At 34.9% G+C, this 144,179-nt stretch overlaps 1 protein-coding gene across 6 annotated transcripts; it reads right to left on the reverse strand.

Moving 5' to 3' along the window:
* Positions 1–4,012: 4,012 nt before the first annotated feature.
* APLP2 (amyloid beta precursor like protein 2) lies at positions 4,013–104,736 on the reverse strand. 6 transcript variants are annotated; one of them, XM_031960888.1, is made up of 18 exons: positions 104,507–104,735; positions 39,752–39,925; positions 38,322–38,451; positions 27,110–27,222; positions 25,695–25,891; positions 25,122–25,363; positions 23,706–23,873; positions 19,629–19,759; positions 18,465–18,539; positions 17,312–17,470; positions 16,423–16,551; positions 12,938–13,037; positions 12,175–12,327; positions 11,264–11,299; positions 8,282–8,364; positions 7,419–7,493; positions 6,835–6,990; positions 4,013–5,544 (listed from the first exon to the last, which is right to left on the reverse strand). In XM_031960888.1, exons 1-18 carry the CDS (start codon positions 104,606–104,608, stop codon positions 5,443–5,445), a joined length of 2,325 nt encoding a protein of 774 aa, XP_031816748.1. In that variant the 5' UTR covers positions 104,609–104,735; the 3' UTR covers positions 4,013–5,442. The 6 variants fall into 6 exon arrangements, with proteins under 6 accessions (XP_031816748.1, XP_031816751.1, XP_023355322.2 ...); XM_031960891.1 differs by lacking the exon at positions 23,706–23,873 and having other exon boundaries at positions 104,507–104,736; XM_023499554.2 differs by lacking the exon at positions 7,419–7,493 and having other exon boundaries at positions 104,507–104,736.
* Between the last annotated feature and the right edge of the window lie 39,443 nt (positions 104,737–144,179).

The following is a 144,179-nucleotide window of genomic DNA, read 5'->3' on the forward strand; positions in this document are numbered from 1 at the left end:
AAAGATCCAAATAGACATATACAAGAATAGTAATGCTATTTTGTCAACATCTATTCTCAAAATGGCACAATCATTCATGGAATTGAAAATTGAACTCTAAAACCCCAGGACTCAGTTGGATAGAAATTATATACCTAATTACATGTCAAAAATCTAATCCAGATAAGATATAGGCCCTATTGATTTCCTAGATGCCTTTGATATAAAATAAACAGCAAATTCTAAGTATTCTAAGTATCAACTGATATCATATCCTTTAAAGTCCTCTGGATAAGTGGTCAGCTCTTCCCAGGAATGTTCCTATTGTTAGTTGGGAAAGCTTTTATTTATTTTTTTTCCTTTTGGACCTTCATGGTTGGTTTTAGAAGTAGCCAGTGTAGGAGGGAGGGACTGATGTGGAAACACTAACAGCTTGTTGGACTGGTTTACAGTTAAAAGTTCTTCCTGGCTGAAGTCTCAAACTACATACTCCCTATTTTAGGGAAGGCTTCCGAATCTTCATTATCTAAATGCATGGGGCATCTGTCTTAAGGATTGTACTAAACAAGAGGTGGGCTCCTCTGAACTCTCAACAGATAATGGTCCAAGGATGTGAATGTGTAATTTTCAATAGAAGAAATTTAAACTATCAAAAGTCATGTAAGACCCTACACAAGAAGTTACAGGTAACAAACCATAACTGAACTCTCTCAACAATTCCTCCCAAACAATTTTAAAATTATACCTTCAAGGCAAACTTGGGGGCAGCAGAGCCAACAAAAAGGTCAGGATATGACATTTTTCTAGCCCAAGACAACTGTGGGGGTGAACAGAAGTCTGTGACAGTAGAGTAGGCAAGGGCCTAGAACACTATAAAGGCCTTGAAAATAGCTTTGGCAGCAGCAAGAAGAGATTTAGGACTGTCAGTTCAGAGATAGAAAGGTGATTGGACAAGTGGTCAAAAAGAAATTTCAAGGACCTTTGCTGGCACTGGAGGGCAACTGGTGTTGATTGGCATAAGCAGTTCGGGATCACAGAGTTATAAGTGGAAAGGAGTGCTTGTGGTCAGTCACAAGGGAGCGCAAGTGGTCAATGTTTCAGAGCCAGCAAGAGCACTACTGGTTGCAGAAGAATGGGGGACCTGGACCCAGTTGCAAGGCCAAGAAGAGCACTAGAATTTGTTATGACAAGCCATCAGGAGTCTTCCCTGGACAATGACCATAGACAAAGAACAGAACAGTGACAATGACTTTCATTGAATCCACCACCTTGGAAATACTGAAAACCTGTAGATCCCCAGAATTAACTCTGAAAACAGCAATGTGGAAAAAGCCTGGATGGAGCTTGAGTCAGAGGTCCCCCCCAACGAGAGAAGCAGATTCCAACTTCAACATAAACTACAAAGTCAAGAAATAGGCTGCAGGGAGGAAGATTGATCATAAAAAGCTACAGTGATACCAAAGAAGATTGAGACACAAAGCTAGAGATAGGGATAAAAACAATCAAAACCAATGAAAACAAAACCAATGCCTCAAAAAAAAAAAAAAAAAAAAAAAAAAGCTAACTAGACTCAAGGCCAGCAGAATTCCTATAAGAGTTAAAAGAGATAAGAATGGTAGAAGAAAAATTGGAAAAGGAAATGAGAGTGATGCAAGAAATTATTAAAAAAGAACCAAGAGTCTGGTAAAAGAAGCACAAAAAATACTGAAGAAAACATCTTAAAAAACCAGAATTGGTCCAGTGGAAAAGATGTGAGTATATTGAGATGTAATTGAAGTAATATTGAGATGATACTGAGATGCTAGAAATCATAAGGAACTAAGTAAGTTTAAACTATTTACATTCCTAAGCAGAGATGATAACTTGCAACTCCTAAGAATTTTACCATTATTAGGAAGTTAAAAGTAGTCTACACATATGTAGACAGAGGGCACAAGTGTGAGAGTCAATTATGTTGGGATGATTCTCCCCATCCAAAAAAAAAAAAAAAGAAAAGAAAAGAAAAAAAAGAAAAAGAAAGAGGGATGCACCGGAAGAAGGTAAAATGGGAGAAATTTCCTCAAATAAAAGTGAAGGAGAAAATGAGGGGTGGCAGTGCTGGGCAATGCTTGAATCTCATTTTTTCATTGGAATTGATTCAAAGAGAAAAGAATACACAGACACAAACGCACACAGAACTCAGTTGGGTATAAAAATCTAATAAGGGAAACAAGGAAGGGGATAAGAGAAAGGGAGGGACAAGAATAAGAAGCAAGAAAAGGAAGAATAAAGTGAAGAAACAAAAGAAATGGGGGGGGGGGAAGGGAACACAGTAATCAAAACTATGAAGGTAAATGGAAGGAGTTTACCTTTAAATGGAAAGCAGAATGGTTTAAGAAACAGAAACCAATGAGATGTTTACAAAGAAATACACTTGAAAGAAACACAGAGAATTAAAATAATGGACATAATCTGATATGCTTCAGCAGAACTTGTAAAGGAAAGATTTTTAAAGTCATGATCTCAAGCAAAGCAAAAGCAAAAGCAAAAGCAAAAATGGATGAAAAAGGATAATCAGGAAAACATTTTGCTAAAATATACCATAAACAATGAGTATGAAAAGTTCTACAGCAAGTGTCTGACATAGGCCTCACCTTTCAAGTACTTAAGAAATTAAATTTATAAAAACAGTTCATTCCTTATACCCCCCCCCCAAAAAATCATTAAAAGGGGAAAATATTTTTAGCAGCTCTTTTTATAGTGATAAAAAAACTGGCAAGTGAGGGGATGCTCATCAATTGGGGAATGGATGAGCAAATTGTGGCTTATGATTGTGATTGGAGTACAACTGTCAAAAGGAAATATACGAGGAGACTTGTATGAACTGATAAAGGATTATAACAAGTAAATGAAAACAATAAAAAGACAATATTGTAAAAAAAACAAAACATCTTTGAAAGACATAACAACTCTGCGCAAAGATCAACTACCATTCTAGAAATTCATGATAAATATCCTACTTACCTCTTGATAGATACACCAAAGATCCAAGATACAGATTGAAATACATTTTTTAATTTGGCCAACATGGGAATTTAACATTGTAACAAGGGCTCTCCACCCTACCCTCCCCCAATTAGGGATGGGAGGGGGGAGGGACAAATTTTGGTTCAATGAAAATAATAAAATTTAATTCACTCCCTGCAAAAAGAAGAGTAGACTCTGCTAGATCAGAGCCTAAAATCTCCTTTATATCTCATGCCTATAAGTATACCCAGAAAGAGATGTTATTTAAAAAAAATCACTTATAAGAAACAAATACCTTACTAGAAAAGATGGATTTGGAAGTCTTGGGAGGTTATTAGGAAGCCTGGATTTGAGTTTTGATTCCTCTGTTTGCAAACTCTGAAGAACTGGACCTCAGTTTTCTCTAGATTAGATGACTTTTAGACCTCCCTCCACAGCCCATCATCTGGAAAGTTTCTGAATACACAGAACACTTGTGGAAGATCAAATAAGCAAACACTTGCTACCTTCCTCATGACAAGAGACTGGGGCCCTCTAGTGGCAGTAGGCTACAGAAAAAAATTCACAAATTACAAGAGAATGCTACAAGTCACTGCAGAAATCCAATTATAGGCCTTGTTTATTCTTTCAGGAATCATGCTTCAGAAATCCAAGCAAATATTTCAAGATGAATATTCATGGAGCAGATTTCCCAGTTTTTATTTTTCAAAATGATAACCCTACTAATGGGCAGGATTTAATAGGAATTAGATTCCTACCTGATACTTCATAACTATGTGAACTTTCTGGAAAGTCCTTTCTGCCTCAGGCACTTACCTAATATAATTCAAAGGCTGGATAGAAATCTACATTAGTGAAGGGAGCTACCAAGGTTACCCAGATCCCTACATGAAAAATGTTCTGGGCTCAGAACCATGGGCTTCTTTGTATAATTAGACTAATCTGAAACCCTCTAATAAAACACTTTTCTTAGAAAGATACAGTTATTTAGATATAGAAATAACGATGCCAATGAATAATGCAAGGATTCTCTGTGGAAGTTAAAGTGTTTATTGATGTGTTTAAACTTTGTACATTCCCCACAGACCACACTAAAGAGTTTGCAGGTTAAGTTTAATCTGTGCATAGTGGGAGAGACATGGGTGGGAAAGGGGAAAAAAAGGGAAAACCCAAAAAGTCACAGAAAAATAGAAAAAATACACCACAGGTTACCAGAACCTCCAAATTTAAAAAAAGCCGTGAGCATCAACATCAACTATACAAGCATTATTACAAAGACATGATGGTGAATGCAAACAAAAATCATCACTGCTCTCCATGGTGCCTATAGATCCAGTTTTCTATAAAAGTTGCAGTATCCTTTTTTCCAAATGAAAGCAAACATTCAACTTCTCCCCAGCTTTTCTCCCTTCTTCCCATGACAGGAATGGGGAATGTCTAGGTCCAGGAGTATTATAAGCAGCCCAGTCCCTCCCATGATTATAAATATTCTACGGTGGACACCAAATAACTTGATGACAAGGGCAAGGGAGAGGTGGTGAGATGAAAACATGTTTAAAAGGGCAAATGCCAATGAAGCAAAAATTTAAAGCTTTGTTCAAGGAAAGAGAAAAGTCAAATAAACTTGATTTTGTTTGGGGGAGGGGGAAGGGAAAGTAAGTTACATAACAGACCAGAGAGGGACGGCAAGCATTGAGCACAACTGCACAGACTTAAAGGAGAACAGACTTAAGAAGAAAAGTGGTTATGGTTACTGCCCTATCTGTGTACATCATGCTGGCAAAAGACCTCAAACACAACCTTGGGTTCTTCAAATGCACCTTGGTGCATGCAAACACCAAGTAACCCAGCAGTGGAAGCACCAGATCTCTAAGAAACTAATTCTTTAAAAAGTAATGTTTAAGAGATGCCACACAATGTGCTGCAGTGGTCCAGCACTACATCTCTACCTTTCATTTGATCACTTTGCAACTTTCCACAAGTTCATTTAAAGGAATACTGCTTTTATATATAAAAGCCAGAATGATAAATGAGCTACGAGTTCATTTATACAATGCAGTACAAACGACCTTCATATACAGTCTATTAGAAATAAAAATCAACATCTTCCATTTATAGAGAGAGCTTGTGTGAGACAATACAATAGAATTGGATTTTCAGATTAATTTAAAAAAAGAAAAAAACTACACTCATATATCTGCAATAGATCAATTTTCATTTCATTTAAGAAGATTTATATATCATATAGTTATATTATCATTTTTCACCCATTTAAAAGAATGGAAATTGCAACTCTACAGTAGTACTTATAGTCTTAATGATCCAGGAGTTCTGAATGTAAGATGAAATCCTCTTGAAGCAACAGTTGGTCAGTAGTTGATCCAAAACACTGGACCCTTTTGGCCCGCCTTTTACCACACCTCCCTTCCCACCAGGAGTGCTACATTTTCACATTATTTAAATCTGCATCTGCTCTAGGTATTTGTAAGTTGGGTTCTCGTAGCCATGGTTCTGCATCTTGTTCAGGTGGCGCTCCTCAGGAGTGAGCATTGGATCAACCTGGGAAAATGATACACAGCAAAAGTCAAGGCTACATAGTCTAAAACCCTGTTTCTTAAACTGTACTATGCAACCCCATATAGAACCTCATCACTTAATGTGTGTGTGTGTGTGTGTGGGGGGGGGAGGATCACAAAATTATGATTATCAATAAATGTTTGATTTGTACACCTATTTTATATACCTATATACTCTCAGGGCCACATGAAAATTTTTCTGGGGAAAAGAGGTTATAAGTGGAAAAAGTTTAAGTAAAAAAAAATTTTAAGAAGCCCAAGTCTAAAATAACTAGACCTTCAAGTTCAAACAGTACAAATCCACCATCCAAATAGGTATGAGTCTGAATTTCCTTTGCTCAAGATGCATTTCAAACAATTGAATTTAGGATCCCAAGACTGAGTCAATAATCTACATAGTGAAAATAATAATTTACTCTTTTCATCTAAGTAGTGGTGAGAAGATAATCCAATTATGACTTAGGAGGAATTATAAAAAGATAACCTACTATGTTGATTATTCCTACATATTGAATTATGATTCTAAAAATCAGCTTTCTTCTACTAGAAAAAAAAATAGTACTATCAATTTTATAATCTATAATTATATAATTAGAGAAGATTTAGCCTTTCTTTTGGGATTTAAAGGACGGGAGAATACTCAAAAGCACAGAGAGCAACATAAGACGGGATCAAGATGGAAATAACATCCCAATGTAATAAAGATGCCAGTGAACATGTAGTCTGGAAGACATGGATCAAATACTGACCTAGAATCGTAATTTAAAGGGTCCCCTTACTGACTATGCGACTCTGGATCAACTCACAGGTTTTGCATTTGTTCCCTCATCTATAAAACTAGTCAACTATGTCTGGTCACCACCAAGGGGCCTTCTAGCTCGGCTATCCATGGACTAAAGAAAAGGAACAAAAAAGGCTGGAGAAGTGTAACTGCATCCTATCACAGGGAATTAAGTCTGAACTTCAACTAGTAGAGGTTAAAAATATGAAGGGTGTAATTAGAGATATTCATAAAGATAATCAAGGCAGTAGAGTCATGCAAAGGGAAAGCAGGGCTGTGGAGAAAATAAACAACTCAATTTTGGATATATAATTCAGCTCTGGGAACCTTTTTCATAAACTCTAATAATTTAATGAACAATACAATTGAAAAAACTTAAACGTGTCCAATACCTGAAAGGTTAAGATGATAAACTTCCAAGAAATACTTGTCATAATGGTCTGGAAACTCAAAATCAGCCCGAAATCAAAATAACAGAAAGTTATTTCTTACCTCCACAATCCCATGGCTAATGGTGCCATATTGCCTTTTCCTCAGCATCACCAGGCTGATGACGATAACAGTAGCAATAGCTACAGCAATGACGAGCAGGCCAATGAGAGCACTACTGCTTAGGCTGAAATCATCCCGTAGTGATCCTTCAGACTCCTGAAATAACAACCCACCAAGAAGGGAAAAAACCAGCAAGAACCCTCAGGTTATCTTCTGTACACAATGAAAACTTCCCTAGAAGCTAGTGCCTCACTGAGGGCACTCAAGTAATGTTTACCCATAACAAACTAGACCTCTATCCCTTAAATACAATGCAACACCAAAACACACCTATATCATGACTCTCAATCAAATGAACATATGTAGACACTGGCAGAAAACTCCAAATCTGTGCCCAAGCGTAAGCCCCTACACAAAGGTTTTAAGGTCATCTCCCAAAGGTCTGAAAAATCAGGAACTAACAACTTGCTGAAGATATACTAAAAGCAGGTTTAATAAAATTCTCCTTTCCAGCTCAAATGAAGGAAGGGGGAATAGAGAAGCCTCAGAAAGAATGGCACTATGCCCTGGGACTACATACATACCGGCTCTTCCACAAGTCCTCCAACTCTCTCAGCATTGAAAATCATTTCTTTAACATCCAGGGTTTCGTCAATGACCTAAAACAGTCATGAAGGGATCAGTGACTGTGCAGAAGGGGAGATTTAGGATGGAACACTTGGGAGATATTGTTCATCTTCCATACCAACAGGAATGTGGCAGAGGAAGTCAAATATATACCTCTGGACACCAGTCACTAGCATTGCCCATGCTCCATCCCTCAAATTGGGGGTAAGTATGTAGGCAAGACTATGCTGCAGCTCATCCAAGTGGTTTTGGAGTGCTGGTTCTTCATTCTATCATGAAAACTTTCCATTACCGTGACACTGCATTAAGGTTACTTAAAAAACTAATCACACATCGAAGTGGCACAATATTTTGGGAAACCAGTAGACTTGGCTTCAAGTATCAGACTTCAATAACTAAAGCCCAGAAAGTACAGTTTTAGGGAATAGGACTGTGAAAACAAGACAAATCTCTGAGCAATCAGAGAGTCAAACCTAACTTTTGCCCTCAGTCAAGTTACCAATCCTCCATTCACTTGAAAGTGGCCTCATTCAGTTTTCCTGCTAAGAAATCTTCCTCCCCCCAACCTCCAAAGTTCAGCAAGTAATAGGCAATGACAAGTCTTGCTTCTGCTGTAATAGAGGTTCTCTACTCCCTCTTCAAACCCAGATGTGAATCAGTATAGTTAAGCCTGTAAGCAGTCAACCCAGACCTACTTAATCTTCTGGCACCATAAAGATAATGCACACATGATTATTCATCTGTAAAGCATGTGAAACAATGCTATTTGTTTTAATTATACTTTCAAAATGAAAATGAGAAGGGAGAAAAGAAGGCTCACCACATTCTCATCCACTTTATTCTTGCTGTTAATCACTTTCTCTTCAGCGCCAATCAATCCATCTAGTTCTGCCACACCAGATCCTATGCACAAAAATATTGCTAATAAGGTTTTAAGAATTTGCTAGCCAAATGTAAACCTCATAATGTCAAGGACCACTGAAAGAATAGGGGAGCCTTTCACATACAACTGATATTACATTGTTTTTTCCCCCTTACATTTTAGGTGATGTACTATGAACTATAATGAAGAGTGACACTGGTGCTTTTTTTGAAGATTATATGGTTATGATGGAAAGGAAGACAGAACTGACCTAGAAAAATGGAAGCTGAAGCCCTGAGAGGTTCCCAGGAATGAATGAATAACCTAAATAATGCAATCTTTCACAATGTAGATCACCTTCTATCATGCTCTAACTGCTCCTGCAATGGCATGCAGGTGCCCTTCAAAATGAACAAGTGAATGAAATCAATCCTTGACCCAGAGAAGGGAATATTTCTAACCTAAAGATATCCTCCTATCAGCAAAGAATATCACGATCCAACATCACACATTTGTGGTTCTATAACACCAAGTATCATAGTGTGAACAAACCCAGAAACAAAACTCAAGAGAACAAATTCCTTATTATTTTAGATGTAAAATATAGACTGAGTATATACTGAGGGAAGGAAAAGGGGGAACAAAGAAAAGGAAAGTGAGAAAATTATTGGGGGGAGAGGGGAAGGAGAGAAGCACAGAAAAGGGAAAAGAAAAGAGGGGAAGAAAAAGAGGTGACGGTACAAAGGAAGGGGAAAGTAAAGAGTTCTACCCAAATATCAGCATATGTAAAGGTACTATCCTTCCTAGAGAAAAAGACAATGAAGCTTTAAGTCAGGGAAATAAAACTTTTCAGCTCACAAATTAAAACAGTACTTAATATTCAGCAATTAATAACAGAGCTACCAGAGTTTCTAAGTTTGCAGCTTTGCTAATGCATGACGCATTAACTCATTATACTGAAGCCAAAACAGGCACAATTTTCCTCAAGCTTCCCTTTTAAGGAAGAACTGCAGACTTGGCTGTAGGTTAAGTTAAATAAGGACAGGTTTTATTGTTTTAAAAAATGCCAAGGAGACAGCAAAGCTATGCTCCAACTATTTAAGAAAGAAGAACATGGAAATTTATTGCCTCAATCAGTATTGCTTGCTTTAATTTTAAAAGCTTACATTTTATGGAACTAGAATCTTAAAAAAATAAATGGCAGCATTAAGTTAAATGAGAGAAAAAATTCCAAATAGCAACTGAAACTAGCTAAATTCTTTTTGTGCTTCAACTTAAAAGTGTTTCTTTAAAATGACAACTCAATTTTGATTTGGGGGGTCTCAAAAGTCAAACAAGTAATTTCTAGAGAGCAAGTGGTAAATAACTTCTTAAAATAAGTCAACAATGTACCTAAAGAAATAGATAATGGTAAATTAAATGTCTTAACACAAAGGAAGGACATACTTTATGGTTATATATGACATCTGAAAAAAATTCTGGAGACAACAGACTAATAACAGTCCAAGTGACACAGGGATGCAGACAAATTTCCAAAAACAGATGCTAAAATAATGTTTTGGTCATGTATACTTATTGTGTATCTAATTTATATTTTAATGTATTTAACATCTACTGGTCATCCTGCCATCTAGGGGAGGGCGTGGGGGGGTAAGAGGTGAAAAATTGGAACAAGAGGTTTGGCAATTGTTAATGCTGTAAAGTTACCCATGCATATAACCTGTAAATAAAAGGCTATTAAATAAATTAAAAAAAAAAAAAAACAGATGCTAAAATTGGTTCTATACTTAGACTACTTAATTAGATAAGGACACTCTTCTCTAAAAGGAAATTCACATTAAAGTGGATGACGATGCATTCATATGAATGTACTATCCAGACCCACCTAGATATACTCAACCGTAGACCACTTTAACAACCACAGAATGTTTATGTAGTGCTCTTGACCATATCTCCTATTTATGTAAGGATGTCAAACTAGAATCCTGTAAACTGAAAACAGCCCATTGCTACCAAAGAAGTTACAAATCAACCTGTAAACTAGGTGCTGTTCCAAACACCGAGGAAGAGTATAGTACAGAGGAAAGCATGCCTGATATGAGTCCAGAGAACAAAGTTTTGTGTACTAGCTCTGCCACTTAATAGCTGTATGACTGACTGAACAAGTTCCCATTTCTTGTTCTTCGTTTCCTCAACATTATAATAGGTACCACATGTTTACCACCTACAAGTGCTCTGTAAACCAAGAAAAACACACAAATGTGTAATGTTTTTGGAGGAACAATGACACATGACTGCCCTTGTGTGGGCAAATCTTGTTAGGGTAACTTTCCCCAAGTGCAAAGTAGGAACCAACCCATATTTTATAATCTTCTGAGTTACCTGTGACAAAGTTTAAAAGACTTTCTCCTGGTCACATAAATATTATTTGTTAGAGGCAGGAATTGGAACCTTCCTGATTACAAGACAAATCATATAGAGCCTCTACTCATTACACCAAGCTATCTCTCAAAGGTAACTGTGGAAGTCATTAAAAACTCAGTTTGTTTTCCAAATAACCCTTTTCTTCATCCTAATTTCTAATGACTTAGGGAACACTACAAGCCAGAAGGAAAAGCCTTGTGAAGATGAAAGACTTCTAAAAAGGAAGATAAAAGGTGATGAAGAAATGCTTAAACAAGAAAGATCAGTGGCTAAGACTAATATTTCTTGCTGACAAAAATATCCCTCAATAATCCAAGACTAAGTTCAAAGACATAGGTATGTCCATTAGCTACTATATATCAGATATTCTGTAAGAAGGCTAAATTATAACTATGACAAAGGGAGGTGGGAAAAAAAAAATCAGGTGATGGCATGAAACATAAAATGAAACTACCAACACACTGAGGAAGTGGAAAGTGATGGAAGGCTTATAAGGAGCAGCTTTTACAAACCAACCTTTTTTCATTGGATGGTACAAATCCGGCTGGGTGTCTAGCAGAAGGGAAAACAACAAACACAAAATAGCAAAAAAGAGGAGATTAAGAAAAAGAAAATGGCTCTCCTTCAAGATTCTTGTTTTTAGAGCTTTTGCAACTTCTGTAAAGAACAAGGGGCTTTGTATTAAAAACAAGTCAAAATCCTGTAACTTCCTACCATTAAGACCCAAAGATTTACTAGAAAATACTCTGGTTTAGCATTCTTGGGCCTTTGGTGGTAATTGCAGGTTAGTATACCCTTAAAAGATGAAGCTTAATCTGCAGGATAAAAGTTCCTTGGGGGGGGGGGGGAAGGAGAAGAAATCTAAATTAGAATTATCTATATGCTAACAAAGTAATATTGTCACTTCCAAGTACAAAAACGATGTGCCCTTAAAATATGAAAAGAACCTTGGCCAATTAAAAGGGTATACATTTTCAAGGGAATGTGTGGCGATATGGTAGGAGAAATAGCTTTAAGAATGAAGTAGTCAAATAGGGCATCATTAAATTATGCTTAATCAAATATCTTTGAACTGCAAGAAAATCAGGATAATGGAAATTTCTATTGCTCTTCTGACCTGGAAGCAAAGCCCAATCCCACCACTTTCTATATATCCCATCATTCCCCTTCCAGTAACAGAACTAAAGATTTAATGCAATGACTGAGGCATGTGACCACATGTCCATACGTAGCCTGTCGATAGTAATTCTCAGTGAGCATTGGGCCCAGAAGCTTGTTTACTTTCAGTGCATATTGAAAGCTTTCCAAGTTCTTTGTGGAGGCATACAAATCTCTCTTCTTCCCATCAAATCCATCCCAGTATTCAAAATAAGTGATATCAGTATCCTAGCTCCCTGACAGGGAGTCACACTTTCAGCCATACATACCTTCATTCTCAGGTAAGGAGGGGAAAGGATGGAATGAGTGGAAAGGTGGAACCTCATCACTTTCTTCAGAGCTAACCCGAACATCTACTGGAGACTCTGAGATGGATGAGGTAAATTGATCCATATCAGCACGCTGTTCTTGAAGTAATTCATCTTTAAAAAATTAGGCAAGAAGCAAAAGAGAATAAAATTAAATTTAAAAGACTTATCATATGCCTCATTTTCAAAGGATTTCAAGAACAAAACTGAAGGTACAAATGCATATGACTTTAGATAGATAAATGTTCTTGGCTTGGTTGAATAGAAGGGAAGGGAGGAAAAAACAAGACTGAGAAATAGCAGTTGTGAAAAAAAAAAAAAAGTAAACAGGCTACTTTCCTGCATACTTGCTATTTTACACCCTAGATTTTCTTCCTGTATTCAAATTTATTACATGGTGAGTGAAACAAAAGGCATTTGTGGATCAGTCATTCTAGCAACTCCCATGTCATTTTCCTAAGCTTGGAATATAGATCCTACACAGAAAACTTTGATTTCAATCTTCAAATATATAAAAGTATTGGCATAATAACTCTAAGTTAACCTCACCTTCAGTTGTTCCCATCCTCTCTAGCTTCTTCCCAACATAATTAGTAACAACTAATTCTAGACAGAAAAAAGCGTAGGACCACCTAAGTGGCGCAGTGGATAGAGCACTGGCCCTGAAATCAGGAGGACTTGAGTTCAAATCCAGCCTCAGATACTTAACACTTCTGCTACTTACCAATTTCTTCCTGGATTTCCTGTGCCACATAAGGTACTTTGTATAACAGAGACAGACTCTGATTTCTTCTCTCTTCAATCACATGGAGATGAGTCATTACCTACACAGACACAATCATAGTTAAACTGGTAGCTTTCCTTTTTCAATAGCAACCACTAAAATATATCTCCCTACAAGACCATTTCCAGACCACTCAATCTCAAACTAACACAACTTACTTATAAGAACCCACTCATCACTAATGACTAAATTAATACTTTAACAATAAAATATAAAAAATCCATGCCCAGAAGAAATTAGGAACTTAGTAAATATAGACTTCACTCACAATTCTGCCTATTATTTAATTTTAAACTTAAGATACATTTTGATTAATTCACATAGCTAGGAAAAAGAGGTTAGTCTAGTTCAGAGCTTCTTAAACTTTTTCCACTTGTGACACTTCTTCACCAAAGAAATTTTTACATGATCCCGGGTTTAGATAGATACTCAAACAAAATATTTACTGATAACAAATCATAACTTCACAATCTCATATTCAGTCACAAGAACCATATGGGGTTACAAACCACAGTTAGCTTAAGAAGCTGGGGTTTAAATCAACTCATAACCTTAAATATGGTAAAGCTTGCTATCTGGCGGAGGGAGAAAGGAAAAGAGAAAATTCAAAATCTTACAAAAATGAAAACTTTAAAATAGTATTAGAATTCAAATACAATGAACTCAACCTATACTGAACTGTAATTTCAATTATATGGGGCCAAAATATCCAAATCATGGAATTCTATTTTCCTAGAAATACATTAATGTTTATTATCTCCAGGGTCTAATAGAAAGACTAAGGTCAATTCAAAAAAATTTTAGTATTTGACACAAAATACTAAATCTGATAAAAAGTTACAAGAGATAAGGCTGAAACTATTGCTAAAGTAGATTTTCTGAATGTCACCCCAAAGCAAAGCTTTTTTCTAGATTAAAAACACCACACTATTAAAGTATTAAAATCTATAATAAGGTCACTTATTACAAACAAATGACATAAGTTTAAGTAACTAACTTGGTAATATCTGACCTTATTATATAAAATCCAATGGTCAAATAAAAAGACTAAAATAACACCCACCCTGATAATGAGAGAGAGCTATCCAATTTTAATAGCCAACCAAGAAAATTGTGACCCCCCCTTTCCAAAAACAAAACAAAATAAAACCAAGTACTATAGTTCAAAAGCCACAAATCCTACCTAGGATGTGCATGAGAAAACTGAACATATATTGACAACTTTTTACCTACAGAGGGTACTATAAGCCCAAAATTCCAAACGTCTGAACTGGAAAATTAAATGGAACTGTTTTTATTATAGATTAAAGTCTTTCTGACCTTTAAAAATAAGGATGAAAGCAATTTAATTTTATCTTTGCCAGTCTGTCAATCAAATAAATTGATGGAAAAGCAGAGTACTGGGAGAAATAATGCAAAGCAAAATAGAACTTAAATATTCTATTTTAACATAAGTGTGTTGATGTTATAAGTGAACAAACCAGCAAAAACACTGAAAGAAATGAAAGCTAACAAATGAGTTCCGTTTGCACATAAACCTGGAGACAGGTTACAAGGGCATAAAAGCCAAGTCTATCACCTCTGGGCCTTATGGAGATCAAACTGGAATATCACAAAATGACAAAAGAAAAGTTATAAAGCAGGAATAACAGAATGTTTAATGCACTTATTGTGACAATCAAAAATTCGTGAGGTCATAAAAATAAAGGCTAAACTTTAGCCTGAGGACATGACTGCTGTTCGGAGAGAAGCTATTTAAACTCTAGGGGTGAGGTTCCCTCCTCTCTACTGTGCTTGTTGATATGATTCTTTCTACACTGCAGCCTTGTGACTCATTAGAAAAATTAAATTTAACACACAGGAAGGCACCATGGCATCACTGATAAAAAGTAGGCCTCAAGAGTCAGGGACCCTATAACCTTGAGCAGGACACCTGAACTCTCAACAGCCCTGGGAAACTGAGTCGCACAGACCCGATTGAAAACCCAGGTCCAGAAAAAAATAACATAAAATAAGAATTCTGAAGAGAAAGAATAAGGTCCAACCACCTAACCTCAGCAAGGACAGGGCAAAAATTCAGTACAATTCTCTTTGTTTACTTATCTCAGGCTTTCACAATTCTAATTAGTAACAACAAAGCCAAAGAATCAGCTTTTTATTTTGTTCTTTTCATTTAAAATCTTTGTAGAAGCAAAAAAAGTCTATTTATGTAAGTGCTAAATATGTTTGTTAATACCTCCAAAATGTTAAGAGTTTTTAAAAAGCAAGTCTGCTCACACTGGGCAGACCAACTATGAAACAAAGATATGAACAAAAAAGGTACACATAGAAAAATTTGGGGAAATTGTAATTTATGCTAAGTAGTAAAAGACCGCAAAAGGGATGTCACAGATCATCTAAGTATTTAAATAATATCCCCATTGAAGAGTAAATTTAAGAAAAAAGATACAGGTCTGATAAAATCAGTTGGTCTATGAAATATATATATTTTTTGCATAATCCCACAGGACTATTTCCTCTCCAGGTACCTGATAATATTCAATCAATGACTGAACAGTTTTTAAATTGTCAGTGTCAAATAAAGCATAATAATTTCAGAGTTTTTTATTCCATAAAATTAATTCTGATTTGTCCTCAGTTGAATGCTTAGTCCTGGGGATTGACCACCATTCTTTGCTCCTTTTTAAAGGAGACACCTGGTTCTTGAAAATGGAAAAGTACTTACTTTATTAAGTACACTTTGTCTATAGGAAAACTGAGTATCCACTAACTTAATGGCACTGTTTTAATAGCTACATCACAAATTAACCAATGAAAAGTGATTCATTTGCAAATACTATCCTCCATTAAAACACTTCAATGAGAACTAATATGGATTATTAGGTTGTACAAAAGTCACTAAATTTCCAAGGTTAGAAGTTTATTGGCATAATGTACCTTAAATCACCAGATAGAAGTGAACAAACTATCAATTAATTACTTCAGACAATATCATAATCAGCTCAAGTTAACCATGTTGGAAAACTCAAGTCACTTCAGAAATAGTTTCTTTCAAATACAATTTCACATATTAGTTAGGTGTTAGTGCCCAAAAACTAAAACTAGTTCCTTTGCAACAAGCAACACATGTCATATCATCTCATTATCCATGGATTACGATTATCACATAAAACTACTGTGCATAAGTAACCAATTAACCATCTCAAATTACTTTCTTCAAGACTCAGTTCAAATTTTCCCCTCAATTTCTTTTTTTTCTATATTTAATCTATATTTATGAAATTAAAACAAGCATTTCCACAATAAAGTATAATAAAAAAGATGATTGAACATGAAACTGCAAATTTTATACAACTTATTCTTCCTTATAAATGTATAATAAAGTTGTCATGTATATTATTGCTAGTTATATTATTTCTTTATACCTGGGATTTCATCTGGGCAGCCTTTTCTGGGTCAACTGCCAAAACATGCTGGTAATGGCGGATAGTATGCAGGCGATCCTTGTTCTCCGCTCGAACATAACGCCTCAAGGCCTGGAGGATTCGATGGGGCTGAGGGAGGAAGAATGCAAAAATCCAGTGACTAAAGTACTGGAAACAAAATAGAAAACAACTACTAAAAGACAAAGGTGGTTTCGATTTCTATATGTTTATTCTGAGGCTGAAATAATTTTGGAGTTCTATTCATAGTGATGATAAAAGTTCAATATAGTTTTTTATTGGGCACATAACCAATTCTCCATTATTAGCCCAACTTCCATTCTCAATCCAATTCTAGTGTCTCTCTCTCTCTTTTTTTTGCCTTTTCATTGCTCCCACACTAGTGACAATTAGTAATGTGCTCAATTTTTGATCTATTAATTTATAATTACAAAAGTTAAAAGATACTGTGGTCACAATTCTCATGTTCTAAGAGAACAGACATGTCCAGAAGGTAATGAGGGTGGAATAATGGAAAAAAAGAATTTGAGACCATGGAAATGAATATCTCTCCATTTAGGACATTAACCTTTCACAGTTAGCTTGAAGAACATTTATTTTTGCCCCATTCATCTCGTATGAAATGGTAGAGGAAAATGTTAAGACATTAAAGTTTGATTCAATTTGGAAGGGCTATTTTTATTGTTATTCTCCTTACACTTCAATCTGAGCAAAAGCTATCATAGGGACACAATGATACATTATATCACAACTTAGTTTGATCCTGCTTCTCCATATTGACCAAAGACACAAGCACAAATTGGTATGCAAAAGAGGAAACTTCTTTTACAAAAATGTAGTTCATCAAGAATAAACTAAGAACACAGCTCACCCGTGGTGGGTCAGACTGCAAGGCAGCCAGGTAATTCTCTAGAGCCATGCGACGACGATCATTCAGCATAGCTTCCACTCGAGCCAAGTGAGTCTCCACCAGCTGCTGCTTCTCACTGGCTGCTTCTTTCTCTAGAGATTTAACCATTGCTTGGAAGTGCTATACCAAGAGAAGTAGGAAAACTATGCCATTTACTAGAAACCAAAAAGTTGCATTAAATTCAGGGGAAAAGAAACACGCATGTGCAATATATATGTGAGCTCTACAAATAAGAGAAATGAGATTCTCCTGCTTTGAGTGCCTATTTGTGAATGTTAATTCTACAGCATTTAGGTAAAGTAAAGGCTTAATTTTTATACTATATTTTGCCTGCTTAAGATAAACACTATGAATCATATAATAGATTATGGTCAATCGTTTCCATTCACTTTTAGGATTACTGGCAAGAATGTATAGCTGACTAGGTTTAGGATAAAATAGAATGTGCTGAATATTTTCTATGAAAAACTCATTGGTATACAGAGGAATTAAATTTTTTGATCTTGGACTCATGAATGTCATGCTCTATCCATACACTAGAAGAAGTGAAGACATAGAAGACATAGTTGAATTGCTAAACATCTAAAATAACAAGTCTGGGAGTAATAAAATAACTCTGCTTTTAAGATGACAGTCAAAAAAAATTATTTCAATTAACCCATGTGAAATCCTAAATAAATATGTAGAAAGAATAACAACTTCCTCTATAGCCTAGATATACTATTGATCTCGAGACAGCATACTTTGCCACTGGTACTTTAAAGGTTACATTCTTATAAACCTGGAAATCAAGTTTATCAAAAATTGTTATTTTCTGTCTTTTCAATTGATATACAAAAAAGAAGATTCAGTTTTGTTAGGTAAGCCATAATATAAGACTGGAATTGTCAAAAAAACATCTTCCAGAAAAGCAAAACAATGGTTAAAGACCATAGATATATCTTATTATCAGCTAGATGTTCTGATGGAGAGTTGTCTTTCTTCCTACCAGAGGTAAGCCAGTTAGATAGATAAAAACACAAACTATGCAACAAGCATATCAACTTTTTTTTTTTTGTAATAAGCTGTCCCACCAAGAGGTATTAGAATTCCAAAGACAGACAGTCTCTCCTACCTGAATCAAGGTCTGTCTTTCTGCCTTAGGAAGGTTCTTTGCTTGATGTTCTGCTTCTTCCCATTCCTTCTTGACCTACAAGGTAAAAAATTAAGGAATATACCTAATGATTTTTCTCCCCCTCTTCTAGGAAATAGTTTTTGTCCTCAGCACATGGAGAACTCTATATGGGAATATCTATGGGCAAAGTTTCCTATCATTTTTTCTAATGGCCATTTCCAAACAGTAAAATGAGGCTGTTGGACTAGATTATTACTGAAACTCCTTCCAAGGCTAACACTGTATGGGTATGATTGGGTTAGCACTACTTCAGATGTGTTCACTTTTAGAATATTTCTATATATCCACAATCTGACCCCATACTCCCGTTTTTCCCATCCACAGTGAATCTTCAAAACCTCAGTTGCTCAGTTGGCCATTTTAGATTGAGGTACCTGTTATCTGAATTCAAAAAATATTGGTGTAAAAACTATAATAGGTTGGTGTACAACTTTAAAAGTTCTAGTTTTAATGGCCTTAAGAATTCCAAGCCTCTATTTTCTAACTGATGTTCTCAATGTGAAAAATTACACACAAGTAATTTGTGTCAGTTGATAAATTGGGTTTTTTGGTTGTTATTGGTGCTGGTTTTTGGTTGTTTTTTTTGCTGAGGCAACTGGGGTTAAATGACTTGCCCAAGGTCACACAGCTAGGAAATATTACGTATCTGAGGTCAGATTTGAACTCAGGTCCTCCTGATTTCAGGACTGGTGTTCTATCCACTGCGCCCACCTAGCTGCCCCCAGGTGATCAATTGTTAAGATTATCAGTGATGTTTGACTGTGTTTGTAGAACTGTTCTTTCAAAATAGTTTGATGTTTCATTAAGGAAACCAAAATGAGTTAACTATGATTAACTATAGAAAAGTATAATCATAGTTACTTGGAGTTTGGGTTTTTTTTTTTAAATAGTCATATGGCAAGATATTTGGAATATGAAAAAGGCAAAGGAAACCAAAACTTCTGTTTATGGACTGTGGGACTCAGTTTCCCCTTTTGAAAAAATGGAGGGGGTTGGTTTAGAAGGCCTCTGAAGGTAGGGTACTAAGTTTGGCTTTTGATAATGAAAACTCTTGTTAGCAGAGCATCAAACTGACATGATGCTAATATCAGAGTCTTTGCTTACTCTGTCCATTCGATTGCGATGACGAATTTCTAGCTGCTCCTTAGCCTTTTGGAATCGAGCATGTTCATTGTCATCTGCAGAGGTCTCAAAATACACATCAACATCATTGGTTGGCAGAGGAGTTGGAGGAACTGAAACAAAATTAGAAGAAAGGTTTTGGAATCAAGACCTAGAGCTAAAATTGTCTGCTCCTCTCCTATTGGGAGAAATGGAGGCTTGGGACCTGTAAATTGACTTAGGTTGTCTTAAGTTATGCTAAGGAGTACAGAATTTCTGTTGTTTGCCAAGACTTCACTTTGCTATATTGCAATAAGCAATTTTCTACACAGAAATGTTAGCCAACTATATCAGATCAAATTAGTACAGAAATTTAATGATATATCAACCACCTAGATTATCTTCAGCAACAGCAAATCTTCAGTTCATGAATGCAAGGGAAAGGATTTACTTACTCTATCCTCTTCCATAATTTCTTGTAATCTTAACTGTTAACCACTTTTGAAATTCTTCTATTCTTCACAACTAGTACAATCTGAACCAAGATGTATCTATCTACAAGATAAATCTGTGACTTCAAAGAAACCAACTTTGATTCATGAACATATATTTGATTTAAAATTATTCAAAGCTGAATGTTCTAGCTTCATTTCTCTTTCTATTCTCCACCTTTATATATTATTTTCTCAACTCTTTACCTCCTTTATAGGACAGGCAAGATAAAAAAAAAAAAAAAAGAAAGGAAAAGGGAAAGAGAAGAGGAGAGAAGGGGAGGAAAAAGAGGAGGGAAAGGGAAAGGAAGGTGATATGTATAAAGGCCAAGTTGTGTTTTTGTTTCACAAGGTTCCATGAGGACCCAAAAAAGACCCAACTAAAAATTAAGTTATGTACTGCTGAAAAGCACACGTTAAACCTAATATTTACTAGGAACATGGAAAACTAATATGTTATACTGAACAAAGACAGGAAACATTGACTCTAAGTTACATTTGAATTTATGAACATACATTTAATTAACATCTCCTGGCCATTAAGTAGGAAAAAAATTTATTTAAAAGTGAAAACATTCTTCACTATATAAACTGTTAGACCCAGAAAAGTAGTTATCTTGCACAGCTGATTCTGCCAACATGATAAGAAAAAGGATCGATGAACAATATTTATGGAAGTTCTTGTCAAACTATTTCCTTGGAGATTTCATAGGTTAATCAGAATAACCCTTGACATGCCAACATAGTTTAAAAAAACAAACAAAACCTCCCACAACTGTGTAACGCACACAACTTTAAATGAAAAACAAATGTCAAAAACCTAGATGATATCTTCACAAAACCCCTGCGACTATTTACCTTCCTCAGCTATTATAAGACTAAAGCAATTAAGTGACATGCACTTATTCCAAACTCACACAAATTTAACATGCTACTGCTAAAGGGTTTTTGTACCTTACTAGGCTAAGTCTTTTTAAATATATTTTTTTCATTCATTATAATACTGTTGAAGATTATTTGACTCAAATAGTAAAAAACACTCATAACTTTTGGATGAGAATAAGCAATCCATTATTCTTCTAAAGATAAGTATGATAAAAACAGAATATGGCAATCACATAATATATATCAATTAATTGGAAATATGTAGAATATCTTCCAAATTTTGTTAGTCAAGCTTAAATTAGGAATCTTAACATAAAGCAGAAGTTTATGTACTAATAGGTGAAAAAAATAGAAGGAACCTCACAGAGGCATTCTAGTCCAACCCTTCCTTTTACAGATGAGGAAACTGAGACAACTCAGAGCATTTAAATGACTTCCCTCAAGTCCCACTCATTTAGTTAAGTGACAGTAAAGAAAATGTAAACTGCTGTTTGCACCAACCATTCCCTGGTTTGACTATAAAGGCTTTATAACTGAGTATTATTGGAGAAAGGAAACCCAAATTTGATTCCTAAATCTGTCTTAGTTGACATTTACTAAATAATACTGAGACTCATTTTTCTAAACTCAAATGAAGATATTAAGATATACCTCATAAGATTGTTAGAGAAAACCAAATCAGAAGAAGTTAAAAAAAAAATGGTTAACACTCAATAGAATGCTTTGGAGCTTATGAAAAATGTTTTCATTTTCCTCACAATTGTGGAAAGAAGTTTACACAATTATTATCCATAGCATATAAATAAGGGAAGAATCAAAGACAACTTGGCCACATTTACACAAATGGGCAATACGATTTAAATACAGGAGGACTCTCCTACTGGCTCCAAGTGCAGTGTCATATATTAGAATACATCTCTCTATATATAAAAGTAGGTGTGATCAGAAGATACAGTTAAGTTACTGTGAAATTTACTTTTGTTCCATCTAAATTCGACCTGCTGAAAATAGGTCTTTTCCATCTATAAGTGACACTCCACACATACAATCACACCCCAAAACCCAAAGATACAACACAACAGGCATAATTTGCCTTTAAAAGGGATATTAATTTTATGAATTGAATAATTTTCATAGAGTCCTGGACAGGTATCATTACCACCATTTTAGGCAACATATACAATTTAATGAGTTCTTACTATCTAATTCCAGATTCTTTAAATCTAAACAGAAACTAAAGACAAGTTTCTGGTTATTTGCATAATCAGGTTTTTACTGACCATTTTTAAAAGCAAAGAAAAAAAATGAATAAAGTTAATAAATTAGTGAATAAATGAATTTTAAATATTGATCAAAAATAATGGAGTTCTACAAGCATGTACCTGCTTCTGGAAGTACATACATACACTTTATGGTGTAGTCTTAAATTTCATATAGGTCCCAGCTAGAAATAACTTCTAAACATCAAAGTCTCCAAAGCTATCAGGTGTATACCTACTTGCCAACTATCAGTTATTTTACACACACACACACACACACACACACACACATCAAATGTATGAAGGTAGAAGGAAAAAAAATAAGTTTAAGCATAAGCTAACCTTCAAAGCTCCCACAAATTCAAAGTGAAAGTGTTAAATTAAGAAGATTTTTTAAAAACCTTATTGGAAGGTTTTTGTTCTGATTCTTCTTCACAACATGACTAATGTGAAAATGTTTAATATCATTATACGTATATATAAAACCTATACTAGATTATCTGCCATATTGGGAAGGGGAGGGAGATGGAAAATTAATATGGAACTCATAATCTTATAAAAGTCAATGTTGAAAACTATCTTTATATGTAATTAGAAAAAAAAAATACTATTCAGAAATTATGTGGAAGGTGAGGTAGGAAAACATTACTTTGATTAGGACCTATCAAAAAGTAGAATGAAATAAACTCAAGAACAAATTCCAAGATCAAGTAGTAGCTAATCATTCTAATGAACTGCAGAGTGCAGAGAATGGTCTTGAATGTGTTCCAAGAATATTAATAAGAACTGCAAAATAAGGGAGAAATCTTAACAAAAGAACATGTTACTTAGACAGCTGGAGAAAGGGAAGGCAATCTTCTTACGCCTATCTAAAAAAGGCCCAGGCTCATCATCCTGGATACCCTGAAGCTGTCATTACATTAGCTTCTTAGTTGTACAGAGGTTTCTTCCTATTGTACATGCCAAGAATCACAGGAACCTAATAATATTGACATCTAAAATATAAGCATGAACAGTGATACCTCAAACACTGGCATGTCCTGATTTCACAGCTTTCCAAGCTAGTATCTTAGTTTCCAGGCACATTCCAACCAATGATGAACCAAAACAACCAAATCCTGGGTCAGCAATCCAAAATGCTAAATACAAATCTCCAGGCGGCTAGAGCCAAACCAGGAAATAGCCATATATCACCAACACCAGCAGCAGACAAAAGAATGAGTTCTTGCAATTGTCAAAAGGAAAGTGAAACCTAAAATCTAGGAAGCACAGAAATGAAAAAGCAAAAACAGAAACAGAAACAGAAAACAACTGCAAACATCAGCAAGAGTCAGCAGCAAGGCACACTACACAGATGTGGTCACAGGGACTAGCCAGAGAAGGGACAGAACGCCAGACAGGACACAGGGGCTTGCTGCCCAGAGCCAGCCTGAGGCAGGACTTACTCATCGTTTTACACACAGCCATACAATAGTCCTCAGACTCAAAATTGTTCCTGTTGCCTCCGCAGCCGCCATATATAAAGCGCACGCATTTTCCCTTGGAGAGGTCGAAGTACCAGCGGGGCATCACGGCCCGGCAGGGCCCTGTCATCGCCTCCTGGGAGCAGACAGCTGTGTGGAGATGGGTTAGAGTGTCAGCAGGAAAGAGGCAGCAGCTTCAAATGCTTTTAACATGCTACAGACCGGCAGCCTTTGGGTAAGGTTAATGTTGTAGGTTATGCAACATCCAGGAAGCATCAAAATTGGAAAATCAGTGCCAAGTATTTTATCAGCTACCTGACTGTTCACAACCTCCAAGGGTTCTTAATTTAAAAAGGTAAGCAACTATCAAGAAAATGCAAGTTAAAAGTCATTTGCACTGGATGATGCCTATGACAATATCATGAATAGATGACAGATGGAGGTATCTGTAATGTTCAACTAGAGGCCTGGAATCTTCCATAGCTCTACTTCCTAAATATAGACACTTGACCATGGCTTATGCCTGTCTTTATTTTTCAGCTCTACAATGGACTCTTTAACATGCAACCTTCTCTAATTTCAGGAAATTACCTTATCTCTTCAGTATGCTATTAAACCTGTTAGATAATTTTTACCTAAGAGATTAAAATTTTTTTCCTTGATTCAGTAACATACAGGTAAACTAATTTTGTAATCAATATTTCTAACTATGAAATGCTGCTCTGGACAGTAACAGCAATCTATACTTTGGAGAAAAGAGAAGTGAAAGGGACTTTATTACATATACATAATATAGATGGATAGGAACAAATGTCTCTATGAATATATGTACATGTGTGTATATGTAAACATATTACTACATATGTATGTATGTATGTATATAGATACATAGAGGAAGGACAGAGAAAGGGACTTTCCACTTGGGTCAAGATCTCATTAGCATATTTAACATATGTTTACCATATCGATTAAAGTAGACTATCATGCCTCTCATTTCCTAATAAAAGGAAGCAAGCAGTCTTAAAAAAAAAAAACAAACAAAAAAAAAAACACCCCAAAAAATTATAAATATTCCAACTGGTGGTAAGGCCTTAAATATGCCGATATCCTATTGTATGATTATATCAAAAGAAAATTGCTTATGATTCAATCTAGTATCTTTCTCACAACATATATTCGCTGCTAGGGGCACTTTGCCAAGAAAAGTACTTACCAACTGTCAAAATGGGATTATTAATGCACTCCTGACAGTTCATTTCACTTTTTGTGCAATACAAGCACTATTCTTTAATTTCTGATTTACAAAGTGATTAAAATTGAAGTACTAACAATAATAGGATTCAATTATAATATGAATTGAAAAGCCATGGTCTTACCCACAGACAAGGCAGGAATTACCTTTAACATCATGAGTTATTTCCTTCTCAGAGAGAGTCCCATCACTGCTAGGTTCAGTTGGAGTCTCTTCAACATAGCCATCTACTTTGTAGTTGTTATCATAGTAATAATCACGATCTTCTACCACTTCTTCTTCCTCCTCTTCCTCTTCCTCCTCCTCCTCTTCTTCATCCCCTTCCTCCTCATCATCTTCTATAGCTGCTTCTGTGAAGTCTTCTATATCTGCCTCAGTAGGAAATTCACTGGAAGATCAAAATTAGAATTAAGGATTATTTTAATCCTACATACACAAATTCTAACCTACCAAATGATTCTTAGCACTCACACATAAGTTTTCCTATAAAGGTTTCAATTGTCAAAACATGGTGATATGGCTTGGAACAATCTAAACCTTAATTATTACTAAGATTCTTCATGACTGACTATGAGATTATTTTAATTAGCTACTTCAGGATGAAATGAAGTCTGCTTCCATATTCTCCTTCTAGAAGATTTCCCCTTCTAAAAGTGACATGGAGCCTGATGTGTGTACACTAACAAAACAAACTTTTTCTAAACTCAGAAAAATATTACCTTTTATAAATGTCATAGTCTTCATCTTCTTCTTCATCTTCATCTGCATCCTCATCTTCATCTTCCTCTTTTGAGGAAATGGATTCAACTATTTTTGTTTGGGGGCAGCACACATACTCAGTGCCATGAAACTGGTCAAGCCCACAAGGTAGTAGCATGCCATAACTATACAAAGTCATTCCCTGAGACATACATGCCTAGAAGAGAAACAGAGATCAATATAGTGAATATACTTTACTGTGAATTTGGTTCAAATATTTCCCATTTCTACCATAGCACTTACCTACAGAAATACCTTATGGAGGGGTTAGGGGGTGGCGAGAAATCAAAGTCATTATCTAAAATTGGAGAGAATCAGAGCATCCTGGAGATAGATTATCTAAATCCAACCTGCTCTTTGATTCTGTTTTTTATGCAAACAAGAAAACTGATAACTAGAAAGGCAAGAGAGGTTTGTTCTAAGATCACAAAACAATTTAAGGGCAGAGTCATAACAAATTCAAATTCCCTAAATAAATATAAGACTCTTTCCTTTATACCAGCTTCTATGAATTTCCTGAAACACAATAATTTATATTACTCTGAACAGGTTAACACTCTATTCCTATCACCAAAAAGGAAAGCTATATGTCAGTCATTTTGGGAGATTCACAAATTTTGTTGTAATTTACTATGGGGCACATGTGCAAAAATCAGATTTTTTTCATTTACTTAACAAAACAGAAACAAAAAACAAGATTTCCATTGCTATCTATACAAATATGCTAACATACTGGCTGTTAGTGGCTATTACTTGTCAGTAAACCAATGTGCTTTTAGTAAGGACCTAATATTTTCAGGCACTAAATACTCATCTTTGAACTTGAACAACCTAGCAATCACAGATCTAGTATATGCACTGCCATATCATCAATGACAAACTCTGTTCACAAAGATTACTAATTTTCCACTACAGTTTTCTTATTAGAACACTCATATCTCAACTCTGATAAAATTAGCTCTTCTCAAAAATACAATAATCTAAGACAATTCCAAAAGACATGTGACAGAAAATGCCATCCACATTCAGAAAAAGAACTATGGAATATGAAATGCAGGCGGGAAAAAAAAGCATACTAATTTCACTTTTTATTTGTTTTTTGGTTTTTTCCTTTCTTGTAGTTTTCCCCTCTTGCTCTGATTCTTTTTATATAACATGACTAATATAGAAATATGTTTAACAGGATTCACAGTACAATCTTACAACATTGAATGTTGAAAACTATCGTTACATATAATTGAAAAAATTAAAATATTCTTAAATGCAAAAAAAAAATTCATAAAGACAAAATAAATCAAATAAAGTACAAGCTAAGTATTCATAATTCTCATTTGTACTTAGCCTTCTTTTCTTTCTTCTTTTTTTTTTTTCTTACCTCTTTTGTCACAGCATGCCAGTGCTGGTGATACTCGCATACATCGGTTTTCTCTTTATGGAAAAACTGACACCTCTCTGGGACCAGTAGAACATCACTTACAAATTCACCCACTGGGGGAAAAAAAAGGCTTATCAGAAGCAAATTTGGTTTTCAGATTTGTTGAACAAAGTAATCTACCAAGCAAGCACAAATATTTAAGGCTATTTATAGAAATAATGACAACTCTACTTGTAATTCATTTGAAAATTACTTTATATTCCCACAGCCACCCCAAAAATAAACTGGTTTCAAGTGACTTTGCTGGTCTAGCAAAATTTAGGTTTCAAACAACATCTCACACCAAATAACCCTGATAACCTCCAAATGGATATAGAAACCAAATATAAAAGGCCACATTGTAAACTAATTGAAGGAACAAGAAAATAGACACCTTTGTTACCAGAGATAGAGAACTTTCTTGGACAAACACGTGGGAGGAAAGGATCAAAATAAACAAAATGAACAATTTTGATTATAGAAAAACTAATACCTTTTGCTCAAAGAAGATTGAATTGGTACTCAATAAATATAGAATTAAGCCATTCCACAATAAATAAATGGTTTAAGAATAAACAGATATTTCTCAAAGGGCAAGTCATCAACAACTATATAAAAAACAATCCAAATTATTGAATAAGAAAAAAATGAAAATTACAACTATTATGAAGTTCTATCTCACATCCATCAGACTGCTCAAGAGGACAAAAAAGGAAAAGGGCAAATGCTGGAGGGAATAAAGAAAAAAAGGTACATTTTTGGTACTCTTTGTAGAGCTGTGAATTAGTACAGCCATTAAAAAAAAAGTTTATTATTGTATGCAAAAAATTCACTGATAGGGGAATGCCCCTTGACCTATCTATCAATATCACCATTAGGCACATGTTCAAGAAACATCAAGGAAAAAGGAAAAGAATCAATATGTAACAAATATATTGTGATAGCCCTTTTTTTCCTAACAGACAACTGAAACTAAAGCTCTGCTTAAAAACTAAGCAATGGCAGGACAAATCTTGTTACATAAATATAACAATATTTTATTGTGGCATAAAAATAACAAGGAATAGATCAGAGAAACCTGGGAAAACTAGCATAAGTGATACAAAGTAAGACATCAGAACAACATATATAATTAGCACCAACACTGTAAATAAAACCAACCTAAAATACTTAAGAACACTTGAGGACGAAATAGTGATAATGATGCCAAAAGAAGCAAGAAATACTGTTTATTCATTAAAGTATTTTTTAAATACACATAAGAGAATAAGGTTCAAAGGGAAACAAACAGCTGTACTAATATGCCAAATTTAGTAATACTCTTTTAAAAAAATTAACCTTTAAAATAATGTTAGGTTTTCTTTTTGCTGTTTACCTTTCTGTATTTCTCTTTAGTACAATTGTTTGAAGATAAGATTTTATTTATTTCTGGCTTTTTGAATAGAAATAACTGAAAGTTCCTTGCTTCACTGAAGATCCATCTCCTTCTCTGAATGATGATGTTGAGTCTCCCTGGGTGGTTGATTCTTGATTGTGTAAACCAGGTCCCTTGTTTTCCAGAATATGATATTCCAGGTCCTCGGATCTTTTATTATAGAAGCTGCCAAATTCTGGGTAATACTGGTATTTCTCCTTGATATTTTAAAATTTTTTTTTGGGGGGGGGGAGGGGGAGAAGGGGCGTGTAGCTTGTAATATTTTTTTCTTGAGATGGTAGTTCTAACTAATGCTCCTTGGGGCTTTCCTCATAAGATCTCTTTCTGGAGGTGATCAATGGATTCTTTCAATGACTATTTTGCTTTCCGGTTCAACTATATCAGGGAAATGTTTCTGGATGACCTCTTGAAGAATGTTTTCCAGGGTTTTTTTTTTTTTTTTTTTTTTTGGTTGTGACCTTCACATAGACCAATAATTTTTAAACTGTGTCTCCCTGGATCTATTTTCCAGGCCAGCTGTTTTTCTAATGAGGTATTTTACATTTTCTTTCATTTTTTCATTCTTTTTAGTCTGACTGAGTCTTGATGTCTCATAGCTTCCATTTGTGCTGTTCCAGTTTTTAACATATGATTTTCTTCAATTAGCTTTTCTATCTCTTTTTCCATTTGATTAATTCTACTTTTCTTCCGTGGATTTTTTTTTTTTTTTTGACCAATTACATTTTTTAAGGGACTGTTTTCCTTTTCCAAGCTACTGACTATCTCTTACATATACCTTTTATTTCTTTTTTCATTTTTCTTCTACCTCTCTTACTTGCCTTTTAAAATTTTTTAAGAGCACTTCTAAGAAGCTTCTTTGAGGTTGAGTCCAATTCATATAATCCTTTGAGATTTCCCATGTAGGCATTTTGTCCTCATCTAAGTTGGTGATCTGGTGGTCTTCTCTGTTCACCATAGTAGCTTTCTATGGTTAAGGTTCTTTTCTTGCCAATTTTCTTTTTTTTCTCCTATTTTATTAGGTTGATCTCTGTAGACAGTGGCCCACCAGCCATTTTTGTAGCGGCAAGGAACTGGAAACTGAGTGGATACCCATCCTGAATGGCTGAATAAATTGTGGTATGTGAATGTTATGAAATAGTATTGTTCTATAGGAAATGACCAGCAGGATGATTTCAAAAAGGCCTGGAAAGACTTACATGAACTGATGCTAAATGAAATGAGCAGAACCAGGAGATCATTATACACGGCAACAAGACTATAAGATGATCAATTCTGATGGAAGTGGCTCTCTTCCACAATGAGATGATTCAAACCAGTTCCACTTGTGCAGTAACAAAGAGAACCATCTACACCCAGAGAGAAAACACGGGAACAGAGTGTGGAACACCACATAGCATTCTCTTTCTCTGTTATTTGCTTGCATTTTATTTTCTTTCTCAGTTTTCCTTTTCTTCATTCTTGATCTGATTTTTCTTGTGCATCAAGATAACTGTATAAATATGTATACAATGTTGGGCATGTATTTCAACATATTTAACATGTATTAGACTACTGGCTAGCTAGGGGAGGGGGTGTGGAGGAGGGGAAAAGTTGGAACAAAAGGTTATACAAGGGTCAATGTTGGGGAAATTATGCTTTTGCATATGCTTTGTAAATAAAAAGCTTTAATAATAAAATTTAAAAAACAAAAACAAAACAAAAAACAACTGTGCATACCCTTTGTCCAGCAGTGCCACTACTGGGGTCTTATATCCCAAAGAGACCAAAGAACAGAAAAAAGGACCTACATGAGCAAAAATGTTTGTAGCACTCTTTTTTATGGTAGCAAAGAATTGGGAAATGAGTAGATGCTCATCAACTGGGGAATGGGTGAACAAGTTATGATATATGAAAATAATGGAATATTATTGTTACATAAAAAATGATGAACAAATTGATTTTAGAAAGGCCTGGAAAGATTTACATGAACTGATGATGCCGAGTGAAACAAGCAGAACCAGGAATACATTGTACATAGAACAGGAAGATTGTTCAATGATCAACTATGATAGACTTGGACCTTCTCAGAGGTACAGTGAACCAAGGCAATCCCAATGAACTATAGAGACTGAATATAAATCAACCCATGCTATATTCAAAGAAAAATATAGTTCTTGTAAAAAAAATAGTCAAACAAAATAAATTCTCATCTTGGCTAAGTCATGCAATAATGCTTCATCATAGGTGCTCTGGAATCGGGGCTTGTCATTGCAATGACCAGAGTTCTCCTACATTTCAAAACTGTTTTTCTATAAAAAGGTGATGGATGAAATTGGCAAACCTGACAAAAGAAAGCAAAATGAAAAATGCTAGAGAAGCTCTGGGAAACAGGGTTTTTAATACTCTCTTGGTGAAGATGTGAACTGGGTCCAGCCATTCGAGAAAGCAATTTGGAACTATGTCACTAAACTATTAAATTCTACATATAGGACAGCTAGATGGCACAGTGGATAGAGCATCCATCCAGGAATCAGGAGGACCCAAGCTCAAATCTGACTTTGGAACTTAACACTTACTAGACCTAATTATTAGGTGTGTGACCTTGGGCAAGTCACTTAACACCCCAACTGCCTCTCAAAAAGAAATTTTACATACCCTTTAACTCTGTAGTAACCGCTTTTAGTCTATACTACAAAGAGATCAAAAAAAGGAGAAAGAATTCAAAATTTACAAACACATTTACAGTAGTCCTTTTTTGGAAAGAATTAAATATTTGAGAATGGCTAAATAAGTTATAGTACATAAAGGTGACATAATAGTATTGTATTCTAAGAAATATGATGGGGAATAGCTTCAGAAAAATTTAGAATGATGCAATTGATTCAAAGTGAACTAAGCAGAAACAGGAGGACAATTTACTGCATAACTAAAAAACAGTAACTCTGAATGACACAATGATCAACTACAATTCTAAAGGACTCATATGACAAAACATGCAACCCATCTGCAGATAAAGAGCTGCTGGAGTCAAAGTGTAGACTGAAGCAACATTGGAAAGAGGACATTGAAAAGAGGACAAGTTATTTTAGGATAATTTTTTTTTAATAATCTATGGTTATTAATTAATTTTAAAAATTGTTCTTCTGATTCTGTTCACCTCATTCTAAGTTCGTGCAAGCCCTCCAAAGTTTCCCTGAAACTGTTTTGCCAGTTATATTCCATTATAATTATAAACCACAATTTCTTCAGCTACTATCCAAGTTCCCTGTATTTTGAAATTTTATTTTTGCTAATACAAAAAACTTTTGTACATATGGATCCTTTTAGGTTAAATATCTATTTATTAATGGTATTATTTGGTCAAGAGTATGATCATTTTAATAATTTTTTTTCATATTGCTTTGCAAAAATGCTTATCTGACCATCAATTCATCTCTTCAACAGAAAACTGGTATGCCTATTTTCCCATAGCCCTTCTAACATTTGTTATGATCTTAAAAATTAAATTTTTACGAGGCAAGTAGGGGATGCAATGGATAAAGTGCCAAATCTTGCCAGAGTCCCTTAACCTATGTTTTTCTCAGTTTTTTCAACTATACAAAATAGGGAGAATCTGTGAGGATCAAATGAAATGGAATTTTTTAAAGCTTAACAGACAGTACCTGGAACATAGTTAGGCATTACATAAATGCTTAGCATCATCCTATCAGCAAATCTGCCACAATGATTTTTTCCCAGTTAATTTTTTTCCCCTTCTACTTCCTCTAATTTAAACCTATAATATTCCTTTTTCATTCAGTGAATGGTATATGACTAATAAGTATAGATGGGTTTTCCATTTACATTATCTTTTCCCTCAAACTTTACTATTTCCTTGGAAGGTATAACCATCTTTCCATTCTCCTAATCTTCTTAATTTCCTCCCCTCTTCATCTCTAAATCTACAAATCTATAAATTTAAGCTGCATCCTTCAACATTATTTATAATCTTTGTTCACCAAATGCGATGGTCTGTTTGACTCAATAATCTTTCTGCTATATTTTATACCATTGATCATGTCTTTCTCCTGGATTTTCTCTCTCTCTTAATTCTCCATCTTAGACAATTTTATCCATTCTCCCTAGCTGATAATTGTTTACAGATCATTGCCCCTAACTAAGAAGAGCCGTAAAATTCTCCATTCTTGGTTTCCTCTCTATGGACTCTATCTCCACTGATCCTTCAAAGAGCTGCCAAAATGATTTTTCTAAAATGTAGGTCCAAAGATATAATTTCTTTATGCTCAAGAAACTCCAAGTAGAATTCCCTAATCCTATTTACTCTATGATTAAGTATTTTTTTCATCCTTATCTTTTTATTTTATGTTTTTGCATGAGTTCTACAGCATACACAATTATTAGCTCAGTAGTATACGTGTATAATTAATAAATAAATGCATGTGTTTATATATAGATACGAGTGAATGTGGAATTTTAAAAAAACTGATTGGAGTATATAATCAAAAAAAATCTGGCAACTACTGAAAAACTAAGTAACTTATTCTTCAGAGTCACATGACCAAGCTATGTCTGAGGCAAGGCAGGATTTGAACATAGGTGGTCTTCACTCCGAGGTTAGCTCTCAATTCATTATGCTATGCTGTTTCTCAGTAATATCATTGTAAAAATTAAATACTCAATTCTACTTATATAGCAATGAACTTGTAATAATTTACTGATTCAATTACAGCTGATTTGTAAGAAATATTTAAATGACATAATCAGAAAAAGAATGAAAACTTAACTTTAAAAAATCCATTTCTATAATCAGTCTTAATTATATAAAGGAATGATTACCAAATTTTTGTTTACTTTTGTTGAATTCTTACTCTGAATAGTCTATGAAAAAGTAAGACTTACCAGATAGAAGAATTCTGTTTTAAGGTTGTGGAAGGTTTTATGACAGGATAAATTTATATTTTTGTAAGCCACAGAGCTTAATACAATTTTTTCTTTTAATTAGAATCCTGGTTTTAATTGGGTAAGAAATAATAGCTATGGTCTAAAAAGTAAAGTCACAGGATAAAAGATGCAAAATGCTCATTCATTCATAGAACAATATAAATAATAGTGGTTAACTGGGATCTGGAGGTTTTTTTCTTTTTATGGTTGCTAAAATTCTCTTCCATGACAAAAGACTGTCTCCTATACTCCCCTAATATTTCCCATTTCTCATCTGATACTAAATCCCAAGGAGGTGGAAATAAGTCTTATTCCTAACTATCACAGTTTCAAAGTATCTAATTTACTAAAAGATCAGTCTAGCTTCCCAAAGGAATGGAGAAACTTCTATCTTTCCTGGGAATATGCAATGGGCTTCAGTTTTGAAATGGCCTTCATTTGAGAAGTAATTCTCACCAATAAATATTTACATTCTATAAAAATGAACTGGACCTCAAGGATCAAATTTCATATAGTATGGTAAAGTTAAGTTTCATAGAACATTTTCAAATGGCTCAATCACCCCCTCCAATAAGAATAAAATATTTAATTTATAGATTAGTTGTCCTAAAGAAACCAAATTATAGTTGTTAAAAATTGGTATTTCACTGCTTCAAGGATCAGTTTTGAGGGATTTTAAAAATTAATCATCTGAAAAGACAGATGAAGCCACACACTTTTTCAAAAGATCTACAAACCAATTCAGAAGTATTTATTTATTAGAAGATCATAAAGGTCTATATTATACATGAATTCAATCCCACTTTCCTAGCCAATAAATCAATGTTTAGAAAACATTATTTTTGCAGTAAAGAAACTTTTACCTTTTCTTGTTTCTGAATAACTATCTCCACTTCCATTATTCTGTTATTTTTTACTAAATATGAAAATGATTACTAGTAATGTGGAAAATAATGGAGCTATTACTATTAAGTACTGAATTAGAACTTCTACTGGAAATATATTAACTTAAATCCAAACAGTTTTACCAAAGTATATTTTAGAATTCTTTCAGGGATCATGGAAAAAACTTCATGACTAGAGAAGAAGAAAAAAAGCTACACAATACTTAAGATTACTATATTTTAGCCACATCAGTTACCAATATAAGATTACTGTATTTTAGCCACATCAGTTACCAATAACCTTTAAACCACTTTCAAGCTTAGTAATCAAGGCAATATTTTAAGAAGTCTAATGCTAGCAAAAATCAATACTCAAAAGATAAAGTAAACAATTTGTGGCACTCAAATTGATTGTAAGAGGTACTGCCTATTAAGTAAAGCTCTTCTCCATCCTGATCTTTCTTGACCACTTTTCCTTTATTCTTCTTCTATCAATATATTTGAGTTTATCAGGAACAATCACAGTCACTGCTAAGTCACTGATAGGCTAGTCCAACAAGCAGTTTGAATACCATAGATAAATTCATTTTTATGAAAAAAAAAAAAAAAAAAAAAAAGCCAACACAATTAAACAAAAACCAAAAACTTTTTCTAAGGACTAATTAATACATATAATGTATACCAAATACCAAGGAATGGATATAAAAATGATTAAAAGATTTTGTCACTGTCTTCAATGAACTTTTAATTCATAAATATGATACATAAATTGAAAATTGAAAAATAAACAATATAAAATACAGTGTGAATAAAATGTTATTTAAAAGTTCACGAGAAAAAGATGACCTAAAGCGACAAAGATTTAAAAAAAAAAAAGGAAAAAGGAAAAACTGATACTAATAAGCTTTGATGGCTCATTTGAAAAGTAAGTAGGCCCTATTCCCTATTAGTTTCTATTAAATAACACTTTATTTTTTCAAGGAATTTAAAAAAAAAATCTTGTGGTTAGAAGTCATTAATGTAAAGAAGACAAGGATTCTGACTTGTAATTAGTACCTAGGTAGTACTAGTTACTATACTGAGACTAGCTAAGGAACCTTTCCCAATGTCAGAAGCAATCCTACCTTATTCCAGGGAATAGATAAAGGATAACTTGTTTCTACCCTGAGATTTCAAAAACTTCACCCGGAAGATTGTACTAAAGAAATCCCTCATAATTATTAGTTATTAAAATCTTATAGTAGTCATTGTTTCCCTAGGTAAAGTCACTTAACTAACATTTTTAATGCAGAAATCAAGGAACAAATGTTGCTTTGAAGAGGAAAACTCAAGGAAAGAAAGTGAGTGAATCACATTATTTAGAAATAAAAGGGACCTTAGAAATCATTGATAATCCTATCCCCTTCACATTTTCAGATGAAAAAAGAAAGGCCTAGAAAGATAAATGAAAATCTAAAAGGAACAAGCAGAGCAGATATAAGGAATAAAAAACAGGAAAGGGTATTTTTGCCAGCAATTCAGATTTGCTGATACCCATATCCTCCATGCCTTGAATTAGAAGTGGATAGACCAGCTATAAAAGCACTTAGTACTCCCAATTCTTTCTTAGTATCTTTCCTAGAGTTGCTAGAGATCTGTTGATTAAAAGCCTGAAACAACCAACCAGTCAGCACACTACCAGACTCTACCATTTTCCCCAAACTAAGTTCATGAAGGTCTGGAATGATTCCTCAAATTACTACCCTTGAGAAAGTTTTAACCACTGACAATATTCAAGGCCTAAACAAGTTAAATGTCTAGTATCTTATTCAATGATCAAAAAGCAAACAGATTTGGGATGTCTATTTCTAAAACACAAAAAAATGTATTTTATGCATTTTCTTGATTGGCAGCATCACCATTTAGCTAAGTATTGCTTCAAAATTCTGTCATTTCAGGGCAGCTAGATGGCGCTGTGGATAGAGCACCAGCCCTGAAGTCAGAAGAACATGAGTTGTTCAAATAGGAACTCAGACACATAACACTTCCTAGCAGTGTGGGAAAATCACTTAACCCCAATTGCCTCAGCAAAAAAAGAAAAAGAAAAAGAAAAGAAAAATCTGCCATATCTGAGATAGATAATAAACTATCTCTAATTTAATAGGATAGTCTCAAATATTATTATTGCCTAATATTTCATAAGACAGCCTGGCATCAGCTACCTTAGCTGTTCTTTAGTTGATACTGTCTGAGTCCTTACTACTCCACACCTTACCATTGTAATATGCCCTAGTTTTCAGTCTACTGGAATAATCATTAAGAACTCGGGGTCATTTCCAATGAACAAATTGCTGAGTAATGACTTTAGAGGAGTGGGACTTTTAACAATTTGAAAAAACAAGTTTACAGCATTTGGCAAATGGATTGAGAAGGCAATCTCAAGGTAATTATCACAAACAAAACTAAGTACGAATATCAAGACATTAATTTGTAGTAGTATCAAAAATTATCTTTCTGAAAAATCATAACAGACATTTTCCCCCCATCAGAGACAATTGTTCAAATTAGAAATTTGCGCAAAATTTGCAAATGTTATTAGTATATTAACTAGTATCTAAATATGTATGTTTATACAAATATCTTGTTAGGTGTGGCTCTTCTAAAACTCTGAAGGTGATATGCTGTTCTAATTAAATGCAGAGAAACCTGTTGTGAATTAATGAAAACTTAGATCTATATCTTCTTTGATCATAGGATGATGGGAGTATATCCACAGAGCCAACAACCTAAAGCCTTTAAATGAATATACCATAAAAATGATGCATTTCAACTAATTATCAAAACACACAAACATCTTCCCTTCCCTTTCCCCATTCAATGAGCATTAAATAAAACAAAATGCTATTTATATTTGCTAAATCTCTATTTTCCTGTTATGGAAAAAATGATTTTTACTACTCTACTTTTCAAGGTTAACTTCCAAAACAAATTATAAATATGGTAAGTACAAGTTATTCTGGAAAATGGAATACAACTGAGCAATTGAAGCAATAATCTTATCCCCTATTGTAATGGGCTGAGGCTTGAGTTGATGCACTGAGATCCCAAGCACGTGAGGCTAAATACTAATTGGACTATACTCTATTAATATATATGCTTGGATAAAGAATGGCCCCCACCCACTCTCTGTGCAAGTCCTGATATGTTGTATAGGAAATGACGATTTTGGTGGGTGGAAGCAGGGAAACAGGAAGAGAGGCTGGGAGACATTGCTGGCTGGGTTCAATTCTAAGAGCTTCTGGTCTAGCTAGCTTGACTCAGCTGCTGACATTGCTATTGCCGATTCTCTTCTTCCTCCCATCTTTCTTCATCTCTGCTAAGAATAAAGATTGACGATTTCCCCCTAACCTGAATTCCTGCCTCCGGCTGACTTTAAAATACGCAATCATCACACCCTATAAATAAAAGCTTTGTTGAAAAAATAAATAGCTAACCATTTCAAAAAATCACCAGTACCTTGACAAATCTTAAAGCTACAGTATTTTACATGGGGTAACAATACTTTTAGTGACTCCTGCCCTCTAAGGCAGATATATCTCTTTTTTCCATACATAAAACACATACCAGAATGTTGGTCTGACCAAAGAAGAAAATCTATATATGTGATACTTCAAGAGATCATTCACAACAAGTTTGAGGAACAATCAGATTGTTTTAAGGACAATGTGGCTAATTAGTTCCACAAAAAGGGAAAAATATATTTCTTTTTAACTGGAAAGGGAAACTTACAATTACTCTGGGAAAGGAAGTCATTCACCAAGATCTGCCAAGCAACAAAGGCTGCATTCTCCTTTCCCCTACTGCTCTCATTCCCCCTTTGGGCCAAGAGAAGATATAGACAAGAATAGGACATGTCTCCCCCCCCCTTACCCCCCCCCCCAAAAAAAATGCTCACCTATACATTTGTAGGGAATAACAATATGAGACCGAGGCTTGCACTGCTTCTTGCCTTTCTTGCACCAGTTGTCAATAACAACGTGTTTGTTTGCTTCCATCACATTAGTGATTTCAAGTTCTGGATACATCTATCAAGAGGCAGGAGGAAGAGAAACCATCAAACAAACTACCCTTGAAGATTGATATTCAGAGTATGCAAATCTAGACCAAGTTGCTACAGAAGTAGAACCTTCCTACCTCTTTTCAATATGCTCTAAAGTTTTGTACCACAAATCCCTACTCACGTACAGGGTAATGTAGATACAAAAACTAAGAATGTAGTAATCTCTGCTCTACATGGAGAATTTATACCCCATGGGGCAAACAGCAGTTGCATAAGTTAAGCATATGTGGAACAAGTATGAAGATAAAAAATACAAGGTAATTGGGGAGATGTCAATCATAATTTCAAGAATGAAGAAAAGATTTGTATAGAGTGCTTGAGATATGTATTTAAAAAGGAGCTGTAAGATACTAATTTGGGAGAGTTTTATTAGTAACTAAAGACTACTTTTTGGCAAAGCAACACTAGATAATATTCATTTGTATTAATCAGGCACAAAGACAAATAACCTCTGTAAAGACACCAAAAAGAATCACACTCCCCTCCCCACCCCACCCCCTTCCCCACACATTTCCAAACATAACCCAAAAAATCTTAAATTCCGATTCTATTACATTTTTTTTAAAATATGAGGAACCGTTATATCCTAAATTGAAAGAACTTTAAATTTGGGTCATACTAGTACAGCTCCTTATTTCATATTTCCCCACAAGTTAATCCCAGGAGTGCATGCACGCACATATACATACACATATACAAAGTAACATCTCTCAAATTAGTAGCCTTTTATAGAAGAACTTAGATGACTGTTTCACTAGATAAAATTGTTCCATTAACATTTCTAAGGTAGATTCAATGAAAACACACACAGACAGACATCCTTGAATCATTTTCTAGGCCAACAAATGAGATTTTTTGGGGTTAAAAGTAGTAGATACACTACTTTTGCCTTCAACTTTAGGCATTGAGACAATAAAGTGGAAGTCTTTAACCACCACTACTGGTTACTCCACATAAAAATGTGGACTTTCTAGAAACCATGCCATCTTTAAATATAAAATGCTTGGAGTGAAAATTAGTCTAATAACTAAAGTGAGCTCCTATCCACCTTCACTATGGGATACACTGTAAAAGTGTACTCCTTAAATCAAATTTTTAAAGTACATAGCTAAAATTCCCATGAAATCTTAATAACGAGCCCAGTAATAAAGGGCTGAAGTGAGATTTAAATGAGCAGTAATGAGCTACTTAAAATCTATGTCTATTTATATGTAACCCAAATTGTAATAAAGAAAATAAATGAACAAAAAATTCTAACATCTTACCTCCTGACAATACTGAAGAACTTCCTCTCTTGTTCCAAAACAAGTCTTGGTTCCTGATGGGTCTGGTTCCCATTTCCCAGTTTGAATGTTGACATGCATGTTCAACTTTCCACAAAACATTGCAATCTGAGGCTCAGCTACAGCAAACCCTGTTCCTGCATTTGCTGCAAGTGCCTGTAAAGAAAAAATAGTTGAATTAACTTTTATTTTCATCTTTTTTGAATATGTCTACCACTTAGTGTCACAAAGGTGACCCTTGATTCTGGAAGGCTATAACACCAGAATATAGCTCTGACAGGTTCTACCATATTGGAAAGGCTTTAGATATGACTCTAGCAACAATATGCTTCCAGACAATCAACATAGCTAAGGAAAGAATTTCATCACCATTATGACTGGCAACAAAAGGATAAATTATTTGTTTATGGCGACCCATGAAAAGGAAAAAAAAAATATTGAATCACTGTAGAATATCTTCAGTTTTCACAATGATAATGATTTAATGACAAAAAAGGAAGCAGAATGAAATAGAAATACACCATTAAAAAAACTGTCTACTGGCTCTCTAAATGAGGTCTTTGTCCAATGATCAATGAATCAAACTATGATTGAAACTGAACAATCTAGAAAAGGCCTCTGCTATGTTGGGCACAATCTACCAAAAAAGCCTTCCTAACTATGTGACCCTGGGCAAGTCACAACTCCAGTTGCTTCATTCAAAAAAAAAAAAAAAAAAAAACACCCTACGTACCAAAAAAGAAATGTTCTGATCAATGGAAGGACTATCTACAAAGGGATTACTAATCTGCTGCATTATTTATAAATAAAGCAAATCAAACCTAGTTACATTAATTCAATGTTGAATTCCGCTACCGTTGTACTTTCATACTGACCCAAAATCAGACTAATCTTTGCAGTTTGTAAGATTCAAAGTGAATTTTTTTCAGAAACATTTAATCCAAAATCCTTTCCTTGGAGGAAAGAAGCAAAGGATAACATAAAAATGTCTCCAAAAGTAATTTGATAATTTGAAGCCTATAAACAATCTGCTTAGAACTCTTAAAATCCAAGTTGTTAAAAATTCATTTTACTAACTACCAAGAAGTTTCATGTAAAAATAAATATAATATTCTAAAAATATTTTCTTGGATAGCAATATCTTAACTGGTGGACAGAACAAAAATAATTGTCCTATCTGTTTCCAGGTAACAAAATATAAGCTAAGAAAATAGTGTGGTTATTTTAATAAGATTCTTGTAAACTAGTGCAACTAATCAACTCTGACCCCTTTACATTGTTAGTAACAGCAAAATAATGAAGGCTATAACTTTATGTTAACAATAGTCCAAGTTTATTCCAAATATAATTCTTTTTTAAAAGCAAGAAAAAAATTATCAGGTCAAACTGGGCAGGATTTTATACAATTTTTGTTTCTGCAATTTCTTACAAAACACATACCAAAAACCTTTTTGTGGTCAGGAAAAACAAATTTGGTTTGAAATCTAAGAAGCAAAAAGGCTAGCATAACTTATCCTATACTAAGGAAAGGGACCACTGCTACAGATGATCTCTTTAAGAAAAAGGGTATTGAACCAGATGAGGTGAGAGCTTTCAAGACAGTTGTGAAAATAGAGTAAGGCTTCATCTACCTTCAGAGTTTGAGTAGGCCTGGAGGACTTTGAAGATTGAGGCAAGGGCATACCTAAATCCCCTTCTTGCTATCCTCCCATGATATCATCGTCTCCCTATTTCAGTCAAATATGGGCAACTATAGACTTATTGGCCAAGTTCAATTTCTTGGGTAGCTCCTTCGTTTAAAATGTAAGATCCTCAGCCAATAAAGATGAGGGTCAGTGGTGGGAAGGGGTATTTAAGTTAGGGATTAAAAGTGTTGACCCTGCCCCTATGACGGTACTTCCTCCCTTCCATAGTCTGCTCAATGGGTGGGATGCCCCTCTTGCCAGAATGTATAATAAATTGCTTTGCTTCTATACATCTCTCCAGCTTTTTTTTAATTAAATGGTGACCCCCTCACCATTTCTGAACCACACAGTATTCATACCCAATTTTTAAATACATGGTTAACATTTTTTCTTTTTTCTTTTGTCACCCATTTGCCTTCCTATTTTTGTATTGAATGAAATTGAAATTAGTTCATATCCATGAGTAACGAAACAATTTTCAGGACTTACAGGCATCTCAGAAACAAGTTACAAAAGTTAAACACATTAAAAACTTGCCAAGACTCAAATTGGAAAATTTGTGACAATATCCACAGGAAAGAATTATAGTTTTAAAGGAGAATAATACTCTTGCAAACTTTCATATCAAGAATGAAACAACTTTTGCCTTTATTATGAAAGTATATAAAACAACTGACAAGATTAGGCTTCTGAGATATAGACATGTAAAGTAAAGCTACTTCAGAACTCTAAACTATTTTTTAAGCCATAGTTCTCAGGTTTCCATAATTATCCTGACCCAGTCCTGACTGCATTTCCTAGCTTCTCAGTCCTGCAAAACCTTCCCTCCCTCTTTATCAGAATACTGGATAAGGATAAAAGATCTTATGTTTTAGAATATCAGAATGCCTCTCCCCATCCCACCAAGCTATTGGAATGTCAGATACCATCTTATCAAGCCGCCTCTCCCCATCTCCAGGATGCCTCCCCCGATTATGTCATCTCATCTCCAAAGACTCACCTCACCCTATCAGAGTCCCATTCCCATTCTCAGCACCCTGACTCCGCCCCTGCCTCAATCTACCCCTTGTATCTGAGCCACATGTATATAGGTCATTGAGAACTCACATTGTTTACTGGATTCTTGGAGAGGATAGTCTCATTCAACCCTGGGACCAAACCATGGATCCATTTGATCCCAGTATATCTCTCCATTCAATAAATTATTAAATCCTCTCTAATCTCTATCTTGGCTCAGTTTCTCTGGCATTACATATTCCTCTAAACATAGACTCATGATTCATTTCAAATAAGATGACAATGAACACTGAAAGAATAAACTAGATCCAAATTAATGGAGTGCTAAAAATGATTTTCATATGCAAATCTAAATAAATATTCTTCTAATCCAAGTCCACCTTTGTTGGTGTTCTTTTTCCAAAACACAGCCAGGTGATAAAAGTTCAGATCTTTTATTGTTTTCTCAATATAGCCCAGTTAGCTCAGAGGCCTCTCTCTCTGCTTGGTTCCAAGAGATCTTGCAGCTTTGTCCTTGGCTTCTGCCTCTGCTTTCTTCAGCCTCCAACCAGCACCAAATTGGAAGATGCAATGAATCTTTCTTGCCTCAAAGATAGGGCTTGTGGGCTTCCTCCCAGAGTGTTCCTCTCCAACCCCAGTCAATGTTCCCAAGAAAAACTGTCTCCAGCTCTAAGAGCTTCCTGTATATATATGATCTCCCAAAGGTTAACTCCTCCTTCTGGAGAGAAAGGGATTCTGGGTTATCTCCCAGAGTGCTCTCTGGACCTAAGGGAGGTGTGAATTTGGATATCTCATACTAAGCCATACTAATCCCTGAAATCTCCCAAACCTGTGAACTCCATTGAGTACTTAGATACTTATGAGCTCTCTAAACGTGTGAACACAAGCATCGTTTCTATCAGTTGTATTTAGTACCTTGTTTCAAGTTCTGGCCCAAAATATCTCCTTCTAAGATCAAATCAATCATATTGAACCATGCCAAATTAGATAATTATTGTCTCTATCAACTCCAATGGCTTAACAGTTTGTATAGATTCCAACACACCTTCTTTATTTAGCCATTTAATAAGTATTTCTAAGGAAAAATCTTGACAATTTTTGTGTTGATTGATTTTGCTAGATTTTTTTTTCTTCCATTAAAAAAAATTTATTTGTTACAAGTAATAGTTAACTGGAAGAACAAAGAAGAGACACAAAACAGAAAATCTAAATGGGGTTTTTAATTTACAAAAATATATTTAAAAAACAAAATTTCAAAGTCCCATTCTAATACTCCACTGCAATAAGAGAGTTCCTTGAATTCTAATCAAGCAAAGCACCAAGTCTGATCAAGAGTTACCATTAAGATTCAAAGTACAGACCTAAACAAGGGAATAGCTTAACTAAATTAATTATACTAATATAATTAAAATAATAATCATATTAGAATTATTAATTATAATTATGGCAATATGTATCTCAGAGTCATGACTCTTAAAAGCGGCCAAATTTAACAGGAGCAGCTATAAATCGGGCCAAAAGATTCTATTTCACATATTACTTACTCATTATCATTGGTGACCGAAAGACCACAAGAATTCAAAGTGTATAAGTGTTCAGTTTATAGGTCAACCACCAAGGTCAATACACCAATGGTAAGTGCATTTGATATTTGTGCCAAGGTGGTCAATTATTATCTCCCCTAAAGAGATTCTAAAATACCAGAGGTTAGAAAGCAGGAAGAAGCAGACAAACAACATATCAGTTACTACCACGCATAAAAAATAAAAAAATGATCTGGAATCATTCCAGACAGCTAATATGCTACAGTGATTCACTTTTAAGTTCAGAGAGATTAATCATTGTGGTCATGAGAGACTCTCAAAGAGTTATCATTTGAAACACAAAAAGTCTCAGTGGACCACACACATCTAGGAATCAACACATCACATTTTCACTTCCTTCTTGCTAAGGCTAAAGCAATAAGGCTATATCTTCCCATTTTTTCTAACTTATGCCTCTTACTAAATAAATGCCAAATCTGTCCTATTTTCTTGATATGGAATGACACAGACATCTGCTATCTAATCTAAATTGTTAATTCTGTGTTAAGTGAGCATTTTTGATAGCCTATGAACCTGGAACCTCCAGGAAAGAAATTCATGTTAGTTCTTTTGGCACTTAAGCTGGTGTTCCTGTGATCTATGCAGATTGCAGCATTTTTAAGAGTCTAAAACCAAACTTTATTCAAATGCTTTTCTGGTCCAGTACTTCCATTTTAATTAATAATTTGCCCTCAAAGTTGAAATCTCATTTTATAAAAAGGCTTAGCTACACAATACCATATAGCTTCTGAAAATTTAGAACTTTAACTAGGAGAAAAAAAGTTTCAGATCTAAATCTCTCACACTTTGATTAAGTCCAATACAAAAATAAATCCCAGATACTGTACTAGAAACAGTCCAACCCACATCCACACCCAAAATATTATATTCTATGGTGGTTTTATGAACACGAAGTTTCAACCTTGGGGGAATAACTGAATTAACAGAAAAAGGCCTCTGCCTCACCCTTAGGTAAGGGGGAATCACATGCTTTGAAAGAAGCTAAGGATTTTGAGTGAAAAGTGAAAATGAAATGTATTCCAAATAGAGAGGTACTAAGGCATGGGGGCAGAAGATGAAAGCTTTTGTAGTAAAAATGTATTAAGCACCTACTATATATGAGGTTGTGCTGGGGATACAAAAAGAGACAAGGACAATACCAGTCCTTATCCAGCTTTACAACCTAATGGGGAAAACAAATACAAAGCAAGCTATACAGGGATTGAATAGGAAATAATTAACAAAGGAAAGGCAGTGGAATAAAGAGGGGAGAGAAAAACTTCCTGGAGTTGGGGGTTTCAGTTGAAACTTAACAAGGAAATCAGGTGGAATTGAAGGGGGAGAGCTTTCTCAGCATGAAGAAAATAGTTAGACTCAAGAAATGGAAAAAGGAAAAGAAGTTAAGGAGAAAAGAAATATGAAATAACACTGGAAAACTAAGAAAGGACCAAACTTTGAAAAGCTTTCAATTCTGGACTAAAGAGTTTGCTGTTTATCCTAAAGTTAATCAATTATGGAGGTTTTTTAATGGAGAGGTGACATGGTCAGATCTATTTCAGGATATTCAATTAGGCAATTATGAAGGATGGGCTGAAAGGGGAGAAAACTAGGAAGAAAGTAAAACTGAGTGAAGGCCTCTCCTAACAATGTGGCTTCAGACCTATGCCCTAATTGTGACTTGAGACTTTGCAATAACAAGTTGAGCTATAGCTAAAAAACTGCTGGTGTTCCATAGCCTTGGATGAACATTCCCTTCAACTTTCCCACTACCTCTTAATTAGCATGTAAGTACTTCTTTTAAAGGCAATTTATTCTTTTGTTTCTAGGATAGCTTTCTATTTAGAAGGTAAGCCATGATCCCAGACAATGGGAGAAAAAGTCAAGAGGAAGGTTGGGGTAGAGAGCTTCTGGTCAATATAATCTTATATTTTGCAGTTTGTGCTCTGCACTCCTCTACTGAGGCCTTGTCTGTTGGGAGTTGTCCCTTCTGGAATGAACATAATGAATTCCTTTTTGCTTTTCTTACTATGAGAATCTCTGATTTTAATTTGAGTTCCCGGTCCTACACAGGGACACTAAGTAAAAAGGAATTAGACACAGCAGAGACTCATTCAACCTCTCTTTCATTTCAGATTTCTTATATGTAAATTGAGGTTTAAAAAAAGTACCTACATTCACAGGATAATCATAAGGATATAAATATAACATAACTGAAGTTCTTTACAAATGTTAAAAGTAAAATGTAATTTTACCAACTAGTAGTAGTGGTGGTGATGTAAATTGTCTCCCCTTTAACCTTTGGGGGGGGGGGGGGACCTGAAACTGTGTCCACTTTAATCTGTGAGAGAAGGATGATTTGGAGTCTCAAGCTTTCTCCAGGAGGGGCACACCATTCTGTCCATAAGGGAAACACCCAGATAAGTAATCCCATTCAATTGGAAATCTAGGCCTGGGCATAAACACTGAGTGGCTCAAATTCCCAGTCAAGTGATCTCATTCAATTGGAGATCTCATAGTTAATAGTCCTCTATTGTGTGATTCAAACTGCTCCCCAGCCCAAAGTGTACCTAATATAGCTAAAGTTTGGTCAAACCTATCTTCTAAGAAGTCTTAACAGGACCTTGCCCACTACTGAAGATATTTTCTTCTCAGTGTAACCCACCTTTGCTATATTCCTTGCCCACTAAGAAGTCTGTCTTCCTAGCAAGCTGGCTTCTTAGTGTAATTAGATGCCATCCTTTGCCACAAACCTTGTGCTTATATTCATTGGGGTTTGTGAATTTTTTTGCAAAACCTGCTATTGGCCAAGGGGATCCCATTGCTGTTAGGGGATCTCTTTCTATTTTGTACCTCATCATCTGCACCTCATCAGTGGCAGTAAGGATATGACAAAGGTAGAGTAATGTGAACAGGGCAAAAGGGACTATGTAACACATTGTGGAGATAGGATTGACAAGATTTGGCACTCTTGGCTTTGCAGACTTACAACCCAATATGCAGGTAAAAATGTCTAGCAGGCAGCTGGTGATGTATGAAACGAATTCAGGAGAGAGATTAGAGCTGAGTATATAGGGGCTAGGTTTGAACTCCATTCTTCCTGATTTCAGGCCCAATGCTCTATCTACTTCCTTGTTTCCTAACTTGATGAACACATGAGAGCTGATCAGATCACCAAGGAAGACAGAAAGGGAAAAGAGATCAGAATTCATATTTAGTGGCTAGGAACGGGTTGATGATGCAGCAGAAAAGCCTGAAGAACAGAAAGGTGGAAAACCAAGAAAATAATGTAACTGAAAGAAAAAAAGTGGTTGCATACATCTTTCTCCTCTTTTTCAAGGAGTTATCTGGCAAAGTCAGAAAAGAAAAATGACAAAAGATTTAAGAAACCATTGTTGATCTCAGAGAAAAAGTATTTAGTCAAATGGTAGTACAAATGGAGGTACTGGTACAACTGCAAAGAACTGAGGAATACCTAAGAATTTCAGAAATGGAGACAATAAGTTTAGAATAATATGTACAATGATCATAAGATAATGTAAAGAAGAAATCACTAAAAAAAGGGAAGAGATTCAGGAGGAAAGCAGCTTGGAGAAGTTAAGCAGCTGAGGGGAACCGTAAAGAAAGATTGAGGTAGATTTGCAGTATAATTTAACAACTAAGGCTTGACACTACATAAGATAGAAGAAAGAACCCCTTTCTTTTCAGTGGAAAGTAGGGTGTTTAAGGAATGGAACATTACATATGTTGTCAGGCTTAAGTGGTGTCAGTTTTGTTGAATTACTTTTTTTCCCTTTTTCTTTTAAAAATTTTGTTACATGGAATAGGACTCCCTAGGAGGAGGGTGGGAGAAGAAAGAAATGATGGTACCCAGCTACACATATTGCTTCCACGGAAAATCTGAAATTAAAGCAGAACCAAATAATGATCCAGAATCCCAATGAGAAACTACAGTGACTTCTTCCAACCCGAGAGCTGCACAAAGTGTCAGGAAAAAGTCTATTGGCACCAGAAAAGAATGCTAACAGCAAGACCAGCACAACAACTGGCAAACAAAACTGCAACTTCCACGAAAGCAATGCTTGGATACTCTTTTTCAAAATGGGTCAGATACATTTTTAACCTGCAAGGTTCTGGGTCTGGAAGCAGCAAGGGCAAAGGGCCAATGTGATTAAAACCTAGGAAGATTAAAAGGCATTAAAGTGAATAATTTGGAAGCCACCAAGAGCAGGAGTCCAAGTCTGAGGATCAAAGGTATCAAGGCTCTGAAAATCTTGAACACTCATGGAAGCCTAGTGAATCCAGATGATCTATAAAGAAACCAAGCAAATAATCCTCCCAAAAATGAAGCATGAGACAATACCTGGCCTTAGCACAAAGCCCTGAGGAATTCAGGAACTAAAGCTGGACAACTGAATAAAATCAAATAACATCAGTCCATATCCAAAATTGTTGCAAATCTAAAGAATTGTTAAAGATATGTCCAAATCAGGAGAAAATAACTCCACAGACTCAAAGGGGAAAAAATGGATTTTCTACAACTATTACAAGAATACCAGGAAGAAATAACTTAAAACAGAAACCAACAGAAACCTTATCCAAAAAACAGAATCCTGAAAATTAAACAAAACAGAAATCAATGACTGCATAATACGGCCAAAATAATAATAATAAATAATATAGTACAAAATGAAGATTTGGAGCACAAAATAACCTATTTTAAAGCTAATGGGAAAATGATTAGGGGAAGAAAGAATTTAAGAATCATCGGACTTCTTGAAAACATGACTGGAGGGAGAAGAGATGCTTGGACATTGTTTTTCAAAAATAATAAATGGAAATAGGCACACTCTTAGAATTAAAGAGTAAAGTAACAATAGAAAGAATCCATCAAACAACCACTCTATGAAAGGAATTTAAAAAAAAAAAAAAGTCTTAGAAGTGTCAGAGCCAAAATCCAGAGTTCATACGTCAAATAAAAAAAAAAAATAATGCAAGCATCAGAATCAATTCAATTACCAAGGAACTACAGAATCACGATCATACAAGACTTGGCAATTTTGTTAAAAAGAGATCTTAGAATACAATATTGCACAAGCAAAAGATACAAACTTAGAATGATTTGAAGGATAGCCTACAATGCAAAAATAATCACAATTGTGGAAATATGTATAGAAGAATTGCACATGTTTAACATATATTGGATTACTTGCCATCCACAGGACGGGTTAGGGGGAAGAGAGAGAAAAAATTTGGAACACAAGGTTTTACAAGGGTGAATGTTGAAAATTATCTATGCATACGTTTTGAAAATAAAAAGCTTTAATAAAAAAAGCTAAAAAAAATCATTAAGTGGAAAAAGATGAGCTTTTTTGAAAAAGAACTTCAAAAATTTCTAAGGAAAACATTAAAACTTAGTAGAATCTTTTTTTAATGAATTTTTAATTTTTTTTTTTTTGCATCATTGTAGTTTTCCCATATATCTCTCCCCATATCTTTCAAAATGGAAAGGGGAGGAAGAAGAGAGAAAGAAAAAAAAAAAAAAGTACAACTAATTAATGCATTGAAGGGGAAAAGGCTAATGTGTACAATTTACTATACCTGTGAATCTGCCACTCCATGGAGTGGCTTGGGGACGTCCTATAATATCTCTTTATTCCAGACATACATAACCTTTTACATTTTGCTGATTTCTATGTAACACCTTTATCTTTCCACCATTTAGTGTTAGTTTTGTGTGTGTATTGTTTCCTTGGCTCTGCTTGCTTCAATCTGCATCAGTTAATGTAGATCTTTTTTACAGGATAGTAATACTTCATTATTCATGTAGCACAATTTGTTTCATCATTCTCCAATTTACGAGCAAGAACTTTTAAATACAAACACAAGAGTCCAAAAACGTTTAGGAAAGGTAAATTTATCTGACAATTGATATGAGCTGTTTGATGCAGTGTTAACATTCTAAATGTAAGAGAAAATATAAATATCTTTTCAGAACATAATTGTTTTCAGAGGGACAGAAGATGTAATGTTGGACTGGTTCTGTTGTGAGGGTTTTAAAAGAAGGAAAGGACAGATGCCAATGTAAAAGGAATATACTTCCATATGTAAAAAGGAAGAATATGGGAATGGAACTTCACATAATTGAGGGATGTGGGAAGAGAATAAAATCAATGAAGTCAGTAAAGCATGTGATGGGAGTGACATAAAATAAATATCAGTCTTGAAATGGACGAAAAAGGGTTGAAAATGTGTTTGTGTTGCACGGTCAAATCTGGTCTGTGAAGAGTTTTTGTAACTTTGTAGGGGACAGATTAAAGAGGGAAGAAATTGGAAGCATGAAAGCCAATTGGAGAGGTTATTTTAATAATTCAGTCAAATCAAATTTAGCATTCACAGAATGAAACTACTGCACCAAATATACATTATAAAAATGTGCTAATATTAAATTAGTCAAGTTAGGCTATTAACTTTCTGAAGGTGCTACATAATTTTGTTAAATTTGAAATGGAATCATTTCTACATTAGTGAGTAAGCTATTACTATTTCTCTTAGAAAATATGAGCAAAGATACTGGGAGGAGATATCCTAACTGCTTCACTCTTGCCAGTCGCACTAATCAGTAGAGGCTTGTGAACCATACTTGTTTCCTATGACTTTTGTTCACTACAGAAACAAATAAGAAAATTCACAATAAGGCCTAATGTTCTATTCAATATCTGGATTTAAGATAGAATCAACATGGAAAATATCAGTCTAAAGAATTTAGCTCAATGTTTATTAACTGTACTAAATGAAACACCTCTGCTGCCATGTTATGTGAAAAGGGTCTATGAAAAGATTACTGTTAACAATATCTAAAATGTTAAGATGTGAAATCATGTATTAAAATGTTACATACAGAGGCAGCTAGATGGCACAGTAGACTGACCACCGGCCCTGAAGTCAGGAGGACATTGAGTTCAAATCTGGCTTTGGAAACTTAACATTTCCTAGCTGTGTGACTCTGGCCAAGTCACTTAACCCCAAATGCCTCAGGGAAAAAAAAATTCTATATGCAACACTACGAAATCATACTTCCATTATGCAATTTAAGACTATTACTTCTGGTCTTTATGACCAAAGCAGAACTAGAGATCATTACTGATCACAAAATAGAAAATTTCGACTATACCAAACTGAAAAGTTTTTGTACAAACAAAACTAATGCAGACAAGATTAGAAGGGAAGCAATAAACTGGGAAAATATTTTTACAGTCAAAGGTTCTGATAAAGGCCTCATTTCCAAAATATATAGAGAATTAGCTCTAATTTATAAAAATTCAAGCCATTCTCCAATTGAAAAATGGTCAAAGGATATGAACAGACAATTCTCAGATGAAGAAATTGAAATTATTTCTAGTCATATGAAAAGATGCTCCAAGTCATTATTAATCAGAGAAATGCAAATTAAGACAACTCTAAGATACCACTACACACCTGTCAGATTGGCTAAGATGACAGGAAAAATAATGATGATTGTTGAGGGGATGCGGGAAAACTGGGACATTGATGCATTGTTGGTGGAGTTGTGAACGGGTCCAATCATTTTGGAGAGTAGTTTGGAACTATGCTCAAAAAGTTATCAAACTGTGCATACCCTTTGATCCAGCAGTGTTACTACTGGGATTATATATCCCAAAGAGATGATAAAGAAGGGAAAGGGACCTGTATGTGCACGAATGTTTGTGGCAGCCCTTTTTGTAGTGGCTAGAAACTGGAAACTGAATGGATGTCCATCAGTTGGAGAATGGCTGAATAAATTGTGGTATATGAAAATTATGGAATATTACTGTTCTGTAAGAAATGACCAACAGGATGATTTCCAGAAAGGCCTGGAGAGACTTATACGTAACTGATGCTGAGTGAAATGAGCAGGACCAGGAGATCATTATATACTTCAACAACAATACTAGATGATGACCAGTTCTGATGGATCAGGCCATCCTCAGCAATGAGATCAACCAAATCATTTCTAATGGAGCAGTAATGAACTGAGCTAGCTACGCCAGAAAAACTCTGGGAGATGACTAAAACCATTACATTAAATTCCTAATCCCTATATTTATGCACACATGCATTTTGATTTCCTTCACAAGCTAATTGTACAATAATTCAGAGTCTGATTCTTTTTGTACAGCAAAATAATGTTTTGGTCATGTATACTTATTGTGTATCTAAGTTATATTTTAATATATTTAACATCTACTGGTCATCCTGCCATCTAGGGAGGGGTGGGGGTAAGAGGTGAAAATTGAACAAGAGGTTTGGCAATTGTTAATGCTGTAAAGTTACCCATGTATAAATCCTGTAAATAAAAGGCTATTAAATAATAAAAAAAAAAATATATATATATATAGAGAGAGAGAGAATTAACTCTAATTTATAAAAATTCAAGCCATTCCCCAATTGAAAATGGTCAAAGGATATGAACAGACAATTCTCAGATGAAGAAATTGAAACTATTTCTAGTCATATGAAAAGATGCTCCAAGTCATTATTAATCAGAGAAATGCAAATTAAGACAACTCTAAGATACTCACTCACACACCTGTCAGATTGGCTAAGATGACAGGAAAAAATAATGATGATTGTTGAGGGGATGCGGAAAACTGGGACATTGATGCATTGTTGGTGGAGTTGTGAACGAATCCAACCATTTTGGAGAATAGTTTGGAACTATGCTCAAAAAGTTATCAAACTGTGCATACCCTTTGATCCAGCAGTGTTACTACTGGGATTATATCCCAAAGAGATGATAAAGAAGGGAAAGGGACCTTTATGTGCATGAATGTTTGTGGCAGCCCTTTTTGTAGTGTCTAAAAACTGGAAACTGAATGGATGTCCATCAGTTGGAGAATGGCTGAATAAATTGTGGTATATGAATATTATGGAATATTACTGTTCTGTAAGAAATGACCAACAGGATAATTTCAGAAAGGCCTGGAGAGACTTACAAGAACTGATGCTGAGTGAAATGAGCAGGACCAGGAGATCATTATATACTTCAACAACAATACTATATGATGACCAGTTCTGATGCACCAGGCCATACTCAGCAACGAGATCAACCAAATCATTTCCAATGGAGCAGTAATGAACGGAACCAGCTATGCCCAGAAAAAGAACTCTGGGAGATGACTAAAAACCATTACATTGAATTCCCAATCCCTATATTTATGCACACCTGCATTTTTGATTTCCTTCACAAGTTAATTGTACAATATTTCAGAGTCTGATTCTTTTTGTACAGCAAAATAACGTTTTGGTCATGTATACTTATTGTGTATCTAATTTATATTTTAATATATTTAACATCTACTGGTCATCCTGCCATCTAGTGGAGGGGGTGGGGGAGTAAGAGGTGAAAAATTGGAACAAGAGGTTTGGCAATTGTTAATGCTGTAAAGCTACCCATGCATATATCCTGTAAATAAAAGGCTATTAAATAAATAAAAATAAAAAAAAAAAAAAAAAAAGACTATTACTTCTGATACAAGATCTAGTAAAAAATATATCATTCTTGGACAGTTTCAAATGTTGACTACTTAACAAGGCCTAAATTCCTCAAAACATCAATTGTGGAATAAGTGAAGATTAAAATTTAGTGCCTAAAAGACAAGCTTGAAACATTGACCCAACAAAAAGAGTCAAGATTCTTAATATAAAAAATAGCTTCCTGCATTAAAACATTAGCCCAAAAGTAATATATTCCTAAGACTAATAGCTTTGAATCATGTCAACTTGAAAATACTCAATTCCTTCTTAAATTTTAATCTAATTCTAATTACAACTATTTCCAAATTTGGTCTGAAAATAACCTCAAATTGTAAATGGCTGATTGAATGACTCAGCCACTGAAATCTAACAGCTGCAAGCTACTGAGGTCTAAAATTTGCACAATTAACCTCTGCTTTTAATAGAACATTAAATATTTAAGTATAAATGAAGTATCATTTCCAAGAATGAAAATGGTAAGGACTGTTGCCAAAGCTTTTTATAGGAACTTGGTAATTTGTCCATCTGCATCACACTGGGAAGGATCCCAGAACCAACATTCAAGAATATTGCCTTTTAATGCCTGGTCTAAAAGGAGGATTCTTTCAAGAGCAAGTTATTAGAAGAAAGTCTAAAAAAAATTCTGCCCTCTATGACATTCTCTTCCCTAATGTTTTAGATCAGACCAGTGTTAGCCTAAGTTTATGCCAAATAATTTTTATCCTTTCTCCTAGATAGCATGTTAGAGCATTTTTGTAATATAAAAATAGACTTAATTATCCTTAAGTCACCCTTTCTTAATGCTGGAAGTATCTATATAGCTGGATTTCCCCAAATTAGCTTTTATGGGCCCATCAATATAATAATTCAAACTCCAAATTGCTCCATAGTTGAAGTCCTTTAACACTTTAAGAATATGTAATTTTATCAGTGTATAGACTTTTACCCAAGATGAAGGCACCAATCCCTGTAACTTATCTGAAGATATTCAAGCTGCTGAAGCCAAGGCCAACCTGGTGATGATCTAAGACAATATTTAAATTGTCACAAATCTCTCTGCTCAGCTTCCCTAAAAGACTTCCCTGCTTTTTTCAGCCTCAAATTGCTTTGCATTTTCTTATTTGTCTATGAATTTCTATGCCCAATTTCATGAGGGCAATGACAATTCTTTGTTTTTGTATGCTCAATGCCTAGTAGTTACTAACAGAGAGGTTTTTTTTTTAAATTTATATATATATATGTAAATATATATATACTACATACATAGATCAGACCAGTGTTAGCCTAAGTTTATGTCAAATAATTTTTATCCTTTCTCCTAGATAGCACTTTAGAGTATTTTTGTAATATAAATACTTAATTATATATAATATATATGTCTGTGTATTATGTGCACAATGAAATATTTTTCTATTAAAAAAAATGAACAGTTTAGAAAGACTTACATGACCTCATGCTAAATGAAGCAGGCAGAACCAAGAGAACACTATACATAGAAACAGCAAGATTATGTGATGATCAACTGTGATGGCCTAGGCTCTTAACAACAATGAAGTGATTTCAAGGCAATTCAAATACACTTTGATGGAAAATACCATCTACATCCAGATAACTATGGAGACTGAATATGGATTTAACTTTAGTATTTTCACCCTTTTTGTTTATAGTTTTCTCCCCCTTCTCATGGTTTTCTTTTTTCCCCTTTTAGTCTGATTTTCTTAACTGTTTAAAAGAACTGCACATATTTAATACATCAGACTGCCTGCTATCGTGTAAAGGAAGGAAGAAGAAAAATCTGAAACACAAAAGTCTTACAAAAATTAATGTTGAAAACTATCTTTATATCTATTTGGAAAATAAAATTAAAAATTAATAAAAAAAAAGAATCCTGGCAAATTGCAAAAATTTAAAAAAAACTTAATAAATTCCACGTGTTACTTTTTAAACTATCTTGATTGTCTAGACTTCCTTCTCAATTTCCTTCTGTTCTCTTTATGTTAATTTTTTAAAATGTCTAAATGGTCCTCTTTTGTTTTTATCATTATTACTAACCCTCTTTTCTCTACCCTCCCCACACTTGCACCAAATTAACCATGAAGAAAGCTAAGAAAATAATCTTTGTAACAAGTTATTCTAAGAAGAATGCATACAAATGGCTGTTTAAAAATAAACAACATTTCTTTGTATATTTTGTGTCCAACACCTCAATTAAGAGACAGATATGTTTCATTATAAAGCTATAGTTGATCACTGCTCTGATGTGGGTAGGTAAGTCTGTTCTTTTAAATTACATTTTATTTTGTTTTGTTTTCAGGTCAAACTTTTTTCTCTCACTCATTCCACCACGTCATTAAGAAAGCAAGAAAAACAAAACTGTTATATACTCAAGCAATATAAATTTCAATAATGACCAATGTCTTTTTTTTTTTAAATCTCAATCTGCAGAAAGTGCTTAAGACTTTCAAAGTTGTTTTTATTTACAATACTATTATCCTTGTATAAAGGTTCTCTTGGTTCTGATCAGTTTCAATATGTTATTTCCAGAATTCTCTGAAATCACATCTTTTGTAATACCTTTACAGCAGATAAAGATAGCAGAGTAAATAAGAATATTAAGCCTGGAGTCAGAAAGCTTTAAATTCAAATCTAGCCTCAGACTTTTAATAGTTCTGTGACCATAGATGAATCACTTGAACTGTTTCCTCAAATGTAAAATGGGGACAATAATAGCACCTACTACTTAAGGTTGTTGTGAAGATTAAGTGAAAATATTCATCAACTGCTTATCTGGAACATAATAAATACTTACTAAATGCTTTTTCCCTCTCCCTTCAAACCCTTTTCAAAGTTCCTACTGAAGTATTTCACAAGACACATTACAAAGTCCTCTATTCCATTCAAATTCTAGTTATTCCCTGTAGTATTTTTTACTAATCTTTATAGGATAAATTACTGTTGTTTTTAAGTCTGGATCTTGAAATTTCAGTAATGGACACCTTAGAGTCAATATGGATTATTGGTTGGTCTTCATTCTCAAACAGAATCATGACATCAGGGAAGTACCGCCATAATGAGCAAGTATACTGGATTTAAATGAGGGAGAACTATGTAAGGTCACCTCCCTCAATTTTCTCCTCCAGGGAGTTTGGGTAGCTGGCACACAGTACCTATATTCTGCTGCTCCTCTAGACTTTCATTGTTCACATAATGGAGTTTGTTCAGAGCCCTCTATTTCTGCTTCATGAGGACATGTAGTCTGTGAAATAGACTACAAATGTGTTATCTCGCCACAATGGCATGCACTTTTGTTGGAATTGATCCATTTTCTATTGTTTCTAGGTTTCTGGCTGACTGCAATTTTGGGATGGAAGATATCACATATTTTGTTTTTTATCATTATTTGGACTAATGAGAACTTCAGGGTTTGCTGTAGTATTTTTGAGAGAGCTGGGCAACCTGCCACATGTTTTAGGCAACAATTTTGGCAGTCCACACTTAAGGCACACAAAAAGATTTAAGTGAACAAAAGAAATTTTGACTTAACCCATCATGAATTCCAGATTTTGGGAAAACAGATATCAAAGAGTTCACTGGAAAAAAAGGTTTGAGGTGACTGACTAATATGCTGCAGGAAAAGCTAGCCCAGGAGACAAGAAAAACTCACAACACACACACACACACACACACACACACACACGTCAAAGTAAAACAGTTCCAATGAGCAGGAAAAAAATGATTTTTGTCTAAGAGTTAACAGATTCAGAGGGCTCTCATCAATTTAGATTTTTAAAGGAAATATGCAGAAGATGAAAACAAGACCAGATAACAGACTTAAAATTATAACAGAAGGTATAGTCCTATTTTTAATAAGGAATGCAAAAGCTTGGAGTAGAAGCTGGAAAATGATGTGAAAATAAATGGAAAGTTTTTGTTTCAGGACAATTGTTTGTAGTGGATAGAATGAAGATAAATAACAATGGAGATTAGAGCCATTCCATCTCCTTTATACCAGAAGTGATAAAACAAGAAAGACAACAAGGATTCAATGCTCAAAATAAATAGGATTATAAAGAACAACTGGATGAATTCAAGTCATCTGACTTAGATGAACTACATCCTTACTGCTACTGAAAGAACACATCTAATTCTTGAAATATTGTTAATAATATTTTTAAGACCATGCAAAGTAAGAGATGTATTCCAGAGATGCCCCAATTTAAAAATTTAAGTCTGAAAACTACAAACTAGTGAACTGAATGGAATGAAAAATTCTACAACAAATCATTAAAAAAAATGGCATACAAACATCTAGGGAAGTGAAATGGAGATTGCAGATAGTCAATATAAGTTTATTAAGAATGCCAAATTAAGCTCATTTCCTTTTGGAGGAGAGGGAGAGAAGAACATGGTTACTAAACTAGTAGATGGGAGGCATGCATGCTATGGATGTAGCTTCTGGCTATTGTATTTTGTTTGTTTGTTTCTTGTATGGTTTAATTATCTAGATTTTGTTGGACTTTTCTACAAAATAGCAGCCAAAGAAATGGAGATAAGAATCAGGTGATAATAGAACCAAATGGATTCAGAGGAGACTGAGATAAGTACAAAGAAAGAAGGGATAACAAAGTGAATGGAGCACCTGGGATCCAAAAAGATCTTGAAACAAACAAACAAAAAAAAAAAACCTTCAAATATAAAATGAGATAGAAGCAAAACACAGCAGTTTAAAAATATCTGGGAGGTAAGTTTCAGAAAACAAGGAAAGAAACAAGCAGTCATTAAGTTCTAACTCAGTTTCAGGCACTATGGGGATACAAATATATAAGGTTAAAAAACATTCCCTGGCCTCAAGGAGACTATACATTATACTGAGAGAAACCAAAACATACAAAAGGGAGCTGAAGCAGAGGTGAGGAAAGGGGGCAAGGGCGACGGGTTTTCTGAAATCCTGAAGCCAGAAAGTAATTATTACTCTAATAGACTATAAATTCCATGGATCAGGAGTATCAGGTAGAAGGCAAACAAACTAATTTGATTTTGAACTGTATGGGATGAAGAGGGAGTATTACTTTCAGGAGGTGAAAAATCACATTATGTACTTTGCCCTCAGACAATGAATGGAGTATTGTTCTCAGTTCTGAAGGTTCAAGAAAGACTTCACAATCCCCGACATATCCAGAGAAGGGCAACCAGTTTGCTAAAGGTTCTTAAAGTCCATGTCAAATGAAGGTAAACTGAATTGAAGGCACAAGGTTATGCTTAAAACGACAAGAACGTTTTTTTTTTAATGGGGGGGAAGTGGGAGGAAAGAGGAGAAAGACACAGACATATAATATCTAGCTTCTATTATCTGAAGGAATTTAAAGTGAAAGAGGATTAGACTTTTCTGAATGACTGGCCCCACAAGTTAGAATCAGGCACAAAGAGTAAAAGTTTCAAGGAAGCAATTTTGTGCTTGCTGTCAGAAAAAAAAAAAAAAACTGCCTTATAATAAGAGCTGCCAAAGAGTGAAATAAGCTACAACTCAAAAGTGACAAATTTTTCCTGCTTGGAAGTCTTCAGAATATACTGGAAATCTAAAATTGTGAGATGTTTTAATTAAGATTTCTTTTACTTATGGACTGAATTAAATAAAGATCCCCTTCCTACTCTCAAATTCTGTGAACTTAATTAGACTATAAGATGGTATAACTCTCCTCATATGTACAAGCTAATTTAGAATATAATGGGAAGTATGGCTTCAAGAATTCCTTGGTTCAAGTGGTGAGGTCTTGAATGGTGTTTATGACAGAGTGAAACTAAAGAATTGATCTGGGAGGCAAGCAGGGAGATCAGTTTAGCTCCATGTTCCCATCCTCTGGGAAAGTTGTCCAATCTGGAATGCAAGTCGTGTCAAACTCCTGAAACCCACCCTCTGTAGACCTGAGCAGTATCACCTTGCTATTCCCTGTCAAATTCTAGTCTGAGGCTAAATTTTCCTTATAAAATATACTTATGGGCCATCCCATGGCTGCCTTCCTTTGGATCAGGGTGCAATGGTACTCTGCCTCATGATGTCTTTCCCCTTCCCCTAGGCCATGTAGTCGGTGGTCTCCTAATTCCACTCTGCTTCTGAACCCCACTTCTCCTTCTTATAGCTAACTCTTTTAGGGGGCTCCAAATCTCTTTCAGGATTTAGCCTGTCAACTAAAGGTATGTCCCAACCTCAGGGAGTGCTTGCTCCCTTTTCTGCTGGGTAATTTGAGTTCCACTGAAGCACTTGTCTTTCATATGCTCTCCCATTCATTTCATATTTACCATTTCTGGTATTTATTGTGTCCCTTCATTTTGTCTGTAACCTATTCCCCTAAATAAATCTACTTTTTGCCAAAGAGAATTGGCCACTGGGAATTCTTCACATGACCAAACCCCAACTTTTGGTGACTGCCATCATTTGGTATCTACATCAACTACACTGTTTGATGCCAAACTCCCTATTATAGATCACATCACAAGTACATCAACTTTTGTTGCCTTTTGGTTCCAGAATCATCATCATAAACACTTAAGTGATATCTGAAGGCCATAAAACACTTCTCCCAAACATTATTATTAAGATAGTAGTATGTGAAAAATCCTTATTTCCCCCTTTTGAGTCTCTACTTACAGTTATTAAACCGTTAAAATTGCAACAATCTTTGATACTGGCTGGAATTTTGATTTATTCATCTCTCCATTATCACTGATTAAGTGTCATGTTAACACTTTGTCATCATACAAATGTAGAAAAATACCAGGAATTGGTTTTTGCTGCACTTTCAAATGGGGTGGCAGGCACTTGTTTGGTCTTACCATGGATCCCCTAGGACTTACTGGGCTGATCTGTACCTTTTTGGATTAAGCCTCCTGGATTCTTTAAAGTTCAGAATAAAAAATATTTAAGGCACTGTCCTAGTCTCAAGGATAGAATATCAGTCAATAAATATCTTACAAAGCATCATTTATGTGACAGGAAATACAAAGAACAGCAAAATAACAAAAGCTCCAAACTCCTGGATCTGGGCTATCCAAATGAGCTCACTATGAAACTATTCTGACACTGGGTTATGCTGAGGCTTTCTTTGGGAAATCTCTCAATCTTACTACTTTTCCAGGGCTTATTTGATTGCACAAGGGCTTCCCCCACTTACTGAAGAGGTTACCTTTCATATTGCATAAAAATTTTTAGATGACTTTTTGTGCCATCTTAGAATAGAAAAAATGGCATTTAATATAGATTCTCAACTGAATTTACTTTCATTATTCAGACTGGCTAGATCTTCAGGATTTTGCTGGAATAAATACTTGGTAACTGGGTGATCAGGCAATCAACACAGCAAAATTCTTGTTAGGTTTGCTTATTTATAAACAAACTTTCTAAAAATTTTAAGTAAACAGCACACAAAATTTACAAAGAAATATCTAATAGGAAAAGCTGTATGCATCTTAAATAACAATTAGCATATTAAATCTATTCAAAGCTGTTAACAGGGTATATCCAAGGATACTTCTACTGCCAACACTATCAGAAATGCCTACTTGGCTAGTATAATTCTATAATCACATTTCTAGTTTTTTTTTTTTTATTATTAAAAACCTTACTAGATAGTAATGCTAAACCTGTTTCAACTTACAGGCTCAGTGAAGAATATACACAATAAACTTTAAAGTCTTACTTACTCTAACTATCATTGTGCCATGAACTTTTAAGTGAATTAAATTTATTTTAAGGCTCTCAAGAAATATCCCCAAACCTAAAACAAACTATCCTAATTGACTAAAAATGAACTTTTCTCAAATATAATAGTTTATTTCCACCAGAATTGCTAGTCTAGAACTATGTTATCCAAGCATGCTGAAAAGTCTAAAACTAAAGAAAATAACATGTACAATGGAAAACAAGAATTAACTAAGTTGTTTTTTAAACTGTAAAAAGTAACTGATCAAATTATGCATTTTATTTTTACAAAGAAGTCAAATTTCAAACAGTATGTAGTGCAAACTTCTGTATTCAAGACTATAAATTGCAATTATCAAATACCCAATTTTACCAAAAAAAAAAAAAAAAAAAAAAATCTCTTTTTTTTTTTTTAACTTTTTTGAGAGGCAAAGAAAAAAAGATGTTTACTACTATCCCCACCCCAAAAGAGAGGAAGCATTATACAAATGCCAAACTCTTGGTGTCAAATACTAATTTTTTGTTATTTGTTATTCCATAGTAGAAACAGTTAAACCTGCTAAGTTCAAAGGATCTAGAAACTTACTCTGATTTATGTAACATAAAAAGCCAAAAAACAAATAAAAGGGAATATTATCAGCTCACACCAGATCTACTTGCAGACAATAATTCTTCCTGTCTTGGACCTCTGCCCAAGTACATTATTGTAATTATCAGCAATTTCAAAAAATAAAGCAATAAAACTAGGGATGAGCTGCTCAACTGTTGCCTGCTGTGGATTTACTGCCTGCTGTGTCAGACATTGATAAGTCTTTCTGGGTTCAAGCCACCATACTAAATAAATGCAAAAAAAAAAAAAAAAAAAAGCAGAAAGAAATACGTAGCACAAATGGAAAATTATGTTCCCTTATGAACTATAACAAATTTTCTGCTTTATATAACATTTATGCTTAAATTAGACGAAAACTCCATATTGATTTTTTGGAATATTTATTTTAAAAATCATTATATATTTTGAAATTTAGTAAAAATACTACTAATTCTAATGTTTACTTATTAAAACCTTGGCTGATATTATCAAAGAAAATGCTTCCTATTAATTTTGTGGCGGTGTTTCGTTTTATTAGATCACAAAAGCAAGAAAGGGTTAGTTTAGATACTATGGTTTTACCAGCCATTCAAAAACACAACCCAACTTGGGGCAGCTAGGTGGCGCAGAGGATTGAGCGCCAGCCCTGAAGTCAGAAGGACCCGAGGTCAAATGTGGTCTCAGACACTTAACACTTCCTAGCTGTGTGATCCTAAACAAGTCCCTTAACCTCAAATTGCTTTAGGGGGAAAAAAAACACAACTCAATGACTAAAGAAAACCTTAAACAAATTAGGATATATAAAAGTATAACATAAATAACACTGTGCTATAAGAAAAAATGAATACATAGAAGCATAGAAAGACATGAAATGATAAAAGTAAGCAATCAGTAAAAAACACAATGAAAATTAGAATGTAAATATAAATCAAAAATGGCTTGCAAAATGACAACCTTGGCTTTCTAAAGAGGAGCCTCTAAAGAGGCTTTCTAAAGAGATGTTTCTAAAAACATCTCTATCCCACATATTTCTTTGCAGAATGCCTCTGTGTTCTGAATGGGTGAATCTGTTGAATGTGGATTATTATATATATCATCGTTTTTCAATCTATTGATTCATTTTGCTTAAATTTATTTTTCTCTTTTTTCCTATTTTAAAAAATTGTTACTCTTTGTGAAATTAAGTTTTCAAAATGAATGAATAAATAGTAATTGTTCATGTGCATTTTGAGCTAATGTATTAAAAATGACTATTACCAAATTAATTTATTCAGTGCTATACATAACTAGCAAAGGATTAGAATTAGAAAAATAATGAAAATCATAAGGAGGAAAAAGAATCTCAAAGGAAATAATGAAAAAAATAAAGTAGGAAAGAAGAGGATACCAATATCAAACCTCAAACAATCTACAAAATTGAGCAGAAATTATTCACAATGGTTTGGTATTGCTTAACAAATAAAGAAGCCACATCAGTGGGACAGATTAGTTGTATAATATGTTAACAGAGCAATCTAGTTTTAGACAAACCCAAAGGTTAAGAATTCACTATTTTTCTTTTTTTTTCTCTTTTTTTTTTTTTTAAATAACTTTTTATTGACAGAACCTATGCCAGGGTAGTTTTTTACAACATTATCCCTTGCACTCACTTCTGTTCCGATTTTTCCCCTCCCTCCCTCCACCCTCTCCCCAAAGATGGCAAGCAGTCCTATACATGTTAAATAGATTGCAGTGGATCGTGGATATAATATATGTGTGCAGAACCGAACAGTTTTCTTGTTGCTCAAGGAGAATTGGATTTAGAAGGTATAAAAAACCTGGGAAGAGAACAAAAATGTAAGCAGTTTACATTCATTTCCTAGTGTTCTTTCTTTGGGTGTAGCTGCTTCTGTCCATCCTTGATCAATTGAAACTTAGTTGGATCTTGTCTTTGTTGAAGAAATCCACTTCCATCAGAATATACATCCTCATACAGTATCGCTGTTGAGGTATATAATGATTTCCTGGTTCTGCTCATTTCGCTCAGCATCAGTTCATGCAAGTCTCGCCAATCCTCTCTGTATTCGTCCTGTTGGTCATTTCTTACAGAACAATAATAAGAATTCACTATTTTTCCCAAAGACTCGAGATGGAAAGTGAAGACTAAAGATGGAAAATGCTATATACACCCAGAGAAAGAACTGTAGAGTCAGATTAAAACATACTATTTTCACCTTTTTATTTTTTCTTTCTCATGTTGTTTTTTCCCTTTGGTTTTGATTCTTCTTTCCCAAAATGACTAATGTGGAAATATGCTTATACATATAAAATCTATTGCAGATTGTTTGCAGTCTTGCAGGATAGAGTGAATGCCCCCACAGGGAGGGAAGAAAGGGGAAAAAAATGGGAATCAAAATTTTATAAAAGTAAATGTTGACTTCTTATAATCAGATAAGGTTGAAATGGGTTCGTGATTAAACATAAAGGATACCATAATAAAATTAGGACAGCAAGAGAGAATTTACCTCAGATCTTTGGAGAAAGGAAGAATTTATGATCAAACAAGAAATAAGGAACATTATGAAGTGCAAAATGGTTAATTTTGATTACATTAAATTTGAAAAGTTTTGCACAAACAAAAACCAATGCACCCATGATTAGAAGAGAAGCAGAAAACTGGGGGGGGGGGGGGGGTTTTTACAACCAATATTTCTGATAAAAGCCTCATCTAAAATATATAGAGAACAGAGTCAAATTTATAAGAATACAAATCATCCCCCCTTTGATAAGTGGTCAAAGTCTATGAACAGACAATTTTCAGAAGAAATTAACATCTAGTCATATGAAAAAACGTTCTAAATCATCACTGATTGACCTGTGGAAGAAGAAGGAATTTATGACCAAAGAAGAACTAGAGATCACTATTGACTACAAAATTGAAAATTTTGATTATATCAAATTGAAAAGTTTTTGTACAAACAAAACTAATGCAGGCAAGATTAGAAGGGAAACAATAAACTGGGAAAACATTTTTACAGTCAAAGGTTCTGATAAAGGACTCATTTCCAAAATATATAGAGAATTGACTCTAATTTATAAGAAATCAAGCCATTCTCCAATTGATAAATGGTCAAAGGATATGAACAGACAATTTTCAGATGATGAAATTAAAACTATTACTACTCATATGAAAGAGTGTTCCAAATCACTATTGATCAGAGAAATGCAAATTAAGACAACTCTGAGATACCACTATATACCTGTCAGATTGGCCAGAATGACAGGGAAAGATAATGCAGAATGTTGGAGGGGATGTGGGAAAACAGGGACACTGATACATTGTTGGTGGAATTGTGAACACATCCAGCCATTCTGGAGAGCAATTTGGAACTATGCCCAAAAAGTTATCAAACTGTGCATACCCTTTGATCCAGCAGTGTCTCTACGGGGCTTATACCTCAAAGAGATACTAAAAAAGGGAAAGGGACCTGTATGTGCCAAAATGTTTGTGGCAGCCCTGTTTGTAGTGGCCAGAAACTGGAAAATGAATGGATGCCCATCAATTGGAGAATGGTTGAGTAAATTGTGGTATATGAATGTTATGGAATATTATTGTTCTGTAAGAAATGACCAGCAGGATGAATACAGAGAGGATTGGCGAGACTTACATGAACTGATGCTGAGCGAAATGAGCAGAACCAGGAAATCATTATATACCTCAACAGCGATACTGTATGAGGATGTATTCTGATAGAAGTGGATTTCTTCAACAAAGAGAAGATCTAACTTAGTTTCAATTGATCAAGGATGGACAGAAGCAGCTACACCCAAAGAAAGAACACTAGGAAATGAATGTAAACTGCTTGCATTTTTATTCTTCTTCCCAAGTTATTTATACCTTCTAAATCCAATTCTCCTTGAGCAACAAGAAAACTGTTCGGTTCTGCACACATATATTGTATCCAAGATCTACTGTAATCTATTTAACATGTATAGGGCTGCTTGCCATCTTTGGGGAGAGGGTGGAGGGAGGGAGGGGAAAAATCGGAACAGAAGTGAGTGCAAGGGATAATGTAAAAAATTACCCTGGCATAGGTTCTGTCAATAAAAAGTTATTTAATTAAAAAAAAATCATCACTGATTAAAGAAACACCAATAAAAGCAATTTTAAGGTACCTCATCACATCTCAGACTGGCTAAAATCTTAGCCAATCTGAGAGATGTGATATGGTACAGCAGAACTGTTTTAATTTTTATATTTTTAAACATTTTTGTAAAATTTTTAAGTTCCAAATTTCCCCCCCTTGATGTGAGAAAACTTGGACATTAACGCATTATTTTTGAGTTGTGAAATGATCCAACCATTCAGGAGAGAAATTTGGAACTATGCTCAAAGGGTTATCAAACTGTGCATGACCCCCTTTGATGGGGGAGTGTTTCTAATGGGTCTAAATTCCAAAGAGCTCATAAAAGAGAGAGGGGAAAGGATACACATGGAGAGATTTATATGAACTGATGCTAAGTGAAGTGAGTAGAACCAAGAGAACATTGTACACAGAAACAAGTAGATTATGTGATGATCAACTTTGATGGACATGGCTCCTTTCAACAATGAGGTAATTCAGTCCAATTCCAATAGTCTTGGAATTGAAAAATAGAGATTGGAAATAGAGAGCCATCCACATCCAGAGAGAGAACTATAAAGGACTAAATGTGGATGAAAGCATACTTTTTTGTTGTCATAATTGTATGTATTTTTTCCCCTTTTGATCTGATTTTTCTTGCACAGCATTATATATCTGAAAATATATTTAGGAGAATTTCACATATTTAACTTATATTGAATTTACTTTGCTGTCTAGGGGAGGAGGTGAGGAAGAGAAACACAAGGTTTTGAAAAGGTGAATGTTGAAAATAACCTGTTCGTATATTTTGAAAAATAAAAGTTATTATTATTATTAATTTTAAAAAATCATAACCTAGAAAAATGTTATCAATTTCAGGGCATTTCAAATCTGTCATTTCCCTATATACAGAAGAATTTCAGAGTCACAGGCTTATTTTTGAGAACCGGATCACAGTTAGAGAGTTGGAAGAAATGCTAGGGAGGATCCCTCAAATTGGATGCTAGGTCTGGATTTCTAATACTAAGTAGTCATTTAATATTAAACCACATCAATAAGTCTCTTTCAAATCATGTTTCCTTTTTTTAAAAAAATAGCTTTTTATTTACAAGATATATGAAATAATGTACAATTAACCTGTGAAGGAAATCAAAAATCAGGCAGACAAAAATAGAGGGATTGGGAATTCTATGTAGTGGTTCACATTCATTTCCCAGAGTTCTTTCACTGGGTGTAGCTGGTTCTATTCATTACTGCACTATTGGTACTGATCTGGTTCATCTCACTGTTGAAGAGAGCTACATCCATCAGAATTGATCACCATATAGTATTGTTGTTGAAGTATATAACAATCTCCTGGTCCTGCTCATTTCACTCAGCATTAGCTCATGTAAGTCTCTCCAGGCCTTTCTGAAATCATCCTGTTGGTCATTTCTAATAGAACAATAATATTCCAAAACATTCAGATACCACAATTTATTCAGCCATTCTCCAATTGATGGGCATCCACTAAGTTTCCAGTTTCTGGCCACTACAAATCCACAAATCTGGCTGCCACAAATCATATTTCCTTTTCTGTAAAATGAAGATATTGAATTTCCAAAGCAAAGAGAATAATGAAGTCAGTGGAGATGTTAAATGATCTTGTCATTGTCATTCATATTGTGACAGGATTTGAACTTAGGTTTTTCTGATTCCAAATTCAGAGCTTTTTCCACTAACTTTATCTAATTTCGGACATCCTCCCCATTATAGCATAATAATTTAAGTTAAAAGCTTTGATGTTTGAATTCTATTAGAAATGAGTTTATTTTTAAAATTATGAGTGAATAAATCATTTTACTTAAAAATACTATTAAAACAAAAAGTACTAAAAAAAGGTAAAGATTAAAAATTAAAAAATAAATTAAACAATGATAATGATAAAAAAACTGAATGGCGAAAATTATTTTTATGTATAAATGGAAAAATAAAATACTATTAAATAGGGGAGGAAACTCACTTTTCAACAAAAAATTACTTGTAAAACTGGAAAACAGTCTGGCAGAAACTGGGTATAAACCAATAATACATAGCATGTGCCAAAATAAGTTTCAAATAAAATGACACTAAAAAAAGTTCAAAATAAAAAGAAACAGAGAATCATAGAAAATAAAATTGACAATTTTAATAATTTTTTTCACACAAAACCAAGGTACCTAAATTTATAAGGGAAATAGATAACTTGAGAGAAAAAAAAAAACTTCAGTAGATTTGGCTAATACATGTATCATTTTCTAGATTTGGGATTATTATTTCAAATGCATAAGAAGTCCTTAACAAATGATAAAGGATATGAACAGGCAGTTTTCAAAGGAATTAAAGTTCTTAATAACCATTTGAAAAATGCCCCAAACTAATAATAAAATAATAACTGAAGTTTAACTTCTTACCAATCAAATCATCAATTGACAAAAAAAAGAAAATGATAAATATTGAAGGTACTGTGAGAAAACAGGCATACCTATTCACTTGATGCAGTTATAAATTGATCCAAACATTCTGGAAAGCAATATAGAACTATGCTTCAAAATTTACTACACAGTGTTTATGTTGGCCTACCAATACCACTATTAGGTGTATATCCCAAAGACATTAAAGAAAAACATATACAAAAATACTGATAGCAGGCTTTTTCTAAGAGGAAAAAAACTAGAAATTAACAATGCCCATCAATTTGAGAACAGGTTTAAAGACCCATGATTTAAGGAATGGATGAATGAAAGTTTAATACAACTGCCAATGGAATATTATTATACCAAGAGAAATGATGAAACCCAGAAAGACATGTATGAACTGATGCAGAATAAAGAATTAGAAAACAATTTATATAGTCCCCATTGTTAACAAGTAATCTAAGCAGTAATTAAACCATAATTCTGGAGAACAAATAAAAAAGCTTATCAATAACTTTCTGACAAAAAAATTTAAGACTCAGAAAATAAAATGTGACTGATCTTATTTTGACATTGTCAATCTGGCAATTTGTTTTCCTTCACAATACATGCTTGTTATAAGGGCTTTGTTTTTTCTCTTCAATGGAAGATGGATAGGGTGGTAGAGGAAGTCAATTTCTGTTCATGGAAAACAAAACAGTTGTAAATAACAAATTGTTTTATAAATAATATTGTACAAAAATATTTATAAGATACTATAATAAAATTGTATGTAATATAATGAAACTGCATAATACATAATAGTAGGCGGATAAAATCTATTTTTGATGGAAAATCACTGATTTTAGAAAAACTTTAAATTGTTTTCAAAATGTTCAAAGAAATATAGTTATAAGTAACTGATAAACTTGCAAAATTTAATATACTAAAAAAATTTTAACTTTATCAAAAAATTCTGTTACATATAAACATGTTCTGACTCTGGAAGGGAGAAATCTAGGCAATATAAAAATAAATCATACAAATAAAACACACTTTAAAAACATATCTACTTCAAAGAGGTAGCTGACTCTATGTGTTGAAGAAAATATACATATTAAGATTATAGCCCACAGTGGTTTGTTTTGTGGAACTGTATTTTGTTGGCAGAAGGAGATGAGGAAGTAGAGGTCAAAATTAGGAGATAGTTTAAAAAAAAAAAGAAAGAAAGAAAGGAAAAGAAAAGGAAACCATTTTTAAAAATTTAACCTTTTACACAAATATAAAAAATTATTGAGCTAAAAAAAGCCATAAGATTAAAATAGGAGAGAAAGCAGGGTTAGACAATATTAGTTCAAAACAATAAGGAAAACTCAATTCAAAAGTAAAATGGCACCACCCAATAATAGTGAATACTTAAGGTTAAATTAAAAGCAATACAAGTAGGTGTGAGGGAAGACATATTCTAGCTATGCTCTATCCTGATCACATATGAAATAGTAGCTTAGTTTTGGGCAGCACATTTTAAGAATACTATTGACAAGACTAGTATTTGGAAAGTGCCATCCACCATCCAGAGAGAAAACTATGGAGTCTAAATGTGGATCAAAGCACAGTATTTTTATCTTGTTTGTTTGTTTGATTTTTTTTTTTCTTTCTCCTGTTTTCTCCCCTTTTCATTTGATTTTTCCTTGTGCAGCATGACAAATATGGAAATATAATATGTTTAGAAGAATTGCACATGTTTAACTTATAGCTGATTCCTAGCTGACTTGGAGAGAGGGGAGAGAAGAAGAAAAATTTGGAACACAAAGTTTTGCAAAGGTGAATGTTAAAAAAGTAACTTTGCATGTATATGGAAAAATAAAATACTATTAAAAATTATTTTGAAAAAAAGAATAGTTATGACAAATTAAGTGTCTAGAATTACCAAGAGTCTGAATTCATACTTTACCAAGTTCTGTTGAAAAAAATGAACTTTTTTTTTTGGGGGGGGGTAGGAGGGGAGAAGAGGGCACAGAGAATTTAGAACTTAAAAAAAAAATGGATGATGAAAAACCATCTTCACATGTAATTGGAAAAATTAAATATTACTTAAAAGAAGAGATATACCCCGCTAAAAGTTTTTTTTTGTTTGTTTGTTTTTGTTTTGTTTTTTTTAAGAAATGGAGCTGTTCTATTCTCCAATTGATAAGTCTCCAGCAATGAGATGAACCAAATCAGTTCCAAAAGAGCAGTAATGAATTGAACCAGCTACACCCAGCGAAAGAACTCTGGGAGATGACTATGAACCATTACATCGAATTCCCAATCCCTATATTTTTGTCTGCCTGCATTTCCTTCACAGGCTAATAGTACACTATTTAAAAGTCCGATTCTTTTTGTACAGCAAAATAACTGTTTGGACATGTATACTAATTTATACTTTAACATATTTAACATGTATTGGTCAACCTGCCATCTGGGGGAGGGGGTGGGGGAAAGGAGGGGGAAAATTGGAACAAAAAGTTTGGCAATTGTCAATGCTGTAAAATTACCCATGCATATAACTTGTAAATAAAAAGCTATTTAAAAAAGAAAGAAAGAAAGAAAAGAAATGGAGCTGTTTAACTTAAAGAAATTTAACTGGGGTTGGGGGGGTGGGGAGGAGGGAAGGAGGTAAGTGGGGCAGTAGATAAGAGTACCAGCCCTGCTGTCAGGAAGATCTGGGTTCAAATCTGCCCTCAGACACTTAACAGTTCCTAGCTGTGTGACCCTGGCCAAGTCACTTAACCCCAATTGTGAAGAAGAGGAAGAAGAAGAAATTTAATAGAGACCCAAGTCTCTGTGTATCTCAAGGATATCTATTAAAAGAGTTGAGATCTGGGTTTGTTTGTTTTTTAATTTTTCAAAATACATGCTGATAGAGTTGTGAACGAATCCAACCATTTTGGAGAGTAGTTTGGAACTATGCTCAAAAAGTTATCAAACTGTGCATACCCTTTGATCCAGCAGTGTTACTACTGGGATTATATCCCAAAGAGATGATAAAGAAGGGAAAGGGACCTTTATGTGCACGAATGTTTGTGGCAGCCCTTTTTGTAGTGGCTAAAAACTGGAAACTGAATGGATGTCCATCAGTTGGAGAATGGCTGAATAAATTGTGGTATATGAATATTATGGAATATTACTGTTCTGTAAGAAATGACCAACACGATAATTTCAGAAAGGCCTGGAGAGACTTACACGAACTGATGCTGAGTGAAATGAGCAGGACCAGGAGATCATTATATACTTCAACAACAATACTATATGATGACCAGTTCTGATGGACCAGGCCATCCTCAGCAACGAGATCAACCAAATCATTTCTAATGGAGCAGTAATGAACTGAACTAGCTATGCCCAGAAAAAGAACTCTGGGAGATGACTAAAAACCATTACATTGAATTCCCAATCCCTATATTTATGCACACCTGCATTTTTGATTTCCTTCACAAGCTAATTGTACAATATTTCAGAGTCTGATTCTTTTTGTACAGCAAAATAACGTTTTGGTCAGGTATACTTATTGTGTATCTAATTTATATTTTAATATATTTAACATCTACTGGTCATCCTGCCATCTAGGGGAGGGGGTGGGGGGGCAAGAGGTGAAAAATTGGAACAAGAGGTTTGGCAATTGTTAATGCTGTAAAGTTACCCACGTATATATGCTGTAAATAAAAGGCTATTAAATAAAAAAAAAAGACATTTTCAGTGCTAAGAAAATAGGCATATATATAGAATATATATAGAGAGAATATAAAGTAGCATCCTAAAAAGCAAAAGATTTTAAGAGCACTGATTAATACAGTAATCGCTTACAAATCAGGGATTTGTAATTTGTAATTTGACAAATTGAAAGGGAATGAGAATCAAGCCATAAGAGGCGCAGCACCCCTGGACCTGGAAAATCCACACAAAAATTTTTGGCGCTCCCTTCATACAAGAAAAGTCTGAATTACAGTATTAAAGTCTAAGATATGTTCATATCATATAACATTATACATATATTTCATGCATTCCTGAGTTTCTAAACTTTTTCTGTATCATTAGCTACTCTGAGTATCATCTATGACTTCCCCAAAACTCTCTATTAAAATTTTTATGCTGACCCAGGATAGCTGGATGCGATAATTATACGATGCATACTTGTGATTACTAAGGACTTAAGTTCAAACATGCTATCAACTTATCAGAAAAGCAGAAGACTTCAAGAGCAGAATGAAGTTTACATAAGCCAATGCATCTCTTACGTTTGAACATTTTGTTATAAAAGGAAGGGTAATTAGGATGTAAAATTGTTTTTAAATATTTTTCAAATAAAAAGAAAAGATACAAAGGAAAAGTTGGTAGAGACAAGCAGGTAGACAAGCAAAATGATTGTTGAACTACTAACAATGTGAGAAGCAAAGTTACAATTCCAGAATGGAAATTCCCTCACCCTTTAAGCATTTTGCAACATTTCTCTAGAAGATCTACTACCAAGAAAAAGGCAAGGATCTGATGGATAAAATTATTCATTTTTCTTTTACTTGTACTTTGTTACTTATTAGCATATGCTCAAAGAATAAGTTCTAAGACAAAAAAGGAACTAGGGTTTAATAATGTTTCTCCTCCATTCTACAATGTATAATGTGAAGGCACAAAAGCTAATAGTAAGTGGTTGCTGATTCCCTACTCAAGGAGAGCAGTTATTTGTAGAAGGTAACAAAAAAAGAAATCTGATGCAACAAAGAAACTGCCCAAAATTTATCCAACCAAGGGAAGAGAGCAGTTATTTGTAGAAGGTAACAAAAAAAGAAATCTGATGCAACAAAGAAACTGCTCAAAATTTATCCAACCAAGGGGAGACCAATCACATCTTGTTACTAATTTGGACCCAGATAATAATGCCAAAAAAATTAGAAAACATTCTTAAAATGCTATAATGGAATCTTGATAAATAATAGCTGTTTGGGACACAGATGTCAGTTTCATAATTTCTGTCATTCAATCACTCCCCTCATTCAGGGGCTTTAGAAAAAGAAGAAGAAAAAAAGAAAACTTAAAAAGAACAGCAAAGATAAGATACTATGAATAAAACATTTTCAAAAGAAAAACAGCAAACTATTATAAAAGAAAGACAAATGTAAATGAAAACAACCATAAGGTCTCATCTCACACCATAAAAATAGACAAAGACAACAAATGATGGGAATAAATGCTGGAGGGATTGTCGAAGTTAAGATATATCTTAACATATCGAGTTCCAATCTTTCTTTTTAATTAGACATTTTCAGTCGACAATCTCTACCTGGTAATCTCAAAGGCATTTTAAACTTAAAATGCAGAACAAATCAGATTTTCTTCCAACTCCTATCCTTTCCCCCAAAGTCCCCAGTTCCATGAGGATACCACAATCCTTCAATTCTCCCCAATCTGAAAGTCAGTCTTAGTTCTCCTCTCATCCTTCACATCTAGTCTTTTACCACGCCTACCTTAATAATATTTTTCATCTCTGTGTTTTTCTCTATTCACACAATCTCTATCCTAGTTTAAGGACATCTCACTTCTCTTTTAAATTACTTCAATGGTTTCCTAAATTGGTCTCTGCACTAAATCAAGCTCTTCTTTCAAATCCACCGCAGACCACTTTAAACAAAAAATCTGGCCATTAACTATTTAATCATATTCAGTGGATACCAATTGCCTCTAAAATAATTATAAACTATTCAACCTGACACTTAAAAGTCTTCTAAAATAAGGTTCTTACTATTCCCTCTATGCTTCAGTCAAATCTTTTCTATTTATAATATTCAGTCTATTACTTTTCCTACCAGGGAAGCCTTTCTGACATGATAAAATCCCAGTTTATCATAATTTTGCACTGCTTCTGTCTGTGTAGCCTTGGACAAATCATCTAACCTTCCTAGGCCTCAATTCCTCAGCTACAAAAAAACTTAAGATGGTCAAGTAAAATCCTTCCAATGCAAATTTATGTTCCTAGGAATGAACTTACTTTTTAGAATTCCTAATTTCCAAGTATTCCCCCTACACAAGATCTTTCCAAATTCTCATTCCCTTCCAATTTGTCAAAGCTTTTTCCTTCCTAAAATTACTTTGTAAAACTGTTACATCTTTCAAAATTTATTTTAAAAATTTCTTTAGTATATCATTTCACCTCAGTTATTTAACACAAATTCTAGCATTCATTTTAAAAACTCTATTCTTCTCCTTCCTCCCTCCACACACTCTCTTCCCCAGAGAATGCAAGCAATTCAATATAGGTTATACATGTGTAATCATGCAAAATATTTCCATAATAGTGATGTGAAAGAAAACATGGACCCAAAAGGAAAAAAAACCCTCAAGAAAAATAAAGTTAAAAAAAACAAAACAAAACAAAAGCATGCTTTAATCAGCATTCAGACACTATCAGTTCTTTTTCTGGGTATGGATAGCATTTTTTCAACCAAAATCTTAAAGAGTTGTCTTGGGGTTCATTGTATTGCTGACAATAGTTATGTCATTTATAGCTGATCATTTTACAACACTTCTATTACTTTACACACCATACATTTCACTTCATATCAACTCATGGAAGTCTTTCCAGGTTTTTCTGAGACCAATTCCATCATAATTACATACCACAATTTTCAGCCATTCCCAGAAAGGAGCTGCTATAAATATTTTTTTAAAAAATCTCTTTTGGTATATAGATCTAATCTTTTTTTATACAGACTTAATAGTAGTATTGTTAGGTCAAAAGGTACGCATTGGCTTTATTGGAAATAGTCCCAAATTACTCAACAGAATGGTTCAATCAGTTGTCATTCCTGTGTTTACTTGCTGAATTCCCCCCAGAGAAATTCAATGTTGGAGGATTTGCAGAATTAGCAACCATGTTGGCTGGACTATAAATTAATTTCAAATTGCTTCCAGAATGGTTGGATTATGTGGCGAAAGTGATTAAAATATCTGTACCCTATGACCCAGAAATTCCAGTGTAAGGCATAATGAGCTCAAAATATTAGGGAAAGGGGAGGGGGGAAGAAAAGGACACACAATAACAAAATATTTTAACAGCATCTTTTGTATTAACAAATTAGATGCCCATCATTTGGGAGGATAAATAGGTATAAGTACATGACCATTCCTTGAAAAAACAATGGAGGCTCAAATTAACTGATGGCAAAATGAAATAAGGAGAAGCAGGAAAAACAGACATACACTCGTACAAAAATATAAATGGGAAAAAAAAGAAAAAAAAAAACCCACTGAGACCCATTTGCCTCTGCGACCAAATTTAGCACACCAAAAATATGAGAAATGCTTCTTTGTAGAAGAGTGGGAGACTATGGTTGGACACACTACAAATCTCATCTTACAAATATGGTTACTTTTCAGGCTTTTTTCTTCTGCATTATAATGGATTGCTTTGAGAAGGGGTTGGAAAGAAGGGAAAGATAAGTAGGACAGGTAGGTGATATAAAACACCAGGGCTTTTTAAAAAAACTATATCCTTTGATTCAGGTTAGTTCCAATACTCTTGTGATAAAGAGAGCCATCTGCACCCAGAGAGGGGACTGTGAGAACTGAGTGTATAGTATTTTCTCTTTTTGTTTGTGTGTATTTTGTTTTTTCTCATTTTTTTCCCTTTTTGATCTGATTTTTTTCTTGTGCAGCACAGTAATTGTGAAAATATGTATAGAAGAATTGCACATGTTTGACATATATTGGGTTACTTGCCATCTAGGAGAAGGAAAAAATTTGGAAACCCAAGGTTTTGCATGGGTGAATGCTGAAAATTATCCATGCATGTTTTGAAAATGAAACGCTTTAATTAAAAACAAACAACAACTATATCCTCCAGTGGGGATTTTTTTTTTAATTTGTTATATTTTTAAGTGTTTAACTATCTACTTTCTCTCTCCTCATCTCATACTAGAGACTCTGTATATTTGACTCAAATATACAGAGATGCGTGCAAGCACATATGCATATATATGTAAACCATACTATGCATATTTTTTAAATCAAATTTTCTCTGGAGATGAATGGGCACTTTCTTATATGGATCCTTCATAGCAGATTTGAATATAATACTCGGAATAACTAGGTAATTTAGAATTATTCTTCAAACAATGTTGCTATTACTGTATACAATGTTTTCTTGATTCTGGTCATTTCATTTTTTCATTATTTTATGCAAATCTCACCATATTTTTCTAAAATCAAACAGCTCATCATTTCTTGTTATACAGGTAATATTTCTTCATACTCATACACCACAACTTGTTTACCTATTCCAATTGAATAATTCCTCAATTTCTAGTTTTCTGCTACCACAAGAGAACTGCCATAAAATTTTAAAAACATACATTCTTTTCCTTTTCTTCTGATCACCTTGAGAAACATAGCTAATTGTGGTATTGAAGAGGGGACCCCGAAACTCTGAAAATCTCTGAAGGAGAAAAATATCCTTTAAACTCTGCCTCAATGAGGGACCCTGCACCAAGGGACAAACAGTTTCAACCTTGTTATCTGGGTGGGGTCAGCTCAGTCCTGAAATTCATTAAATTCAATTCAAATTCCAGCAAAGTGAACTTGGGACTTCACCCAAGAGCCCCCTTCAGCTTGTATGTAGCCAAAGCTCCCATTATAAAAGAGCCAAACTAAAACCCTCTCTTTACAGAGGTTCCAAATATGCCAGTTAGGTTATGCTTGGGATGTCAAAGGCCTCTGTCCATTGGAATACTCTTTCCAGTGCCATCCTTTCTTTATCCTCACCTATTTCCTAACCAGACTTTATTGCCTCTCTGTTAGGATTTTTAACCTTACTTCCAAATCCCCATAATGAACCTCTTTTCTCAATCTAGGTTTTAGGGTCTGTAAATTCTTTTACAGAGAACCTCCATGTCGCCAGAAGGGAGTCCCCAAAACTCCCTACCCTTGCGTCGAATCCTAAGGGGATGCAGGGGAGCAAACCTCTCCCCTTTGGTTCCCCGAACCCTGAACAACTCCCTACCCTTGCGTCGAATCCCAAGGGGATGCAGGGGAGCAAACCTCTCCCCTTTGGTTCCCCGAACCCTGAACCTGCCACTAGACCTTATCACTTAACTCCCTGACCACCAGAAACCCTAATTTCATTTTGGTTCCCTAAATCTAAACCTCATCAGTACTGCTAGGTCAAAGGGTATACACAAATCTAAAATTCAAAATTCCAAATTGCTTTCCAAAATGCTTGGATCAGTTTCACAGTTCTACCAATAGTGTATTATTGTCAAAATTTTCCCACATCCTCTCCAACATATAATTTTTCCTTCTATTATTTTAGCCAATTTTAAAGACATGAAATGTTATTCTCAAAGTTGTTCTAATTTGCATTTCTCTAATTAATAAAAAAGAACACTTTTATATGGCATAAATATAAATATAACTTTAATTTTCTCAAAGAGAAGGATTCTCTTGTCTCTACATCTACAATTTCAAGGACAATTCTCTTTGTATATAGTAGGTATTTAAAATGGAGATAATATACCATTACTTTTGTGATAGCCAATAACTAAAAAAAAATAGATGCCTATATAGTGTGGGAATGCCTAAAAAAAATGGTAGTACATGGATACATTGAATTACTATACTAAAGAAATGACAAACATGAAGAATTCAAAAGTGTAAGAGATAAAATTATGCCCAATGAAACTAAAAAAGAAAAAATTATCTACACAATGGCTACAAACAACAAAGAAAATGGAATACAATAACCCAAAATGAATGTGTCATAATTATGATCATTTTTAGTACCCTTTTAGAATTGAGAATGTGTATTTCCCTAACTTATTCATACTTCAGAGAACAGGAGGTGGGCACTGAACATTGAATATACTGCCAAATATGCCTGTGTTGATTTGTTTTGCTAAGCTACTTTTTTTGTTTCCTGTTTTAAATTCCAGTTACATAGGGAAGGCTCATTGAGTGGAGGAGATATTCAGGAACATAATGTAAAAATAAAAGATATAACAATAGATTTTAAAAACAAAATAGGAATAATGACTATAGTTTCAAGACTGCTACAATAAAGATAGTACATGTAAAGCAAGACTAAACTTAAGCAAAACAAGCTTCAAGTATCAGGGAAGTTTTGTTTTTAACTTAAGAAACAGGACTTTATATGGCAGAAGAAAGAGCTTTAATTATAATTAATGGTCTGGGCTGTCTCACAAATGGAAAGAGCAACAAAATGGATTAGAAAAAAATTCAACAAATTGCTACATACAACACATTTTTAAAATTCTTATGATCAAAAATGAAAAGCTCAGGGAAAATGTAATATGTTTTGCCTGAATAAAAAAAAAAAAAGAGAGCAATAATAATTACAGACAAGATAACTATAAAACAGAAAAAAGAGCCCACTTATTATTAGACTCTTGCAATGTAATTCACAACAATAAGAATAGAAACAACATCAAAGGGGAGTACTTATCATGGGGAAGAAAAGAATTTAATATATGAAAGTTACAAGATCACTAAGTGGCACCAAAGTAGAGCACATTTACCAACATTTCCCAAAATGAGAAATTCTGATTTTATAATGATTCTAAAACTTGAAGGGAGATTTTTGGTGAGTCTGTACCAAATGAATGGACTAAAACATGCACCACTCATAACTGTGTGTGTGTGTGTGTGTGTGTGTGTGTGTGTGTGTCTCAAGGGGGGGGGGAGAGGAGGAGAGAGAGAGATTAAGTTCTCTGTCTATGCCAGGCACGACAACCATCAAATAATGTTGACAATTTCAGAATAGATCATTTTATTATTTCTAAATTTTTAATAAATCAATAATCTTCTAAAGTGCCTTCCATTTCCTCCACATTATTTCACTGCATAATTTTTCTCAAAATTAAAAATGTACTTTAAAAACCTTAAATTTAACATTACCTCCTCCAAGCTTAAATCTACATCTAAGCAAGGCAAAGTAAAAAGTATTGCTTATTTAAATGAGAATTGAGATGTGGAAAGAATGAATTTATATCTGGACCATCTTCCACAGATAGCAGAGAAAGAATTCATAGCTCTGGATTAACTGAGCCAAGATTACTCTGGTAATATTAAGATGTTTGCTAATTTGTTTTTGATAATTCTGTTGGCTTTTGAAATAATTTGTTCATGTAAGTTATCATTAAAGATTTAGTCTCCAACATTAACCACAGGATGACAAACAATTGAATCAATTGCTCCAAAACAACCTTTCAGCACAAGGAAACAAACTCTTAGATTTGTTTAAAGATAAACATAGGCAGGTGATTTTATGATGAATTTCCTGGCGACACAATAGTTTCAGGTAGCTAACCATGTCTGCTCAGAACAATTAAGGTCCTAGAATTTATCCAATTAACAAAAGTAAAGGAAAACTAAGAAAATGAACTACCTTATTTCCTTCCCTCTTTCTGCACTGAATATAGGGGCCAAAAGTTCAGGTATGTATTTACATAGCTTTCCTTCCCTTTAACAAAGAGTAAATTACAAAAGTGTAAAGTTATATCTACCATCAGTGGAAGTCTCAACTTTTGTACTACACTTTGCTAAGGAACTATACCGTGGTAGGGAAATTTCTTGTGTGGGCTGTATCAAAGTAAAATTTATCAATTAAAAGGAGATAGGGGGAAGGGGAGGAATAAGAAGAGTAAAAGCATTTTCCTAGAAAATCATTCTCAATATTACTACCCATAGACAAAATATCCTAGTGGATTCTAAAAATTCACTGATTAAAATTAATTTAATTTAATTAAAGATTAAAACAAATTAAAATTTTATTGATAAAATACTTTACTGAAGTAAAGTAGCAATATATAAAATAAGCCCATAGAAAAAGGATCCATAATATGCAAAAATGTTTATAGTAGTCACCCTTTATGTAATGACAAGGAATTAGAAATTGAAAATGAAAAGCCCATCAGTTGGAGAATGACTGAATAAATTATGGTATATGAATGTAATGGAATATTATTGTTCTATAAGAAATGAGCAGGATGATTTCAGAAAAGTCTAAAAAGACTTACATGAACTGATGCTGAGTAAAATGAGCAGAAACAAGAGAACATTGTACATAGCAACAAGACAATTATGTGATAATTAACTGTGATGGACTTGATTCTTCTCAACAATTGAGTGATCCAAGGCAATTTCAATAGACTCAGGATAGAAAATGCCATCTGCATACAAAGAGAAAACTATGGAGACTGAATGTGAATCAAAAGATAGTATTTTCAGATTTTGTTGTTGTTTGTGTGCTTGGTTTTTTTATTTCTTACTCATAGTTTTTTTTTTTCCTTTTGATTCGATTTTTCTTGCACCACTGACAAAATGGAAATGAACATAATAAAATGGAAATATGTTTAAAAGAACTGCACATATTTAACCTATATAAGACTGCTTGCCACCTAGGGGTGAAAGAAATGAGAGGGCAGAAAAGAACAAAGTTTTACAAAAATGAATGTTGCTCAATGAGGTGATTCAGGCCAATTCCAACAGATTTGTGATGAAGAGAGCCATCTAAACCCAGAAAGAACACCACGAGGACTGAATATAGATCACAACAACATTTTCACCTTTTTTGTTGTCTATCATCAAGTCTAGGATCCCAAGCAAAATGAGAGGATTAATTTGGCAATAATAACATACAAGTGAGGCAACATAATAAAAGGGGAAAAAAATGACTGAATTGCAAATCAACTAACCTAGTCACAGTTCTACAATTATATAATTTTGGACACAAAATTTCACACCCATCTGTATTCAAATTACCTAATCCATAAAGTGACAAAACAGATCTTATAGGGTCCTTTCAGCTCTAATGAGTGCTAATAACTTTGGGAAGTGACAGATGTGCAGAGACCATCTAAAAATCATTTGCAATAAATTCAAGTAATCAGGGGATTGTAGGAACTGAAAAAGCTAAAGCAAATAATTTCAAAGATAAGACAGAATTTGATAACTACACTTAGATGTAAAAAATGAAAAATAATATGCTAAGTGACAGAAAGCTTAAAAGCCTACAGGCAAAAATATGTCAATTTTAACATGATAAAACTTAATAGGGACAAAATATAAATATATAAGATACAAATATTTATTATAAAAACATAAAATAGGGGTAAAATATAAAGTTCAAAAATTCAACAGCAGAAATACAGTATGACTAGACAACATTCACATGAGAAAGCCAACAGTATAATTTAGCTGCCAAAACAGCTAATGTAATCTTAAACTACATTAATAGAAGCATATTGTCCAAAACACTGAGGCAGTATTCCCATCATACTCTTCACTAATGAGGCCATATCTAGTATATTATATTCAATTTGGACATGTTTTAAGGAAAATGCTGACATACTGGAGTATATCCAGGAGGAGACTCCCAGGTTCAAAGAGATCTGAAAAATTAAATTACATTTATAAGGAACTACGTGTGTTCTGTCTTAAAATAAAAAGCTTTAGAGGGACACAATTGCAATCTTCAAGGATTTGAATGTCCTATGAAGAAATTAGACTTCTGTATAAATTATAGAGAGATAAGATCTTTGCTCTAATAAGTAAATATTACAGAGAAGCAAATTACAGCTAAATCCAATTAGGAAGCACTCTACTACAATAAAGTTCTAAGCCTGATTCTAAAGTCTAAAAATCTATGCAGGAAAAATGTAAGTTCTAGAAAACCTTAGAGATTATTTATTACAAACTTTTTATTTTACACAAAAACTGAAAGAATGGTTATTTATCCACTAATCTCATCATCCCTTCTGCTACTTCTATGTATATTCACAGATTCATAGATTAAATACATTCCTTGTATTTAAAATCAATTTCTTGGAATATTATTGTTCTATAAGAAACGATAAACAGACTGATTTCAGGACTTAAATAAACTGATGCTGAATAAAGTAAGCAGAACCAGAAGAACACTATACATAGTAACAGTAAAATGGTGTGATGATCAACTTTGAATGACTTAGCTCTTCTCAGCAATACAGTGATCCAAGACAATTCCAATAAACTTGGGATGAAAAATGGCATCCATATCCAGAAAGAAAACTTGAGAGTGAATGTGGATCGAGGCATAGTATTTTCATTTTTTATTCTGGTTTGTTTGCTTTTTTCTTTCTTTTGTGTTTTTTTTTTTTCCTTTTGGTCTGATTTTTCTTGCACAAAATGACAGATATAGAAATATACTTAAAAATAAAATGAAAAGTGAAATCAATTTTCTCTATATCCCCACTCCTTGAAATTCTCTTCTACAATGCATTGCTTTCCTTTCCATGACCCTTGAAAGTGATAGCTCTCAATCACTCATGATTTTTCATTTTGCCTGTACTCTATACCCATTTGTGGTTGTCATTTGCTTGTTTCTTTCAGTTGTATCCAACTCTTCAAGACCTCTCCCAAGCAAAGGATTTGCTATTTCTCCTCCAGATCATTTTACAGATAATAAAAGTAAGGCAAAAATAAGGCAAACAGGGTTAAGTGATTTTGACCCACCCAGGGTCACAAAAAATTTGTCTAAGGCCAGATTTGAACTGATGTGTCTTCCTAAATCTAGGTCCAGTACTCTAATCCACTGTACCACCTAAATGTCCTTAGTCTTAAAGTTTTTATGTCCCATACATATAAGTCCAACTAGATTGGAAATTCCTTGAAAAGGACTATCATTTATACGTTTATATTATCATTTATACTTTTGTATTTCTAACATAATAATTATAAAAATTATAATTAAAGCTGACATTTACTGTCTAATATGTGCCAGGCACTGTATGTACTAATAAGGACTTTACAAATATCTTATTTGAACGCAACTGTTTGTTATCTTGTTTGACATAAAATAGCATATATACAATACATGAAGATATTAATTGAAACAAGATTTAACCAATTTCTCGATCAGGTGAGCTCTTACTTTTCTTCTTATGTTTTGACTATTTCTTTAATTATTAGCACAGAAAGGTGGGTAGGAAAAAAAATTCATATATCTCTGATGCTTCATTTTCAAGATAAAAAAGGGACTGATTCAAATTTATAAGGATAAGACCCATTCCCCAATTGATGAATGGTCAAAGGATATGAAAAGGCAGTTTTTGAAAGAAGAATCAAAGCTATCAATAAAAATATTTAAAATGTTCCAAATGACTAATTAGAAAAACTTAACTTAAAGCAACAAAAGGTTTCATCTCATATTTATCATTTTGGTAAAAATGAGAAATGTTGAAAGGATTATGGAAAAACAGATACAGTCATAGTAGAATTAAAAATCGGTCAAGGCATTCTAGAAAACAAATTTTAACTATATTCAAAAAAGTAATAAACTGCATATCATTTTAACCAAACAAAAACCATTACTACTAGGCATGTTCCCCAAAGTAATCAAAGAAAGAGAGGAAGGACCTATCTATGCAAAATTATTTATAACAGCTCTTTTTGTTCTGAAAAATTAAGTAAATTAATTAAAAATTCGAAATTAAGGGCATTCCCCACCTACTGGGAAAAGGTTAAACAAATTTCACTACATAAACGTAATGGAATATTATAATATTATCATGACATGGATGAAGGGGATTGCTGCAAAGAAAATTTGTGAGATATATATGAAATATAGAGGTAAGTAAGCAGAACCAGAACAATTTATACAAAAACAACACTATGGAGACAAATAACTTAAAAATATCTAGAAATTCTGATTAATGCAATGAACGATCAAAATTTCAGAAGTCTAATGAAGCATGTTGCCTACCCTCCTGAAAAAACTTGGACTGATATTGTATAATCATTAGACACCTAATACATAACCAATACAGGAATGTTTTTCTTGTCTATGCATATTTGCTGAAAGCAAAAAAAAAAAAAAAAAAGATTTTTAGTTAGAAATTCAAAACAAAACCTGATAAAACAAAAAGAAATTTTTAACTCTGCACATAGTCAATGAACTACAGAAAATATCCTTTGATCCACCAATACTACAATTAAGTATATACCCCAAAAGGATCAAATAAAGAGGAAAAGAACTTTTATGTGTAAAAGACTTTTAGAGTAACTTTTTGTAGGGGCAAAAAACTAAAACTAGTTGAAGAATGGCTGAATAAATTATAGTATGGATTTAATATTATTAAAGCATTAAAAATGATGAAAGATGTGTTTCAAAGAAATATGGCAAGACTTGTATGAACTGATGAAAATGAAGTGAACAGAATATCAGGGAGAAGTCAAAATACATAACATTAAATTAACAATTTAAGAAAGGATATATAATAAAAGAAATTATATTCATGGTGTCCGACTCTGCTTTGTTTCTTTGTTTTCTGCTACATACTTTTTTTATTCTTCTATTCTCCTTTTTATCCCCCTCCCAATTCTCCCAAGGAGGCTATAGATAAGTAGATAAGAGATACACACACACACACAATCATGCACTCCCCCCCCATATATAGTCACACCCACCTAGAGACCCTCTTTTCATATATACATATATCCATCTACACAGAACATACCTACATATATTCACATTTAACTATATGTAAACATGCATCTAAAACAATATTAGCTTGGCTGATGTATAATGTAGATTCCTCTCTCGATTGAATCTTTTAAGTTTTACTTTGTCCAAGATCAATGATTACTAGCCATGCTTCTTTTAATAATAAATTCTACTCCTAATCCTTATTGCAGTATGTTCCTATACATCTCTTCTTTCCTAACCCTGTTTTAACTTTTCTGCTTTAAATACTGCTTTTTATGTTGGCTATTACTTAACCTCTCACCATTCATGGATCCCTCCCTTTTCTTCTTCCCCTACCCTCTGCTTTCCTTTGCCCATCCCTCATCTCTTATTTTTTAATAGATTTTAGAGGATGCTTTATCCCTCGTGATATATATATTTGCCTATTTAACCCATTCCCAATGTGAGTAAGTTTTCAGATTTATGAGTTCTCCTTTGCCCTATAATGTCTGTGTCCATTCTTTCTCTGTACCTTATTTGTGTAACATAATTACTATTTTTACCTTTTCTAGGTGATTTTGCTTTATAGTCAGATCATACTCAACTGTACTCTAATCTTTCTTTTGAGATAAGCAATTGCTATTAATCAGAGAAATGCAAATTAAGACAACTCTAAGATACCACTACACACCTGTCAGATTGGCTAAGATGACAGGAAAAAATAATGATGATTGTTGGAGGGGATGTGGGAAAACTGGGACATTGATTCATTGTTGGTGGAGTTGTGAACGAATCCAACCATTTTGGAGAGTAGTTTGGAACTATGCTCAAAAAGTTATCAAACTGTGCATACCCTTTGATCCAGCAGTGTTACTACTGGGATTATATCCCAAAGAGATGATAAAGAAGGGAAAGGGACCTGTATGTGCACGAATGTTTGTGGCAGCCCTTTTTGTAGTGGCTAGAAACTGGAAACTGAATGGATGTCCATCAGTTGGAGAATGGCTGAATAAATTGTGGTATATGAAAATTATGGAATATTACTGTTCTGTAAGAAATGACCAACAGGATGATTTCAGAAAGGCCTGGAGAGACTTACACGAACTGATGCTGAGTGAAATGAGCAGGACCAGGAGATCATTATATACTTCAACAACAATACTAGATGATGACCAGTTCTGATGGATCAGGCCATCCTCAGCAACGAGATCAACCAAATCATTTCTAATGGAGCAGTAATGAACTGAACTAGCTATACCCAGAAAGAACTCTGGGAGATGACTAAAAACCATTACATTGAATTCCCAATCCCTATATTTATGCACACCTGCATTTTTGATTTCCTTCACAAGCTAATTGTACAATAATTCAGAGTCTGATTCTTTTTGTACAGCAAAATAATGTTTTGGTCATGTATACTTATTGTGTATCTAAGTTATATTTTAATATATTTAACATCTACTGGTCATCCTGCCATCTAGGGGAGGGGGTGGGGGGGGGGGTAAGAGGGGAAAAATTGGAACAAGAGGTTTGGCAATTGTTAATGCTGTAAAGTTACCCATGTATATATCCTGTAAATAAAAGGCTATTAAAAAAAAAAAAAAAAAAAAGAGAGAGAGAGATAAGCAATTGCTGATACCAATCTTATACATACATTTCCATGTAAAAAATAAATTTGTCTATGTTAATTTCTTTGATTTGATATTTTTGGTCACACATCTGGTTCTTATGATTGCCAGTACATTTGATTCTAGGACCTGGTCTTTTATTGAGGCTGCTGCTAAGTACTGAACAATTTTAATTATAGCTCCAGCATATTTGGATTGGTTTTTTTTTTCCTTATTTCTTGCAAAATTATTCTCTTTGATCTGGGGATTTCAAAATTTAACAATAATATTCCAATGTGTTTTTCAAACAAGATCTCTCTTGGTGGAATTGGTGGATTTTTTCTATTTCTACTTTGTCCTCATTTTCTATCACTCCAGAACAATTTTCTTGGAGCAGTTTTTGTATTATTTTGTGTCAAAGTTCCTTTGTTGGTCACAACTTTTAGGTAATTCAATTTTTTTTGTATCTTTTCTTCTTGATCTGTTCTCTAGATCTGTTGTTTTTCTCATAAGATATTTTATAAACTATTCTACTTTTTCATTCTTTATATTCTTGTTTGTTATTTTTTGGTCTCTTTTAGCTTTTAGTTTACTTAACTTTTACTTTTAGCTTTTTGCTTCCCTTTGCCCAATTCTAATTTTCAAAATTATCATCATCTTTAAAACTCTATCTCCTTTTCCAGTTAACTTGTTTTTCATAATGTTGGTTTCCTTGAATTTTAAAAAAAAATTTATTTTTTAAGTTTCTCCTCAAAGTCTTTCATTTGATTTTTAAATTATAAATTCTCAGGGAGCCATTTAAACATTATTAATAAGAAATATTAGTGTAAAGACCTCTAAATTGTGGGGGGTGGTGATGGTACCTTGAGCTTCACTTCAGCTCTCTCCCCCACCACTGACCTGTAACCCCAAACCCAAACTATCCTCCCACAAGTGTCAGCCCTACGGCTTCTGCACACTCATGTGGTGTTCTGGTTCCTTCTCACCCAGGGATGCCTCTCTGCAGCATAGCTGGGCCTAGTGTGCCTGGCCTTCCTAATCACCAGACAGATTCAGATTTCTTCCCCCCTCTCCACCTTTCCCTAAGGTGAAAGTTTCTGTAGTTCACTTTGAGGTCCTAGCTTGGAGGTGACTGGGGTCTTTCTTCAGTATTCTTGGGTAGTGCCAGGAGGACCCCTGAAGTCTTCTTGATTTTTCACCAGTCCACGTTTGCCCTGAGGTGCAAATCTGTTCTTTGATGGGGAAAATCTGGAGAGAATGAAATTTACAGTACTATTTTGCCATCTTCCAAGAATCTTCCATGGGCTTGGTTATTTTGCTTCATTTTCCTCACTCCCAGTTGAGAATTAAGAAGAATAGAAACAGTCACAAATTAAACCCAAAGACTGCAGCTTCTGGAATAATAACTCACTATCTGACAAAAACTACTAGAAAAACTGGAAAATACCATAACATAAATTAACCTTTCACATCCTGTACCAAGATATGGGTGAAATGGGTATATGATTTAGACATAAAGGGTGAAAGCATATTTAGAGAACAAGGATTAGTTTACCTGTCAGATCTATGGAGAATGGAAGAGTTTCTGATCAAGCAAAAGACGCGAGAACATTGTAAAGTGTATTCACACTATATGCATACCCTTTGATCCAGCAATATCACTACTGAGTCTCTATCCTGAAGAGATCTCAAAAAAGGGAAAAGGAGCTACATGTGCAAAAATGTTCGTAGTAGCAGCCTTTTTGGTAATGACAAGAACTGGAAATTCAGTGGATGCCCACCAGTTAGAGAATGGCTGAATAAGCTATGGTATATGAATGTTATGGAATATTATTCTTCTGTAAGAAATGATGAGCAGGATCATTTCAGAAAATCCTAGAAAAACTTACAGGAACTGATGCTAAGTGAAATGAGCAGAACCAAGAAAATACTGTATATAATAACAAAGATTATGTGATGCTCAACAATGAGGTGATTAGTTCCAACACACTTGTGAAGGAAAGAGCCATCTTTACCCAGAGAGAGAAGTGTGGAGATTGAATGTGGATCAAAGAATAGTGTTCTCATCTCACTTGTTTTTTTCTTTCTTGTGTTTTTCCCCTTTTGATCTGATTTTTCTTTCTTTTGTGGATTTTTTATTCTTATTAAAGCTTTTTGTTTTCAAAACATATGCATGGATAATTTTCAACATTCACCCTTGCAAAACCTTATGTCCCAAAATTTTTTCCCTCCCTTCTCCACACCTCCTCCTCTAGAGGGCAAGTAATCCAATATATGTTAAGCATGTGCAATTCTTCTATACATATTTCTACAATTATGCTGCCAAGAAAAACAATCAGATGAGAAAGAAAACAAAATGCAAGCAAACAACAATAAAAAGAGTGAAAATGTTATGTTGTGATTCACACTCAGTTCCCACAGTCCTCTCTCTGGGTGCAGATGGCTCTTTTCATCACAAAACATTGGAACTGGCCTGAATTATCTCATTGCTGAAAAGAGCCATGCTCATCAGAATTTGACCCGATTTTTCTTGCGCAGCATGATGAACATGATTTAAAAAGAATTGCATAAATTTAACCTACCATCAGATCACTTGCTGTCTTTGGGGGGGTAGGGAGAGGTAGAGGGAGAAAAATTTGGAACACAAAGTTTAGCTAAGGTGAATGCTCAAAATTATCTTTGGGGGAGAGGAGAAATTTGGAATACAAGGTTTTTGCAAAAGTGTACATTGAGAGGCAGCTAGGTGGCACAGTGGATAGAGCACCAGCCCTGAAGTCGGGAGGACCTGAATTCAAATCTGACCTCAGACACTTAACATTTCCTAACTGTATAACCCTGGACAAGTCATTTAACTGCAATTGCCCCAGACCAAAAAAAAAAAAAAAAAAAAAAAAAAAAAAAAGTGTTCTTTAAAAACTAACTTTGTATGTATTTGGAAAAACAAAATACTATTTTGATCCTCTAGGATTCTCTAAAGTTGAACATTATAAATTTGGCTCTTTTTGACAATGAGTTGATTGAGGGTAATTCCAACATTTTTGTGAAGGAGAAAGCTATTTGCATCCAGAGAGAAGACTATGGAGACTGAATATGTGTTACATAGTAATTTCACCTTTTTGTTGTTTGTTTGCTTGTTTATTTTTTTTCCTCTCATTTTTTCCTCCTTTTGATCTGATTTTTCTTGTGCAGCATGATAAATGTGGAAATATGTTTAGAAGAATTGCATATGTTTAAGCTATACTGTCTAGGGACAGGGCTGTCTAGGGAAGGGCGAGGGAAGGAGGAGAGAAAAATTTACAACAAGGTTTTGCAAGAGTGAATATTGAAAAATATCTTTGCATATATTTTTGGGGGAAAACTGTAATTATAAGATTAAGACCCTCATGTCATGTGTAAAGAGTGAGTTTTGTTTCCTCATTATCTACTCTTCTTCCTTCAATTCTTTTTTTTCTCTTATTGCTAAAGCTAACATTTCTAGTAAAATATTGACTAGTAGTACCATGATAATGGCCAACTTTGTTTCATCCCTGATCTTACTTGGGAATACTTCTAGCTTATCCCCAATTACATATAATGCTTGCTGATAGTTTTAGATAGATGCTACTTATCATTTTAAGGAAAACTATTCCAATGCTTTCTAGTATTTTTAATAGGAGTGTTGTATTTTGTCAAATGCTTTTTCTGCATCTATTGATATAATGCCTTAATTTGTTAGTTTTGGCTTTTGATCTGGTCAATTATGCTGATGGTTTTCCTGATATTGCCCTGCATTCCTACTTATAAATGCCATTTATATTATCCTGGTGTTAAGTTGCATTGCTAATATTTTATTTAAGATTTTTGCATCAACATTAATTAGAGAAATCGGTCTATAATTTCTTTCTCTATTTTGGCCCTTCCTAGTTTTGGTATCAGCATCACATATCTGTGACACGGAATTTGAAAGGACTCCTCCTTCCTCTATTTTCCCAAAGTTTATATAGTATTGGAAGAAATTGTTCTTTAAATATTTGGTAGATTTGGGTAGAATTCACTTGTAAATGCATCTGGCCCTGGAGATTTTTTCTTAGGGAGTTCATTAATGGTTTGTTCAATTTCTTTTTCCAAAATGGAACTATTTGGCAAGAAACTGGAACTGAGTGAATGCCCAACAGTTGCAGAATAGCTGAATAAGTTGCGGTATATGAATGCTGTGTAATATTATTGTTCTATAAAAAACGATCAACAGGATGATTTCAGAGTTACATGAACTGATGCTAAGTGAAATGAGCAGAACCAGGATTTCATTGTACACGGTAACCACAAGATTGTACGATGATCAATTCTGATCTCAACAATGAGAAGATTTAGGCCAGTTCCAATGATCTTGTGATGATGAGAGCCATCTAGACCCAGAGAGAGGCCTATGGGAACTGAATGTGGATCACAACATAGGATTTTTACTTCTTTTGTTGTAGTTTGCTTGAATTCTATTTTCTTTCTCATTTTTTTTCCTTTTTGATCTGATTCTTCTTATGAAGTAAGATAATTGTACAAATATGTATGCCTATATTAGTTTTACATATATTTTTACTATGTTTAACATATATTGGGTTCCTTCCCATCTAAGAAACAGAGTGGAGGGGTGGGGGGGGGGGGGAGGGGGGTGATTGGAACACAAAGTTTTTCAAGGGTCAATGGTGAAAAATTATTCTTGCATATATTTTGAAAATAAAAAGCTTCAATAAATAGATGAATGAAGTGGAACAATTTAAGTAATTTATTTTTGTGTGTATTCATCCATTTCACTTGGATTATCAGATTTATTGGCATACAAATGGGCAAAATAGATTCTAATTATTCCTTTAATTTCCTCTTCATTGGTGATAAGTTCACCCTTTTCATTTTTGGTGCTATTTATTTCATTTTCTTCTTTCCTTTTTCTAATCAAATTAACCAACAGTTTATCTGTTTTGTTGGTTTTCTCATAAAAACAAGTTTTATCTCAATTTTATTAATCTCTCCTTTGATTTTCAGAATTTCCAATTTGATATTTGATTGGGGAGGGTTAATTTGTTCTTTTTCTAGCGTTTTTAATCGCATGCTCAGTTCATTGATCTTCTCTTTCTCTTTTATTCATGTAAGCATTTAGGGATATAAAATTTCCCTTAAGAACTGCTTTGACTGTATTCCATAAAGTTTTGGTATGTTGTCTCATTATTGTCATTCTCTTGGAAGAAGGGTCTATCAGGCTGATTTGCTACACGTTAACGTTTCCAGTAGTTATAGAAGACTGAGCAATCTAAGAAGATAAGATCCCCACTGAGGAAGAGTCTATTGTTTTAAACTAACAGAGATGGCAAAAGCAAACACTTGCTTCTAACATCAACAATTAAACAATAAGGTATTCATTCCAAAGATGAATTTATTTCTGAATCATAGAATTTTCTTCTGAAACAACCTTTCACTTTAATCACTTCTAGTATCCTTAAGGATTAAAAAAAAAAAAAAAAAAAAAGTCTCAAAATACTAAAACGAGTACAAACTATTCAAATTCCCCCAAATCCTGTATTTGCTAAAATACTAACCTTCTATTTAGGAACAATATAGCAACTCAATGACAAGACATTCCATTGTCAGAAATATATATATATATGTATGTGTGTGTATATATATGTATCCCAAGGAAGTAAATTTGGTTTTTATAAGTTTTTTTTTTCCCCAAAATACATAGAAAAGAGTTTTCAATATTCATCCTTGCAAAACCTTGTGTTCCATATTTTTGTCCCTCTCTTCTCCCCTAGACAGCAAGTAATCCAACATAGATTAAATATGTGCAATTCTTCTAGACATATTTACACATGTTATCATGCTGCACAAGAAAAATCAAGATCAAAAAGGAAAAAAAATGAGAAAAAAAAAAACAAGCAAGCAAACAACACTAACAACAACAAAGGTGAAAATACTATGCTATGATCCACATTCAGTCCCTATCATCTTTTCTCTGGATGCAGATGGCTCTCTCTCCATTAAATGTCTATTAGAATTGCCCTGAATCACCTCATTGTTGTTACATATATGTATGTACAGATAGATAGATATAGATATTTATAGATATCTATGTGCATATATACACATATACACAAATTCAAGCTTAATTGTAACCTTGGGGAATATATTGATATCTATGTGCATATATACACATATACACAAATCCAAGCTTAATTGTAACCTTGGGGAATGAGGGGTAGAACAAAGCACAGAGCAGACAACAAAAAAATAGAAGGAAGTAAAGAAAAATGGGATGTCTTTGAAAACAATGTATTTATTATGTAGGTTTTCTTGAAATGGAAATTTATTGCTTTATATTGAATACTTTTTTCTTCTGCTGTGTATATGGCAAGTTAAAAAAATCACATAAGTTGAAAATAGATTTAAAAGCTTAAAAAAATGATAGTTAGAATTAAAGGCAGTACTGCAAAGGTGGTCTCCTTAAGCACAAAGAGGCATCACTTTCTCATTCTAGAGTACTGTCTTTTACTAAAAATACTCAGATATACCCTAGACAAAGCTAGGATTCTAACCTCGGTCTGCTCATTTCAATTCTAATATTCTTCCCTTCAAACTACCTTCAAAATATAAAGCCACTAAAGCTTGAGATGAATCACGAACACCAAGGGCAGAAGAGTGGCATTAAACAAATCACTTAACCACTATTAAATCTTTACTTCCTTATTAGTGTAACAGGGATATTAATTATTGCTTTGGTATTAATGGTGAAAAGTATGCAAATTGATTTATAGATCTTATCTATCAACCATTATTATTATTTTGTCTCTTATGCAGTAGTATTTAACAAATGCTTACTGAATGGAATAAAAACAAAGTTTCCAATCCAAAAGAGATTTTGGATGAAAAATATTTGTTAAAAGAGATGTGTACTTTTAAGTTCTTATCACTATCATTTTAGATAATGCAACATAATTAGTAGGATTGATCAGATTTAAATGGAAAGGACTGTATAGCCTAGAAGGTTAAGCACCTGAAAATATACTAAGAACACTGAAGTGACTTCAATACAATGAAAAATCTTGTTTTCAATTAGATTTTACAAAAACTAAATCTCATAAAAAATTGACTTTAAAGATGTAAATTGTTTGAATTACACCATTTGCCTTAGTTTTATTTTTTTTAATACCATAACCTGAAATTAGCAGGGTTCTTTTTAAATTCAATAAAAATCTATGAAGAAAAGTAACTAAGACTAGTTAGAATGAAACAATCTAAGGGCAAATTAGACAGAAAATCTTGTCTTGTCTTGTCTTGTCTACCAGGCAAAAAAATTTAAAGTGTTTTTACTAATTCAGTTATTAGTAGCTAACACTAGAGTCACAGGCAATTATTCAATAAATGTTTATGATCATTATCAATTGTTTCAGAACGTTCAAAAAATGTGACAAAATGCTCTCATAAGTCCTTAGGAGCACTAAAATTCTTCAATTCCATAATGTAACTATGTTTCAAAAGTTTATTTGCAAATACAAATATAAATAAACACAAGTCTAGATTTGGGGTCCAGGAGTAAATTTCGAAACATGAATATAGAATGTAAGAAAAAAAAAAATCTCAACTAGTATGTGGAAAAGATGATTACTGAATCAATCTACACAAATGGGGTAGACAGTTCCTTCAGCTTCTAGAGACAAGTACACCATATACAAAAATAATATACTAAAAAATTATGTCAGCAAGGGCAAAGGCATTTAAGGGTAAAAGATAAGCTGAAAGATTTTCTTCAAAGTTGCTCTTCAATTTGAAACTATAATCAAAAGGCTATCAAACTATGCATATTCTTTGATTCAGAAGCACCTCTACTCTGTCTACACCCCAAAGAGATCATTTAAAAAGGGAAAGTGACCCACATGTGCAAAAAATGTTTATAGCAGCCTTTTTGTGTTGGCAAGGAACTGGAAACTGAGTAGACAGACGCCCATCAGTTGGGGAATGACTGAATAAGTGATGGTATATGAATGTTATGGAATATTATTGCTCTATAAGAAATGATCTGCAGGATGATTTCAGAAAAGCCTGGAAAGATTTCTATGAACTGATGCTAAGTGAAGTGAATAGGACCAAGAGAACACTATACACAGCAACAACATTATGTGATAATATGGATTAAAGCCAATTCCAATGGTTTTGTGAAGAAAGCCATCTGCACCTAGAGAGAGAACTGTGGAAACTGAATGTGAATCACAATACAGAATTTTCACCTTTTCTGTTGTTGTTTGCTTGTAACAGCATGAAAAATGTAGAAATATGTATGAAAGAATTGCACATCTTTAACATATATTTGGATTTCTTGCTGTCTAGGAGAGGTGGGGGGGAAAGAAAGGGGAAAATTTTGGAATAAGATTTTGCAAATATTCAAGACAATTTTCAGATGAAAAATTTAAACTATTTCTAGTCACATGAAAAGGTACTCTAAATCACTATTGATCAGAGAAATGCAAATTGAGACAATTCTGAGATACTATTACATCTCTCAGATTGGTTAAGATGACAGGAAAATGTAATGTTCTTCTCTTCTCTAAATTATAATCATTATATGGGAGTAGGTTTCCTGGGGAGCTTCTGGAGGCAGCCTTAGTGTCAGTCCAGTTTAATAATCACCTCAAATGCAGCCAGGAGCTAAAATCCAGTCCTTTATTGTCTCTTCCAAAATAAAATAGCCCAGTTAGCTTTCTTAGAGGCCTATCTCTCTCCTTGGCTCCAAGAGCTCTTGTTGCTAGTCCTTTTGCTTCTGCCAGCTTCAGCCTCCAGCTCTCTCTGAATCCTTTGTTCTACCCAACTGAATCCTGGCTTCTCAATCTCCCCAACTGACTCCTGGCTGAGGCTCCTAGCTTATATATGCTCTCCAAAGGTGTGAACTCCAATATGTGAACCAATTACATAAGCATTGTTTCTATCAACTCTAGTAACTTAACACCTTGTTTCAAGTTCTGGCCCATAACAGGAAAAGATAACAAATGTTGGAGGGGATGTGGGAAAACTGGGACACCACTACATTGTGAACAGATCCAACCATTCTGGAGAGCAATTTGGAACTATGTTCAAAATGTTATCAAACTGTGCATACTCTTTGATCCAGCAGTATTTCTACTGGGCTGATATGTCAAAGAAATCTTAAAGAAGGGAAAGGGACCTGTATGTGCAAAAATGTAGAATCCTTTTTGTAGTGGCAAAAAAATGGAAACTGAGTGGATGTCCATCAGTTGGAGAATGGCTGAATAAGTTATGGTATATGAATGTTATGGAATATTATTGTTCTGTAAAAAACAACCAGCAGATGAAGAGGCCTGGAGAGACTTACATGTGTAGTATTTTTCTTCTTTAAAATAATAAGAATGGTTCTCTCTGGGAGAAAGCAGGTTTCTCGGGGAGGTTTTCTGGAGGCAGCCTTAGTTTCAGTTATAAGTTAATAATCACCCAAAATGCAGCCAGCTGATAAAATGCAAACATTTATTTTCTTCTTCCAAGTCTTGTCTCTTTCCTTGGGCCCCGTTAGCTCAGAGGCCTATCTCTCTGCTTAGTTCTAAGAGCTCTTGCAGCTTTGTCCTTTGCTTCTGCCTCTGCTTTCTTCAGCCTACAGCCAGCACACCAAGGTGGAAGATGCAATAAATCTTTCTTGCCTCCAAGAGAGGGCTTGTGGGCTTCCTCCCAGAGTGCTCCTCTCCCACCCCTGGAAATGTTCCCAAGTAACTCCTTTGAATGGCTCCCTGAAGCTCTATTTATGCTCCTTCTCTGAGAGTGGGATTGTGGGATATCTCCCAGCATGCTCTCTGGCCCTAAGAGCTTCAAGGGAGGTGTGAATTCACAAAGTTAACTTTTGTGAATCTCCCATATTTGTGAACTCCAATGAGTACTTAAATACTTTTTGCTTATATGAGCTCTCTAAAGGTGTGAACACAAGCATTGTTTCTATCAGTTGTACTTAGTACCTTGTTTCAAGTTCTGGCCCATAACATCTCCTTGTAAGATCAAATCAATCATACGGAACCATGCTAAATTAGATAATTATTGTCTCTATCAGCTCTAATGACTTAACAATTTGTAAAGATTCCAACATACATGAACTAATGCTAAGTGAAATGAGCAGAACCAGGAAATTATTATACTCAGCAGCAAGACTATACAATGATCAATTCTGATGGCTGTGACTATCTTCAACAATGAGGTGATTCAAACCAGTTCCAATTGTTCAGTGATGAAGAGAGCCATCTACATCCAGAGAGAGGATTGAGTGTGGTTCACAACATAGCATTCTCACTTTTTGTTGTTGTTGTTTGCTTGCATTTTATTTTGCTTATCTTTTTATCCTGTGCGGTATGCATATATTGAATTTAACATAAAAAAAGAGTAAATGTTCAAAACTATCTTTGCATATATTTTAAAAGTAAAAAGCCATTTTTTAAAAAGCTATTTTTAATAAGAAAGTTGCTCTTGATTTCTATAATTTCTATATATTTTCTTTTATACTACTAGAATCCACAAATTGAACTTTTACACAAAGTTTTTCCACAATTCTGTATAAATGGCAGGAAGTATTTATGTAATTGTGCCACTAGCATACGTGTGCAATTTCTAAACCAGATACAGCTTTCTCCTTCCTATCAAATCAAAAAAGCTAACATTTCAGAATTTACCCTAACAGAAAACACCATATATCCAAAAAAGGAAAAAGCCCTTGTCCTCAGAGTTTACATCAAATTGGGAGCTATAAGGCACACTTCTAGGATAAACAAGTATAAACCAATGGACAAAATAGGGTTCACTGAAATGACTGAGGACATCTTGAATGAGTAACAGGGTTTCAATGTGGATTTTAACCACACCTTTACAGTGAATGTATAAAAAGTTATGACAAACAGAGCTGCCAACTTCTAATTGAGAGGGGGGGGGGGGGGGGGGGAAAGAAATTTGAACAAAGATCTATATTTCTAGGTAAATAACGCCTTTCTTCACAGCTCAACAGAGGACCCCACAGGGGGCAAAAATAGAGAATTCAGACAGAAATGGCAGGATACTGGAGCAGTAGTAAGAGTTCAGCTCTGCAGAAACCCAGAAGATGGCAGCCCTGATAAGATTTCTTGCGCAGAGGATTAAACATTGGTCCCAATACTGCAAAATCAACAAGAGCTGCAGAGCATGGAGTTATAATCAAAACTCAGACTTTGTCTTTCACTTTACAGCCATCATGCTGATACAGATCCAACCAGAAGGACATTGTCTATCAATCCCTAAATCCATTTCCCTTCCCAGGAGAGTCCAGTCCCTTACAGTATTAAGGGTAGAGTTAAAAGGATGAAGGAAGGTCTATAAATAAGTGTCTGGAACTTTAAAAAAAAAAAAAAAGTGCTCTGGAATGTGAGAGGTTGATTCTAATTTATGCCTCTAGGGGAGGCCAAACACTTATAGTGATAAGAATTAAGCTAAAGGCCTGTATAATCTTTAGGGAAGGGAGACAGAGATACTAGGAGGAAAGGCAAGCGTCTGGATTGTTAGAGGCTTTTGTGAGTCCTTTGTGTTTTTAGGCTTTGTTTCTGTAGGGTGAAATGAAGTTGCCTAGTACAGACCGGCATTGTTACCAAGTGTACACTGAATGCTTTCCGAAGAACTGAGACCCTTTTGTTCTAAAACTCCAAAAAAACTCTGGGTGAGAACTGAGGAGCCTAACTCTGAAGATCCCAAAGAAAAACACCTATCTTACTCCACCCCCAGAAGCTAAGAGTAATTTAACCTGATATTTATAATAAGCCAAGAAATTTGGGGTTGTGGGTGAATTACAAATAACTAAATACTAGATAATTTGAGGGGGAAAGAATGCAAACATAAGGATTCTAAAGAAGGAGATAATATCTAAGCCTTTGAGGAGAGAAGGGTGAAAGAGTCAAATAGTAACAGGCTGGCAAACCAAAATGAAGGTGTATGAAAGAGGATATTTTATCCATTAAACTGACAAATCACTTAATGAAGGCTAGTTATCATAGTCATATATGTATATGTAATATATAGCCTTCACTTTTTAGCTATTGTTCATTACATCTTCAAAAACTTGTCAAAACCTGTGATTTTTTTTTTTTTGAGATAGATATATTACCTTTGTTTTCTTCTTTTCTCTCTCTCTTTTTTTAATTTTAATAGCTTTTTATTTACAAGTTATATGCATGGGTAATTTTACAGCATTGACAATTGCCAAACCTTTTGTTCCAATTTTTCCCCTCCTCTCCACCCTCTCCCCTAGATAGCAGGATGACCAATACATGTTAAATATATTAGAGTATAAATTAAATATAAAATAAGTATACATGTCCAAACCATTATTTTGCTGTACAAAAAGAATCAGACTCCGAAATATTGTACAGTTAGCCTGTGAAAGAAATCAAAGATGCAGGCTGGCAAAAATATAGGGATTGGGAATTCTATGTAGTGGTTCATAGTCACCTCCCAGAGTTCTTTTGCTGGGTGTAGCTGGTTCAGTTCATTACTGCTCCTTTAAAACTGATTTGAAAACCTCTGATTTTTAAAAGTCCTTCAAATTTAGTTCCTTTCCTCCTCCCTTTCCAGATTTCTTACAGTCTTTCCTCCTCTCAGAATTATCTCCACAATTGATTCCATATTCTTGTGGATATATATTTGTTTGAATGTTGACTCTCCCATTGGATTGTGAGCTTGAAGGCGAAATTTTTCCTTTATATTCTCAAAGATTAGCACAATGCCTGGTACACAGTAAGTGCCTAATAAACATCTACCCACAGAGGCATACAACTACCTCCCAATTAATTACCACATGTAACTTCACTTTCTGAGTACCTCTTCTTAATCTTAGTCCAAATTATCCATTTTACAGGGAAACACAATGAATTTAGCCCCGGCAAAGATAGTTAATATGTGTAGCTCACCATATCTTTATAGTGTTTAACAATTATAGGGACTACTGATGTTAATAACAGGGGCAGCTAAATGACAGCAGTAGAGTGCCAGCCTGAAGTCAAGTGCATTGATTCATTTCCTTGAGTTCAAATCTGACCTCTGACACTTACTAGCTATGTGAACTTTGATGCTTAAACGTCTTTGTCTCGATTTACTCACCTATAAAACAAGAGGGAGAAGAAAATGGCAAACCACTCCAGTATCTTTGCCAAGAAAACTCCAAATGGGGTTATGACCAAAATGACTAAACAACAACAGCTAATGATTCACACCAACCTCTTAAATCATCCATATTCCCTTGAGAAGAACCATGTATCTGGCCAGAATCTAACAGTTAAAAAGTTATTACCTTCTTTCTACCCCAATGCTACCTCTGAATTCAGTGACCTCTGAATTCAAAATTATATAGGCTGAAGCAATCATGGAAATGTGTTTAAAAGGATTATATGGCATGTAACAGAAAACATCCTGTCATAAGAAGGGAGTAAGGTAGAGATAAAATTTGGAACATAAAAATCTTACAAAAATGAATGTTGAAAACTATCTTTAATTTTGAGAAAAAATACATCACATCCTAGTATTTGAGATTTTTATTTATTGCATCTAAATTAAGAATCATTCATATTTAGGAAGCCTCCTAAAGTTTTTACATGGATAAAATGTAACCCTACTCAGAAAGGTAGTACAATAAGTAGAAAAATCTTCTAAAAAAGTATGGGCCTACTGTTCAAAGAGTATCACCAGACTGGTTCCTTCCCAATTAGACTGCAAATCTATTCAGGGCAAATATTTTCTATTACTTAGCATAACAGAAGCAACTATTAACAGGTGTTCAATATATATTAGTTTATTGTTGAAATTAAAAAATATTCTCCACGGGAACCGATGTTTGTTGTACTTGGTACAAATTAGGTGGATTCCAAAAGATAGATAAAAACTATTTCAAGTTGAATATATCTGAATGTTACATTGAATCTAAGTCATAAATCAAGAAATACTGTATTAAACACATTTAAGCCTCAAGATGATACAATTCATTTCACTAAAAAGTTACCTTTATTGTAAACTGAATTGCTTTCAACAATGGTTGTTTTTGAAAAGAAGGATCATTATACCAAATTTTATGTATTTCTAGAGTTCTTACAGAAAAAAAAAAAAATATAAGGCCAGAAGCCTAAGGAAACAACATGATATGTAACGAGCTCTGCATGGGACATTGGTCTTTGCTTAATCACTAAATTCTCTAACTTTTTAGAACTTTCTAAATCTGTAAAAGATAAAAGAACTTAATGGCTAGGTAGTATATTAGAAATTAAATAAATGGATGTGATAGCCATTGTCTTTCATAGGTTAACCTCTTTTCCTTCCTCTCCCCCAACAAAAGAAACTTTTGAATTTGTTCTTTGATCATATCAGTATTCAAGAGTGTAAAACTTTTACACTCAATGTATTTTATGCAAAGTGTTAAAATGCTCATGAATTTTAAAAGAAATTTAAATAAAAATGGAAAGTGTATAAAGTTAATTGATCTCAAAATGCTACAGCTGATTACTATCATAACAGGTAAATGAAATTTAAACTTAAAAACTCACCATTTACCAAGTAGTCCAAAGTTCAGTAAATGATAGTTAAAATTTTTAAAACATCTAACTCAACATTACTTTAGGCATCTAATGGATTGGGGGGAAGAAGTAAGAATGCAAAAGATATATGACCATGAAAATCACCATCACACACACACAAAAACTATAACATTGATTTAAAGCTTTTGAGGAAAATAACTCTTCAATGAAATGTATTTGTAAATTTAGGATGCTGCAGTGAATTATATTGGTATATAAAAGATATTATTATGTATATATAATTATATATTATTTGTGTATGTAGTGTATTTTCATATATATATATATAATACTTATATATAATTTTATATATATGTATTATGAATAACACAACTTTCTAAGTAGTATGTAGATTTCTCTAAGTCAAAATGTCTTTTAAATATTCCAGAACAAAGCTGACTACTTCTCTCTATAGGACTGTTTTCATATTTTGACTTTTTATATCCTGGAAGTTGTTTTGCTTTCAAATGTGAGAAAGCAAACTAGCTCATGCTTTGTGATTACAGAGTGAGCCCTGTGGGAGGTCAAATAGTTTCAACCTAGTATCCAGACTGCCAAATAGGAAGATGAAAACTACCTTGTATCGGATGTAAAAGAGGAAGTGACCTACAGGCAGAAGTTTTTCAACAGGTGTAAGAGATTAATTCAGGCATCACCAAGCAACAGCTAAAAGTTTTCCAATAATTCAGTGCCAAGCAACCTGATCAGGGCTTTGGCCAGAATCCCTACAGAAAGTCTTAATAAGGGCTCTTACTATGTTCAGAACTTCCAAAGATTTTCTCGATTAAATTTCCTTTCACTTTTAAATTCCAAGGTATAGAAATCTCTTATATTCAGGCAGATATAAGAATCAAATTCTTTAAATTAAGATTTAATTAATGCCATTACCCTTACAAGGAAAAATCTAACTTCTTTTAAAGAAAACCTGAAAGATAGTTTTCTAAATAGAATTTAAATGATAGTCCTAAATACTAATGGTTTTCTCTCTCCGTAGAACTTTTAAACTGCCCAGAAAGAGGTTTTTGTTTCCATAATTGCTCCTTTTATATCATTAGACTACTGATGAATTTAATAAGACAATTAATTCTCACAACTTCTCTTCATTCTTTAAAAGCACTAAAAATTTCTTTTAAAATTCATGACAGTTCAACATTTTGCTTAAAATGTATTCAGTGTATGCTAAAAATCAGAAAAGAAGCAATGGAATTTTAAGTCCTCAAATGTTTTCAAAAATCAAATTTAAATGTGGGAGGGGGGATAAATTATATTTTGAAAGTCAATGGCTATTCATACCTCTTAATTTCTCTTCTACCAGTCAACTCACACAGAAAACCAAATCCCAATTTACTCAGAATTCCTTTTCCCCAGTCCCATCCCCCATTCCAATTTGTTTTCCAGCTAACCCGTTTGGAAAAATTACAAACATGTATTTTTGTTTCTAAAAAATATGATGCCCTAAAAAACATTTATTAACACATTTATTGCTGGACATGATTTTTTTTTTAATATGGAACACAACTGAATTAAATATTTTGTTTAAAATGTGGAAATAATTAAATGTTCTCTCTGGGGAAAAGACATCTTTTAACTGGGATTTTTTTCAAAGGAAAATGTAGGCTAATGCTAAACTCATTCAAAATGATGAATCTTACATTCACCTAGGAACCCAAAGGTCAATTCAAATTTTTTAAAGCAGTGAACAGAAACATGAAGTCAACAATTACACAAGAAAACACATTCCAGTGCAGCAGTTCAAACACTATTTCAAGAACCCGATTATTTATAAAGTCCCACATCTCACTTGGCAACCTAAGGTTTACATAAACTAGCAAACTCATGACCACACTGCAGATTCTTTAAAGAACCTAAAACGCTGCATGTTCCAGTGACTTGAAATATATCTGAATAAGTCATGAAATTAAGTTACGGGGAAAACCTTAAAGTGTAGAGATTTTAAAACTCATCTCAAATTCACTTCTGGTATGTAAACTTAAGGGAAATTGAGCTGAGAATTTTAGACATATTTACTTATATCATAGGTCCCTCATTTCTCTAAAAGAGTAAACAAAACGTCTGTGTTGCAGACAGAGTCCTGTCTAGTGTAGGTATTTAGACACTTAACACACCTAACTCGGGGAAGACCACAGACATTCATTCTGTTTTAGCAAGGGTGTTTCTTGCTTATCAGATTTAGATAAATAGGTCAATATAAAAAAAAAAAAAAAAATCTCCGGAAAGTGTGCTAGTAGAAGCGTTCACATTTCATTTATTAAAAAAAAAAAAAAAAAAAGGAAGGGAAGAGTTCCCTAATTAAACAGAAATCCATAGGAAGCAGAAAAGCAGAAGGAACTGACACGCACACCCGATGGGCAGCCCCAGCTTTCCTACAACCCAACCCCGTCTCTCTCACGCCCAGGCATTAAGGATACTTAAAAAAAAAAAAAACAAAAACAAAAAAAAAACCCACACAATAAGCCAGGAAATCCGGATCAGAAACCCACCTAGACAAGCTGGAGGCTCCATCCATTCACTGCCTCGTTCTATACCCTTGCCTCACCCTGGCCATACACAGAAGAGTGTAGGAATTTTTAGGACCCTGGGAAAGAAGGTACTTGCCCTCTCCTCCAGCGTTATCCTAGTCCAAGATTTATTTGTAAGGTTAAGGAGGAGGGGGGTGGCGGAGCCGGATCATCAAGGGCACCTCACTCAGGGTCTCCCGCTTTACCTCTCCTCCTCTAGGGATGGAGCAGCACACAAAGATCGGGGAGCTGCAGTCTCGGATGAACAGCAATCGCTTTCCAAGACGGCTAAGCCGCAAAAACACTCGCCAGGGGAGAGGCTAGCATACTCCTGCGGGAAGGAGGGAAGAGAGGGAGCGCCACAGGGGATCCCCGGGGGAGAAGGGGGGGCAAAAAGGGTGGGTGCAGGGAGGAAAGGAGCGCGCGCGCCTCTCCCTACCTCCTCACCTGCGACAAGGGCGGGGGGGCTTCCCCGCGCGCGCACCCCCTCCCTCACCTCTTTACACCCTTCCCCCCCGCCTTGATGCCTTTCATTTGGCCTCTGCAGCGGAGTAGCCGACCGACCTCCAACACCGAGCACTGCGCCAAGGAGGAGGAGGAGGAGGAGGGAGGCGAGCGGGGGGAGGACTGGCCCCGCTCTGCAGCGCCCGACCCTCTCCATCACCGAGGCTCCATCTCTCACCAGGGGAATGGGGGTGGGAGAGGGATCAGCGTGGGCTCGTCCCCGCCCCCACGCACACGCAGGCCTCCCTCAGGAGGGAAAGGAGGGCAGCCCCCACGGGGGCGAGCGCGCGGCGCCCACCCCACCGAAAACACGCTCTCCACGCCCTCGGAGGGTGGAAGGAGGCAGCAGGGAAGGGAAGCAGGGCCGGTGCTCAGGCCCGTAAGCGCAGGGAAGAGCACTCACCTCAATGTAGCCGGCCAGCGCCGCCGAGGGCGCCATGAGCCCGAGCAGCCCCAGAGCCAGAAGTCTGCCCACAGCGGCGGCCGTCCTCACTGCCGCCGCCATCCCTCCGTAGGGGTTGTCTCCCTCCCAGGCTCCACCAAGCACAGCACAAGGACAGCCAGCAAAGGAACCACGGCCTCAGCGACTCACAAGCGACTGAAGCCCGTCCGCCGCCGCCCCGGGGGTTTTACACCAACCGGAACTGACTTCACAAAACCACGCCCACCTATTGCCAGCGGCCCAATGCTTGGAGCAGAGACCTAGCCCAAGGACCGCCCCTCTCCTGCCCCAAAAAGCCAATCAGAAAACCGCAAGCCTGGGAGGCCCGAGCCCGCTCCTCCTCCATCCGAGCTGGGCCCGCCCTGCTCTTCTTTTAAGTAGGGATGGCTCGGCCAACTTCCCGACCCATTCTGGGCAGTCGGGGGCCGGTCCCAGAGGTAGGGGCGGCGCGAGGGACGCGTCCAAGCTGCGGTTAAGGTGTGGGCTCGCCCACCGCAGATAAACCGCAACAATCTGCAGGCGAGTGACTCATCCCACGGTGATACACTCGCCCGCGGTCCCTCTCCTGCGGCTCAGGGCTTTTTCTGCTCGCAAAAGGTTGTTGCTCACCCACTGCACCACGTTGCAACCATCACCATCTTCCTAAGGTTAAGGTCCATACTTAGAGGGGGAATTTTCTCGAGTGCCTTCGCCACTTCTAGAACCTCCTCACTAAATGCACTCACTGCTCCCCTATCCTGATCAAAGATCACTGCTCCCTTCACCGGTCCTGGCTTCTCGAAAAATGAATATTTATGTCCTAGGAGCAATTAGGCTAAGGCATTTTTTCAGCCTGGTGGCAGAATTCTGAGATTCCTCAAGCTTGCAGCCCCGGACACCGCTTAAACCAACAATTAATTCTTCCTGGTCCGGACAAATCCCATTGTATTTCAGGGACAGATCATTTTTTTTTAAATTAATTAATTTATTTTTTATAACTTTTTATTGACAGACCCCATGCCAGGGTTATTTTTTACAACATTATCCCTTGCACTCACTTCTGTTCCGATTTTTCCCTCCCACCCTCCACCCCTCCCCTAGATGGCAAGCAGTCCTATATATGTTGAATATGTCGTAGTATAGACAGATCATTTTGTCTGATTTACTAAGTTGTCTTCCCATTACATTCCCATTACAGTTATACAGGAAAAGGTTTATTGCACCATTTTATAACTGGCATGGAATACAAAAAGCTTATTTGTGTACGTACAGAATATATACAGTAATATAATAGTCCATTAGTTTATGAAGGTCCTACTATGTGCCAGATACTATGCCAAAAAAAAAAATTTATCCAGTAGACATCACAAAACTTTCCTAAAAGTACAAAGGGAAGTATAAAACTATCCTTAGGACGTAGCACATCTCTACATGTAGAGCTTTGCATGTGTGCAAAACATTGTGCAGGTTGGAAAGCACTTTGAAAAACATAGGGCATCACCTGCATTTTGGATTTCCTTCACAGGCTAATCGTACAATATTTCAGAGTCTGATTCTTTTTGTACAGCAAAATAACAGTTGGGTCATGTATACTTATTGTGTATCTAATTTATATTTTAATATATTTAACATCTACTGGTCATCCTGCCATCTGGGGGAGGGGGTGGGGGAAAGAGGGGAAAAATTGGAACAAGAGGTTTGGCAATTGTCAATGCTGTAAAGTTACCCATACGTGTAACCTGTAAATAAAAGGCTATTAAATAAAATTAAAGAAAGAAAGAAAGAAAGAAAAACATAGGGCATTCCATATTCAAATTCCATACCTTTGCACAGCGGATTATTCCTATCTGGAATGTACTTCCTCCTCATCTTTTCTTTTTGGAATTCCAAGTTTCCTTCCACACACAGCGCATGTGATAGCTTTTCCTGATATAACTGTTTAGTATTCTCTTCCTTTTGAAATCATTTTGTAGATATTTTCCTGTGTAGATGTTGCAGTCTCCCATGAAATGTAACTCTTTAAAAATGAAAAGATAACTAGTACAAAGTCCAATTCTGAGTAACTGAAAAATCAATGCTGATCCTGGAAAACAAATAAGAAAAAACAGGCTGCCTCTTCTCAGTAGAAAGACAGAAAACTTCAAGAACAGCCCTTTGTACACATTGACAGAGTAAGGGGCAGAGTTATGTAATACCACCCACCACCAGCAGCAACAGCTAGCATTTTTATAGCTCTTAAGGGTTAGCAAAGCACTTTTAGAGAATTGTCCCTTAATCCTCATCATGACCCTATGAAGTAGGTGATATTATCACATATAATAACAAGGAAATGAGGCTGATAAGTAACTTGAGTAGGGTTACATAATTAGTAAATATCTAAGTTAGGAAGAGAGGAAAGGCAAACATTTTATTTATAAAGCACCTACTGTGTACCAGGCCGTGATGACTCACTTAAAAATATAGTCTCATTTCATCTTCACAACAACCTTGTGAAGTAGATACTATTATCCCCATTTTATAATTGAAAAAATTGAAACAGGCTGAGGTATATGACTTGCTCAGAATCGCAGAGCTAGGAAGTGTCTGAGATCAGATGTGGATTCAGGTCTCCTTATCTCCAGATCAAATGTAAACACTGTGCAACCTAGCTACCTTTAGGACTTTCAGACTCCAAGTGCCCGCACCCAAATCTACTACACAACCTAGTTGCCTCCATATCCAGGAATGAGTATGATGTTGAAATAAAATATATCAATCCATAATAATAATAGCAATTATATTGTAAAGTTTTCAAGTGCTTTACAAATATTATCGCTTTTTATCTTCACAATTTGAATTGAATTTCTTGAACATAAAGCACTACATTTAATTAAGGATACTATTATGTGAAGTCATACTTAAAAACATACACATAAAACACAGAGTAATAGGTGCAAATAGATGTATATACATTAATTTGCCTTCCCTCTATTTAATATCTCCATTTTTTTCCTGAAAGTAGCTTGTTTGTACATATTCATTTGCTTGCTGACATCCTCCTTCCCCATTAGACTGTGAGTTCCTTGAGAACAGGGATTGCCTTTTTCTTTTCTTTTTTTTTTTTTTTTCCTACAACAAACATATATAGATGTTCCATAAATGTTTATTGACTGACAAGTGTGAATAGACTTAATACTGAGAAGTAAAATAAAATAATCAAATAGAATTGAATGGAATTGAACATCCAGAACTGTCCTCTGATATTGTGGAAAACAAGGAAAGGGATTAGAAAAACACAAGAAATGGATTTAAGGGCTTTTCATCTAAAAATCTGGGGAACCATTTTACTTAGATTCTGAAAGAGGCATATTCCTCTCTGAGCCCACTGAGGGACCATTGAGATAGGTATTATTACTCCATTCGTCAGTGTTCTTGACTTAAACATGTTACCTTTTTTTGTTATTTAGTGAAGCTGTTAAAACATAGCTCATCTTATGAAACTCAAACATCAATTTCTCTTCCCCAAATATGTTCATGTCAATGACTGATGAATTTAGAACGTTATATTTTGTTTTATAAATGCATGTGTTGAAAGTGAAATGCCCTAAATGGAACCAGCTATTTTCTTCTCCTTTAAAGAGTTTTCCCTTTACACTTAAGAGTCTCCTGGCATTCTAAGAGCCTACTAAAAAAGGTATATTTAAATGATTCCCTTCAGTCCTAGAAGATTACTCAGTAAACACACAAATTATCCTCATGAATGGAGAGGTGATAGAGCCTGAATTAGATAATCCCATTAGGACTTAATGGGGATGTGTGACAAAGGCTAGTTAAATTTAACATTGGAATGTTTGTGCTTACATTTTAACTGGTTTTGCCTATTGTTCTGAGCAGTCACAGAATTTGCTATGACTATGGAACTGACTAAGGAAGAACTGGAATGTTATATATATTCTTCATCTTTCTCCCTTGATGAGATTTTTCTTTGTTCTATTCTGTTGCTGAGTCAAGAGCATCACTTTTCTAACTGAAGTAAACCCACAAATCAAGCGGATTTAAACTCGTGGATTATCACTTCCTTGAAATGGGGAAGATAATTAAATATTATTTTAATTAAAAGGCCTTTTCTTTCAACTGCTGCTGCACAAAAATAATAAACAAAAACCTAGTTTGTATCAAAGATGTATTAAACGGAGCAGGTGACAATATTGATAAGGACTTCAACAGCAAAAATTTTCACAACTTAATTGAGTTGATTTTTTTCACAGCTGAATTTAGACATGAAAGAAAATCTGATATGTAGATATAGATATAGCTGCTTAAATTTATATCTATATTTCTATACACAGATATTTTGTGTCTATCTATGTTTTTATATGTATACATATATGTATATAGAAAATTTTATTTTCAAAGATTATGTTCTGTATAAACAGGAGTTTCTGGAAAGGTTAATGCTGATAAAAAAAAAAAAATAGCACCTATCTCTATATTATGTGCTTAAGGGTTTATAGAGTGCTTCCTCAAGATAACACAGAGAACTTATTGCAATATAATATTACGTGTATATTTCCTTTTGAATATGAAGAAACTTGCCCAAAGTCACATACCTAATAAAGGATGGAGTCCAGGTCTTGGTCTCAAGTCTTTGGACTCCAAGTCCAATGCTTTTTTCATTAGTCATGTTAACAAGCATTTATGAAGCATCCTAATGTGTGGCAGTCACTCTACTGAGCTCTGGAGGTACAAGAAAAGTGGTGGGGGGGAACAAAAATAATGCTTACTCTCAAAAAGGTCTCAGTCTAATCATAGAGCAACTTGTAAACAACTATGTTCAAACAAGTTATTGACAAGCTAAATTGGAGACAATGAGAGAGGAAAGGCACTAATTATTAAGTTAATTGGGAAAGGTTTCTTGTAGAATGTAGCATTTGTAGCTGAGATTTAAAGCCAAGAGGTAGCGATAAGGAGGGACAGAATTCCAGAGATGGAGCCATTCCTCAAAAAAAGATAGAGTATCTTGTTTGATGAAAAGCAAGCAGGGAGGAACAGCACTACATCAAAAATATTTTATCTTTTTTTTTTTTTTTTTTTTTTTGAGAATCTATCATTGTTTATGACTTTGCCTCTTTGACCCCACACCTAATCCTTGAACCTTTCAGAAAAAAGAGCTATTCATTTTCTTAAAGCTCACTTGATCCTGGAGATCAGACAGCATTTCTTCAGTATTTTTATTATTAAGAAAAAGCAGGAACTGGAATCTGAACCATGTTTCCCTTGCCTGCTTGAAGATATTAACAGGCATGCTATCATTTCTTTCAAGATAGCGCCAGTTTCTTAACAAATAAACTAAGCAAATAACATAAGTTCAGTTAATCAGATTTATAAAAATAATATTATATACATATGATATATGTATATATATGTATGTAAAACATGAGTATATATGCATATGCATATATATATACATATATAAATCAAGCAACTGCTTCTTTCCATACTATCCTTCCATCACCATTTCCTTCCATGTCACCCTGATAGAGAGCCAAGGCAGGTCCAAGACTATTGTTCAGAACTGATATTTAGGTAAAGGAAAAAGAGAAATAGTGAGTCAATTCTCTATTATCTGTACTAATAGAGGGACATAGATTCTCTCTGCTTTACCTCATGTGTCCCTGCCCCCCCAATCCAAACCATTACAAATGCCTTTAAAACCAAAATATTTAATTACTTAATACTTTTAATCTTTTCTCATATTTTCCTTGTTATTTGTTTATCTTTCTGACTATTATTTAACTAATATGGTTGTTTACATTTTCTTGCACATAATATGGCTTATCTCTTCCATTAAATTATAGGCAAGGGTTTTATATTAAAATTATTTGTATTCTCAGAATTTAAGTATTTAATGAATAATTTTTGATTGATTACTTCAATTAGGTTAATAAGCAAAATTAATTTCCTTTCTTTTAGTGTACCCATTGATTAGAAAGTAAGAGCCTTTCTAAACACAAACTACAAAGGTCAAATATGGAGTCTTGCCAAATTGATGGATTCACTCACATGAGTCTATCTAAAGGAGTAACAGTGCTGAAATGTGACACTATAATTGGATAACCCCCTTTTGCTCTACCACACCACAGAAAACAGAATGTTGTCATGGAAAGAGTCCTGAATTTGATGTTTAAAGACTTGGGTCCATACTTTGGCACTTCCCATAACTACTTACTTGGATAAGTTACTTGAAATTTTAAGACTTCAGTTCCCTAGATTGTAAAAAGAGGGGATTAATTAGAGATGATCTCTAAGGTAACATAATACTACAAGATTATTTTAAAACTAAGGAAGCTGAAGATCTTCCTTCAGCTGTATAATCTATGAAACTATTTTACAGATGAGGAAACCAAAGGCCTTCATGTGCATGACTTTCCCATTCACTCTGTGAGTAAATAGGCTTGAGTTTCTTGAAGTAGAATCCAATCAGAAAATAAGCATTTAATAAACATCTATGTTTCAGATGCTGTTTAAGCGCCGAGGATACAAAAAATCCAAAAAAAGTCCCTATCCTCCAGGAATTTACAATTTAATAGGGGAGACAGCATATAAACAAATATATAAAAAGCAAACTATATACAAGATAAATGAAAAAATAAATTAACAGAGGGAAGGCACTAGAATTAAGAGAGGTTTTTTTATAAGGTGAGATTTTCATTATGACTTCAAGGAAGATATGAAAATCAGTAGTTGGAATTGAGAAAAGAAAAACATTCCATGGATGGGGACAGTTAGAGAAAATGCCTGGAGAGAAAAGATGGAATGTATGCTTTGTAGAGCATTCAGGAAGCTAGTGTTACTAGATTGAACAGTACATGTTAGGGAGTAAGGTATAAGAACATAGAAAGGGGTTAGGTTATAGAGGACTTTAAATGTCAAACAGTATCCAAAATCCTTTGTTACTATGATTCATGAATTTGAATTCAGTAAGGTAAATGTATAGGTATAAGAATATAATATGATTTCCTAGCATAATTGAGAGAGCTAGGATTTCAACCCGGTCTCTTTTTTCTAGAAATGGCTTTTTTTTGACCAGATGGTCAGCTTTGTAGCTTCCTGAAACCATGAGCAGCTCAGCTTTTCTCTGTTTCTAGATATCAATTTTGCTATTTTTAAAACCAAATAGATCTTTCAGTCTAGTGACTGTACTATTCTCTCTCATTGTCACTTTTTGTCAGACTATGTAATATGGATATAGACAGCTTCTTATCAAAATAAAGAGTCAACTTTTATGACAGAATGTTGTCCTACAAGCACTTCATAAACTATAAGCACCATAGAAAAATGAGGTATTATAATTATTATCATTAATATCATTAATGATGTCTTTTACATGATATATGAATCTTTTGTTTTTGACCTGAGAAAATTATATGATCTAATGCTAAGTGAAGAGAGCAAAATGAGAATAATTTATGTAATAATAACAATATTATAAAGATAAACAACTTTGAAAGCTTTAGAAATTCTGTTCAACTGGAAACTGTATGCCCATCAGTTAGGAAATGGCTGAATATCAAAAAGTTATCAAACTGTGCATACCCTTTGATCCAGCAGTGTTACTACTGGGATTATATCCCAAAGAGATTATAAAGAAGGGAAAGGGACCTGTATGTGCACGAATGTTTGTGGCAGCCCTTTTGTAGTGGCTAAAACTGGAAACTGAATGGATGTCCATCAGTTGGAGAATGGTTGAATAAATTGTGGTATACGAAAATTATGGAATATTACTGTTCTGTAAGAAATGACCAACAGGATAATTTCAGAAAGGCCTGGAGAGACTTACATGAACTGATGCTGAGTGAAATGAGCAGGACCAGGAGATCATTATATACTTCAACAACAATACTAGATGATGACCAGTTCTGATGGATCAGGCCATCCTCAGCAGTGAGATCAACCAAATCATTTCTAATGGAGCAGTAATGAACTGAACCAGCTACGCCCAGAGAAAGAACTCTGGGAGATGACTAAAAACCATTACATTGAATTCCCAATCCCTATATTTATGCACACCTGCATTTTTGATTTCCTTCACAAGCTAATTGTACAATATTTCAGAGTCTGATTCTTTTTCTACAGCAAAATAACGTTTTGGTCAGGTATACTTATTGTGTATCTAATTTATATTTTAATATATTTAACATCTACTGGTCATCCTGCCATCTAGGGGAGGGGGTGGGGGGGGTTAAGAGGTGAAAAATTGGAACAAGAGGTTTGGCAATTGTTAATGCTGTAAAGTTACCCATGTATATATCCTGTAAATAAAAGGCTATTAAATAAAAAAAAAAAAAAAAAAAAAGGAAATGGCTGAATAAGCTATGGTATCTGAATGTTATGGAATATTATTGTTCTGTAAGAAACAATTAGCAGGATGATTTCAGAAAAGCCTGGAGAGACTTACATGAAGTGATGCTGAGTGAAATGAGCAAAACCAGGAGATCATTGTACATGGCAATATGAAAATTATATGATGATCCATTCTGATGGATAAGGTTCTTTTAGACAGCAAGGTGATTCAGGCCAGTTCCACTGGTCTTATGATGAAGAGAGTCATCTGCACCCAAAGAGGACTGTGGGTACTGAGTGTGGACAACAAGATAGTTATTTTCACTTTTTGTTGTTGTTGTTATTTCCTTGCATTTTGTTTTCTTTCTCATTTTTTTTTCCCTTTCTGATCTGATTTTTCTTGGGCATCATGATAATTGTAGAAATATTTATAGAAGAATTGCACATGCTTAACATATATTGGATTACTTGCTATCTACGGGAGGGGTAGGAGGAAGGGAAGGAAAAATTTGGAATGCATGCAAGGGTGAATGTTGAAAATTATCCATACATATGTTTTGAAAATAAAAAAGTTTTAATAAAAAAAGAAGGCAATGTGAAGTTATTAAAAACATTTTATAAAAATTATGTTGTGAACAAAAACACACCCTAGCCCCCCAAAACAACCTCAAAAATAAATAAAAGAAAAGGAGTATGCTTCAAAAAAACAAAGAAAGAAAATTCCTTGATAATAAAATCTATTTCATTTTTGCCTTGGTATCCCCCTTATCTAACATACTGCTTGTCAGATAATATACTGGTACTTAATAACAAGTTGTTGAATAAATCACTAAATGAATGCATGAGTTGAAGGATGAGCAAATTGATCCTATCTTTCTAGGAAATAATTAGAATTATGTTTTTAAAATAACTAAAATGTCCATTACTGTTATTTCAGAGATACCATTTATTCCAAGAAAGGCCAAAGGCAGAAAGAAAGTCCCCATACATATCTTAATATTCTAGCAGCAATTTTTATGACAGCAAAGAACTGGAAACAAGGTAGGTATCTATCAGTTGAAGGATGGCTAAAGAAACAATGTACATAGAATATTGTGTCAAAAAAAAAAAACGACTATGAAGAATTCAGAGAATTATGCAGGTGAAAGTTTATATAAACTGATACAAAGTGAAGTAGGCAAACTTAGGAAAATAATATGCACAATGATTACAACAATGTAAATGAAAAGAACAATAAAACAAAACTGTACATTATATAATTATTTTTTTGAAAGGCAAAATGTATATTTTATTTTTTCCAATTACACATAAAAACATCTTTTAACATTCATCTTAAAAATTTTTGAATTTCAAATTCTCACCCTTTCTCTTCTCTTTCCCTGAGATGGTAAGTAATTTGATGCAGGTTATATATGGCCAGTCATGTAAAACATATTTTCATATTAATCAGATTTGAAAGAAAATATACATCTCAAAAAATTTCTCAAAAAAATAAAGTAAAAAATAGTATGTTGTAATCTGAATTCAAATTCCATCAGATTTTTCTTTGAAGGCGGATAATATTTTTCATTGAGTCATTTGAAGTTATCTTGGGTCATTGTATTACTGAGAATAGTTAAGTTATTCATAGTTGATCATTATACAATATTGCTATTACTGTATACAATGTTCTCTTATTTCTGCTTAGTTTATTTTGCATGTCTGTCCAGTTTTTTCTGAAATCATCCTGCTCATCATTTCTTATAATACAATGGCATTACATTATAATCAATGTTATATAATTATAATGACTAAATTTGGCCCTGAAGAAGAAAAGAAAAACATACTTCTTATTTTTCATTAAAGAAATGGAGATCTTTGGTATATACTCTCATATCCAATCAATGAATTGGTTGGTTTAGATGAACTATTAAAAAAAATCTTTGTTATAAGAGATAGTCCAATATAGAGAAAACCAGGGAGAAATATATTCATAAATGAATGTGATTCAAAAGCAAAAACATCAATAAAACTTTTTTTTAAAAAAGAAAAGAGAAAAAAAAAAGTCTGGCATATGACAAACTAATTCAGATCATTCCAACAGCATTTTTAAATTAAATTGGAAGGAAGACAACAGGCCAAAAAAAAAAAAAAAAAAAAAAAGAGCATATATTTGCTAGCATTTCTATAGCAATTTTTTAAAAATCAATACAGCTGAATCACCATATTTGAATTCTAACAGTAGCCAGTGTGTTATATCAAGAAGTAAAAATGACACCTAAAATGAAGTATGAACCAGACCAAAGACAAAAATCTGTGCCAGGTGGGTGATACAATTATGCAATTCTTGAGGGAGTGATTTTCAGGCTAACTAAAAAAAGGGAAGATATCAAATGCCTGGAGGGGAAAAAAACACAGATGATATCACTCCCAAAAGGCAATTAAAGAACCTTAGTAACTATGATCTATATGCCTTCTTTCTCTTTTATAAAATCTTTATGACAATGATCAAAACTAAGAAAAGGGAGCAGGCAGACTTTCATGAATGAATTTCCATAGCAATCCACAATCAACTAAAAAGTATAGAAAATATCAATTCTCACTAATTAAAAAAAAATTTTTTTAAAAGCAATTGGCTCAGTAAAATAGAACAATACTTTAAAGGCTACAATCCTTCAAGATAACTCCCATTCATGTGTTAATGTCACACAAGACTCAAATATACTCAAATACACTCAAAGAAGTATCTTTGTCCAGTGATTCTCTAAATATCAGTATCCACTGAAGGATAAAACAGGGAAGTATCCTCATCAAAGTTATTAAATATTGTTGTGGAGGATATTCTATGAAGGATTCAAATACAAGAAAGATCCCATATGGTAAAGTTCTTCAAATTTCCCTGCTTTCCCAATTCTCACCTCAAGCCCAAATGGCAATGCCATGGCTCCCAAACAACCTTATAGTTTAACTATTTTAAATTTATCCATATGTATTGTCTTCATATTTATGTTCACATATCAATGTATTCATCTTCTCCATCGAAATAAAAGTTTTTTTGAGAACAAGGATTGTTTTATTATTCATATTTTTATCCCTAGTGCTTCGTATCATACCTGGAATATATTAGATACTTAATAAGATACTTAATAATACTCTTCTCAACAATACAGAGATTCAAGACAATTCCAATAAACTTGGGATGGAAAACATCATCTGCATCCAGAAAGCGAGGTATGGAGACTGAATGTGGATTGAAGTATAGTATTTTTACCTTTTTTGGTTTGTTTTCTTTCTCATGGTTTTTTTTCCCCTTTGGTCTGATTTTTTCTTGCATATGACAAACATATTTAAAAGACCGCACATATTTAATCTATATCAGATTGCTTGCTGTCTTAGGGAGTGAGAAAGTAAGGGAGGGAGGGAGAAAAATTTGGAACACAAAGTTATGAAAATGAATGCTGAAAACTATCTTTACATATATTTACTTGCAAAAGAAAATATTATTGAATTTTTTTTAAAAAAGAAAAAAACTTATCTTTATATGTATTTGGAAAAATAAAATATTATTGAGAAAAGAATAAAATTATAGGTAACATAATTTTTAAATGTCCTTATTGTTTGATTAATTCTGCTTGCAAGAGACAATGCACTAATTGTATCAAACTCTAAAAATATTACAAATTCTTCTAAGTTGTAAATTTACAAATACATGTGAAGAGATGCCATTTTTCAGACTAAAATATACAGTTCAATTGACAACTCATTGAATTAGTCCACCAATACATATATCTCTTATAGGAGCTAGAGATAGACAATGGCAGAGTCCCAAATCCTTGGGGCACACTCTCTTCTAAATCATCTTGGTCTCTAGGGAGAGTGAAGTTCAAACTTAACACTGTTTTTACATCCTCTTCCAAATTCACCATCACCAAATGGATCAAAATTACTGTCATTCTCTCATCCATCCTATGCCAGATTAAAGAAATCACAAGACTTCACTTCTTACTATTTGGCTTCTAGCATATCTCAGGTAAACCTCTGATGGCTCACCATTTTGACATTTCAAAACTTAGAAGGTTTTTTCCATTTCTAATACTTCTTCAGCTAGAATTAGGAATAACAGACATGAGAGATTGGAATAACAGGCTGACAATGCATCCAGAAATCCAGTGGAAAGACAAAAGGCTGAAACTTATCTCTCCACCAAGAGGTTAATCTTTGCTTCCTCACTTGATCACAATAAGACAAGATATGATCACAGTCCTCTAGTCTTTGAATGTATCCTAGTTCTGGCTATTTGGCAATCAAAAATCCATATCTTCTTCATCATATAACTAAACTACCAGAACCAAGTTACCGAATGTCTGTTCATTCTCCAAACTATCATATCTTAAGCAGACTCCCTAGCCTCTTCCATATGAGGATTACATTTTCCTAACATAATGCTCATGTTCACCAACCCCCAGTTATCCTATAAACAAAAGTTAAAGGAATTGGGGTGATTTGAATTTTATTTATGAATGTAAAAAAATCAATGCAGTTTAGCTAATCTAGTCATGTCTGCTACTTCCTCAATTTATGAAAAAGCATATAATCAATGCAGTTGTGGTCAAAAGATTTTATCAAAAAGCTGATCAAAATGAATGGATTGTCTGGGCTTTATCATAGCTCACACAGTTTGTACAGAAGTGGACCTAATATATAAAAAAGACTAAATTAGACATTGTTTTTGAGAATTAGAAAGAATTGATTGAAGTAAGTTATTCACAATGTTTCCTAGCTAGAGTTAAATTAAACATAAAGAAAAATTTCTTGGTCAACATCATTGTTAAAGACTAAAATGGAGTGGAGTTACTATTCCTGGAGACTTAGCTACCAATTTTGAATGGTTTGGCCTAGGAATTGGTCTAAATCTCTCCTTAGAAGACTTGTCATTTTATATTCCTATGATTTCTTTTCAAAATTGTTTCTCAGATCTCAGATACATCTTTATAAATTTTGGTTAAAAATCTACCAACGTACATTTCTCCTCTACCTGCTTCTAAAGCACTTGTTTTTTTTTTTTTTTTTTTTTTTCCTATCCCCTAAATTATATCTTGAACAATAGGCACAATTATTATAAGCATGACTCAATGTGGCTGATTAAAACCAAAGAGGTTTTTCAGAGCTTTCTAAGCTCATTATCTCTATAGCAAAATGGCAAAGATCAGGAGCAGTAAATGATGATTAGTCTCTAGTGGGTTCAATGAAGTCAGCTGTGGCAGCACAACGGGCAAATATTTGCCCAGAACAGAAACAGAATTTAGGAGTTCTGAAAAATCAAGCTAAAACTTAAAACTATTTTTCTGTCTTCTCTGAAACACTGTACTTTGAAAGTATGCAACTGAACTGGTTCTTGGAGGACCTGAGCTAACTGGCCTTTTGGTTCCAAGAATTCTAAGTGTTGACTAGGAAGACTTAAGTGGTTTGAGCTTTGGTTACCTTGGTGATTGTCTTTCTTTTTCCCAGTGCACCGTTGCTGCAATTAAGATCAGTCTAGGCACTCCCACTTACAATTCCCAAATTCCATCTACTAAGAACTGGAGGCTTCAGGGGGACCAAGCATGGAGGGCTTTTGTTTATGTTGCTCCTTGCCTAATATGGTTCATGTAAAATATCAGCTTGCTGTCTTTTAGATTTTGGTAAGAGATTCATCTATTTAACTAGCCTTCCCTTAAGGAAAGAATATTTTTGTCCAAGTTGCTTTTAAAAATGATTTAAATAATTGTTTAATGTTTAAAGCACACATTTATCTTGGAGCTAAAGACTTTTACATTTTCATATAACTTACTGAATAATTTTTAACTTTATGCTCATACCCCAAAGCAATTATTGCAAAGGGCACAATTTCATAAATTGAAATAATAAATATTTTATAAGTGTTTTAATGAAATGTGTGATTAAAGGTTTGAATAGTAGACTGAGTCATTTTGTAATGGCCATATATCAGTAAGAGCTAGGCTGAACTATATAGTGGGAGATTAAAGACAAAGAAAAATTTAAAAAGTAAAATAAGTAAGATCATAGAGATTTTCTAAACCTATACTACTGCAGCCTCTCACTATTGCCAATTTTATAAAAACAGATTCTATCTGAAAATTAGTCTTGTTTCCTATTATTCTTATTCGAAAACCTTGAAAAATCTATGATATCTATATAATGTCTGGCTCCTTCCTCAGAGGATATATATATATATATATATATATATATATATATATATATATATTTATATATACATATAAATACATATATGTATATATATGTAGAGGGATCTGCTTTGCTTCTTCCTTGATGCAGGCCCAAATATTTCAAAAGGTCTATACCTTTACCCTACCAAACTGGCTCTGCTCCCCATGCATCTACCTTTGGGCAACTAGAGAGCCCCTAGATTAATGAATATATACCTAGGAGAATACAGTGAAAAAGTATAATATACAGAAAAGTATAGATATTCCTAAGGTACACATGGGTCCTTCTAGGAGAAAGCCTCAAACACAAAGGATTAGGTATATATAAATGTAATTAAACTTTGTCCACCATAATGGAAGAAAAGTGTATTGGAAATAATAATTTATTTGGGGATCATTCCCCTTCCCCAAGATTTAATTTTCTCCTTATGTTTTGCATAAGTTAATGCCCACATATTTATTTTTTAATTCTTAAGTTTTATAAATGACTTTTTATTATTTGTAAATCCCCACACACACACACACATCTCCATTCTCAGTAACCTTTCTCTTGTAATAGAGAAACAGTTAAGTAAAATGAATGAACACAGCATCATCTAACAATGTATACCACATTCCATAATCTCAGTACCAACTTCTTCAGGAAAAGAAGGATAATCCAGTTCTTCTTCTCTTCCTTAGGTTCAAGACTGGTTATTATAAATGTATAGGTAAGGTTTGTTCAAAAGGAAGTTTACAAAGTGTTTTTATGAAAGGGATTTTTAATAAATGGGTTCTTGCCTGTCTGATTATCCATCCATTTGTTTCTCTCTCAACATTATTCATTAATTCCTAATACTTCTCCCCTACTTCAGTCATTAGTAGATGTCAAATTTTTAGCTGACCTAAGCTTTTCCTTACACTTGTTGTGCTGTGTATTTCAGAGGAGAATGAATGTTCTGTGGATCACGGGAAGAATTATTCTGAGTTATGAGCCCTCACAGACCTCACCAGCCTTTTAACACTTATTGGCCAATTGCCCACTGTTCTAAATTCTGCATATACCAGCAAGCAATTAATCTGTCTTTCAAGAGATGACGTAAGGTAGATTCTTTGATTAAAAGTATTTTTAAGGATGAAATTGTGGATTATCTGTTAAACTGAGGGATTAGGTCTGCTCCAAACCCTAAACTCACTTTCAAAATAATACTGTTTTTCCTCACACTATTGTAAGTCCTCAGAATTGTGAATCCACTTCTACTATTTGTGTTTGGGAGAGAAGGGGGGTTAGGAGGATTCTTCTCTGAAGACTCATAATGAGAGCTTAAATTTATAAAAACCTGATAAATCCATTTTTTTTCATAATAACTTTGAGAAGTAATTAATTAATGCCAGTATTGTTTTTTTTCTCATTTTATGAATAAGGAAAACGAGCATCCAAGAGCTTAAGCGTGTTGCCCAGAATTACACAGCTAGACAGAGCCATGAAACTCAGATGTAAGTTTTGTGGAGGTTTTTTTTTAACTTCAAGTTCAAGGTTGCTTCTGCTATCCAACATTGCCACCATGTAAGATACAAGCATAGAAAGCCAGATCATGTTTGAATGGTTTATCAGCAGTACAGGTCTGTGGGAGAGTAGGGAGAATTTAGAAAGAGAATTTTAAGATAAGGACTTCTAGACTATCTCTGTCTTCCTCCAGCATTTGCCACTCCTAGATCATTCAGACAGTTTATTTTGCTGAAAAGAAGACTAAGCCCAGAGATGAATTTAAGTATGGGCACAGTGAAAGCTCGGTGCCTGGAGTAAGGAAGATCTGAGTTCAAATGTCACCTCAGACACTAGTTATGTGACCATGGGCAAGTCACATAACCAAATTTGCCTCAGTTTCCTCATCTAAAAACTGGAGAAAGAAACAGCAAACTAGAAAACCCCAATGGGGTCATGAAAAGTTGGACACAACTGAAACAAATGCATGAAATAACTTGAAAGTCTAAGAAAATGGTGATGATGGTATCTATGATAACTGCTTTCAGAAGATTGTTCCACAGAGACAACTCTTTTTTGTACTGTTGAAATCTGGCAAATTGACTGCTTTAATTATATCCTGTCTATCCAAATGGTGCACAGTTTGAAAGAGAGTAGAAGAAAACTAAAGAGGAAATGTTCCTTGAACAATTGCTCAAAAGCAATGATAAATCATCTTAATCATCATAATGAGTAAATCATAAGACATCCTAGCCTCAGGGAGCTAGAGACAGAAGAGGCACTGAGCCAAAGGATTCTTTACACTCACAAAAGCTGAACTAAAATGGGGGGGGGGGGCAAAGGTTTTGAAGGGTCTCTGCTCTGGAGGGCTCAGGTCTATAATCAGATGCTTACTATAGTTTTTGGGTCTCTCTTAAGCATGTCTTAAGGACACCTTCAGGGAATCGTCACATATGGCAGACTGTGAGTTCATTCTAGCCCAGGGAAACAGTTTTTACTAACCTGGATACCTGACTAGAACTCAGTTACTTCTATCCTAGATAGTCCCTAGCCTCCCCCTCCCTCATATTCCTCTCCCTTTAGTTACATTTCCCCACCCCTTCCCCAGTTCCTTTGTGTCATGCTGTGCTCAGTCATTACAGAACCCTGGAGGTAGGTTTCTTTCATCACACTGACAACTTCCTGATCCCTGATTCCCATGATTAAGCTTCACCATATGTTGAGGCAAAAATTCTTTAACCTTGTTATCTCTCCCTAACCTCTCATCCCTTTTAATTTCATCTTGGCTCATCATGGTCCATAGCAATGTGATCTATAATATGGAAAAGGCACCAAATGATGTGGTTCAAGGACCAAAATGATGTGGATGATATAGATTCCAGATAACAGGAGGATTTTGGGAACCCCAAATTTGGGTTTGGTCATGTGAAGGATTCACAGTGGCCATTCTCTTTGGCAAATTTAGAGGAGGAGGTTACAGACAAAATGAAGGGATACAGCAGGCACTGGGCATGGTAAATATGATATAGAGAGGGAGAGCATGTGAAAGACAAGGTCCTCAGTGGAACTCAATTACCCAGCAGAAAGAGAGCACCCCATGAGGCCGGGACATGCCCTCAACTGGCAGGCTAACTCCTGAATGGGACTTAGCCCCCTAAAAGAGTGAATTAGCTCTAAGGAGGAGAAGGGGGTTTGGGAAGTAGAGTGGGGTTAGGGGAGAGACCACATGGCGTGGGAGAAGGGGAAGGGGAGAGACACCATAAGGTAGAGTGACTCAAAGGAGGGCAGCAGGCGAGAGATGGCCCACAAGTAGATTTTACAGGGAAAATTTAGTTTCAGTGACATCACTGGGATTTCTGATCAGGCATGGCAAGGTAAAACTGCTCAAAACGTCTACAGAGGGTGGGTTTCCAGAGTTTGACATAACTTGGATTTCAGACTGGAAGCTTTCCATTTTTTCCATGGAACTAAGCTGATTTCTTTCAGAGTTTTCTCCCTGCCTGTCTCAGGGATCAATTCCTCTGCTAACCATACCTAACATTGAAGACTCATCACAATATCTTTTTTCTTCTCATTCCATTGTTCCTTTTGGAACATTCTGTTAGCTCTGTTGTTAACAAACACCCTTCATCTTAGATGTCTCATCCCATGGAGAATGTGAAGAGCTGAGTTTTTCCAGGATTCCCTTTTGTTTTCAAGTATGCTGGGGGAGGGGAGGATGTTTACCTCTGCTACATCTTTATCTTACACTTTCATTCTTCTGAGTTTCATGAAAATTCGGCATTTCTCCAAAACATACTTCTTCCTGACCACTTTCTCCAGTGTATATTGCTCTGTTTCTCATTTTCTGTTTGCTAATTTGACTGAACTAAGTAGTTTTCTCCTTGCTTCCCATTGACACTTCCAAACCTTTCCTTTATATCTATTGTTACAAAACTCTTCCTTTGAATTTCCCTCCACTCATCTCTACCATTCATCTACAATTCATACCATCTTTGCCATAAAATGGCAGCCTCTAAGTCACTATGCTTTCTCAAGGAACTCAGCAGCTCTTTTTGTAGTGGCAAATAATTGCAAATTAAAGGGATGTCCATCAATTGAGGAATGGCCCAAACAGTTGTAGTATGTAATTGTAATGGAATACAATTATGCACTAAGAAATAACAGGTAGATGATTTCAGAAAAAACCTGGAAAGACTTATATAAATTGGTCAAAAGTGGAATGAGCAGAACCAGAACATTGTACATAGTAACAGCAATATTATATGATAAATATGAATGACAAGTATTCTCAGTAATACAATGATCCAATTCCAAAGGACTCAAGATGAAAAACTCTATACACTTGATGGAGTCTAAATGCTGATCAAAGCATACCATTTTTCACTTTATTTTTCTCAGGGTAGGGTGTTGTTTTTTGTTTGTTGTTATTGTTCTGTGTTTTCTTTCACAACTTAACTAATATGGGTGGGGGGAAAACCAAAAGAAAAACTACACTTTACCCTACTATCTCATGGAACTTTGGTACTCTCATATTCATGATCAAACTACTAGAGAAAGCTATCTTTTCTAAATGCTTCCACTTTTTGACCCACTACTGAAGGAAAATTATTTTCTCCAAGGTTACCAATAATTGTTTTACTGACAAATGTGGTAATCTTTCTACTTCACTTTTTTATTTTGTTTTTTGGATTGGGGGGGGGGGATTGTGAGGCAATAGGGGTTAAGTGACTTATCCAAGGTCACACAACTAGGAAGTCTTAAATATCGGAGGCCAAATTTGAATTCAGGTCCTCCTGATTCCGGAGGTGATCTTTTTAGACAGAGGTCAGATCAAATAATTCTTCTGCTTCAAAATCCTTCAGTGGATCACTATTTTCTATAGGATGAAATACAAATTTGTCAGTCTGGAATTCACGTCTCTCTACAGTGTACTTGTAACTTATTTTTCCAGTCTTATTTCATATCATTTCCCTGTATCTATTTTATGTTATGGTTAACCATTCCCTCAACTAAGCAATCCATCTTCTCTTTCTATTCTCTTACATAAGTGATCTCAGCTCCTCAGAGGCAGGTTGGTACAATGGGTAGAGTATAGTATGCAGAGTCAATACTTTATAGTTATGTGACTCTAGATATTTAAACCTTTGTAAGATTTAATTCTGCATCTAGAAAATGGGGGTAGCAATACCTCATTGGGTTATTTTAAACCTGAAATAACATTATACATCTACAATTCTTTGTAAGAGTCAGCAGTTACAATTAGATTCTCAGCCTCTCAGAATCCATATCATCTTTCATCAAAGCTTTGTTCAGCTGGTTATCTCTTAGTAAAGCTTTCCCTCATGCTAACTTTTCTTCTACTCTTCCCTCCACTTTAGCCATTTTCTTTTTCACTTGAGGGTTCAAACTGGGTGCTTTTTGTCATTGTATTCTTTATGTTGTCCAAAGTAGGCTATGCATAAATATTAGTTGAATTTTAATCAAATCATCATAACAAGGCACATATCTGATATATGAGAAAGACCACTGGACTAAGGAACAAGGAAATCTGGATTCTAGTCTAGACCATGCCATTATTTGTCAGCATCAGTCTAGGTCAGACATTTTAGCTGTGAGCATCTCCATCTTCTGGCTTTAAATCAAAAGAGTGACATAGATAATAAGGAAAATCCACTTTGGTTCTCTTGTTCTACGATTCCAACTAAGAAGTTCTGCTATTGGACTCTAGAAAGATAGAGAACTTGCCCTCTCCTTGTCCTGTGCATCTTATTGCAAGCTTATTGAAGCTTCAGCCTGTCCAATTCTACCCATTATTTCACCTCAGGGGGAGAATACATGTCTCAATCAACCATCTCATCAGTCCTGTCATGGCTTACTCTCCAATCTGCCCTACCTCCCCTGCTACTCTCTGGAGATGACAATGATTTACCTGAAATCATTCCTTAGTGAATAGGAAACTCCAATCAATCTAATGATCCTGAATCCCTAGCTACCATTATACAAACCCTCCTATCCAATCCCTACCACTTATTCTCTTGATTCCATCTCCCTCAATTTGACCTCCTCATGCAAAATCTCCCTGAAGATTTACTCATCCTTTCTATTCGGCCATCTTGAATGCTTCTTCACAGGTAACAAATTTGCTTTCATCTTAAATTTTTTCCTTTCTCATTCCTTCCATCTTTTGGCACTCATTGAGACCTGGTTCTTTCCTAATAACATGGAAAGCTTGGCCACCTCTTTCAGCATTGGCTGCAATTTCACTAATACTGTCTTCTCAGTGAATACTGGTTGTTAGGATAGTAAGAATCTTTCTTATTCACCACTATCAATCAGTTCCAGACTCCCATCCTACCTCCATCATTCAGTAATCTCTTCTTTGAAGGTCACTCAATCCATATTTTTCCAATTCTTTCAGGATTCTGGTAACTATTACTGAGCAAAGTTCAACACTCTCTCCTTTCTTCTTCAATGAGTTCAAAGCCTTCTCAATTGTTATCCTTGAACAAGACACTCCCTCAAATGATACTCCCTCAAACTTCCCATTTCTTTAACGTACTCCATTTCTGTTTTCGTGAACTCTGAAATTTTTGTATCTAATTATAATCTTTTTTGTCACTCCACCTTTCCTTCTGTTTAGCAATCCCTAAACTTGTTCATCCTTATTATAATCTTCAATCTCTCCACCCTCAGTTCTTTCCCATCACTCTTATACTGACTGTAGTCTCCCTTTTTCCCCATCCTGACCCGGTGAACTAATTAATTCCATTCTATCTACTGCTTCTTTTAATCAATTTTTCCTGAAAGGTTCTGGTCTGACTACCTCTTTCTTAGTCCCCTTTGCTGGATCTTCATCCAAATCAAATTTGCTAATCATGGGTGTCCTCAAGATTTATTTCCTGTACCCTCTTTTCTTCTTCTTTTTTTATGTTTCTATGCTTGGAAATATCAGTAGTTCCCATGGATTCAATGATCATCTATATTCAGATGCTTTGCAAATCTACTTAACTGGCTCTAACCTTTCTCTGGATTTCCTGGCTAACATCTCTAAGTTGTTTTCTTATACTGTGACTTTCCTCATCATCTAAGATTTTCTTACCCTGAAACAGTTCTCTACCATCCTGGTCCCTTTTTCTCAATTAAAATTCCAGCTTCTGCAAGAAGCCTTTCCCTGATAATGGCTTCCTTCTGATATTACCCCTAATTTATCTTGTACACAATTATTTGCATGTTGTCTCTCCAGTTTCCATCCTTCTTTGTATAACCCCAGCATTTAGCTCAAGCCTAATGCTTTGGAACACTTAATAAATTCTTGTTGAAAAATTATATGATGATTAGTTCTGATGGATGTGGCTCTTTACAACAATGAGGTGATTCAGGCCAGTTCCAATGATCTTGTGATAGAGAGAGCCATTTGCACCCAGAGAAAGGACTGTGGAGATTGAGTGTGGATCACAATATAGTATTTTCACTTTTTGTTGTTGTTTACTTGCATCTTATTTTCTTTCTCTTTTTCCCCCTTTTTGATCTGATTTTTTTGTGTGTGTGCACAATTGTACAGCAGTTGTGGAAATGTATGTAAAAGAATTGCACATGTTTAACATATATTGGATTGCTTATCATCTAGGGGTTTGCAACTGAAAACTATCTATGTATGTGTTTTGAAAATAAAAAGCTTTTTAAAAAAATGCTTGTGGAACTTGACCCACAGAAACTCTTTCACTCTTTACAACCCAACCCCAGAACCCTGTAATCAATCACTTAAAGTTTAGGTTTACTCATATCTAGTGTTTCTCTAAAAGGGTGAAATGGAAAGGTATTGAATGTACAGTGGGTTATAGGACACATATTTATTTCTTCCACATAAAAGAAATGCTTAAAACACAAGAGACTCAGAAGCATGCATTAACAAAGACTTTTAAAAATAGCAGTAATTACTTACAACTACTATCATAATCTCCTATGGGTCTAAATATCAAAACAAAGTACTTTATCAGGATGTTGAATTGATATTTAACCTTTATGTCTGCTCTGTATTTTCTAAACAACTCTCAAAGTCTTTCTGTCTTCTGGCAAGCCAAGCCAAGAAATGGGCTCATCCTTCTCCCAATAGTCATCTTCTCCAAGGAACATTGGAAGAGTTGTTGGGGATTTCCTCCATATCATAGTGTGTGGTTCAGAAAAGGTGAAGGATCACCATTTTAATAAAAAAGGCTGGAGAGATCTCTAGAAATAAAGCAGTTTATTATGCATTCTTGTGAGAATCAGGCGTGAAGCAGACAATTGAAGGGAGGAAGCCCCATTGGGGGCAGGGTGAACACTTTTAATCCCTAACTTAAATACCCCCTCCCACCACGGACCCTCATCCTTATTGGCTGAGGATCTTACATTCTAAACGTAGGAACTACCCAAGAAATTGAACTTGACCAATAAGTACATAGTTGCCCATATTTGACCGAAACAGAGAGACACTGATGTCATAGAAGGATAACAAAAAGGGGACTTAAGTATGCCCTTGACTTAATGCTTAAAGTCCTTCAGGCCTACTCATACTTTGAAATAGATGAAGCCTTACTCGATTTTCACAACTGTCTTGAAAGATCTCACCTCATCTCGTTCAGTAGCCAGCAATAACTGAGGTCCCACAAACTCCTAATTTGTCAATTCACAAGATTGCCTCTGAGGCTAGGTACATCCATCTCAAGATCTGTTCACATAAGTATGTTCAGGAAAAAAAGAGAAGAAAAAAAGCTAGAATTTTAAAAATATAGTACCCAATTCACCTAGACCCAAACATGGGCTTCACAGTGGTATCTTCATCTTGCTATCCTCATGAAACCAAAGGACTAATAAGGATAGTGTCATTCCAATGCACTTGGCTCAGGATATATCTTCTTGCTTTTTTTCTCACAAAACACTCCATCTTCTGACTGAGACTTTTCACTGGCAGTCCCTTGCGTCTGGAATTCTCTCCTTCATCACTTCTTCCTCCTAGCTTCCCTCACTTCTTTTAAGTCTCAGCTAGTCTCACCTTTAAGAAATCTTTTCCAGTTCTCCTTAATTTTATTACCTTCCTCCTGACACTATCTCCAGTTAATCCTTTACATATTTTGTTTATTCTTAGTTGTTTGCATATTGTATCTCCCATTTGACTAAGCTCCTTGAAAGCCAGAACTATTCGAATTTTTTGCTTTTTTGGAGGAGGGAGTAGGCAGGTATCCCCAGTGCTTTGTACAGTAAACACATGGTAGGTGCTTAATAAATGCTCTATAAGATTGACGTGTTCCAATAAGCGTCATTTTGTGTGTGGCTAGCAATTTAAAAAGTAGCTCTGCATGCTGTAAAGAGCCTACCTTGGAGTAGCTAGATGGTGCAGTGGATAGAACACTGGCCCTTAAGACAGGAGGACCAGAGTTGAAATCCAGCCTCAGACACTTAATACTTGCCAGCGGTGTGACTCTGGGCAAAGTCACTTAATGGGGCCCAGCTGCCACCCCCTCAGATACACACAAACCAATCCCCTTCCCCCCCAAAAAAAACCTTATCTGGAAGCTCACAGTGATGTAAAGAATAATAGAGCCTAGTAGAAAGAATATTCTACCTAGTGTCAGATTGACTTAAAAAAGTCTTCTAACATTTACTAGTGGTGTCACGTCTCTTAAAATCAGTTTCCTCATTTGTCATATGGGGAGAATAATACTTTATTACCTATATCACAGAGTTGTTGGAAAGAAAACATTTTCTAAATATTAAAGGTTTATATAAGCATACAGAGTTCTTAATGAGAAACATAATAATTAAAACTAAAAATAAATAAATATTTGGTACATATAACACTAAAAGATAGTTTTAACTGTTTTTTTTTTTTTTTTTTTAAACTAAATTGACTGAATCGACAGACAGATGGTTTTGGCATCCAGTAGACACAGCCACACAGTTGAAAAATAAACACTGAACAGACACATAAGTGGATTAAATTAAATATTTATACTTCCCTACAACAGTTCTTTTGTACAGGGTAGGCCAGTAAGCCAGAAGCTTTAACAATGAAAGGGAGTGGGGGTTGCTTCTTGTTGACAATGCTTCCTGCTGTTCAGCACCCATTCGGGCAAAGTGGAAAGCCTCAAAGCAAGGGAGCAGACCAGAGCTCAGCCCAGCCCAGCAGCTATTTCCTGCGGTAGAAATGGAAGTTCTAGCTCAGCTTTCAGCAATTCAACACATTTTGGACCAGGCCTTCTTATGAAGCTCTGGAGAGTACGTCAATAAGATTTTCATCCAGCCTAAATAGTGCAGTCAAACAAGGGGTTAAGTAATTCTTTGGAGAGAAGATTGAATAAAAGAAGGAGGATGATGAAAATAGGAGAAAAGAAAAAGAAAACAAATCCATCTTGTGAAGAATGTCGTAAAGGATTGTCTTAGATCCCTGTTTCATACCTTTCACCACGTGAATCCACTTATAAAAGAGGGAATGAAATCCCTGAAGAGAAATCAAAGGAGGAAAGGATATAGAAGCCCTTAGATATCATCTATTCTAACCATCTCATTTTGCAGCTAAGGACATTGAGACCCAGGGAACTGAAATGACTTTCCTGAAATCACAGAGGTATTATTGGCCGATCCAGCATTTGTCCCTGGGCCCTGTTCTCTGACTCCAAAGGTAGTGATCTTTCCATTACACTATGCTGAACTTTCCCTAAATTGGTTTCCTTTTCTTTCTCCAACAGGAAAAGGACTTAAACAGACACAGCCCTAAGGGGGTTTCCACTGCTTTCCTCTTATCTCAGGTCGGGGAGTAGATCTGTGTCATTTTCACTTAGGGATAGCATTTGTAATTGTCCTGCGATTCCAGGTGATGCATAAATATAACCAACCTAGGATATCAGACTGGTTGGAGCCAAATTCCAGGGTTATCTGTTTGCCCCCTGGTTCTAGACACCCAGCCCTGTCAATGCTCTGTATCACTGCATTGTTCTTTTCTCCTTCTGAGGCTAGAAATTAATCTCATTTTAGCCTAAGGAATAACACAGCAAAGAAGCAAGCTGGGCAAAACAGAGAAAGGTCCATTACCATTACCATCTATGATCCTCCCATGTCCTTTTGATAGTTGTGTTTAGGCTGGCAAATGTTACAGAACAGTGAGTGGAATTTTATTCTGTCCCTCCCTTCCATTCTGAGTCAGCAAGTAGTCATTGACTGAAAGCACACCAGTTAGCAAGTCCTGGCAATTGCCCCTTGCATTGTTCCTATTGGTTTGTTTTGGATGTTTTCTCAATATGCAAGCAGCAGGGTGTGCAAACTGATTGTATAACAGTCAGGGCCACTGGCTGAAAGGGCCAGACTAGGACAATGGTTTCATAGAAGCCAGATCTTTAATAAGATGTGAAAACAATTAACCGATCAATCAAACATTTATCAAACCTTTACTTAACTGGTCCAGGTTCTACAAAGAATAAAGCAATCCCTATCCACAAGGAGTCTACATGTTAGTGGGAAAGACAATTGGAACATAATAAATGTAATACAATATAATTACAGAATAAATATAAAGAGAGAAGCACAATGTTGTTTCAGTCAGAACTCCTGACCAGTTTTTTGCCTCTACTCCCAGTGGCATGTGATGGTGGGAGTTCAATATTCACACACACACATACACACACACACACACACACACACCCCTAGAAGCCGGTCTAAATTTTCATCCATGTAAATTCCTTCCATGGAAGCAATTTGGAGAGTCACCTGTAACTTATCACTTTAGAAAATCCTTTGGGGAACCTGGAAAATGAGGGGATGCCCATCAGTTGGGAATGGCTGAACAAGTTACGGTATATGAATGTTATGGAATATTATTTTTCTGTAAGAAATGACCAACAGGATAATTTCAGAGAGGCCTGGAGAGACCTACATGAACTGATGCTGAGTGAAGTGAGCAGAACCAGGAGATCATTGTACACAGCAACCAGATTATATGATGATCATTTCTAATGAATGTGGGTCTTTTCAGCAATGAGGTAATTCAGGCCAGGTCCAATAGTCTTGTGATGGAGAGAGCCATCTGCATCCAGAGACAGAGAATGTGGATCACATAGATTTTTTTTCCTTTTTTATTGTTGTTTGCTTGCATTTTGTTTTCTTTCTCATTTTTTTTCCTTTTTCATCTGATTTTTCTTGTGCAGCATGATATTTGTGGAAATATGTTTAGAAGAAGTGCACATGTTTAACATATATTGGATTACTTGCTGTCTAGGGAAGGAAGTGGGGGAAGGCAGGGAGAAAAATTTGGAACACAAAGTTTTGCAAGGATGTTGAAAACTATCTGAATGTATTTTGACAATAAAAAGCTATTATTTAAAAAACCAAGAAAATAAAAAACGAATGTACATGCACAATCAAAAAAGAAAGAAAGAAAAATTCTTTTGGGTGTTAATAAGGGGTTAAGGGACTCACTTATGGTCACATAACAGTATTGGAAGCTCGGGTGGGGGTGGAGAGGAGAAAATAGGACTTGAAGCCAAGGTCTTTCTGGCTTCAAAACCAGGCTCTTCCAGACATGTTGTTTTGAATAAATATTTGCTCTTATACCAAGACAATGCTAGGAACTGGGAAGGATTTGAAGTATCCTGCTCTCCAGCAGTTTATAGTATAACTCATGAGCTAGGAAGAAACATAATGATGACTTTGGTTACTTGGTATCTCTGGGTCAGCCTCCTAGTTAGTAAAATGAAAAGGTTAGACTGACTGACTTCAAGGGTCCTTATGATTTTTAAATATATGATTCTAAAATGGAAACTTCCTTCTTTTTGTGCCTTTAAAAGACAGCAAAAGGAAAAATGGAATGAAGAAGGAAGGAAATAAGGAAGAAGAAAAAGAGAAAGAGAGGAGAAAGAAACAAAAAGAAAAAAAAGAAATAAAGGGGAACAAAACCAAAAAACATATTCTTGGGTTTCTCCAATTAAGTTGTTTTGCAAACTATAGAAAAATTTGGGGAGGCAGAATTTAGGATATTTACAAAATAGTCAAAGGCTAGGAGAAATAAAGTCTGGTCAGTTGCAAGCAATTTATGGGTCTGGAAATGGGGACCAGGTCAGCTTCAGTGATCAGCATTTGACAAAAGAAAGAAAAAAAGAGAAAAATTTACAATTAACATCAAAGTTATTTCCACTTCACAAACAGCACTGAAGGTCAACATTTAACAGGCTAATTGATGACATTCTGGGAAATGTGGTTGAGTTAAATCCATCAAGAGAAACTTAAATTTGGCGTTTTCAGAATTTATTGCTTTAATGATGTATTAAGAAGTTTTAGGATGATATTGTATGTCATGTGCATGGCACTTCCAACATAACAAGCCAATATTATAATGAAACTATTTATCAAAGCTGTCAGTTATGACATACCTGTAATGTAGTATCTGAGAAGCATACATTGGATAGAGTACTTTAGAGTTAGGAAAACATGGCTTCGAATACACCTCTGACACAGACTAACTGCTATGTGGCTATGACCAAGTCACTTAATCTCTCAATGCCCCAGACATGTATCTGTACATAAGTTAGAGGGAAGCTGCTAAGCTGATCAGTAGTAGGAGTTCAAACACCAGTGAAATCATAGGTCTGGACCAGAAACACACACACACACACACACACAAAGCTGCTGAGAAACTGGCCCATCATGTATTCATTACTTTAAAAAACATTTCTCCTATGGTGATTTATGAATTAGAAATCCACTAAAGCTAGGGATTAAAGAATCATGAGCAAATGCGCTTGGCTAGAGCATAGGGAGAGAGGAATGAGATTGCATAGGGACCAGTAGAATGCTGTAGATCTGGGAATACTGGGATGGGGAATTATTTGTTTTGATAGCTAACAAGCCACTGCATTAATAATTGACATTTTATTATTTTGTCCTGAACCTGAGATTTAATGCATATGAGGAAACCTTGATAAAGAAATTCTCTCCAAAGAGGCAGATCTTCAATTATTTTATTCTTAGGTAGGTGAATGGAATGTCAGGAGGCTCTGAGTTAAAATCTGACTTACGTACTTATTTACTAGCTATATACCCCTGGGCAAGTCATTTAATCTTTTCTTTTTGCCATAGTTTTTTCATTTGTAAAATGGGGGTAAAATGGTGCTATTATTACCACCTACCTCTCAAGATTGTTGTGGGGATCAGATGAGATAGTTCTAAAGTGTATAGCATAATATCTGGCACATAATATAAACACTATGTGAATTTAGTTATTATTATTAGTTTAGAATAATAGTATTAGAGATCACTGGGGCATTGAAAGTTAATTGACTTATCCATGGTTCCATAAATAGTGTCAGGCAGAACTTGAACTCAAGTCTTTCTGACGCTAAGTTTAGTTTTGTTGCTTATGTCTTGCTGGTTTGCTACAGAACTATATAAAGTGCATTTATGAAGCACTTCTAAAATTTTGCAAAGCACTTTACATGTGTAGAAATTTTCTCTTGTTTAACTCTCCCAGAACTACATTGATGAGGTCTTGGGTAAGTAGGTGGGGTTAGCAGAGAAAGCCTGTAGTACTGATAAGATTATAATAGTCCCTAAGACAAGCTGGAGAAAGGCACTGATGGGGATCAGCTCAGCCTTATAGCACCCCATTTGTAGAGGTCTTGGGTAACCCCAATTTACTGTATCAAATCAGAAAACCAAGTTATGATATCAAACCTCCTGAGTTTAAATTTCCCCTCTAAATTTGCTCATGGCCTATGCCATCTTTGCTGAATTTCTTCTGGGTGAGCCCATTTTTCCTCACCCTTCCCCCATGCCTCATAATATCTTTCTCTTTGTTAATAGCTAACTAACTCTTTTCGGTTGTTAAATATCTTTTAGAATTTAGCTGGTCAGACAATGGTGTTCTTCCACCTCATGGCATTTTCCCTTTTTCCTGGTTGTGTTTCACTGGGGAACTTATCTTTTCCCTTGCTAATTATTAAAACTCTTTCCCTGCTAACTCTATGCTCTCCCAAATCTATTTTACATTTACCCCTGCTGGGGCCTATTTTGCCTCTTCATTTAGTCTGTAACTTTTTCTCATAAATAAATATGCCTTTTAGCAAGGAGAAAGTCCTGATGAGTTCTTCACATGTGGATTGCTACTGAACCTCATCATTTGGTACCAATTGCTCTCCTCAGCCCCAACATTTGATGCCGGACCCCTGCCTCATCATACATTTCTAGCCAAATTTGGATTGGGGGTATCTTTTTCTACTGATAATAGGTTTAGCCTCTTCACTGTGAGCCACCAACTGTCTGGTGCCTTAAAGTTTCCATTTAACCAACTAACATTAACTTTTACAAATGGATATTTATTTTGAAGATATAACAAATACAGAATTAGAAATATTCTACCCAACATCTCAAGGGCACATTCTCCTCATATCACCTTGATCTCTGAGGAGAGTGAGTTCAGACTAAATCAGCTTCTACATAACATCAGTCCCACCAAATTCATGTTCAAATGAAGCAATGTTGTTAGATGAAGTCCAGTTTAGTCTGGCTTTTAGGCTTAATCCAAGTAGTCCAAAAGGTTATTCATTACTTCTAGCCTCATTCCTATATTGGCTATAAAATCTAACTGGAATCTGCTGCTAGACCTTATTCTCTTGATCTCGAGAAGCTCACAATCTCCATTCTCTATCACCAGTCTCTTAAATTGAAAGAGCTGTTATCAAGGCAAAGAACCAAAGCAGATATTCACAATTCACTAGTTGGTTTTGAATACGGAAGGCTCCCCTAACTTGAGGCAGAAAGAAGTTTAATTAAGAGGAGAATAGAGTCTGGTCAAGTAGAGTCCTTTGTAATTCCTCTCTTTCCCCTTCCCCTTTACCTAAATTCCATCTCATTTTTGGTTATGCAGCCAATTATTGAGGCTCCTTTGCCTTGGGATTAGCTGTAGAACTGCTTTGAAAATGTCTACTTCAAAATTCTGTTGGAGATTAGCTCAGGAAAGCATTGTGCAGGATTATAATGATCTTATTGGCCAGTCTTCCATTATATGTGCATTATCTTATATGAGCTTTGTAAAAACCTGAGAGGTTGGTATTTTCAAAATCTTTATCCTCGTATAATAGTCCTGTTGACTTGAGTCCTTGATTCTTTGTCTCCTAGTTTCCTTGCTTCCATTTTCTCCAAGTTCCACAGTATTCTAGTATTTCCAGATTTGTCTTAGAACTATATTTTTGTTTCATGCATCTATGATAAGTGAGTTTCTAGTGTATCAGTTACCATTCAACATCATTACATGAGCAGCCCACTTCCTTTTCAGTCTTCTCTTTGTATCAATTAGTTGTTCTTTCACTGTTCTAATCACCAAAGGAATGAGATGAAAAAAAAAAGTATTAAACTAACTGTAAAAATGCCATTGGGTGATTTTTTAAATAAGGTATGAATGATACCTTGAGCAGATCAGAAATGAAGCAAAGTAATAGGATGAACACCACATCTATAGATGTCCTTAAAAGCCAGATAGATCACTGAGTATAAGGCACAGATGGGAGGAGTGAATGACAACATGAAATTGGAAAAAGGGAAGCTATAAACAGATATTTGAAGTATAGAGTATAAGCACAGGCAGGGGCAAAAGCCATATAGAAAGGGATTGGGACTCTAGGAGCAATAGGATCTGTACTGCAGAAATCTTTAGATATGGTAATTCTATACCTCCTTTCTTAGCTGGGTGTAATAGTAGAACACTGAGCCTGCAGTCTAGATGATCTGAGTTAAAATCTAGCCTCAGGCATTTATTTACTAGCGGTGTGATTTTAGGAAAGTCACTTAATCTCTTGTCTGCCTCAGTTTCCTCAGCTAAAATGGAGACCTACTTTCAAGTGAGAGAATATTTGTAAAGCACTTAGCACAGTGTTGGGTGTACAGCAGGTGCTTTCTTTCTTTTTCTTTCCCTCTTCCCCTTTAATTCTATCATGGAATAAAGCCTTTAACTGGGCCACAAGAAAGTCTGTTTATCTTTCTTTGTTTGAAATGTTTATTTTGTCTTTATAAATAGTGTTTATCATTGGCATTTGCTAATCTAAGTGTACTTATTGGGAATACAGTTAGAAAGAAGCAACTAAAGGGGGATATTTCAAGAGAAAGTGATAGAACTAACACTGAAGTATTTTACAAGAAGTCTTATCTGATTTGGGGCTCGGAGCTAAGTTAAAAAAAAAAAAAGATAATAATATTTATGAAACCTTTGATGCTACTTTCCAGAATGAAGAAGGAACCTTTATACTAAGAAACTCATTTGGGCAATGAGTCAGCAGCAGAATGTGAGGGAATAGGAGTGGTTGAAAAATCTTTATCACTATGTCATTCCATCCCCTAAACACTGCTACATGCCATTCATCCTATGCAATTCTTTGTCATTAATGTGCAAAAACTTGCTCACACCCACTGAATGCCCATCTATATAGCCCTTTTCTTGACATACAATTTTAATTCTTTGAAAACTAATATTCTATGATTTGCAGTCATTCGTTATTGCCAAAAAAAAAAAAAAATGTTGCTATTAGAAAAGGGAAGTTAAGGGGAAAACTTGAGATTATTAAAAGCATTTCCTAATTTCTCAACTATGACCCACTGGACCCAGTTCATCATGTATCTGCCATATCTGTTCTATATATGTAGTAATGAACTAGCTCTGTGAGTTCCCCATCTACCTCAAGACAAAAGGCAATCCTTATCCTCTTGGTATTTCCTGTGCAGATGGGCCTAACTGTTTTGGGTGATAATAGATCTCATTTAGAAAGCTCTATTATGTTCTAGAGAATGATCCAATTAGCACAGTCCTCCACAAATAGAAGTGATGGGGTGAATGGACTCCAGCAGAACATTCCACCCCTGGTAGCCACCCAGTATCTGAGTCCAGGGAGGAAAAAATTGATCCTGTAGAATTGTCTTGTACTGACATTTTCTCGTACCCACAGAGCTATGTATTGACACCCACTGTTACCTTTTATAATTTGGAGGTTAAACTATAAATAGCAACTCTTGGGGCTATCTTGCATTAACAGGACTACTATGACCACCAGTTGATTTACTGACATATACAATTAAAATAATTAGAACACCTTGCTCTGGGTTCTTTCCCATAAAATGTCCCACCTCTCCTTTCTTTAATCAACAATTCATTAGGAACTTTGCTCACCTGATGTAGTTATAATAAAACTTTGCCCCTTGACCTGGAGATGGTTTGAACTTGTGAATTCATTCTGGATGACCCCCACCACACACACCTTTCCTGACTACTTTTATGATTTTTGGACCTCATCAGAAGCAAAATCTATATGGAATCTCTCATGTAATTTTTTGACAAGGATACTGTGTGGCTCACAAATGGTGAGGGGTCACCATTTAATATAAAAAGCTGGAGAGATCTCTAGAAGCAAAGCAAAGTTTATTATACATTCTCAAGAAGGGCGTCCCACCCATTGAGCAGACAGTCCAAGGGAGGAAGCACCTTCAGTGGCAGGGTCAACACTTTTAATCCCTACTGCAAATATCCCCTCCCACCACTGACCCTCATCCTTATTGGTTAAGGGTCTTACATTCTAAAAGCAGGAACTACCCAAGAAATTGAACTTGACCAATAAGTACATAGTTGCCCATATTTGACGGAAACAGAGACACTGATGTCATAGGAGGATAACAAGAAGGGGACTTAAGTATACCCTTGACTCAATGCTTAAAGTCCTTCAGCCCTACTCAAACTCTGAAGTAGATGAAGCCTTACTCGATTTTTACAACTGTCTTGAAAGATCTCACCTCATCTCGTTCAATACTAAACTGATAAATCAAAGAAACTATGTAGAGAGTGTTTACCTCCATTTTAGCTGAGCACTTGACAAAATATCTCATCCTATACATATAAAAAAAATAAAAAGGAATGAATTGTAGAATAATATGATTTGATGGATTTGGAACATTTTGAGTGACATGACTTAAATGGTTGTCACCAAGGACTTGGTGTTGTGGAAATTTAAATTATCCCATCTACAATAAGAGAGACTGAGGCAGAGTTCTGAGCCAATGGCACTTTATTAAAGGGTTCACGGTCCTCTATAATGAAGTGGATCTCAAATCTTACTCATGATCTGAAGTTCTACCTCTTTCCAGGGTCCTATTTTTATAAGGCTAGATGTCTAGTCATTCCTGAAAAATTATACCATATACAAAATAATTCCACTGAATAAGCAATATGTCAACAGGATCACAAGTTGGATGAAGCAAGGAATTATCTCCATATAAGATGGTCAGTCTTCTCCTTAGTTTGGGAAGGAGGAAATGGTACAAGTCACCAGAGTCAGTGACCTAAATGGTCATAAAATGATCTTCTGCTCCTAATGAACAAGGGATTGCAAAAATATTTTCGGGCCTCTTTTTTTTTTTTAATAATCTTATTTTTTTATTTTATTATTATTATTACTATAGCTTTTTATTTATAAAACATGCATAGGTAATTTTTCAACACTGACCTTTGCAAAACCTTCTATTCCAACTTTTTCCCTCCTCCTCACCCCCTAGATGGCAGATAGTCTAATACATGTTCATTATGTTAAAGCACATGTTAAATCCAATATATGTATACCTATTTATACAGTTATCTTGCTGTGCAAGAAAAATCAGATCTAGAAAGAAAGAAAAAAATCCTGAGAAGGAAAGCAAAAATGCAAGCAAACAATAACAGAAAGAGTGAAAATGCTCTGTTGTGGTCCACACTCAGTTCCCACAGTCCTCTCTCTGGGTATAGTTGACTATCTTCATTATTGAACAATGGAACTGATTTGCTTCATCTCATTGTTGCAGAGAGCCAGGTCCATCAGAATTGATCATTGTATAGTATTATTGCCGTGTATAATGATCTTCTGGTCCTGCTCATTTCACTCAGCATCAGTTCATGTAAGTCTCTCCAGGCCTCTCTGAAATCATCCTGCTGGTCATTTTTTACAGAAAAATAATATTCTTTACCATTCATATTCAATAACTTATTCAGCCATTCTCCAATTGAGGGGCATCCACTCAGTTTCCAGCTTCTAGCCACTACAAAGAGGACTGCCACAAACATTCCTGCACACACAGGTCCCTTTCCCTCCTTTAAGATCTTTTTGGGATATAAGCCAGTAGTAATATTGCTGGATCAAAGGGTATGCACAGTTTGAAAACTTTTTGAGCATAGTTCCACATTGCTCTCCAGAATGGTTGGATCTGCTAACAATGCATCAGTCTCCCAGTTTTCCCACATCCCCTCCAACATTCATCATTATCTTTTCCTGTCATCTTAGCCAATCTGACAGGTGTTTAGTGTGAGCTGCAGATTCTAAGTTCACTTGCTTAATTTGCATTCTCTGATCAATAGTGATTTAGAGCACCTTTTCATATGACTAGAAATAATTTCAATTTTTCATCTGAAAATTGTCTGTTCATATCCTTTGACCATTTATCAATTGGAGAATGGCTTGATTTCTTATAAATTTGAGTCAATTCTCTATATATTTTAGAAATGAGGCCTTTATCAGAACCTTTGACTGTAAAAATGTTTTCCCAGTTTATTGCTTCCCTTCTAATCTTGTTTGCATTAGTTTTGTTTGTACAAAAACTTTTTAACTTAATATAATCAAAATTATCTATTTTGTCATCAATAATGATCTCCAGTTCTTCTTTGGTCACAAACTCTTCCTTTTCCACAGGTCTGAGACATAAACTATCCGATGTTCTTCTAATTTATTTATAATCTCATTCTTTATACCTAGATCATGAATCCATTTTGATCTTATCTTGGTATATGGTGTTAAGTGTGGGTCCATGCGTAGTTTCTGCCATATTAGGTTCCAATTTTCCCAGCAGTTTTTGTCAAATAATAAGTTTTTATCCCAAAAGCTGGGGTCTTTGGGTTTGTCAAACACTAGATTGCTATAATTATTGACCATTTTATCCTGTGAACCTAACCTATTCCACTGATCAACAAATCTGTTTCTCAGCCAGTACCAAATGGTTTTGGTAACTGCTGCTTTATAATGTAGTTTTAGATCTGGTACAGCTAGGCCACCTTCATTTGATTTTTTTTTTCATTAGTTCTTGGGGCACTTTACATGTGGTTGTGATCTCTGCCACACTGAGTTTGGTCACAATGACAAGGCAAAATCAAGGTGGAGGGTCTTTAACTAACTTTCTATAGTTAAGCAAGTGAATTTAGAATCTGTAGCTCACAGCTGTGGAACTTTATATACTGAACTTTGATATCATTCTATCAAATTGATTAATGCTGATTGGAATAGAGGTTCAAAATGAATTATTTCTCTCAGTGTCAAACTATTTGAAGGTCTCCAAGGGAGAGCCCCAGGGATCCTTTAACATTATTGTCAATAATTTGGATAAAAGCATTGATTATATGTTCATCAAATTTGCAGATAACACAAAATAGATAGGGATAGCTAAAGGATTTTGACAAGCTAAATCACTGGACTGAATCTAAGATGAAATTTCATAACTAAATGGAAATTATTACATTGGCTACAAAAGAAATCAAATTTCACAAGTACGGGTTAAGAAAGTATACTTAGAAAGCAGTTTGTCTGAAAAAAGATTTGGGGCTCTTAGTAAATTATAAGCTCAACATAAATAAACAATATGATTTAGGCATCAAAAAGGCTACAATTAAGAGAGGTATAGATACCAGAAATAAGAAGATAGTCACTTTGTACTCTGCCAAGATCAGACTGCATTTGGAGTACTGTGTTAGTTTTGGGATACCTTAGTTTAAAAAGAATATTGATAAATTGTAGAGCTGAGGAAAAAAAAAGCATCCTTTTCCTCAGTCTCCTTTGATCCTTCCTATATCCTATCACTCTCATCTTTGCTCGGTAAGATAATTCCCTTCAGATCTCACTTAGCCCTTTGGTTTTCATTTCTCTAATGTATTTTTCAGGCAGTGTTGTATATTATTGTTATTTATGTCCCTTCCCCTCACTAAATTATAAATTATATTTGGGAGTGGGGGCTTTGTTTTATCCACAATTCGATAATAATAATAGCTAGCATTTACATAGCATATTAAAGTTTGCAAAGCACTTTGCAGAATTGTCTCATCTAATCCTTACAACAATCCTGGGAGATGAGTGCTATTATTATCCCCACGTTACAGGGAGTTGTGGGAAATAGTTAAGGGATTTATCCAGGGTCACCGAATTCCTAAGTAGCTCAGGCTGTATCCATTTCACCACCATTACTTCACACACTGTTCTTCACACAGTAAGCACTCGGTCAATGTTGTGAACACAAGATTGGAAAGCTAACTGAGACCAGGTTTTCCCCTGAAGATGCCATGTTCCCTTTTGCCCTTTCACAAATTAGGCCCTCCTCCTCTGCCCAGCTCTTGGTACCCAGGGAAACAGCCAGCATTCATTTGACTTCCAGCTGCCACTTTCAGATACTATAAGAGGTGAGGAAAGAGTCATGAAGTCAGAAATCCTGTCTTACTGACTTTGAAAACACTGCCTCCTTCCCATGCTTAGCACTGGGCTCTGCCCATGGGAAGGGCTTAATAAATTGGAATTGGATGAATGACATCAGTGTTTCAAACACAAGTGACAATAGAAATAGAGAAGTAAATAAAAAGAACCAAGTTTTGGATGAATGAGAATAAATTCAGTCTGAGACCTGAAGAATTTGGGGGCACTAGTGGAGATATCCATTTAGCATTTGGAGATATGTGGGTCTGGAGTTTGGAAGAGTAGACATAAATGTTTATCCAGATTCCAGAGTGAGAGGAGAGTGCAAAGGTGGGGAGGGAGAAGGACCAAAGACAAAACCTTGGGGAACATCAGCCTTAAAGGGTGGGGAACAGGAAAGGTTGGGAGCCATGAAGGAGGATTAGAAAGGGAAAATCAAAAGCGTTTTGAGGAGCCAGGGAAGGAGAAAATATAAAAAGGGAGAAAGACATCAGTCAAGTCAGCGAGGTTAAGGAAAATGAGGACTGAAAGTTTATTGAATTTGACAATTAGAAGATTATTAGTGACTTTTTTTTCTGAGAAAATTTTTTGACATTAGATTGCTTAAGGAAATTTATTGACTGGTTGATTAATAGCTTAAGGGTGTGTCCGTGTGTGGGAAGGGGTGAATCTGGTCCTAAGAGGTTAGTATGATATCATTTGGCCTCTGGAAAAAAAAATAGTTCCTGGATAAAGATGGTGAGATCCAAACGGTGACCCTAAACTAGAGGCTTAACTGGTCATCAGAGTACCTATGAAATACACTGTTCAAGAGCCTGAGAAGAGAGGAGGAAGTCAGGAACTAAAGTAGGGGTTTTGAACCAGGCAATTTGTAGTCAAATCAGGAAGTTTGGTAAGATGATGTAATCCTCCTCCTTGAAGCTTTGCTATAATTAATAATAATAGTAACTAGTATTTATACAGCAATTTAAGGTTTGTAAGATGCTTTCCAAATATCTCATTTTAACTTTATATCCACCCTGGGAGACAGGTGCTATTTTTTAAAACTCCTTTTACAGATGAGGACCTGAAAGTTGAGAAGAAAAGTAGTCTATTACCAGAGACACCCCCAGCACACACACTGTCTGTCTGTCTCTGTCTCTGTCTCTTTGTCTCTCTCTTTCTCTCTCCCTCCCTCCTCTCTCTTTTCTTTATCTGTGTGTCTGTCTCTCCCTGTCTTTGTTTCTCTGTCTCTGCCTCTGTCTCTCTCTCTCCCTTTCTCTTTTTCTTTCTCTCTGTGTGTGTCTCTTTTTCTGCCTCTCTGCCTCTCTGTTTCTCCTCTCTCTGTCTCTTTCTCTCTCTCTGTCTCTGTCTCTATCTCTCTTTTTCTTTCCCTCTGTGTGTCTCTTTTTCTGCCGCTCTCTGTCTCTGTCTCTGTCTCTCTGTCTCTCTCTCTTTTTCTTTCTCTCTGTGTCTCTTTTTATGCCTCTCTCTGTCTCTGTCTCTCTCTGTCTCTGTCTCTGTCTCCCTCCCTTTCTTTCCCACTCTTTGACTTGGGTAGTTTTCTGAGATCTCACCTTGACTTAATACTTTGGTGAAATTGTGGTAGTAAAAGTGTGTAGATGCTCCAGGTTTTTTTTTTTTTTGTTGTTGTTCGTTTGCTTGTTTTTTTGGTGATTTTAATAATGAATTCTGTTCTTTTATGAAAGGATGATGACCCAGGTCATACCAAATAATGCTCCTATAGAACTTCACCTCTTACTTTCCTTCCTCTCTGCCTTTCTTACTCTCCCCTCCCCCGTCCAAAAGTTTGAATTTTAGGAAGAGTAGGTATAGGAATCAAAGAGTTGAACCTGGAATTTGGAAGATCTGAGTTCAAATCCAGTCTCAGACACTTCTTAGATATATGGCAACCCTGAGCAAGTCATGTAAAAACCTGTCTCAATTTCTTCTATAAAATATGAAAACTAATATCAACTACTCAGAATTGTTAGAATAATATAAGATAAAGTTTGTGAAGCTTATCTTTGCCATTTTTTCTTGTCTTCTTCCCCGCTTTAAGCATTTCAACCCTTGGTAAATTTTAGAGACAATATGGGGGGGGGGGAGAGGTCAAATGGGATTTGATAAATAATTTGCTATAGGATTTGAAAGAGAAAAAAAGGTTAAAAAAAAAGAACTTGGAGGTTTGAACTTAAAAAAACAGGACAACGATGGCAAAACTGAAAGTAAAGGTAATTTCATAAAAGGCTTCTAATTTGGTGTGGACATTTTCTTTCATTCATTCAACAATTGTTTATTTTGAGTTTTTACTATATATAGACTCTTGGGGATACAAAGGCGAAGGAAACATTTCTTTTTCTAAAGGATTTATATTCTTTTACTGGGAGGAATGGTGAATTCCATTTTTAACATGTTAAGTTTCAGGGCATTCCCATAAAAACATCTCTGTATGAGTTGATCATATTGGGTGATTTTCCCTTCATTGTTACACAAACTCTATTTATTATTCTTATTTTGAATATCTTGGTAACAAGTCCTGTTTATGCCAGAGGCTACAAAGGAGGAGACTGTATTTCACTATCTTGGAGATAATGAAACAGTGACAAGTACTTCTTTGTTATGTGTCCAGGAGTACTGTCAATTTATATGAGATTCAATGCTGTTTGGGGGACAGCATCTGTTATTCAACCCCTTCCACA

This window comes from Sarcophilus harrisii, chromosome 3, assembly GCF_902635505.1.
Source record: "Sarcophilus harrisii chromosome 3, mSarHar1.11, whole genome shotgun sequence".
In the NCBI taxonomy this organism is placed as follows: Eukaryota; Metazoa; Chordata; class Mammalia; order Dasyuromorphia; family Dasyuridae; genus Sarcophilus; species Sarcophilus harrisii.

Bases quoted from the DNA above. Each gene is read 5' to 3' on its own strand.
- APLP2 (XM_031960888.1), bottom strand. From the start codon at position 104,608: ATGGCGGCGGCAGTGAGGACGGCCGCCGCTGTGGGCAGACTTCTGGCT. The intron at 19,760-23,705 runs GTAAGTCCTGCC...ATTTTGTTTCAG, and splicing joins GGCTGTGTGTAAAACGATGA to TTCCTCCAACTCCTCTGCCA. The intron at 11,300-12,174 runs GTATGTATGGCT...CCCTTCTGCTAG, and splicing joins CTCCTTACCTGAGAATGAAG to ACACCCAGCCGGATTTGTAC.